This window comes from Chelonia mydas, chromosome 3 (assembly GCF_015237465.2).
Source record: "Chelonia mydas isolate rCheMyd1 chromosome 3, rCheMyd1.pri.v2, whole genome shotgun sequence".
NCBI lineage: Eukaryota > Metazoa > Chordata > Testudines > Cheloniidae > Chelonia > Chelonia mydas.
The window spans coordinates 86607841-86726725 of NC_057851.1; the positions used below are offsets into that span (position 1 = coordinate 86607841).

Genomic DNA, 118885 nt, shown 5'->3' on the forward strand with positions numbered 1-118885 from the left:
TTCTTCCCCTGCTGGTATTTGCAAAATGCAAATTGATCTATTTCCTGCAATCTCCTCCTGCTGTAATGCTTGTGATTATCTTCTCCCTTTGTTGGCTTGATAGTCCTGTTTACCTTCTATGTAAATTGCATTCCCACTGTCTCTTAATGTACCTTCTGGGTGGCAGAACCACATTCCTTTGTCTAGGGTGGGGTAGCTTCAGCCCTGCACTGCCTAGCAGACACAATTTGATAACATAATTTCCAATATGTTTGTTATTTTGAATTTGTCCCCCGTATCCACATCACACAATAAAATCATTGATCAGTATATGTGATGTGGTGTACCAACCCTGCACTGGCCCACCAAGGGTTAACCATTCACTTTGGGCCCGGGAGGTCACGCCCTCTCATTCTTGCTGGGCATGCTCCAGGTGGAAGCAATATGTAAAGGGGAGCAGCTCAGTTCAGTCGGGCTGGCTGATGGAGGAGAGTGGATGCATGTTACAGGCTCCTGTCAGGAATCCAATCGAGCCCCAGACTATGGAAGCTGCACACCGGCAGAGGATGAGGGAGATGGAAAGCCACTTGCTCTGGAGGAGCTGCAGGATCCGGAATCAATGGTAGATAGGAAGCAGCCCAGACAACAGGACTATTGAGAGAGGAACCTGAACCCGAAACCAGCGCTACTGGTTCCCTAGGGCCCTGGATCAGGACCCTGGTGGAGTAGGGCAGTCTGAGGTCCCCCTACCATTCCCTGTGCCTAACACTAGGCCTCTCTGCCCTGAACACAAGAGCAGCTCCATAGACTCTGGCTGCTAGGCTTTGCTACCCTGAAGGCGAGGAGCTACATTGACTAAAAGGGGGTGTTTTTCCCTTTCTTTCTCCCCTGATGGCCTGATACCCCACGACAGTGTGTTATTAGCTTTTCATTGCTCTTACATGACACCGTCTAGCCACAGGTTATGACATTAGTGAGTTGGGGTCCATTCAGCTGGTCAGGCCAGCTGAAACTCACTACCACATACCAATGTAACCTTTGCTGTCTTGCACTGGGATGCTGTTAGGGTCATATATGCAAAACACTTAACTACACACAATGCCCTCCCCTGCACCCCCGCCATCTCTACCCCTGATATGTAGAATAAGTGTTAACAAAACCCTGCTGGAATCGTAGTATCTCAGTGAAGTAGGATGTATTTTGGTAGGATTTATTTTAAGAGCTAAACAAAGTTAGGAGACTTCTATAGACACATATTTTTTTTCATTGCAGTTGTATGTCTAATCCACCATGCATGGAACCATTATTGTCATCTGAGTAGCTGGTGAAAGCCTTTCTTGGTATGACTTGCATATTGCAGATTTCAGCAGTCTTATCAGAGAATGCTGCACTTGTTTTTAAATACATGCCATTGGTCTAAACTGTGAATTCGCAAAGTACCGTCATGGAAAATCATAATGGCCCAAATTCATCCTTGATCTAACTTTGACTGCAATGAGTATTTCTAAATAATTTCACCAATTCTGTTTTAGGCACCCGTAGTACCAGCTCAGGTCCTATCATTGTGTAGTGATTTTTTTCCATCACAAATGTTAGAGGGAAACCTGGGAGTAGGAAGTAGTTACTGTTAAAGGTAGTGTGAACTTCTCTGAACATCCTTTTCAGGCAATGCTCTATTTGATACAAGACAGTGGTTTTCCCCTTTTTCCTTTCCCCTTTCTTCAGTTTTTGCAGATCATTTTGAATTTTAATCCTACCCTCCAAAGCACTCGTAACCCCACCCAGCTTGGTATCGTCTGCAAACTTTATAAGTGTACTCTCTATGCATTATCTAACCATTGATGAAGATATTGAGCAGAACCGGACCCAGAACTGATCCCTGCATTATGCCCTTCCTGCATGACCCCACTCGTTATGCCCTTCCTGCATGACTGTGAACCACTGGTAACTACTCTCTGGGAATGATTTTCCAACCAGTTATGCACCCACCTCATAGTAGCTCCATTTTCCATTTCTCCAAAATGATAATCAGACTTGAGAAATCACCAGACCTGGAGCATTTCCTGGAGAGGTTTTTATCTGGGAAGAGGAAGATTGCATTTTTTGTTTAAGCAAGCAGAGAAAGAATTACACTTTTTAAAAAAGCTCTTTTTGTCATTTTATAAACCAGTAACACAGAAAATGGAATTAAATGCTTGTGTAAAGAAGCCTTAAAGTTTTCCAGGGTGCACATTCAGCAGTTTACATACTTACACTTTGGATGTGCCTTGTGTGGCCCAGTGTAGCCAATTGGTGCACATTGGGTGTAGACTGGAGTATGTTGTTGCATTTATTAAATGGTTAAAAAACAACCCATCTAAAATATACTTGGCATTTATCTCAGAAAAAGTCTAAAAAGATATATAAAAACCAACAAAATATCAGAATACATTTGAAATCCTTTTGTAATCTTAAATTTTCCAATTCCTCCTCCATTTTCTCTCCTTCTTGCCCATCTTCTTGCCCATCTTTAGAATACCCTCCTCTCCCCTCGACTTCTTTCCCGCACCCCCATCTTCAAACAATCATCATACTGCCAATCTCCAACCTCTGAACAAATCATCACTGGTGCCTGTGATCAGGGCTGTGAAATAATAGCCTCTGCCACCAGCCCTGCTTCCCTCCAGTGTTGGTCAGGAGGCATCTTCAAGGAACAAGCAATGTATGAGTGAGTCAGTTATTCTTTGTAGCCCCGAGAGGAGCACAGTCAGAAGTAGTAGCACTAGCTTCCCTTTTACGGACCTGGTTAATTTTCCTTGGTGGCCATGGCTGAAGTGGAGTGAAGTGGAGATATTGTTTGAAATCCTGCTTCAGAAAGGGGAAAAGAGGGAAAAGAAAGTGAAGATGGAAAAACAGAATGGGGGAAGAGACAGGGTAGGAGAGAAGGAGGGTGTGAAAGATGAATGCCAGAGCATTTTTGAATACATACAACATATTTTTTATTTTCATTTTTCCATGAACATTTACAGCAGGCTTGGGTGTAGCATTTTGTGATCTGAATGGGGAAAAGGTTTCATAATCCCAGCATGAGTGCAATTAAATTTGGAAAGGTAATTACATTAGCTGAAATCAGCCAATTAGTTCACAACTTCCAGCCAATCCAGTTTATAAACCCAAACATCCCACTAATAGCGCATGGAATAGGCAGTGGTCAGATTGTTTATGAACATCTGTTTCTGGGTTTGTTTCTCTGAGTGTTATGGGAAGCCTATGGTTTGACTATGTCAGAGGGCGGTACACACACTGGGATGACTTCAATATTCTCTTCCTTTCCTATGAAGAAATGATTAAGGTGAGGCTTGTCAATATCCTTACAGCTAATGTACGGAACCATAAACGTGTCCAAGCAGATCATATCTAGTCACACCATAGAATTACATTGAGATGTGAAGTGCTGGCATCAATGGAAAGGAGCCTGGTCTTTCACAATATTAACAAGTCTCATGTGATATAAAATAAATTAATTAAACCTAGGCAAAGTTTCATAATTAAACCTGTAATCAGGACACACCTGCTCTTAGGTTTAGGTGGTTAGGGCAATCACTTAGCAAATGGGAAACTCAGGTTTGCAGGCCTGTGTTTTCCACAACCCATGTGTATGCCCAAAGTACCAGATGGGCTACTGGTTATGCTGGGGTTTCTCTCTCTCTCTCTCTCTCTCTCTCTCTCTCTCTCAGACACTTTTAATGAAAAATATTGAATATTCATTTCCTTTCCTCATTGGAATGGAAACAACATTTCAAAACCTTGACACTTTTTGTAAGATGGAATTGTTGCTTTCTGGCAGTCCCTAATGAGCATACACAGGTTTTACCTCTGTTACCCATTGTGTTCTGCACTCTTCTGAAAAATGACTGACATGGTGGCATTTTCTGCTCTTTGCATTCAGTGCTGGATAGTCGTTCCTGTATGTGTGAGTCACAATAGTTCCATGTCCATGGTGCTGCTTCTGAGTGCCGTCTGCACAAAGGGGTTGTGTAAGTTTATTTTGTCTGCTCTCCTTCCTAAGTTAAGAATATCAATAAGCCTTTTTAGTAGTCTCTTGACTAGCTACTGGGCTTTTAATCTTTTTTAAGAGCATGCCATCTCAAATGCATTCTGGAAGGCCAGATCAAATTTTGATGGCTTCTTCTTCTCTAAAATCCTTTTAAAAAATGTCGGTTAATTTTCTGTTCCAAATGTGCTTGTTTTTCCTGGATGCAAAGTCTCTGTTCCACTAGAAGGGGCACATTTCTAACACATACTTTGGCTTATTCTCTAAGCTTTTGACTGTGTGGGTGAAAACAAGCTCCACCATGGATAATACTTTGTTCAGGCACAAAGTAATCATTAAACTTCTTAAGGACTATCTCAAAGTCATTCATTTGTGCTCGCTTCTCAAACACACAAGCTCTGAAAATGTGTTCATCTTCTGTGGCATAAATGAGGGCTCACCTGGGTGGCACCTTCCACCTCTTTGAATTTGATGGCAGACTGTTGTATCCATTTTGCCATTCTGTGGCCTCTTAAAGTTGAAAAACTCTGGGGCAACAAACTCAGGTATAGCTATGCTAGCAAGTTCTCTAGCTAGCCTTGTTCACTCTCAGATTTATGTCTGACACTAAGCCGTGATATATACAATCACAGTTCTTCTTAAACAAGAGATATTAAAGGAAACTTCTACAACTACAGACAAACAAACAGGTTTCCACAAAGGTTTAGTTCCAGTTTTCCCTGTTGTTTATCAGGGACTACACCCTATCTAGAACTCTGTACAGCACACAGAAACATCTAGCATATGACACTAAATTTCAGAGCCCAGGTCAGGAGCAGTGTAGACATTCCTGTTTGGAAGCTGTGGCTCCGATAGGATACTTTCAAACCCCCACATTTTACGTGACCCTCCGAACACTCACCTGAGCCATCCGTCTCCTCTCACTATGATCAACCTTGCCTTGCGCCAGGCTCCTACCACTGCTACCCACTTGCAACCAACTATCTCCTTTCCTTGTCTCCTTTAATTCCCCACCTACCACACTTACCATATCTTTTACAAGCAGCACCAACAAGAAGGAATCTCAGGCGAGAGTTCATCTTCGTGCAAATTGAGGCCCTCATTCTTCAAACACTTTGGCATATGCTTCTCTTTAAACATTTGGGCAGTTCCATGGAGTTCAGTGGGACTAAGCTGATGTCATAAAATACCCAAGTGCCAGCTCTCCTAGCCTCATTCAGCAGCTGGCCATTCCTAGAAAATGTAATTCTGAAAAAAGATCAAAATTCCATGTAGTTGTTGGAGGTTTAAAGTCTGGTGAATTTTATAAAATTTGGAAAAGAAGTAGTGCCAGTAGAATTGTGGAAAGGAGTACTGTGGGCCAATATAAAAACATAAGCAGAAGGGAGATCAAACTTTCAACACTCTTTCTTATCAAGATTATACCCCACTGACCCCTCCAAGTACAGACCCTAATTCAGCAAACACAGGAAACGACTACATGGCTAACAGGACAAGCCTTCCTGCTATGCTAATTCAGAACAGGGAAAATAAAACAGCTCAGTGCCGAGGTATTGAGGGAGAAGAGGAGCGGACCCAGGAAGGAGCCCTGTGGAATCCCCACAGACAGTCGGCAGGTTGATGAGGAGAATCTTCTGAATGACGCACTGAAGGAGGGACTGAAGAGTATTGGGTATTTTATGACATCAGCTTAGTCCCACTGAACTCCATGGAACTGCCCAAATGTTCAAAGAGAAGCATATGCCAAAGTGTTTGTAGGATGAGGGCCTCAATTTGCACCAAGATGAACTCTCGCCTGAGATTCCTTCTTTTTGGTGCTGCTTGTTAAAGAGATGGTAAGTATGGTAGGTGGGGAATTGAAGGAGACAAGGAAAGGAGATAGTTGGTTGCAAGTGGGTAGCAGTGGTAGAAGCCTGGCACAAGGGAAGGTTGATCAAAGCAGACTCTGACTCCCTCAAGGAACTGATGGGCAGGATCCCTTGGGAGTATAACATGAGGGGGAAAGGAGTCCAGGAGAGCTGGCTGTATTTTAAAGAATCCTTATTGAGGTCACAGGGACAAATCATCCCAATGTGTAGAAAGAATAGTAAATATGGCAGGCGACCAGCTTGGCTTAACAGTGAAATCCTTGCTGATCTTAAACACAGAAAAGAAGCTTACAAGAAGTGGAAGATTGGACAAATGACCAGGGAAGAGTATAAAAATATTGCTCGGGGATGCAGGAGTGAAATCAGGAAGGCCAAATCACACCTGGAGTTGCAGCTAGCAAGAGATGTTAAGAGTAACAAGAAGGGTTTCTTCAGGTATGTTAGCAACAAGAAGAAAGTCAAAGAAAGTGTGGGCCCCTTACTGAATGAGGGAGGCAACGTAGTGACAGAGGATGTGGAAAAAGCTAACCTACTCAATGCTTTTTTTGCCTCTGTCTTCACAAACAAGGTCAGCTCCCAGACTACTGCACTGGGCAGCACAGCATGGGGAGGAGGTGACCAGCCCTCTGTGGAGAAAGAAGTGGTTCGGGACTATTTAGAAAAGCTGGACGAGCACAAGTCCATGGGGCCGGATGCGCTGCATACGAGAGTGCTAAAGGAATTGGCGGATGTGATTGCAAAGCCATTGGCCATTATCTTTGAAAACTCATGGCAATCGGGGGAAGTCCCGGACGACTGGAAAAAGGCTAATGTAATGCCCATCTTTAAAAAAGGGAAGAAGGAGGATCCAGGGAACTACAGGCCACTCAGCCTCACCTCAGTCCCTGGAAAAATCATGGAGCAGATCCTCAAGGAATCAATTCTGAAGCACTTAGAGGAGAGGAAAGTGCTCAGGAACAGTCAGCATGGATTCACCAAGGGCAAGTCATGCCTGACTAATCTAATTGCCTTCTGTGATGAGATAACTGGCTCTGTGGATGAGGGGAAAGCAGTGGATGTGTTGTTCTTTGACTTTAGCAAAGCTTTTGACACTGTCTTCCACAGTATTCTTGCCAGCAAGTTAAAGAAGTATGGGCTGGATGAATGGACTATAAGGTGGATAGAAAGTTGGCTAGATTGTCAGGCTCAACGGGTAGTGATCAATGGCTCCATGTGTAGTTGGCAGCCGGTATCAAGTGGAGTGCCCCAGGGGTCGGTCCTGGGGCCGGTTTTGTTCAATATCTTCATAAATGATCTAGAACATGGTGTGGATTGCACCCTCAGCAAGTTTGCAGATGACACTAAACTGGGAGGAAAGATAGATACGCTGGAGGGTAGGGATAGGATACAGAGGGCCCTAGACAAATGAGAGGATTGGGCCAAAAAAAATCTAATGAGGTTTAACAAGGACAAGTGCGGGGTCCTGCACTTAGGACGGAAGAATCCCATGCACCGCTATAGACTAGGGACCAAATGGCTCGGCAGCAGTTCTGCAGTAAAGGACCTAGGGGTTACAGTGGACAAGAAACTGGATATGAGTCAACAGTGTGCCCTTGTTGCCAAGAAGGCCAATGGCATTTTGGGATGTATAAGTAGGGGCATTGCCAGCAGATCGAGGGACGTGATCGTTCCCCTCTATTCGACTTTGGTGAGGCCTCATCTGCATTACTCTTTCCAGTTTTCGGCCCCACACTACAAGAAGGATGTGGAAAAATTGGAAAACGTCCAGCGGAGGGTAACAAAAATGATTAGGGGACTGGAACACATGACTTATGAGGAGAGGCTGAGGGAACTGGGACTGTTTAGTCTGCGGAAGAGAAGAATGTGGGGGATTTGATAGCTGCTTTCAACTACCTGAAAGGGGGTTCCAAAGAGGATGGCTCTAGACTGTTCTCAGTGGTAGCTGATGACAGAACAAGGAGTAATGGTCTGAAGTTGCAGTGGGGGAGGTTTAGGTTGGATATTAGGAAAAACTTTTTCACTAGGAGGGTGGTGAAACACTGGAATGCATTACCTAGGGAGGTGGTGGAATCTCCTTCCTTAGATATTTTTAAGGTCAGGCTTGACAAAGCCCTGGCTGGGATGATTTAGTTGGGGATTGGTCCTGCTTTGAGCAGGGGGTTGGACTCGATGTCCTCCTGAGGTCCCTTCCAACCCTGATATTCTATGATTCTGTGATTCTATGAGAGGGAAGAGGACTGAGTCGCAAAAGCTAAGAGAGGACAAGATTTCGAGAAGAGCCTGGACAACAAATGGCTTGAGGAGGTTGTGCAGTTAGTACTATTTACTCTCAAAATGGAGCAAAATCTGCAATCTATTTTTTTGTCCTTATGTGAGTGTAATTCAGCCTAGTGTGCAGGGCCAATATAAGACCTGCTAAACTAGTTAAGCCCCAAAGCAGGGGAGGTGCTGGCAGAGTGGCCAGGGAGGAGGCCTGTGGAGTGAGACTCTGACTCAGCCTTGCGTGGATGGCAAAGCAAGTATCTGCTTTTCAGTACATCCCATAGCTATAGCACTATGGTTTTTCACTTCCCTTTTTTTCTGTATTAGGCTGTCCTGTAACTGGGACAGAGAGCTTAATTTATTCTTAATTACCTCCAGGTCTACAGTATTTATCATTTCTGCTCCAAAACCTAGTATGGTGTCTGCTACCTGAGGATGTTTCCCTGCAGTATTTAATACACAACAGTACTAACAACAAGGCAAACAACACAAGACAAAACATAGAACACAAAACACAATTTCGATTGTGACAGTAGATTCATGGTATTCTGGGTTGCTCTTCAGCTGGTATCAGCTTTTCCTGTTTTTCTGAAAGACAAAAAGAACATGTTTCTACCCCTTTTGGGGTGGCAGATTATTGCTTAAAATATCCCTTTCTTTTACAAATACCCTTGCTGATTGCAGGCAAAACAGAGGAATTACCCGCATACTTTCCTGTGCTTATTCTATAGGCAGGCCAGGTTTCAATGGCTTCTACCTTTTAAGGGTTATGGAGAAATTATCCCACTGTTTAGTCATTAAATCCATGAGGTGGGGTACTTCAGTTTCCCTTCATATACAGCAGACCAAGTTATAATGTTTTTCCTGCTGTGTTAAGCTTTAAGTTTCTTTACAGGTAATAGCTGAGAAGCATCATTACCATATGACCTTAAAGGATTTTTTTGTTTGTTTTTCAAAAATCATACACACTACACATTGTTACAGGGGTACTTATTAACATCACATTTACTTCAATGTTTAATATTAACAATAACATAAGCATGAAATCTATTAAAGGTATCTTGTTATACCATGCCTTTTATTTAGACAATTTGTTTGCTGACCAGGTATGTCCTTTATCGGCAGCTCCTTTGTGCTGTGAAAAATGCACATTCCTTCTGGCATGGGATGGCAGCACCTGAGACACAAGAGAGGGGCCGCAGAGTGAGAGAGCGAGAGGACAGCCTGGGGAAGTGCAAGAAGAGGGTGTTAGGCTGAAGGAGCTAATCCTCAGAGCAGCCAGGAGGAGGCACCACCTGCGGTGAGGAGAGGTCCCTGGGACACTGTGCCCCACCTCTTTAGAGTGTAAACACTTCAGAGTAGGGACTGATTCCTCGTATGTGTGTGTAGAGTGCCTAGCACAATGGGGCTCTGAATCTTAACTGGGACTTCAAGGTGTCATGGGTATAAAAAGACTAATCTATGCACTTGATTTCAGTGTCAGTTCTTTCTGAAGTTCTGCCCGCAATGAATAATCTTCACCGGTACATCCTCCAGTTCCACTTCCAGAGCGACAAAGAAGAAATAATGAGCTCTAAAATATAAGCAGCAGTTCCTGGAGGAAATATAGGATGGGACAAATGGAGATGAAATGTGTGACCCTGTGGTTTGAATTGCTTCCCTAGGCTGAGCGCATTGCACACACCAGTGGGTCCTTGCATTCCTCCATTCCTTTCCATAAGCCACCCTCCTATCCCCCCCTAGTTCAGGACCACTGCAAACCCTCCTTCTTCTCTCCTCTCCAGGCCAGGGGGCTGGGGCTCCCTGTCCCCCATTCTCCCCTCCCCTGCTACCAGGGTCCGCCATTCTCCTTCCCTCTACCTAGGATTAGCAACTTTGAAATGCAAAAAAAAATGGCACCTCCATCCCCAAGACAAGCTCACAGCAACCCCAAATACAAGGCAATTCTGCAAAGCCCCTGCCCCCTTCAACAGCCAGTATAGGATCTAGAGAGATAACACATTTAGATAAGATTCATAACATTGCATGGTCGGCCTCACTCTTATATGACTCAAAGCCTCTCAGATACACATGTGGTGCACTTGCGTGTTGGTGGGCAGACAGCTGCTGTATTTTCAACAGTTTTCATCTGTTATCACTTAAACTACAGAAGTTGGAACACTGCAGCATCTTTAGCTGGACACAAAAACAGTTAACATTAGATATCCCAGTGTATTGTTATTTTGTCCATTGGAAATGGGTGTCCCTCTTTATCTTAGCTGCTACAGACATTCTGTTTCCAGCTTGCTGATTCATTTTCCTCCCTATTCCTGTCATCCAAGAAATAAGGCCTCATCCATCTCCAATGACTCATGTCAAGCCTGGCCTATAATGCTACACAGACATTACAAGACAGGAAGATAATTTAAAACACTGTAAATTCTTAATCCCCCATTTGATGCTACTGCAGTATTTGATTTATCTTGCCCTGAACACTTTCAAGTGTTACAAAAGAGAATACAGAGGGACCTAGACAAATTGGAGGATTGGGCCAAAAGAAATCTGATGTGGTTCAACAAGGATAAGTGCAGGGTCCTGCACTTAGGACGGAAGAATCCAATGCACCGCTACAGACTAGGGACCAAATGGCTACGCACCAGTTCTGCGGAAAAGGACCTAGGGGTGACAGTGGACGAGAAGCTGGATATGAGTCAACAGTGTGCATTGTTGCCAAGAAGGCCAATGGCATTTTGGGAAGTATAAGTAGGGGCATTGCCAGCAGATCGAGGGACGTGATCGTTCCCCTCTATTCGACATTGGTGAGGCCTCATCTGGAGTACTGTGTCCAGTTTTGGGCCCCACACTACAAGAAGGGTGTGGATAAATTGGAGAGAGTCCAGCGAAGGGCAACAAAAGTGATTAGGGGTCTGGAACACATGACTTATAAGGAGAGGCTGAGGGAACTGGGATTGTTTAGTCTGCAGAAGAGAAGAATGTGGGGGGATTTGATAGCTGCTTTCAACTACCTGAGAGGTGGTTCCAAAGAGGATGGTTCTAGACTATTCTCAGTGGTAGAAGATGACAGGACAAGGAGTAATGGTCAGAAGTTGCAGTGGGGGAGGTTTAGGTTGGATATTAGGAAAAACTTTTTCACTAGGAGGGTGGTGAAACACTGGAATGCGTTACCTAGGGAGGTGGTAGAATCTCCTTCCTTAGAAGTTTTTAAGGTCAGGCGTGACAAAGCCCTGGCTGGGATGATTTAATTGGGGATTGGTCCTGCTTTGAGCAGGGGGTTGGACTAGATGACCTCCTGAGGTCTCTTCCAACCCTGATATTCTATGATTCTATGATTTGAGCTAAAGGTTATGCTCCAGTTGAGCTCTGAGATTATTTGGCAGTGCCATTTCCTCATTATATCCAAGGTAGCCTCTGGTTCTCTTCCACTGCCAAACCAGCTCTGGGGTTGCCAGCCTTTCGAAAAATAGCACGGCTTTTCCCATGGACTTTTTGAAAAGTATGTGTGCACACACACGACTCTAATGATGTCCAAAGCAAACGTAGCCTGCGGAAGCAAACATCAGTTATTAGTCTGGCTTTGCTCCTCACTCCCCTTTGCTGTGCACCAGCTTTTCTGACCTGCAAGCTGTGGAAATGAAGTGAATAACTAGGCTGACTCTGCTGCACCTACATCCTTGTAGACGCCTTTAGTCCACCAGGAGCCTGCTAGCGCTGCACCTTTGATTTATTCTCTCCTTTCCATTATGTGGTAAGATCAGCTCCCTGCCAGAACCCACACACCCACGAGTCATATGCCATGTAGGAATCATTTGAAAACATCTCACCATGTCAAGCTCAATCCAAGACTGGGAAAGAGTCCATGGGAATGGAATTCCAGAACTGAGGAAAAAACATGTTAGCACTGTTGACACGGTTACGACAATTTGAACAATAACTGCTTGTCCTTGTCATCACCCAGAGTGTGAAAATCAGGCCCCTGGTGACTGCTGAAAATTAAGTTCCTATGGTTTCTTGGCAATAAAATATATATATAAAGAAAGAAAGAAGGATTATTCTGTGTGAAAGAAGTTACGGGTAACTAAGGTATCCAAACTCGAGAAGAGTACAGAGAGAGAACTGCTCAGACCTTCCTTTATGCCTTGTCCCATGACATGGTAAGAAGAGGTCAGTTGGTAACATTGATGGCCAATAAATTCTGAAATAAATAAAAGGAAATCCATGGAATCACAGTAGCAATACCACAGAGAAGGTTGCATGAAATATTCCATTCTATTTGTTACCCCTTTCCCAGCATTTGCAAATTCCTTTTGGCTTAAAATTTCTCAAACTATCTCCTGTCAGAAATGAGTGAGAAAGTGAAAGCTTCGAAGCACTGTAATGTTGATTTTGATGCTGTAGTAGAAGTAGTCACTGATGCTGTACTGAATTTTTAAATGAAAATTGCCTGCAACAGCCCAGATGTGGCCATGATAGTCATAGGCAGGCTGGCAGCAGAGCAGCATGTTGTTTAGTCTCTATTATTGGGATTTTGAAGGTCTCATATTCATTCTTTTAAGATCTCACAACAATGGGTGACACGTAAGCTATTGTTGTTCAAATCCTGAATAAGAGGTGTGACGTAACTGACATAAACTGTGACCGTAGAGATCACTGTTGCAACCAGGGTCCTATGGTTCCACCAGTTCTTGTACAGAGGAGGCCAAGTGGCGTGTCGATGGAAAGGTTGTAGTTTGCTGGTTACGATCATGCTGTCTGTCTGTATCATTTTTGTATTTGAAGTTATGAATATTGGCTATGCATTTGTTTGATTCTAAGTAGCCTCAGTGAAGCATTTGGTCAGCTTCTTGAGAAAGGACTATTCTCAGTAAGTGCCCAATCAAGAAACACTTCACTGACAATGGACTTTGGGAGACGCCACTCCACACCTGAGCTTTCCTGGACCCATTCAAACTAACGTGTAAACAATGGCGTTGGACTGCTAAAAGCTGAATAGTTCATAGACATGTGACTTGCCAGGTGGCTGCAGACCATCCTGTTGCTGTGATTTTGCGGCAAGGAGAACAAAGGAGTTTCTGCTCACAAGAGAGAGAATATAAAAGGCCCTGGAAATCCCTCCATTTTGTCTTCAGCTGGCTCCACCCTGAAGAGATGCCTGAAAGAAACTGGAACAAAGGACAGTAACTACAGGGGTGTGAGTGATTGCTGGACCCAGAGTAGACAGGAGTCTAGTCTGTGAAAGAAGCTTATTGGAACATCTCTGAGGGTGAGATTTACCTGCATTTAGTTTCCTACTGTATTAGGCTTACCCTTGCATATAAGGGCGAGTCCCTCCATCATAAAATGCCAAGTACAATTCTACTGTCCTTGATTCACAGAACCAGGATAACAACACTTTATTACTCCTGCCCCAATAACAAAGAGACTGGGGATCCCGTGACCATTTGGGCAAGCAGTCCCATCATGCTAGGCAGGGTGGGTGTGACCCATGCAAAGGAGATCAGCCCCTGAAGTCCTTTTCCACAGCTCACCATCAGATGTCAGGGTAGAGCTCATTCTGATGCTGCTTACGTCAAGGAAAAAAAAACACACCCCCATAAAACTCCAATCAGGTTGCACACCAGCTGTAAAGAGAGTATTCTCCTGTTTCTAGGAGTGAGTATCAGTCTTGTTTATTCAAGTGGAAGGCAGGAGTGTGGGCTTGTGTCTTGGAGCAGCAGAAATAGAGCAGAGAAGGTAAATATTATTTTATTATATATTACTAAAACATCTCCATCAGTAAATCTGTGAATGAATTAAATATCTGATGAGCTTCAGCAGTGAACTGTATGCAGTGGAAATACTTTCCATCGCTGTTCTTTGGCCATAAGCTGAGTGGCATGGGAATCTGATCCTCAAATGCTTTTTTGGTGTGGTTATCCAGCAAAGAAGTCACAACACCAGTGTGTGTTAAAGAGTTGACTGATGAAAGTAAATGTAATCTAAGCCATCGTTTGTTTTACAGTATCAGCATGACGATGGAGCTTTCAGCTGGCAATGGGTAGTTCCTGCTGTGTCAGCAGAGGTGGATGGAAAAGTTAAGGGAGAAACGGGTTTGTGTAGGAGTACAACTGTTGCACCTGGCTGGCCTGATGCCGTTCTACACATCAGTGCTGGAATATGAGATTGTAGAAAGGTTATAACTCCTGTACTCCTGCATGTGAGTGACCACCCTAGACCAGCCCTTTTGCAGTGTCCATCAAGCTGAAAACTTCTGTAGAGCTTGTAGTGCAGCCTGAAGGGTAAAAGAAAGTTGAATTTTTTTAAAAATTGAAAAAAAGAATGTACGTAATAAAATTAGCAGGGGGGCTGATTGCATTCAGAAAGCAGGAACGGGGAGAATCTTCAAGGTGACTGCAGCCCTGCTGGGTGAGAGCATCTCATTATTTGAGAGCATTTCTAATTTATATAGGAGAATGAGGTTTGTTTTATCTTAGGACCCAACTATTTTATCACATGGTGCTCTTCCATAGACACATCTCCCTGTAAAAAAATATTATTCCTCAATCTGATTTAAAAGCTCCATTATGAAACATGGAGATTAGCAGATTCATTGGGCAAAACCAAAAATGTAGTATTAAACGGAACATTTTATGGGGTCCCCAAGAGAAAGGATTCTCTGGGCACTGCGCATTGGTATGGCTCTGCCCCTAGTGTGCACTTAGGAAGCAAAACGATAAACTCCCCAAGACTGGTTCTTGCACGAGTAGATGAAGCTGGTCGCTCCCCAGATCTTCTTGCTGCTCACCTTTTGCTTTCTCAGCTTGACAGCTTTGGGCTGAGTTTAAAGAGATACAGTAACAGCTTTGCTATCTGGAGTGTTGGGGGAGTGGGGGGTGCCAGAAAGTCAAACATTCTGTTTCATGAAGAGGGAGGGAGTTTGGGTGCAGGAGGGGGCAGAGGGGTGGGGGTTGAGGTGTGAGGGAGGGCTCTCCTTCCCTGAGAGTTTCATCCTCCTCAATAGCACAGATGCTGTCGGACCAGGGGTGGAGCCAGTCTTCTGTGTCCCGGAAAGTCTCATCTATGTACTTCTCTGTCTCCCTTAGCTCCTCCAGCTGAGTCACCGTGGTCTCCAGAGTCCATACACGGTCTCTGAGGGCCAGGAGCTCCTTGCACTGAATGCACACATACGCCACCTGCCCACAGGGCAGGTAATCATATGTGCTGCATTGGGTGCAATAAACTGGGTAGCCCCCACTCTGTTGCTGGGCTTCTGCCTGCATTCTCTTTTTACTCCTGCAGCTTGTTCCTTTGTTGTTGTTTTCTTTTTAACTGAGCTGGTGTTTTTTGCCTTACGTTTAAAGAAGTTTAAGGAATGGTACGTGGATGTAACCCACCCCCACACCGTCCCCCCCCCAAACACACCAGGTAACCTAATCGACTTCTCAGGCCCTCATCAACTCTATCAGGGCTGGTGTGGGGTGCACACCCCATCACAAAGTTGTAATGATGCTGGCTTTGGTGGGACCCAACTGAGAGTATCAATTAAGGACAAACTGCTTAAAGCAGGGCAGTTACAGCCCAAGCTGGGGTTCCTTTGCACACCAAGGAAAACCAATCCAGCCAAACAGAGACGACTTTACTTTTACCCCACTGGCTAACCATAAGTCACACAAACAATTCCCTAAGACCCTCCAGTTTCCCAGTATCACCACCAGGGCCACTCGTTAAGGGGACAAATGGTTATGAAAACCAATACCCCAGTCAAAGAAAAAGGTTCTCTCAATCCCAAAGGACCAAGCCCCAGACCCAGGTCAATATACAAGTTCCAATATACAAATTACGCTGTTGCCAGTCCTTTAGAATCTAAAATCTAAAGGTTTATTCATAAAAGGAAAAAGATAGAAATGAGAGGAGAGCTAGAATTGGTTAAATGGAATGTATTACATACAGTAATGGCAAAGATCTTGGTTCAGGCTTGCAGCAGTGGTGGAATAAACTGCAGGTTCAAATCAAGTCTCAGGAGTACATCCACAGCTGGGATGGGTCAATCAGTCCTTTGTTCAGAGCTTCAGGTTGTAGCAAAGTCCCTCCAGAGGCAAGTCCTATAAAAATAGACTCTAAAAAGTGAGAACTTTGGGGTCTGATTCTGCAAACCAACTTCCAGGAGCATCAGATGAGCATCTGACAAGGCCCTGCTCCCTCCTCATGTCCAGGCCACCTGGCCAGTGGCTTGGCATGAGCAACTCTAAGGCTGGTAACTATGATAACAACTTTGCAGAACCTGTGTGTGTGTGTGTGTGTGTGTGTGTGTGTGTGTGTGTGTGTGTGTGTGTGTGTGTGTGTGTGTATATGAGTGAATGTGTGAATAAATATGAGATTGAATGGAATGTTATAGCTGTAACTAACTGCTTACTATGATACTTTCTGTATTCACAATAAATGTGGTATTTTGCCTTTTTCCCTTTAATAAGATCCTGCTGGTTTTTATTTTATTGGTACAACATTTTGGTGGAGAATTGCGAAAGGGGGAATATTGGTAAAAAACCTCAGTTATTGTAAATATTGGTGTGCACACCGCCAGCTCTAGTGAGCTAGGCATTTCTATTAGGTTAACCAGACCTGCTGGCCTCCGAGAAGGTAGCAGGGGACCTGCTGGCCTCCGAGAAGGTAGCAGGAAAAACAGATTAAACCAGACCTGCTGGCCTCCGAGAAGGTAGCAGGGGACCTGCTGGCCTCCGAGAAGGTAGCAGGGAAGAACAGATTAAACTAGACCTGCTGGCCTCCGAGAAGGTAGCAGGGGACCTGCTGGCCTCCGAGAAGGTAGCAGGGAAAACAGATTAAACCAGACCTGCTGGCCTCCGAGAAGGTAGCAGGGGACCTGCTGGCCTCCGAGAAGGTAGCAGGGAAGAAATAGGTTAACCAGACCTGCTGGCCTCCGAGAAGGTAGCAGGGAGAAATAGGTTAACCAGACCTGCTGGCCTCCGGGAAGGTAGCAGGGAACCTGCTGGCCTCCGGGAAGGTAGCAGGAGAAAAACGCATAGATTAAGCTATGATTTCAGAATCTAGGCTGTGTCACTTGCTAAGTAATACCATCAGTGACAAAGAGATTGAAATATCCATGTTAAGATGTTTAAAAGAAAACAGGGTAAGCCAGTACCAGAGGGAGGAATGGAGTCAGAAGGAACTCCAACCTCACCTTTTGTTAAAGAAATTACACCTTTTAAACAAATCCTTCAAAAATTGGCCACAGTCCTTGGACTAAACAAGCCCTAGCTGATGTCTGCACTATTTCGGACCTAGAGGATAGATTGGCTAGTATATCCTCATATACAAACCTTCTAGTGCTGCCAAAAGAGATGCAGCAGCAATTTGGTTGTTGTGGGAGGCATGTAAGGATTCTTCCCTCCGCTTGTCTTCATGTAAAGAGGAAAAGGCACAAACGGAAAAGGGAGCAGACAATTGGAAGATGCTGGCTACAAATACCCAAAGCTAGCTGAAAATAGTGAAAGAGGCACTCCAGGAATACAAAAAGAGTGAAAAAGTTAACTCTGCAGAAGCTGGAGGGTGGCAGGTAAAGGGGGAGAAGGTCCTATGTACGGCACCCCCAGGCATAATTACAAAGAGAAAAGAGAGTAAAAAAAAAAAAGTTAACTCTGCAGAGGCTGGAGGGAATGAAGCAGTTAAACTTTGTGAAAATGTTAAAAAGGAAAAAAGTGTTAGAGAAAGAGCATTCTTGGTTTCTTTGCAGCCATTCTGAAAGAAAAATGGGCCCTTTTCCAAAGGAATGTCTGTAAATTAGCCAGGCAAAAATAAACTATCTGATTAAAATCATTTGACTGGACAATTTAGTCAAATTTGCTAAAAGAACATAAGAGGCTTCTATTGGAACTTAATTGCCTCAAATGTATAAAGGGAATGTAAGCTGTAAAAAAAAAAACAAAAACAGAGCAGTGTGGAAGGGATGTTAAGGAAAAGAAAATGTGTATGTATCTGTCTGTGTGTGTGTAAATATGTAAAGTTCTAAGGACCAGTTGGTTTTCTTTTTGTTTTAAATAATGCCACTAAAAATCCATTTGACTCTTTAATTCAAAGTTGCAAAACTGACAGACCTTTTTGCTAGACACAGGTAATTAGTGTTATTTGGCTTTGGGATTTGGCATTTAACCCTTAAAAGGTAACTCAATGCTTTACAAAATTTAAAATGTTTTTAAGTTGTGGCTGCAGCAGGGCGGTCAAAATCAGGAGAATATAAAAAAAAAATTCTGGATTCTTTTTGTTTGTTTGTTTTTTTGTTTGTTTGTTTTTGTAACAAAATAGCAGATGAGAGTTGTAGAAAAAAAAAATTAAAAAAAAAAAAGAGACAGTGCCTCTCTGAAGCAACAGCAGGGGTGAGGTGCACAAAACAAGAAGAAGCAATGTTAGAAACACTGAGTCTTAAAATGGCTCTGAGTAATCAGACTATCACTTTGATAAAGGTACATGAAACCTCTGTAAGAAAAAAAAAAAAAAGAAATAGTAACACCTTATGTAAAAATGGATCTGGATAATGTTATAGAAGTTAAACTATGGAAGGAATGTGCATTTGCCCCAGAACATGTGCAGGGTATATTGTAGAAGGGGCAAAAGAAATGCAAAAATACCATGCTACTTAATTAAAATGCTATTAGGGCTCCAAAGGGAGCCACAATAGGTTGGGGTTTCTTTTTCAGATTGCTGTGTGTTTTGGAAGCAGAAGTTAAAAGTAATCAAAACTCTGGTGAAAGTTGATTGTGTCCCTTTTAAGACAGAGTCTCTGAGCTGCTGATGGCTTTAAATCCAAAAGCAGGAAGCTTCTGTGAAAATGCAAATTACCTAAATGATAAAGGAAGGAAAGAACTAGCAGCACAAAGAAGCTGCAGATAAAGGACATACCTGGTCAGCAAACAAATTGTCTAAATAAAAGGCATGGGATAACAAGATAATTTTAATAAATTTAATGATAATAAGTATCCCTGTAACAACGTATAGTGTGTATGATTTTTGGAAAAACCCTTTAAGGTCATATGGTAATGATGCTTCTCAGTTATTACCTGTAAATAAAACTTAAAGCTTAACACAGCAGGAAAAACATTATAAACTTGGTCTGGTGTATAAGAAGGAAAACTCAGGGATTTAATGACTAAACAGTGGGATAATTTCCCCATAACCCTTAAAAGATAAAAGCCATTGAAACCTGGCCTGCCTATAGAACAAAAACAGGAAAATGTGGGGGCAATTCCTCTGTCTTGCCTGCAATCAGCAAGGGTATTTGTAAAAGAAATATTTTAAGCAATAATCTGCCACCCCAAAAGGGGTAGAAACATGTTCTTTTTGTCTTTCAGAAAATCAGGAAAAGCTGATGCCAGCTGAAAAGAACCCAATACCATGAATCTACTGTCACAATAGAAATTGTGTTTTGTGTTCTATGTTTTGTCTTGTAGCTAGCACTGTTGTGTGTTTAAAAAAAAAAAATATACTGAAGACCTGCAGGAACTTAAAAATAAATTAAGCTTTCTGTCCCAGCTACAGGACAGCCTGATACAAAAACAAGTACATGCCAATGTAGACTTGGTCCAAATTGGTCTGGGTAACCTAAAAGGCCAATGGAATCTTTAGTAATGGCTTAATACTACCACATGGCTTATCCATAAGAAAAAAAAAAAAAATATTAGAAATAGGAAACTACACAGCCATAGCTATGGGATGCACTGAAATGCAGATACTTGCACTAGCTACTATGGAACACAAAATGTTCTGGGTCATATTGGGAAATATTATGGGTTTGATGCATTTGTTAAAAAAGAAAGAGATCATTGTTTGACACTTATCAATATGAATGGATGCAATATGTTTCCAGTATTGTAAAACCAGACTTGTTAATGGGAGAAATTGTTGTCAAAATTGCACACCAACAGTCCCTGGAGGCAAAGGTATTGAAGGTTAACCCACTCCCCATATTACACATGGGATCCTTCTGGCTACCCTGGACCTCGAGCCAGTGGGCTGGGGAGGGAGGGAAGCTATTGGACACTAGAGGTTGTACCGAATGGACTCCTCAAAAGTGGGTGTGCCTCACCTTGCCTGTTGCCCCAGAACCTGGTAGTAAAGATACATCACTAGGATCGTGTATGTGGCATGAATTGGAATCACAAACTCAAATTGCCTCACAGTACCTTCTCTTGAATAGGCTACATAGAAAGTGACACTGACGATTATAAATCTTAGTGTCAAAAGGGGGATTATGTTGGATCATATTAAAGAAGTTCTGTAGTAAAACCACAAATGAGTTTGATTCCCCATAGTTTAAATTCCAGGGTATTACTAATTAAGAGGTCTCTTGGTTTTTGGTACTGTTTCTCTCCCTCTGTGTGTGAAACTTGCAAGCTGCTAGTTGTGTTAGTACATTCTAAGACAGAGTCTGTTCTCAAAGCAATTCACAGAGACTCAAAGCAATACTCTAACAATAGAAACAGCACCCAGAGACTCCCCGCCCTTTTGTTGTATTAACAATTGTGATTAAAATAGAGATAGAGGATGTATGTGGATGGATGCTTGGTGTGGATAATAACTGAATGATCAGGGAGGTGCCAGCCTAAGAATCCAGTGTCCAGAAGCATAGCACAAGTTTGAGATACAGACGGTATAGAGCCAATAACTATGACTTTAAATACAGAAATGAGACATGCATACCGATGGCATAATCATAACCAGCAAACCATAACCTTGTTTTAGACACTTTACTTGACTCTCTTTATACAAGATTTGGTGCATTACAGGACCTTGGTTGCAAGATTGATCTATATGGTCCCAGTTCATATAATAATGTCACAAAAGTCATACAGGAGATGTCTTGTTTTCTCATTGGATGATGAGAAGGGACACGACTCATCTCCTGGTTGGACTCTTTGCCAGAAGTACAGGCAGAGGTGAAAGTAAGCCGGTACGGTCCAGTACGGGTTACCGGCAAGAGCCGGTACACAGCTGACCTTACCGGTGGGCCGGATTAAGACCTTTAGAGGCCCTAAGTACTGAAAAGATTATGGTGCCCCCCATATGTAATTCAAAATAAAAACAATACTATACCGTAAAATAAAATTTTATTTTTCGAAATGACACAAAACTTACATGTATGCTGAAATTAAAACAGCTTCCTTCTAGATTTTCTGACTGCAAAATCTGATCGCAAAATTCTGGATAAGTTCTTCGAAGCTGACTTGACGAACCATGTCTGCTTCCGTACACAATAGGGAAAGTGAATCAAGTCTGTCCTGACACATTGTTGTTCTCCGAGGGGTTTTTATTCTTTTCAGCTGAGAAAAAGAGCATTCTGCGGAGCAGTTAGTAATCATCAATGTTAGAAAAATACGTAGTGCGATCTCTACGTTTGGAAATACACATTGTATTCCGTCTTTCCGCGTTGTGTCATGAAATCAATGTGACTGAATTTCATTTTTCCTGTTTCATTAAACTTTGCGCGCATATAACAGTGGAACTGCCGTACTTCTCCACAGGGATTCATGTTCAAGTCAACAGGGTGTGAGTCAACTAGCTGTTGGGAACCTTGTGAATATTGTTCATCAGATAGATCCATATCGTTTAGAAAAGAAAATCTCCTTGATACTTCTTTGTACACTTCACCTCTCCTCTTCATATGAGCTTCCAGTGTATCAATTATAGCGTAGTAAGTAGATACATGAAATTTGTCTCTAGGATTCAATGCTGTTTCTGTTGCACTGCTATCATTTGCTTGTTTTTTCCTGATTCCCTTGCGGACTGGGCTTCTTTGTAATTAGTATTAGGCAAGATACCTTTTGATATGTCTTCAAATCTTTCAAAATCATTCCTCAAAGTGGTCTGCTAATGATTGACAGAGGTCTGCACATGTTTTCAAATCCAACTCTTTTTCTTGGGGAGCTTGACTTGTGTGGTCAAAGTGCTGTAAAATTTCATTCCACATGGTCAACATGAATACAAACTCTAGTTCTTGCATCTTGTTTGCAATGTTTTCTGCCTCTCGTATACTTTCTCCCTTCTGTGATTGGTCTTCAGCTAGACTTTCTAATGCATCCAAAACATCTGAGTAGGACTCCAGAATTGCACTTGTTGCCACTGCATGTGCCTCCCAGTGAGTATTAGAAAGAGATTTCAACACACGATCATTGCCCAAATATGTTATAAGGATGGCCCATCGGTGTGTTGAGGCAGAGAAAAATGTATAAAGTAACTGGACTGTTGAGAAAAAACTTACTGCCACCGGACAAGAATCAACAGCACTGCGGCCAACAAGATTGAGAGAGTGGGCAGCACCTGGTATGAATATGGCATATTTCTTCTGTTCTAAAAGCTTCTTCTGCATTCCTTGATAACGCCCTGACGTGTTGGCCGTGTTGTCATAAGATTGACCTCTGCACTTTGAGAAATCTATTTTGCAAACTTGGCACAGATAATGCAGTACTTGATTTGCCATTTCTTCACCAGTGTGGCTTTTCAAATTGAGGAATGTTATAAATCGTTCAACTGGTTTTCCATCTGTGGGAGACATATATCTTTGTACAATACTCAATTCATCAATATCTGAAAGATCAGGAGTAGAGTCGACAGATAAACTGAAGTACCCAGCAGTATTTATTTCATCCACAATAGCTCAACGAACTTAATGAGACCACTCATGAGACCAATGAGTTCATCACATATTGTCTTGGATAAGTGTGATGGGTTACCTTTGCCAGCCTTCCCATATTTTGAGATATGGCCTGCCAAATATGGGTCAAACTGAGCCACAAGCTCCAATAATCCCAAGAAATTTCCATTCTGCAATGACCAAATGTGTCATTTGATCCCTGGAAAGGCAGACCACGTTCAGCTAATGTTTGAATAACAGCTATAACACGCTGCAAGACATGTTGCCAGTATTCCCGCTCCCCTTTAATTTGTTCTTCCAATTTTTGTGTCAAACCAAAGCCCTGTCTTTGATTTAAATATGTCAACATTGAATCTCTGTGAGTAGTGCTATTTTCATGTTGTTCAATTAAAACAGTATTCCGCCAGTCACTAAATCCATCTGCAGCAAACCGGGATGTTGAAGTTTTATGTGCAAAAAGTTTGCAAACAAAACAGTACACAGACCCTATTGATGGTGAATACAGTAGCCATTCTCGAGTGTATTTCTCACCATTTGCTTTCATGCTGAAAAATATTTTTTGTGGACAATATCTTGTTTGTTTGTCATAGGTAAAACTCTGACGTGATTTCTCAAATGGCCCAGTGTGGTGTTGCCAGTCATTTGGTCCACGATCTACCCAGTAAGCTACATCATCGGTACTGAAATCAACCCACATATCAGGATCTTTTCTCCTATTATTTACAGCACGAGCAGTTCAGTCTCTGACACATCCACCCCTTCTAGAACAATGTCTGTTTTACCACCAGGAGTAGGATGATCAGTTACAGTCTTTGACACATCCACATGTTCTGGAATGGTGTTTGTTTCACCAATAGAAGAAGGGTCAGTCTCTGAAACACCTATAGGTTTTGGAACGATGTCTGTGCTACTGAGAGAAGATGTTGCTTCTGATGGATTCGCTTTGAAAAATGATGTCAGCTTCGGAAGATTTTGGAAAATTTCACTAGTTTTTGTTTTTTTCTTCCGCTAGATTATGTTTCTGTGCTCCACTCAGCTGGTTACGTTTCATCCTGCCCCTTATCTCAGTTATCTGAACTTAAAAAAAAAAAGAAATTACACAACGTACACTATTTTTATGTATATATATATATATAAGAAAGAAAAAAGTGAATCAAGTACGTATAACTCAGAAGAATATATCAATAATAAACCATAAATTTATTGCAATACATGACAGGATCTGATTTCCTCGCATTATTTTGATCTATGTTAGGAGAATGCCTCCCTGGTTTAGGTGGGGATAAGTAATAAAAAGAGAACAGAAAAACAGGGGAAGAGTGTGGAGTGGAGTGTAAGGAATCTAACAAAGTTCTGATTTTTCCAATGATGACTACTTTGATGCGTTTTCTGAAATATCAAATATCAAATTTTTTCCAAAAATAAAATCTCTTTTTTTTAGTGCCCCCCGCTTTGTTGGTGCCTTAAGCACCTGCTTAGTCTGCCAATTGGGTAATCAGGCCCGGGCAGGGGGCAGCTTCCCCAGATCAGTAATTTATAAGGGCCCTGGGCTCCTGGCAGTGGCCAGAGCCCCTGGCCCTTTAAGTCGCTGCCAGAGCCCGGCTGTCAGAGCCCTGGGGTAGCGGCGGCAGCCAGGAGCCTGGGGCCCTTAAATCACCACTGGAGCCCCGCTGCTGGAGCCCTAGGGTAGCAGTGGCGATTTAAAGGGAACGGGAATTTATAGGCCACGCCCCATCCATGTGAAGCCCCATCCCCTCTGGTTGAGGCCCCTCACCCCTGCTCAGGACCCCAGGCCTGTGTACCAGAAAGTCCCTTAAGTTACTTTCACCCCTGAGTGCAGGTCACTTTCGGATTGGGCTGCATCAGCTTTGCCAAGAAGAAGAACCAGGTCACCCCATCCACCAGCAAATGTATAAAACACCCAGTGTTGTTCAACTTGCTGCTCCTTGAAGCTGAAACAGCTGGATGAGAGAGATTGTGAGCAGGACTGTCATCTCCTGACCAGTGACTGCACCTCCTGCTTGGGAACAACTAAGGGCATGACCACGCGGCAAACTTACGTCAATATACCACCACTGCAGTAATTGCTGCACTTTTTTTATGTCCCCACTACCCTCCTTCTGTCTGTGGGGCACGTCCTTACCAGGAGAACTTGCACTAAGTTAAGAGGGGGAGTGTGGAGGTCTGAGAGCACCGGATTCTCAGCTCCAGAGGGAGCTCCCTGCTGGAAACCCGTCTGCCGCCCCAGTTCCCAGATCCCCACTCCAAGGACAGCTGCTGCCTAGACTCCTTGCTGCTCGCTGGCTGCCATCTGGGGAACAGGGAGCCGGGAGCCCAGACAGCAGCTGGGCTCCCAGTGTGGAGTCAGGACCTCGGGTGGCAGCCTGGGTCAGTGTGGGGAGCAGGGAACCTGGGCAGCAGCCTGGTTCAGAGCGGGTTCAGAGTTTCACACTCCCACTTCTCAGGGTATTGCTCACACCTGCGTGCACCTGCCTGCCCAGGGGAGAGACAGCGCCGAACACTGAGCAGCCAGTCCAGTTGTTCTCTGGCAGGGGCAAAATCCCGCTTTGCGCCACTCTGGCTCCTGTGGAGATGGGCCACTCTTCGCTACCACCTGGGATTCTTCCTCCTGCATCTCTGACCCACAGGGATTCCCTGGTTCAGAGCGTGGGGTGACAGCCTAAGTTGTGAGCTGGGCGTTGGATTTACAGCAAGGAGCCTACCAGCCTTTCTTGTCAAAGCTGTCAGATTGACAAGAATGACAGCCAACAGCGGATGTAAGGAACACAGTGCTACACAGACTCTGCATCGCCCTAACGACACCAGCATAAGCCCTGCGCCTCTCCTGGAGGTGGAGTTATGAGGTCAGTGTAGTAGGGCACTTACGCTGGTGGGAGCAAGGCTGTCGTCTGTACACTGACAGAATTAGTTTGCCATACGCTCATAGGCGCCAATTCCGTGGGTGCTCCGGGGCTGGAGCACCCATGGAAAAAAATATAGCCTCTGCATAAGCCGCCTTACGTGGAGCCTAAGTCTGTCGTGTAGGCCAGGCCTAAGTCATGTCACTGACCTTGCATGTGCAATTACTCTTATTGAGCCTTGTATGCTGTCTAATGACACTAACAAGGGCTTTTTCCCCACACACCGACTCGTCTTTGTTAGTGGTTTACCACAAAAAAAACCATCTTTTATTGGAAAGCTTAAAGAGAGAGACCTGGGTATCAATTCACTTATTCTGATAAACTACATGGAGATTTCTCTTATTCTGATTTCACTTATTTCACTTATTCTGATAAACTACATGGAGATTTCACTTATTCTGATAAACTACATGGAGATTTCTGTTCCAACTCAAATACTGTAAGAGACATATGAGGTGAAATCCTCTAGAAGGTCTTTTTACTCCAATTTCTTTGTCTCTCTACTCTCTGTTGGAAGGACGTAGCCAATGTGCTCCACTGGCACGTATGTGGCATGCTGTCACTGATTGACAGGTTAGGGACCTTATAAAATATAGTGGCCAAAAATAAAATTATCAAAGAAAACTCTTGAGAGGAAAGAAATTTCCTCTCCCTCCCTCCTATTTTGCTGAACTTATGTTACTAGACAAGAGGGACTGGGAGAAACATATTGAACAGGGAAATATGAGAGAGAGAATCAGAAATAATAAGATGGTGTGAACAAAATTCCAGACACAAACTTAACTAAAGTCGTCGCTCATAGAAAGCACTGGACTTTGTGGCGAGCTCCTTGGGTAGCTCTGACTTTAAGTGCCCATTGACATGGATTCTGTGACGTTAGATAATTCATGAAAGCAATATTGGTGCCTAACAATACCAGATACTTTGTACAAGTAAAAAACCCAAAGAAAACATATTACACAGCGCTTTTACCTGCCAAAGATATTCTGTTCTCATGCCAGTCCCTAAAAGTGCCATTTCTATGCTGTTATTCAGTTTCCTGTTTTTGTTAATATACATTTTGCTATCAAAAAGGGATCTGTTTTGTTTATGTTGTCCTGAAAGTTTTGTCCAGAAGGAGAGATAACATCAAAATAAAAAGGATATAAAATTATATTTTCTAACCTGCAGATTCTTGACATATGAGTGAAACGGAGTTAACAATGGAGCCATCAGAAGAATTTTTGTTCCAACATAAAGGAATTTATTTCCAAGCAGACTTTGTTACACGTGAATACATAGATTCACTGGAGGATTTTGAAATCAGAGACAGTGATGTATTTGTAGTTACTTATCCAAAATCAGGTAAGACTGATTGCTTGATTCCCTTTAGGAAAATCATATCTGATTTTTGTCTGAAATCTTTATTGACCCTCCCCGCCTCTTCCGCCAAGCTTATTGACCACCATTATGACCTATTTTTGGTGGTAGCAGTGTAAAATCTATTAACTGCCAATAGTTTATTGGAGACAGTATCTCAGTTTCATCCCTATGTTTAAGCAATGGCAGAAGGTTAAAGCTTAAGAGGTAATCTGCAAAGTATATTTGAACTGGGCAAATATTGCCCAAAGCTATGCCCAAATGTGTATTATAATAAACTGCATCTATTTCTTTCTGTAGTCGACCACTATTTTTATTCTCCTTTGTGTAAACATTTATGTCAGCAATATTTTGGAAACAATAAGTTCATGGAAAGGGAAGGTGGTGTGAATGCTCAGACTAATGAATTTAGACACAAATACAAAACCTCAGACTCCCGTGAGACAGCCATCTCTACTGGAAAAAAATAAAGCACAATCTTCTAAACACCCTCCCTCCCCAGATTGATCCCAGGCCTGTGACAGAGTATTCAAGGTGAACTACCAACTACCTGTACTCAGGTGATCAGTATTTTTGTTCTCAGACTTCGCAGTGATATATTTTCTTCAAACAAGAATAGCACCTCTTCCAGCCTATGAGGTTTGAAAATTACTTGCAGCTGAAGAGTTATAATATAGCAGAACCAACTCCTCTGTGAGGAGCTCAGAGAGAAGGACTCTTTACCCCATTGGATACTAAACATTGTAACACAGCTTTTGGCATGTCCAGTTCTGGTCACTAAAGTACCCTTGGCCCTTCTTAGTAGAGAATTCCTTGTATCGCTGAGAGGTCATGTAACATGCACAGACAGGACAGACCAGTGTGAGCCTTCTGCATGAGCCCTGAAGTAGCACCGGTGCTCTTCCACTGCGGGAGTGAAATAGGGGTACGTAAAAACTCTCAGAACAACAGTATGCAGGGTGCTTTGGATAGGGCCAGTGAATCCCCTGGTTATTACTGGAATGGACAGTCGTGCTGCAGCACTGAGGCTACATCAGAGGGAGAAAAACTGTGTGTCGTCATCACCGTTTCCATGGGGAACCTGAATAGCCAAGGTAAAAATATTTGAAGATTTAGTTATTGACCAGCACATAGATAGATACAGGATTTTTTATACTAAAATGTACAAAAATATAATGCCGTTTGGATTCCCATCCCTGCTGCATTAATGGATTCCCTTTAAGACACATTTTTGTACTTCATTTATAAAGTAAAATGAGACACAGTTTTGAGGAGATTGTGATTATGGCAGATTATTACGTGACATTACAAATCAAATTAGCATCAAAGCTGTTTCAGAGAAGGCTATTTTCTTTCCCAGGGACTGTGTGGACTCAGAATATTTTGAGCTTGATTTATCATGAAGGCCATCGAGATGGAACAGAAAATATGGAAACAAAACTCAGAGTCCCATGGCTGGAGTATAACATACATAATATCGATAAAGTCCATCGTCCATCACCTCGTCTCTTTGCTACTCACCTGCCTTACTATTTAGTTCCAAGAGATCTGAGGAACAGGAGAGCAAAAGTAGGTGATACTGTTTTTATAATTTAATTAACATTATCGAGGAAAACTTGTAGCTTTCACGAATAAATCAGTCTAAATCCTCTGCGCCAGACTGTCTGCCCTCCCCACAATCACCCTTCCAAAAGCAAATCTCCCCTGCATGGAGATGAGGCTCACTTCCTCCAAAGCCCCATTCCATGTCCTTAGACCCAGCCAAAGGGGGGAAAACAAGTTCTATCAAGACCTCAGGACTTCAGTGTCCAGTTTCAGTGGAGATCCCATTTTTCATGGGACTGCTGTGCTTGGCCTCTGGGCCAAGAAACGGAGCTGCTTCTTCCTCATCATGACAGCTCACCCTAAAAGGGGCTTTATTGATGGTTAGGATCATTACAGTCTGCATGTTATATTGTAAATTACAGTGGTTTTGTTGTTCTGATGTATGTAGCTATGTAACTGTAAGCTCTTATGCTATCCATGTTTTATGTCTCCTGCATCTTTAAACGACAGGAAACTTCTTGCTAATGATAGGGGACTGGACTGTGCCAGATGCAGCTCAAGAGGAAGGATCTCCCAGGGCCGGGGATTCACACTAAGCTCTCTCTCATGGAGATGGCTGCCCTGCCCTCCTGTGTTGCTTTCCTTAATCTAAACGGAGAGTCATACACACTGAAGGTGTGCAGTGCTGGCCTGCCGTAATTTGAGAGAAAGTGTGAGAACTGCCTTGTGGGAGCGATGCCAATCTCTTACGCTGCTACCTGGATCTCCCATGAAAGGTGGCATGTGCCGTGCACCCATTTCCCCATGAGACTCCCTTCACAGTCACCCTTGCAGCTTCCTTCTCTCTGTTGCAGTAACACCTATAATAAGATGAGCAGATGCATGGTGCAGAGCTTGCACCGCATGAGCTCCGTCACTGCAACCTCTCAATCCATAGGAACCTTCCTCCTGATTGGCTTTCTAGCTCAGCCCCATTTCCCATGCAGAAAGACTCCTTAAAGTTACAGGGACGGTAAAAGTAAATGGAACAACATCATCTCCTAAGCTGCACAGAGCACAATTTAAACTACAGACATTGGGAAATCTTGTATTGCTTATGTGTATTTTACAGGGCTCATGTAGGTTTTCACAATTTTAAGACCATGTTGATGGTGCAGGGAGTTTTTCTCTTCATGGCTTCTGGCTGGCTGTTCTTCCTGTGCACCACCATATGGCTCAGCTGTCTGTGTGGTTTTCCAGATATTCTCAGCTCCAAATTATTGGAGAAATTGGTTGTGCTGTTCAGCAGTGCATTTTAGCATTATTTTTTAAACATTATATCCATTACAATTCTCCAAAAATATCTCCAGCTGCAATTTTTTTTGAAAGAGCAGTAGATTCATGCTTACTAGGATTCTAGTTGAAGGATATGTTTTTCACTGAAATACTTTAGTAATATACCAAACACAATACACACAAATAGATATCGGTTGCTGACTTAATAATGTTTGTATTAAAAAGGAACTCAAAATCAAATGTATTTATTCAAGTTTACATTCTTTTCAGATAGTACACTGCAACTGCACTCCCTGTTAAGTTTTGTGCTGCTTATTCTCACATTTCCCTTGATTTTTAAATGGTTTTGCTCCTCTCTTGCTGTGTGAAAGACCCATATAAATAAGTGGACATAACTTGAAGACCTAATTCTAAGTACACTTACTCATGTGCTTGACCTTACAACAGTGAGTAATCCCCTTGAGGTCAATGGTATTATCATATGTAGACAGTTATGCATGTGTATGACGGTCTTTGCAATTAAGGAAGCGCAATAACGCCACTGAATGTACAGGAAATGCTGCCAAAGACACAAAAAATCCCATTCATTTAAAGCAGGATAAACTATTTACTAAAGTACTTATTGTAGCCCTTTTCAGGTATAATGATTTTAATGTTACTTGCAGCAATAGCAATTTTATAAAACCACCGATTTGTAGGTTAATGGTGTCCCTTTAATCTACCTGAGACTGTCACTCTTTTTGCCTTGCAGGTTATTTATGTAGCCAGAAATCCAAAGGACGTTGTGGTTTCCTATTTTCATTTTTCCAGCCTTTCAGTCCTACTTGAGACAATACCAGATTTTAATATTTCTCTGGAGAGGTTTTTAGCTGGGAAAGGTAAGGTTTCATTTACTGCTAAAAGGCCAAACCCTGCTCACTGACCACAGCCTGAGTAACCTATGTCAGTGGTTTCAGAGTATCAGCCGTGTTAGTCTCTAAGATGCCACAAGTACTCCTTTTCTTCTATCTGAGTGGGTAAATTACTTAGACGGTGGAGCTGCTGAAAATCCTGCCCCCACCTCACAACCTGGGGTCTAAGGTTGCAATAAATGCAGTATCATTCACAGCTCACAATAGAGATTTTGAGCAAAGGTAGTCCAGGGGGGCTGCATAGGCACATGCATTGCACCAATAAAGTGTAAGTAGCCTTGTGTATCTCAACTGGATGGTCACTCTGAAACCTATGAAGATTTCAACACATTTCAACTCCACTTAGGCGCTCAGATAACACACGGGAGGAGATGAGGATGAGCGCTATACAGAGAACACACAGAAGTAGTTTTCCACAATCAATTTTCTTGTTTAGTAGTTTTCCACAATCATTATGCCTATCCCGCAATCCCAAACCACTATTTCTACCATCCAAACAGCCAAAAGACTCAGCTTTAACCTATAGGGTAGTGGGATCAAGTTCTTTTCGCTTTTCTGCTGTGATTTGATCATCTCCTGCCATTTTGTTGTTTTTCAGCTTCTTAATTGCAGCCTGTATTGCTGACATCTCTGTTGCATCAGTGTTAATGCCAAGTAGATTAGGTTCACATGTTTCATCAATATCTGGGGCTGAGTCTGTTGACGACTTGTCAGACATGCTCTGCCCACGTGTCTTTCTGTTACCTTTCAGTGCTTTTCTTTCCTTGTTGAGATGCGAGGTCTCTTGGCTTATTCAGTCCTTGCTCTGTGTGTGTGCTGATACCAGGCTGTGACTGCTGCAGTTTGAATCACGTTGTCTCAGAGCACTGTGCATTTTTCTTCAGGTCCAATCTCTAGCTCAACTTCCTCTGCCTCTGTCAGCACCCCAAATCTGTTCCATAGTTCATGCTGGAATTTCTCAGAGCACACTTTTGTTTTCAGTTTTAGTTTATTGATTTCTTTGCCGCTTTCTGTTTAAGGTTGGTCTTTCTCAGTTTTCATTTCAGTTTGGCAATGCAAAGCTTTTGATTGCTCTTGTCCTCTGTGGCTTGATGTGCCCTTGTATCTTGGACAGATGAGCTGAATCTCCAACTCATGCAGATGCAATTGTTTTCTTTTTCGTTTTGCCATCTGTCAAATCCCATGGTTCCTTGTGTATGTCTCCAGAAGGGAACAGGGTGCTTGCAGGAACTAAGTCAGACACCAAGCACAATTCAATGAATTCCAGGTATCCTTCATCATTGATATCATTGACTTTCAAAAGGTATTTGACAGCCTGCATGGGCGTGCATTGCGGAATATTCTTCAGTCCTGCGAAATTCCCACTAAACCCATCAACACCATACCGGCCATGTACAGAGATGCAAGGTTGCTCTATCAGAGTGAACAACCTGACAAGAGAGTGGTTCATTGTGGACGCTTATGTGAAACAGGGCCACATTTTATTTTTGCTCTTGTTTGGCATTGCCATAGACAGGACAATGAAGAAGTGTATTAGTAACACAAAAACTGGTACCCAGCTGGCAAAAGCCTAGAAGACCTAGACACGTCCCTCGATCTGCTGGCAATGCCCCTACTTATACATCCCAAAATGCCATTGGCCTTCTTGGCAACATGGGCACACTGTTGACTCATTTCCAGCTTCTCGTCCACTGTAACCCCGAGGTCCTTTTCTACAGAACTGCTGCCGAGCCATTCGGTCCCGAATCTGTAGCGGTGCATGGGATTCTTCCGTCCTAAGTGCAGGACTCTGCACTTGTCCTTGTTGAACCTCATCAGATTTCTTTTGGCCCAATCCTCTAATTTGTCTAGGGCCCTCTGTATCCTATCCCTACCCTCCAGCGTATATACCTCTCCTCCCAGTTTAGTGTCATCTGCAATCTTGCTGAGGGTGCAATCCACACCATCCTCCAGATCATTTATGAAGATATTGAAAAAAAACGGCCCGAGGACCGACCCTTGCGGCACTCCACTTGATACCGGCTGCCAACTAGACATGGAGCCATTGATCACTACCCGTTGAGCCCGACAATCTAGCCAGCTTTCTATCCACCTTATAGTCCATTCATCCAGCCCATACTTCTTTAACTTGCTGGCACGAATACTGTGGGAGACAGTGTCAAAAGCTTTGCTAAAGTCAAGGAACAACACGTCCACCGCTTTCCCCTCATCCACAGAGCCAGTTATCTCATCATAGAAGGCAATTAGATTAGTCAGGCATGACTTGCCCTTGGTGAATCCATGCTGACTGTTCCTGAGCACTTTCCTCTCCTCTAAGTGCTTCAGAATTGATTCCTTGAGGACCTGCTCCATGATTTTTCCAGGGACTGAGGTGAGGCTGAGTGGCCTGTAGTTCCCAGGATCCTCCTTCTTCCCTTTTTTAAAGATGGGCACTACATTAGCCTTTTTCCAGTCGTCCGGGACTTCCCCCAATCACCATGAGTTTTTAAAGATAATGGACAATGGCTCTGCAATCACATCCGCCAGCTCCTTTGTGTGCAGCGCATCCGGCCCCATGGACTTGTGCTCGTCCAGCTTTTCTAAATAGTCCTGAACCACTTCTTTCTCCACAGAGGGCTGGGCACCTCCTCCCCATGCTGTGCTGCCCAGTGCAGTAGTCTGGGAGCTGACCTTGTTTGTGAAGACAGAAGCAAAAAAAGCATTGAGTACATTAGCTTTTTCCACATCCTCTGTCACTAGGTTGCCTCCCTCATTCAGTAAGGGGCCCATACTTTCCTTGACTTTCTTCTTGTTGCTAACATACCTGAAGAAACCCTTCTTGTTACTCTTAACATCTCTTACTAGCTGCAACTCCAGGTGTGATTTGGCCTTCCTGATTTCACTCCTGCATCCCCGAGCAATATTGTTATACTCTTCCCTGGTCATTTGTCCAATCTTCCACTTCTTGTAAGCTTCTTTTCTGTGTTTAAGATCTGCAAGGATTTCACTGTTAAGCCAAGCTGGTTGCCTGCCATATTTACTATTCTTTCTACACATCGGGATGGTTTGTCCCTGTAACCTCAGTAAGGATTCTTTAAAATACAGCCAGCTCTCCTGGACTCCTTTCCCCCTCATGTTATTCTCCCAGGGGATCCTGCCCAGCAGTTCCCTGACGTAGTCAAAGTCTGCTTGTCTGAAGTCCAGGGTCCGTATTCTGCTGCTCTCCTTTCTTCCCTGTGTCAGGATCCTGAACTCGACCATTTCATGGTCACTGCCTCCCAGGTTCCCATCCCCTTTTGCTTCCCCTACTAATTCTTCCCGGTTTGTGAGCAGCAGGTCAAGAAGGGCTCTGCCCCTAGTTGGTTCCTCTAGCATTTGCACCAGGAAATTGTCCCCTACACTTTCCAAAAACTTCCTGGATTGTCTGTGCACCGCTGTATTGCTCTCCCAGCAGATATCAGGGTGATTGAAGTCTCCCATGAGAACCAGGGCCTGCGATCTAGTCACTTCTGTGAGTTGCCAGAAGAAAGCCTCGTCCACCTCATCCCCCTTGTCTGGTGGTCTATAGCAGTCTCCCACCACGACATCACCCTTGTTGCTCACACTTCTAAACTTAATCCAGGCTCTCAGGTTTTTCTGCAGTTTCATACCAGAGCTCTGAGCAGTCATACTGCTCCCTCACATACAATGCAACTCCCCCACCTTTTCTGCCCTGTCTGTCCTTCCTGAACAGTTTATATCCATCCATGACAGTACTCCAGTCATGTGAGTTATCCCACCAAGTCTCTGTTATTCCAATCACATCATAATTCCTTGACTGTGCCAGGACTTCCAGTTCTCCCTGCTTGTTTCTCAGGCTTCTTGCATTTGTGTATAGGCACTTGAGATAACTCGCTGATTGTCCCTCTTTCTCAGTATGAGGCAGGAGCCCTCCCCTCTCACGTGCTCCTGCTCGTGCTTCCTCCCGGTATCCCACTCCCCCACTTACCTCAGGGCTTTGGTCTCCTTCCCCCGGTGAACCTAGTTTAAAGCCCTCCTCACTAGGTTAGCCAGCCTGCTTGCAAAGATGCTCTTCCCTCTGTTCGTTAGGTGGAGCCCGTCTCTGCCTAGCACTCCTCCTTCTTGGAACACCATCCCATGGTCAAAGAATCCAAAGCCTTCTCTCACACACCACCTGCGTAACCATTTGTTGATTTCCACGATTCGACGGTATCTACCCAGGCCTTTTCCTTCCACCGGGAGGATGGACAAGAACACCACTTGCACCTCAAACTCCTTTATCCTTCTTCCCAGAGCCATGTAGTCTGCAGTGATCTGCTCAAGGTCATTCTTGGCAGTATCATTGGTGCTCACGTGGAGAAGCAGGAAGGGGTAGCGATCCGAGGGCTTTATGAGTCTCGGCAGTCTCTCCGTCACATCGTGAATCCTAGGTCCTGGCAAGCAGCAGACTTCTCGGTTTTCCCAGTCGAGGCGGCAGATAGATGACTCAGTCCCCCTGAGGAGAGAGTCCCCAACCACCACCACCACCCGCCTCCTTCTCTTGGGAGTGGTGGTCGTGGAACCCCCAACCCTAGGACAGTGCATCTCATGCCTTCCAATTGGCGGAGTCTCCTTCTGTTCCCTTCCCTCAGATGTATCATCTAGTCCACTCTCCGCATTAGTACCTGTGGAGAGAACATGAAAACAGTTACTTACCTGTATCTGCGTTGCTGGTACATGGACGCTCCCCTTTCTTCCTCTGGAGGTCACATGCTGCCAAATTTCTTCACCGTCCTTCTTTCCCCGCAGTGCAGCCTGCTCTGAACCTTCAGAACGTTGTGTCCGTAGAAGCATATCCTGACGTCTGTCCAGGAAATCTTCAGTTTCTCTTATGCAACGCAGGGTCGATACCTGTTGCTCCAGACCGTGAACCTTCTCTTCCAATATGGAGACCAGCTTGCATTTTGTACAGACAAAGTTGCTTCTGTCCTGTGGAAGAAAGACAAACATGGCACATCCAGTGCAGGTCACAACAGCTGAACACTCCCCATTCATATTACCTTCCTTCTACGAGCTTCCGCAGGAGTTGTAGTAACTACTCAGAGAAGCTGGCAAGATGTAAGCCTCAGTGGGCTCTCCCCAGGTGAACTCCCAGGCAAACTCCCTCTGTTAGCCTCTCTGCTGTCTGCCGCTCAGCTGATTTGCAGCTGACTGGCTTTTTCTAACAGTCAGGCCCACTCAAGGCTCACCTGGAACAAAGTACTCCCAATTCACACTTTTCAAACAACCAATCAAGCACACGGTCAAACTGTCAAACTGTCCCCACAACAGACATTGAGATACTCACCAACACAGCCTCCTTAATGCAGCCCTTAGCATACCTCCTCTCAGGCAGATCCCAGGCAAATGCCCTCTGTTTTGATTGAAGAAGAATGCAGATAAATTGGAGAGGGCTCAGAGAAGAGCCATGAGAATGATTAAGGGATTAGAAAATGTGCCTTCTAGCAAAAGATTCAAAGAGCTCAATCTGTTTATTTTAACAAAGAGAAGTTTAAGGGATGACTTGATTAGAGTCTGTAAGTACCTACATGGGGAACAATCTAGCAGAGAAAGGTATAATACAATTCAATGGCTGGCCGTTGAAGCTAGACAAATTTAGACTGGAAATAAGGCATAAATGTTTAACGGTGAGAGTAATTAACCACTGCAACAATTTACCAAGGGTCATGGTAGATTCTCCATCAATGACAATTTTTAAATCAAGATTGGATGTTATTCTAAAAGATATGTTTAGGAGTTATTTGGGGGAAGTTTAACGGCCCCTGTTATACAGGAAGTCAGACTAGATGACCACAATGGTCCCTTCTGGCCAGAGAATCTATTAATCTAGGAATCTATCAATTTAATTCTAGGTTTGTGATCACTAATCCATCAAAAGCAATGGAAAATATTATCTATGGGTAAATAATCCAGGACAAAAAAGGGCAAATATGTTGTGCTGGGTGCAAGTACCATGCTATGGTGCCAGTGGATTCTAGAGGTAACAGTGCAATGTGTATTAGTTATCATGTAATGGTCTTTCTGTTTGTGGAAAAGACAAAACTTGGCCTCAGATCCCTAGATGAGAAGCTGGACTTGGCCTGTCCTTTATCTCATGTTTAAGGTGAAAGATAATCTAGAATAAGGCTGTGAATAAAAACAGGAACTGGAATAACATCTCTGTGAGCCCAAATATCCCCCCAACAGCAGAGGGAAGAGAAGCTGAAAAACGGAAGTCTGCTCCATTGATTCTGCAGCCGTGCTTGTGAGAGTATTAGGTTGCAAAAATGTCAATAATTGAACGGTTTTTCTGTTTGAGATCATTAACGTTTATTTCTATAATTTTTCTCCTTCATAAGTATTGGCTGGCTCCTGGTTCGATCACGTCAGAGGCTGGTACACCCACGGGGATGACTTCAATATTCTCTTCCTCACCTATGAGGAGATGAAGAAGGTGAGACCAGTCAATCATTTTATATCTGAAAGGTTTCAGAGCGGTAACCGTGTTAGTCTGTATCAGCAAAAAGAACGAGGAGTAGTTGTGGCACCTTAGAGACTAACAAATGTATTTGGGCATAAGCTGTCATGGGCTAAAACCCACTTCATGAGATGCATGCAATGGAAAATACAGAAGGAAGATATATAGAGAGAGAGAACATGAAAAAATGGGGTAGGGTATCTTCCTACTGTATTTTCCATTCCATGCATCTGATGAAGTGGGTTTTAGCCCACAAAAGCTTATGCCCAAATACATTTGTTAGTCTCTAAGGTGCCACAAGTACTCCTCATTCTTTTTATATCTGAAAGAAACAGAAAATAAAATGCCTCCATTTTTCAGTGAGATTTTGCCCCTTTACTCTTATGGAGCTGTATTTTACTCTGTGAAGAGTCTCATTGATTTCATTGGTCTCATTGATTTCAATGTCAGTACTTGAAAAAGTACTTCTCAGTATGAGTAAGGGTGGAAGAATCAGAACCATAGGGTGAGATGTTCAGAAGAACCAAAGTAAGTTAGCCGCTTAACTCCCTTTGACATCCAATAGCACATAGGAGCCTAATTCACTTCGTCACAAGAGGTATCATTTGCTTCCCAGTGAAGAATATCTGCTGGATCTGAGTACACTTAGAAAAGATAATAATCTTGCTTTACTTCATTTCTTTTCCTGCATAGCAGGATGGCAGCTACACAGCCCATCCCATGAGGCATCCTAAAGGAAAGGAGAGGTTTTGTTACATGTTAGAACATCTCAAACTGCTTTTAGACCAAAAGATGTTTTGTCAAAATGGCCTTTTTTTTTTGCAAAACTGAAGATCTTCTTGTAATTTTTGTGAAGATGATATTTTATTGCAATATCTATTCAAAACTAGGTTTTTAGTAAATAAAATATTTTAAGAATTAGTTTGATGTTTTCAATTAAGATATCGATGTGAAATCTTTGAAAAGTACAGAACTCTTCAAAATTTCCATTTTTTTTAGAAACTAGTATTTTTCTCTTTTCTACCAGCTCAGCTAGCTTTTGGCTCCCTAACAACTTCACCTAGCTTCGCAGAAGTCAGGTTTAAACTACTTTGAGTGTCCATACATGGGTTTGTTCTGGCTGAACTAAATCCATTTTAAACTGATTTTAATCACACTTTCTAAACAAGATCTGGAGTATCTGAGTGCACCTCTTAGCTAAATAGGTAGAGATGCAGCAGCATCCCCTCTGCTGACTTCAGCAGGAAGCATGTTGATAGTACCAGCAAGCCTGATTAACAAAGCGAGGAAAGACCCTTCCCATTAAGAGGTCCAACTCCTGATATATATATTCATAGATTCCAAGGCCAGAAGTGACCATTGTGATCATCTTATCTGACCTCCTGTATAACATAGACCGCAGAACTTCTCCAAAATAATTTGTAGAGCAGATCTTTTAGAAAAATATCCAATCTTCATTTAAAAGTTGTCAGTGATGGAGAATCCACCATGACCCCCTGCTATATAGTTTCAATGGTTAATTGCCCTCACTGTTACAAATGTACACCTTATTTCCAGTCTGAATTTGTTCGTCTTCAACTTCCAGCCTTTGGATTGTGTTATATTTTTCTTTGCTAGACTGAAGAGCCCATTAACAAAGATTTGTTCCCCATGTAGGTAGTTGTAGACTGTAATCAAGTCACCTCTTAACCTTCTCTTTGATAAGTTAAATGAGTACATAAGAACGACCATACTGGATCAGACCACAGGTCCATCTATCCCAGCGTCCTGTCTTCTGACAGTGCCGCATGCCAGGTGCCTCAGAGGGAATGTACAGAACAGGTAATCATGAAGTGATCCATTCCCTGTCACTCACTCCCAGCTTCTGGCAAACAGAGGCTAGGGACACTGTCCCTGCCCATCCTGGCTAATAGCCATTGATACACTGAGCTCTTTGAGTCTGTCACTGGAAGGCATGTTTTCTAAAGCTTTAATCATTCTTGTGACTACTCACTGAACCCTCTCCAGTTTATCAACAGCCTTCTTGAATTGTGGACTCCAGAACTGGACACAACAGGGGTCCTTCTGCTTCCAAAATAGGTTGCCACAGACAGACCAAAATACAGATAGCCAGAAAATTATGACAACCTTTTCTTACATGGTGCTAGCAGTTGTAATCACAGTCACAGAAATGAGCCTTTTCTCTCTTCATTAGGCCACGAGGATGGGTTGGCTAATGACGAAGGACTTTGCAGTGGCTTAACTTGCTACTCACCTGTCAGTTTTTAATGCTGCTTTAGCCTCTTAGAGGGAATTAAAATCTTGCTTATGAAGTAGTGTAGTAAGACTGACGGTCCCAAATAAGAAGCCAGCTTTATTCTTTAGTGCTATATCCCTATGCTCAGTTTCCCTTTCTTTAAGTATCCCATTACACTTTACTCTATCATTTTATTGAGTTAGTTCTTTTATTTTCCTTATTTGGGAAACTGTTACTTTGAAATAATGTTCATTTCAGGATCTCAGAGGCGCTGTGCTGAAAATCTGCAGATTCTTAGGAAAGCAGCTAAATGAAAAAGAGCTGGACACTGTTGTGGAAAATGCTACATTTGATAAAATGAAAACTGATCCCAGGGCAAACTATAATTCCATGGAAGGCAATTTCCTGGAACGAGGCAAAGGACACTTTCTTCGCAAAGGTAAGGCAGAAGCAGCCAAATCTAATAAATATTTAATCCTACAGATCCTGGCATAGGACGTGTTGAAGCTCGCTGCCTAGGACTTCCAATCACAACTTTCTGTCCCCAGAAACAATTGCCTTTGGGGCACTAGCACTGCTGAGTGAGGGTGTATCGCTGTGTGACAATGCATCAGGCACCATTTCTCACAGATTAAAAGAGAGCTGCACTCCTTTGCTCAATGCAGTGTCTTAAATGTTTGCTGAGCAAAGTAGTGCAGCTGTCTTTTGATCTGTGAGAAAACAGTGTGCATATATTTTAAAAATGAAAATGTTCAATAAGCTCTCGTGGAGGGTAACATTCATTTTGTGCCGCTTGTAAAAGGGAAGGGTTGTCTTCGAGAAATTAAAACATGTGAACATTAGAGAAAACTGAAAGCATTTCTGTCTAGTGCTTCTGGGAAACTTCACACATGGTGAGTATCGGAACTGATTTTGTCTCTACAGCTTCCAGGGGTTATTTAGAGTATGAAATTAGCCAAAGAAATAAAATCTGTGGGACAATTCTTGTGGCTGAGAGGAGAGGGGTATTTTTCATGTTGTAGCCCTTATACAGGAGAGTCGTGAATAGATGTCTGGGGTTTGTGGTCTTCTTATACTGCTGAATAAGAGGGGGACCCAGCTAGATGGTAGTGGGCGCTGTGGTATGGAAAAAGGAGAGAACCACTGCAAACTCTTAAGTACAAGCATTGCCTGAAAAGGATGTTCAGAGAAGCTCATATTTCTCTTAATAGTAACTACTTCCTTTTCTTCTAAAATTTGCAGTGAAATAAATCAGTACAGGAAGATGATAACTGAGATGTATAAAACCACTGGTTCCTAAAACAAAATTAGTGACATTGTCTAGAAATATTGGATCAAACTAGTTGCACTGCAGTCAAAGTTATTATTTGACCCACACCTTCAGGACTGGAAATGTTCCACCAAAGCCCTAGAGAGCTACGTTCTGGGGAGATGAGAGAGGAAGGAACTGAGGAGAAAGGGAACTGCACCCCACTAGCAGCATTCACAGCCTCTTACCCGCCCAAGTGATATTCAAATTATAATCAAATGTCCAAGTGGCAGCAGAGCATCTAACCACCAATGCCTCTTCTGTGTCTCCTGCCCCAGGGACCGTTGGAGACTGGAAGAACACAATGACTGTGGCACAGAGCGAAAGGTTTGACAATGTTTTTCAGGAGAAAATGAAAGACCTGTCTTCCACGTTCACCTGGGATATTAATGATGACATATAGGCTGGTTTCCAGTTGGAAAGAGGTGAAAGTGCGCTAAAGAGAATGAAAATACATTTTGTCTCCAGTACTCATAAAAATCCATCATTCTGTGCACATTAAAGATTTTAAACCTGCAATGTTTTTTCCTTCTCACACGTATTTGCACATCACCATAGTACCCCAGTTCTAAGATATGAAAAGGTGTTACAGACTGTCATGTTCTGGGGTGCAATCCAGGCCAGTCACGGCTTATGTCCTCACATGACCTATAAACCTGGATGCCTTAACTGCCCTGAGGCTATGGCTAACAGCCTGGACACCAACAGTCAGCAGACGAATATATAGTATCCTGAGTGTCTGCTCTGCAGCCTTCGTTAAGAGCTCTGACCCCAGCTGCCTGCTTACAACAGAACAGCCCCACTCTAGTCTCAGTCACTCAATTACCCCATGCAGCGGTGACCCAAACACACTCCCAGTCCTGAATTTTCCCCACACTGCATGCTTTCCAATGTCTAGCCCTTTCCTGGACCATTCAGAGAGATATCAAGATTCATTTGTTCCTTTAAAGATAGACTACCCAGCAGCCTACCACATTGACTGGAGTTGATATTCACTTTAAATCAAACACAGCCAGGGGTGGGTTTGGATTAAAAGTAAAGCAAGTTTATTAACCAAAGGAGTTTGGATTTTAAGTGAGTTCAAGTACAAAGGATAGAGTTAGAAATGGTTATAATAAAATGCTTTCTATAGACTAAGAGTTAATAAAACAAGCTACAGCCCCTCTTCAGGATCAGATTCTTTACAACACTACCTTCCAGCAAGATGGCTGACCACCCTTCAGGTCAGGACCTCCCACAAAGTCCAGTGTGCTTGGTTCCTTTGCCTTCTTACATGAAACATAACTTGGGTGTTCTTTGCTCCTTTCTTTTATAGTCCAGTGTACCTTTAATATGAATTCTTTTGAAGGTTACCCTGCAACATAAGTCGTAAAGTTTATTCAAACTATGAGGAATGTAACATGGAGTCTCCTGGTGAAGGAAAGTCCATGCTGATTTCTTCCCCTGCTGGTATTTGCAAAATGCAAATTGATCTATTTCCTGCAATCTCCTCCTGCTGTAATGCTTGTGATTATCTTCTCCCTTTGTTGGCTTGATGGTCCTGTTTACCTTCTATGTAAATTGCATTCCCACTGTCTCTTAATGTACCTTCTGGGTGGCAGAACCACATTCCTTTGTCTAGGGTGGGGTAGCTTCAGCCCTGCACTGCCTGGCAGACACATTTTGATAACATAATTTCCAATATGTTTGTTATTTTGAATTTGTCCCCCGTATCCACATCACACAATAAAATCATTGATCAGTATATGTGATGTGGTGTACCAATCCTGCACTGGCCCACCAAGGGTTAACCATTCACTTTGGGCCCAGGAGGTCACGCCCTCTCATTCTTGCTGGGCATGCTCCAGGTGGAAGCAATATGTAAAGGGGAGCAGCTCAGTTCAGTCAAGGCTGGCTGATGGAGGAGAGTGGATGCATGTTACAGGCTCCTGTCAGGAATCCAATCGAGCCCCAGACTATGGAGGCTGGGCACCCTCAGAGGATGAGGGAGATGGAAAGCCACTTGCTCTGGAGGAGCTGCAGGATCCGGAATCAATGGTAGATAGGAAGCAGCCCAGACAACAGGACTATTGAGAGAGGAACCTGAACCCGAAACCAGCGCTACTGGTTCCCTAGGGCCCTGGACCAGGACCTGGTGGAGTAGGGCAGTCTGAGGTCCCCCTACCACTCCCTGTGCCTAACACTAGGCCTCTCTGCCCTGAACACAAGAGCAGCTCCATAGACTCTGGCTGCTAGGCTTTGCTACCCTGAAGGCGAGGAGCTACATTGACTAAAAGGGGGTGTTCTTCCCTTTCCTTCTCCCCTGATGGCCTGATACCCCACGACAGTGTGTTATTAGCTTTTCATTGCTCTTACATGACACCGTCTAGCCACAGGTTATGACATTAGTGAGTTGGGGTCCATTCAGCTGGTCAGGCCAGTTGAAACTCATTACCACATACCAATGTAACCTTTGCTGTCTTGCACTGGGATGCTGTTAGGGTCACACAAGCAAAACACTTAACTACACACAATGCCCACCCCTGCACCCCCGCCATCTCTACCCCTGATATGTAGAATAAGTGTTAACAAAACCCTGCTGGAATCGTAGTATCTCAGTGAAGTAGGATGTATTTTGGTAGGATTTATTTTAAGAGCTAAACAAAGTTAGGAGACTTCTATAGACACATATGTCTTTTTTTTCATTGCAGTTGTATGTCTAATCCACCATGCATGGAACCATTATTGTCATCTGAGTAGCTGGTGAAAGCCTTTGTTGGTATGACTTGCATATTACAGATTTCAGCAGCCTTATCAGAGAATGCTGCACTTGTTTTTAAATACATGCCATTGGTCTAAACTGTGAATTCGCAAAGTACCATCATGGAAAATCATAATGGCCCAAATTCATCCTTGATCTAACTTTGACTGCAATGAGTATTTCTAAATAATTTCACCAATTCTGGTTTAGGCACCCGTAGTACCAGCTCAGGTCCTATCATCGTGTAGTGATTTTTGTCCATCACAAATGTTAGAGGGAAACCTGGGAGTAGGAAGTAGTTACTGTTAAAGGTAGTGTGAACTTCTCTGAACATCCTTTTCAGGCAATGCTCTATTTGATACAAGACAGTGGTTTTCCCCTTTCTCCTTTCCCCTTACTTCAGTTTTTGCAGATCAATTTGAATTTTAATCCTACCCTCCAAAGCACTCATAACCCCACCCAGCTTGGTATCGTCTGCAAACTTTATTAATGTACTCTCTATGCATTATCTAACCATTGATGAAGATATTGAACAGAACCGGAACCAGAACTGATCCCTGCGTTATGCCCTTCCTGCATGACCCCACTCATTATGCCCTTCCTGCATGACTGTGAACCACTGGTAACTACTCTCTGGGAATGATTTTCCAACCAGTTATGCACCCACCTCATAGTAGCTCCATTTTCCATTTCTCCAAAATGATAATCAGACTTGAGAAATCACCAGACCTGGAGAATTTCCTGGAGAGGTTTTTATCTGGGAAGAGGAAGATTGCATTTTTTGTTTAAGCAAGCAGAGAAAGAATTACACTTTTTAAAAAAGCTCTTTTTGTCATTTTATAAACCAGTAACACAGAAAATGGAATAAATGCTTGTGTAAAGAAGCCTTAAAGTTTTCCAGGGTGCACATTCAGCAGTTTACATACTTACACTTTGGATGTGCCTTGTGTGGCCCAGTGTAGCCAATTGGTGCACATTGGGTGTAGACTGGAGTGTGTTGTTGCATTTATTAAATGGTTAAAAAACAACCCATCTAAAATATACTTGGCATTTATCTCAGAAAGAGTCTAAAAAGATATATAAAAACCAACAAAATATCAGAATACATTTGAAATCCTTTTGTAATCTTAAATTTTCCAATTCCTCCTCCGTTTTCTCTCCTTCTTGCCCATCTTCTTGCCCATCTTTAGAATACCCTCCTCTCCCCTTGACTTCTTTCCCGCACCCCCATCTTCAAACAATCACCATGCTGCCATTCTCCAACCTCTGAACAGGTCATCACTGGTGCTTGTGATCAGGGCTGTGAAATGATAGCCTCTGCCACCAGCCCTGCTTCCCTCCCGTATTGGTCAGGAGGCATCTTCAAGGAACAAGCAATGTTTGAGTGAGTCAGTCATTCTTTGTAGCCCCGAGAGAAGCACAGTCAGAAGCAGTAGCACTAGCTTCCCTTTTACGGACCTGGTTAATTTTCCTTGGTGGCCATGGCTGAAGTGGAGTGAAGTGGGGTGAAGTGGAGATATTGTTTGAAATCCTGCTTCAGAAAGGGGAAAAGAGGGAAAAGAAAGTGAGGATGGAAAAACATAATGGGGGAAGAAACAGGGTAGGAGAGAAGGAGGGTGTGAAAGATGAATGGCAGAGCATTTTTGAATACGTACAACATAATTTATATTTTCATTTTTCCACGAACATTTACAGCAGGCTTGGGTGTAGCATTTTGTGATCTGAATGGGGAAAAGGTTTCATAATCCCAGCATGAGTGCAATTAAATTTGGAAAGGTAATTACATTAGCTGAAGTCAGCCAATTAGTTCACAACTTCCAGCCAATCCAGTTTATAAACCCAAACATCCCACTAATAGCGCATGGAATAGGCAGTGGTCAGATTGTTTATGAACATCTGTTTCTGGGTTTGTTTCTCTGAGATTTATGGGAAGCCTATGGTTTGACTATGTCAGAGGGCGGTACACACACTGGGATGACTTCAATATTCTCTTCCTTTCCTATGAAGAAATGATTAAGGTGAGGCTTGTCAATATCCTTACAGCTAATGTACGGAACCATAAACGTGTCCAAGCAGATCATATCTAGTCACACCATAGAATTACATTGAGATGTGAAGTGCTGGTATCAGTGGAAAGGAGCCTGGTCTTTCACAATATTAACAAGTCTCATGTGATATAAAATAAATTAATTAAACCTAGGCAAAGCTTTCATAATTAAACCTGTAATCAGGACACAGCTGCTCTTAGGTTTAGGTGGTTAGGGCAATCACTTAGCAAATGGGAAACTCAGGTTTGCAGGCCTGTGTTTTCCACATCCCATGTGTATGCCCAAAGTACCAGATGGGCTACTGGTTATGCTGGGGTTTGTCTCTCTCTCTCTCTCTCTCAGACACTTTTAATGAAAAATATTGAATATTCATTTCCTTTCCTCATTGGAATGGAGACAACATTTCAAAACCTTGACACTTTTTGTAAGATGGAATTGTTGCTTTCTGGCAGTCCTTAATGAGCATACACAGGTTTTACCTCTGTTACCCATTTTGTTCTGCACTCTTCTGAAAAATGACTGACATGGTGGCATTTTCTGCCCTTTGCATTCAATGCTGGATAGTCGTTCCTGTATGTGTGAGTCACAATAGTTCCATGTCCATGGTGCTGCTTCTGAGTGCCGTCTGCACAAAGGGGTTGTGTAAGTTTATTTTGTCTGCTCTCCTTCCTAAGTTAAGAATATCAATAAGCCTTTTTAGTAGTCTCTTGACTAGTTACTGGGCTTTTAATCTTTTTTAAGAGCATGCCATCTCAAACGCATTCTGGAAGGCCAGATCAAATTTTGATGGCTTCTTCTTCTCTAAAATCCTTTTAAAAAATGTTGGTTAATTTTCTGTTCCAAATGTGCTTGTTTTTACTGGATGCAAAGTCTCTGTTCCATTAGAAGGGGCACATTTCTAACAAATGCTTTGGCTTATTCTCTAAGCTTTTGACTGTGTGGGTGAAAACAAGCTCCACCATGGATAATACTTTGTTCAGGCACAAAGTAATCATTAAACTTCTTAAGGACTATCTCAAAGTCATTCATTTGTGCTCGCTTCTCAAACACACAAGCTCTGAAAATGTGTTCATCTTCTGTGGCATAAATGAGGGCTCACCTAGGTGGCACCTTCCACCTCTTTGAATTTGATGGCAGACTGTTGTATCCATTTTGCCATTCTGTGGCCTCTTAAAGTTGAAAAACTCTGGGGCAACAAACTCAGGTATAGCTACACTAGCAAGTTCTCTAGCTAGCCTTGTTCTCTCTCAGGTTTATGTCTGACACTAAGCCGTGATATATACAATCACAGTTCTTCTTCAACAAGAGATATTAAAGGAAACTTCTACGACTACAGACAAACAAACAGGTTTCCACAAAGGTTTAGTTCCAGTTTTCCCTGTTGTTTATCAGGGACTACACCCTATCTAGAACTTTGTACAGCACACAGAAACATCTAGCATATGTCTACACTGCAAAGAAAAACCCATGACACTAAATCTCAGAGCCCAGGTCAGGAGCAGTGTAGACATTCCTGTTTGGAAGCTGTGGCTCCGATAGGATACTTTCAAACCCCCACATTTTACGTGACCCTCCGAACACTCACCTGAGCCATCCGTCTCCTCTCACTATGATCAACCTTGCCTTGCGCCAGGCTCCTACCACTGCTACCCACTTGCAACCAACTATCTCCTTTCCTTGTCTCCTTCAATTCCCCACCTACCACACCTACCATATCTTTTACAAGCAGCACCAACAAGAAGGAATCTCAGGCGAGAGTTCATCTTCGTGCAAATTGAGGCCCTCATTCTTCAAACACTTTGGCATATGCTTCTCTTTAAACATTTGGGCAGTTCCATGGAGTTCAGTGGGACTAAGCTGATGTCATAAAATACCCAAGTGCCAGCTCTCCTAGCCTCATTCAGCAGCTGGGCCATTCCTAGAAAATGTAATTCTGAAAAAAGATCAAAATTCCATGTAGTTGTTGGAGGTTTAAAGTCTGGTGAATTTTATAAAATTTGGAAAAGAAGTAGTGCCAGTAGAATTGTCAAAAGGAGTACTGTGGGCCAATATAAAAACATAAGCAGAAGGGAGATCAAACTTTCAACACTCTTTCTTATCAAGATTATACCCCACTGACCCATCGAAGTACAGACCCTAATTCAGCAAAGCACAGGAAACGACTACATGGCTAACAGGACGAGCCTTCCTGCTATGCTAATTCAGAACAGGGAAAATAAAACAGCTCAGTGCCAAGGTATAGAGGGAGAAGAGGAGCGGACCCAGGAAGGAGCCCTGTGGAATCCCCACAGACAGTCGGCAGGTTGATGAGGAGAATCTTCTGAATGACGCACTGAAGGAGGGACTGGAGAGTATTGGGTATTTTACGACATCAGCGTAGTCCCACTGAACTCCATGGAACTGCCCAAATGTTCAAAGAGAAGCATATGCCAAAGTGTTTGTAGGATGAGGGCCTCAATTTGCACCAAGATGAACTCTCACCTGAGATTCCTTCTTTTTGGTGCTGCTTGTTAAAGAGATGGTAAGTATGGTAGGTGGGGAATTGAAGGAGACAAGGAAAGGAGATAGTTGGTTGCAAGTGGGTAGCAGTGGTAGAAGCCTGGCACAAGGGAAGGTTGATCAAAGCAGACTCTGACTCCCTCAAGGAACTGATGGGCAGGATCCCTTGGGAGTATAACATGAGGGGGAAAGGAGTCCAGGAGAGCTGGCTGTATTTTAAAGAATCCTTATTGAGATTACAGGGATAAACCATCCCGATGTGTAAAAAGAATAGTAAATATGGCAGGCGACCAGCTTGGCTTAACAGTGAAATCCTTGCTGATCTTCAACATGAAAAAGAAGCTTACAAGAAGTGGAAGATTGGACAAATGACCAGGGATGAGTATAAAAATATTGCTTGGGCTTGCAGGAGTGAATTCAGGAAGGCCAAATCACACCTGGAGTTGCAGCTAGCAAGAGATGTTAAGAGTAACAAGAAGGGTTTCTTCAGGTATGTTAGCAACAAGAAGAAAGTCAAGGAAAGTGTGGGCCCCTTACTGAATGAGGGAGGCAACGCAGTGACAGAGGATGTGGAAAAAGCTAACGTACTCAATGCTTTTTTTGCCTCTGTCTTCATAAAGAAGGTCAGCTCCCAGACTACTGCACTGGGCAGCACAGCATGGGGAGGAGGTGACCAGCCCTCTGTGGAGAAAGAAGTGGTTCGGGACTATTTAGAAAAGCTGGACGAGCACAAGTCCATGGGGCCGGATGCGCTGCATCCAAGAGTGCTAAAGGAATTGGTGGATGTGATTGCAGAGCCATTGGCCATTATCTTTGAAAACTCATGGCGATCGGGGGAAGTCCCAGATGACTGGAAAAAGGCTAATGTAATGCCCATCTTTAAAAAAGGGAAGAAGGAGGATCCTGGGAACTACAGGCCAGTCAGCCTCACCTCAGTCCCTGGAAAAATCATGGAGCAGGTCCTCAAAGAATCAATTCTGAAGCATTTAGAGGAGAGGAAAGTGCTCAGGAACAATCAGCATGGATTCACCAAAGGCAAGTCATGCCTGACTAATCTAATTGCCTTCTATGATGAGATAACTGGCTCTGTGGATGAGGGGAAAGCAGTGGACGTGTTGTTCCTTGACTTTAGCAAAGCTTTTGACACGGTCTCCCACAGTATTCTTGCCAGTAAGTTAAAGAAGTATGGGCTGGATGAATGGACTATAAGGTGGATAGAAAGTTGGCTAGATTGTCGGGCTCAACGGGTTGTGATCAATGGCTCCATGTCTAGTTGGCAGCCGGTATCAAGTGGAGTGCCCCAAGGGTCGGTCCTGGGGCCGGTTTTGTTCAATATCTTCATAAATGATCTAGAGGATGGTGTGGATTGTACCCTTAGCAAGTTTGCAGATGACACTAAACTGGGAGGAGAGATAGATATGCTGGAGGGTAGGGATAGGATACAGAGGGCCCTAGACAAATTAGAGGATTGGGCCAAAAGAAATCTGATGAGGTTCAACAAGGACAAGTGCAGAGTCCTGCACTTAAGACGGAAGAATCCCATGCACCGCTATAGACTAGGGACCGAATGGCTCGGCAGCAGTTCTGCAGTAAAGGACCTAGGGGTTACAGTAGACAAGAAGCTGGATACGAGTCAACAGTGTGCCCTTGTTGCCAAGAAGGCCAATGGCATTTTGGGATGTATATGTAGGGGCATTGCCAGCAGATCGAGGGACGTGATCGTTCCCCTCTATTCGACATTGGTGAGGCCTCATCAGGATTACTCTTTCCAGTTTTGGGCCCCACACTACAAGAAGGATGTGGAAAAATTGGAAAACATCCAGCGGAGGGCAACAAAAATGATTAGGGGACTGGAACACATGATTTATGAGGAGAGGCTGAGGGAACTGGGATTGTTTAGTCTGTGGAAGAGAAGAATGTGGGGGGATTTGATAGCTGCTTTCAACTACCTGAAAGGCGGTTCCAAAGAGAATGTTTCTAGACTGTTCTCAGTGGTAGCTGATGACAGAACAAGGAGTAATGGTCTGAAGTTGCAATGGCGGAGGTTTAGGTTGAATATTAGGAAAAACTTTTTCACTAGGAGGGTAGTGAAACACTGGAATGCGTTACCTAGGGAGGTGGTAGAATCTCCTTCCTTAGAAGTTTTTAAGGTCAGGCGTGACAAAGCCCTGGCTGGGATGATTTAATTGGGGATTGGTCCTGCTTTGAGCAGGGGGTTGAACTAGATGACCTCCTGAGGTCCCTTCCAACCCTGATATTCTATGATTCTATGAGAGGGAAGAGGACTGATTGCAAAAGCTAAGAGAGGACAAGATTTCGAGAAGAGCCTGGACAACAAACGGCTTGAGGAGGTTGTGTCTAAGGGCGAGTCCCTCCGTCATAAAATGCCAAGTACAGTTCTACTGTCCTTGATTCACAGAACCAGGATAACAACACTTTATTACTCCTGCCCCAATAACAAAGAGACTGGGGATCCCACAGCAGCCAAAGTGACCATTTGGGCAAGCAGTCCCATCATGCTAGGCAGGGTGGGTGTGACCCATGCAAAGGAGATCAGCCCCTGAAGTCCTTTTCCACAGCTCACCATCAGATGTCAGGGTAGAGCTCATTCTGATGCTGCTTACGTCAAGGAAAAAAAACACACCCCCATAAGATTCCAATCAGGTTGCACACCAGCTGTAAAGAGAGTATTCTCCTGTTTCTAGGAGTGAGTATCAGTCTTGTTTATTCAAGTGGAAGGCAGGAGTGTGGGCTTGTGTCCTGGAGCAGCAGAAATAGAGCAGAGAAGGTAAATATTATTTTATTATATATTACTAAAACATCTCCATCAGTAAATCTGTGAATGAATTAAATATCTTATGAGCTTCAGCAGTGAACTGTATGCAGTGGAAATACTTTCCATCGCTGTTCTTTGGCAATAAGCTGAGTGGCATGGGAATCTGATCCTCAAATGCTTTTTTTGGTGTGGTTATCCAACAAAGAAGTCACAACACCAGTGTGTGTTAAAGAGTTGACTGGTGAAAGTAAATGTAATCTAAGCCATCGTTTGTTTTACAGTATCAGCATGACGATGGAGCTTTCAGCTGGCAATAGATAGTTCCTGCTGTGTCAGCAGAGGTGGATGGAAAAGTTAAGGGAGAAACGGGTTTGTGTAGGAGTACAACTGGCTGGCCTGATGCCGTTCTACACATCAGTGCTGGAATATGAAATTTGTAGAAAGGTTATAACTCCTGTACTCCTGCATATGAGTGACCACCCTAGACCAGCCCTTTTGCAGTGTCCATCAAGCTGAAAACTTCTGTAGAGTTTGTAGTGCAGCCTGAAGGGTAAAAGGAAGTTGAATTTTTTTAAAAATTGAAAAAAAGAATGTACGTAATAAAATTAGCAGGGGGGCTGATTGCATTCAGAAAGCAGGAACGGGGAGAATCCTCAAGGTGACTGCAGCCCTGCTGGGTGAGAGCATCTCATTATTTGAGAGCATTTCTAATTTATATAGAATGAGGTTTGTTTTATCTTAGGACCCAACTATTTTATCACATGGTGCTCTTCCATAGACACATCTACCTGTAAAAAAATATTATTCCTCAATATGATTTAAAAGCTCCATTATGAAACATGGAGATTAGCAGATTCATTGGGCAAAACCAAAAACGTAGTATTAAACGGAACATTTTATGGGGCCCCCAAGAGAAAGGATTCTCTGGGCACTGCGCATTGGTATGGCTCTGCCCCTAGTGTGCACTTAGGAAGCAAAATGATAAACTCCCCAAGACTGGTTCTTGCACGAGTAGATGAAGCTGGTCGCTCCCCAGATCTTCTTGCTGCTCACCTTTTGCTTTCTCAGCTTGACAGCTTTGGGCTGAGTTTAAAGAGATACAGTAACAGCTTTGCTATCTGGAGTGTTGGGGGAGTGGGGGGTGCCGGAAAGTCAAACATTCTGGTTTACGAAGAGGGAGGGAGTTTGGGTGCAGGAGAGGGCAGAGGGGTGGGGGTTGAGGTGTGAGGGAGGGCTATCCTTCCCTGAGAGTTTCATCCTCCTCAACAGCACAGAAGCTGTCAGACCAGGGGTGGGACTAGTCTTCTGTGTTCCGGAAAGTCTCATCTATGTACTTCTCTGTCTCCCTTAGCTCCTCCAGCTGAGTCACCGTGGTCTCCAGAGTCCATACACGGTCTCTGAGGGCCAGGAGCTCCTTGCACTGAATGCACACATACGCCACCTGCCCACAGGGCAGGTAATCATACGTGCTGCATTGGGTGCAATAAACTGGGTAGCCCCCACTCTGTTGCTGGGCTTCTGCCTGCATTCTCTTTTTACTCCTGCAGCTTGTTCCTTTGTTGTTGTTTTCTTTTTAACTGAGCTGGTGTTTTTTGCCTTACGTTTAAAGAAGTTTAAGGAATGGTACGTGGATGTAACCCACCCCCACACCGCCCCCCCCACACACACACCAGGTAACTTAATCGACTTCTCAGGCCCTCATCAACTCTATCAGGGCTGGTGTGGGGTGCACACCCCATCACAAAGTTGTAACAATGCTGGCTTTGGTGGGACCCAACTGAGAGTATCAATTAAGGACAAACTACTTAAAGCAGGGCAGTTACAGCCCAAGCTGGGGTTCCTTTGCACACCAAGGAAAACCAATCCAGCCAAACAGAGATGACTTTACTTTTACCCACTGGCTAACCATAAGTCACACAAACAATTCCCTAAGACACTCCAGTTTCCCAGTATCACCACCAGGGCCACTCGTTAAGGGGACAAATGGTTATGAAAACCAATACCCCAGTCAAAGAAAAAGGTTCTCTCAATCCCAAAGGACCAAGCCCCAGACCCAGGTCAATATACAAGTTCCAATATACAAATTACGCTGTTGCCAGTCCTTTAGAATCTAAAATCTAAAGGTTTATTCATAAAAGGAAAAAGATAGAAATGAGAGGAGAGCTAGAATTGGTTAAATGGAATGTATTACATACAGTAATGGCAAAGTTCTTGGTTCAGGCTTGCAGCAGTGGTGAAATAGACTGCGCGCATATAACAGTGGAACTGCCGTACTTCTCCAGAGAGATTCATGTTCAAGTTAACAGGGTCTGAGTCAACTAGCTGTTGGGAACCTTGTGAATACTCTTCATCAGATAGGTCCATATCGTTTAGAAAAGAAAATCTACTTGATACTTGATACTACTTGATACTTCACCTCTCCTCTTCATATGAGCTTCCAGTGTATCAATTATAGCGTAGTAAGTAGATACATGAAATTTGTCTCTAGGATTCAATGCTGTTTTTGTTGCACTGCTATCATTTGCTTGATTTTTCTGATTCCCTTGCGGGACTGGGCTTCTTTGTAATTAGTATTAGGCAAGATACCTTTTGATATGTCTTCAAATCTTTCAAAATCATTCTTCAAAGTGGTCTGCTTGATTGACAGAGGTCTGCACATGTTTTCAAATCCAACTCTTTTTCTTGGGGAGCTTGACTTGTGTGGTCAAAGTGTTGTAAAATTTCATTCCACATGGTCAACATGAATACAAACTCTAGTTCTTGCATCTTGTTTGCAATGTTTTCTGCCTCTCGTATACTTTCTCCCTTCTGTGATTGGTCTTCAGCTAGACTTTCTAATGCATCCAAAACATCTGAGTAGGACTCCAGAATTGCACTTGTTGCCACTGCATGTGCCTCCCAGCGAGTATTAGAAAGAGATTTCAACACACGATCATTGCCCAAATATGTTTTAAGGACGGCCCATCGGTGTGTTGAGGCAGAGAAAAATGTATAAAGTAACTGGACTGTTGAGAAAAAACTTACTGCCACCGGACAAGAATCAACAGCACTGCGGCCAACAAGATTGAGAGAGTGGGCAGCACCTGGTATGAATATGGCATATTTGTTCTGTTCTAAAAGCTTCTTCTGCATTCCTTCATAACGCCCTGACGTGTTGGCCGTGTTGTCATAAGATTGACCTCTGCACTTTGAGAAATCTATTTTGCAAACTTGGCACAGATAATGCAGTACTTGATTTGTCATTTCTTCACCAGTGTGGCTTTTCAAATTGAGGAATGTTATAAATCGTTCAACTGGTTTTCCATCTGTGGGAGACACATATCTTTGTACAATACTCAATTCATCAAGATGTGAAAGATCAGGAGTAGAGTCGACAGATAAACTGAAGTACCCAGCAGTATTTATTTCATCCACAATAGCTCAACGAACTTAATGAGACCACTCATGAGACCAATGAGTTCATCACATATTGTCTTGGATAAGTATGATGGGTTACCTTTGCCAGCCTTCCCATATTTTGAGATATGGCCTGCCAAATATGGGTCAAACTGAGCCACAAGCTCCAATAATCCCAAGAAATTTCCATTCTACAATGACCAAATGTGTCATTTGATCCCTGGAAAGGCAGACCACGTTCAGCTAATGTTTGAATAACAGCTATAAGACACTGCAAGACATGTTGCCAGTATTCCCGCTCCCCTTTAATTTGTTCTTCCAATTTTTGTGTCAATCCAAAGCCCTATCTTCGATTTAAATATGTCAACATTGAATCTCTGTGAGTAGTGCTATTTTCATGTTGTTCAATTAAAACAGTATTCCGCCAGTCACTAAATCCATCTGCAGCAAACCGGGATGTTGAAGTTTTATGTGCAAAAAGTTTGCAAACAAAACAGTACACAGACCCTATTGATGGTGAATACAGTAGCCATTCTCGAGTGTATTTCTCACCATTTGCTTTCATGCTGAAAAATATTTTTTGTGGACAATATCTTGTTTGTTTGTCATAGGTAAAACTCTGATGTGATTTCTCAAATGGCCCAGTGTGGTGTCACCAGTCATTTGGTCCACGATCTACCCAGTAAGCTACATCATCGGTACTGAAATCAACCCACATATCAGGATCTTTTCTCCTATTATTTACAGGACGAGCAGTTCAGTCTCTGACACATCCACCCCTTTTAGAACAATGTCTGTTTTACCACCAGGAGTAGGGATGATCAGTTACAGTCTTTGACACATCCACATGTTCTGGAATGGTGTTTGTTTCACCAATAGAGGAAGGGTCAGTCTCTGAAACACCTACAGGTTTTGGAACGATGTCTGTGCTACTGAGAGAAGATGTTGCTTCTGATGGATTCGCTTTGAAAAATGATGTCAGCTTTGGAAGATTTTGGAAAATTTCACTAGTTTTTGTTTTTTTCTTCCGCTAGATTATGTTTCTGTGCTCCACTCAGCTGGTTACGTTTCATCCTGCCCCTTATCTCAGTTATCTGAACTTAAAAAAAAAAAAGAAATTACACAACGTACACTATTTTTATGTATATATATAATATATATATATATATATATATAAGAAAGAAAAAAGTGAATCAAGTACGTATAACTCAGAAGAATATATCAATAATAAACCATAAATTTATTACAATACATGACAGAATCTGATTTCCTCGCATTATTTTGATCTATGTTAGGAGGATGCCTCCTTGGTTTAGGTGGGGATAAGTAATAAAAAGAGAACAGAAAAACGGGGGAAGAGTGTGGAGTGGAGTGTAAGGAAGTCTAACAAAGTTCTGATTTTTCCCATGATGACTACTTTGATGCGTTTTCTGAAATATCAAATATCAAATTTTTCCCAAAAATAAAATCTCTTATTTTTGGTGCCCCCCGCTTTGCTAGTGGCCTAAGCACCTGCTTAGTCTGACAATTGGGTAATCCAGCCCTGGGCAGGGGGCAGCTTCCCCAGATCAGTAATTTATAAGGGCTAAGAGCCCCTGGCCCTTTAAGTTGCTGCCAGAGCCCGGCTGTCAGAGCCCTGGGGTAGCGGCGGCAGCCAGGAGCCTGGGGCCTTTAAATCACCACTGGAGCCCCGCTGCTGGAGCCCTAGGGTAGCAGTGGCGATTTAAAGGGCATGGGGATTTATAGGCCATGCCCCATTCATGTGAGACCCCATCCCCTCTGGTTGAGGCCCCCCGCCCCTGCTCAGGACCCCAGGCCTGTGTACCAGAAAGTCCCTTAAGTTACTTTCACCCCTGAGTGCAGGTCACTTTCGGATTGGGCTGCATCAGCTTTGCCAAGAAGAAGAACCAGGTCACCCCATCCACCAGCAAATGTATAAAACACCCAGTGTTGTTCAACTTGCTGCTCCTTGGAGCTGAAACAGCTGGATGAGAGAGATTGTGAGCAGGACTGTCATCTCCTGGCCAGTGACTGCACCTCCTGCTTGGGAACAACTAAGGGCATGACCACGCGGCAAACTTACATCGATATACCACCACTGCAGTAACTGCTGCACTTTTTTTATGTCCCCACTACCCTCCTTCTGTCGGTGGGGCACGTCCTTACCAGGAGAACTTGCAGCCTGGTTCAGAGCGGGGAGCCCAGGTGACAGCTGGGCTCCTGCTGAAGCCCCACAACTGCCGTGGGGTGACAGCCTAAGTTGTGAGCTGGGCGCTGGATTTACAGCAAGGAGCCTACCAGCCTTTCTTGTCAAAGCTGTCAGATTGACAAGAATGACAGCCAACAGCGGATGTAAGGAACACAGTGCTACACAGACTCTGCATCGCCCTAACGACACCAACATAAGCCCTGCGCCTCTCCTGGAGGTGGAGTTATGAGGTCAGTGTAGTAGGGCACTTACGCTGGTGGGAGCAAGGCTGTCGTCTGTACACTGACAGAATTAGTTTGCCATACGCTCATAGGCGCCAATTCCGTGGGTGCTCCGGGGCTGGAGCACCCATGGAAAAAAATATAGCCTCTGCATAAGCCGCCTTACGTGGAGCCTAAGTCTGTCGTGTAGGCCAGGCCTAAGTCATGTCACTGACCTTGCATGTGCAATTACTCTTATTGAGTCTTGTATGCTGTCTAATGACACTAACAAGGGCTTTTTCCCCACACACCGACTCGTCTTTGTTAGTGGTTTACCACAAAAAAAGACATCTTTTATTGGAAAGCTTAAAGAGAGAGACCTGGGTATCAATTCACTTATTCTGATAAACTACATGGAGATTTCTCTAATTCTGATTTCACTTATTTCACTTATTCTGATAAACTACATGGAGATTTCACTTATTCTGATAAACTACATGGAGATTTCTGTTCCAACTCAAATACTGTAAGAGACATATGAGGTGAAATCCTCTCGCAGGTCATTTTACTCCAATTTCTTTGTCTGTCTACTCTCTGTTGGAAGGACGTAGCCAATGTGCTCCACTGGCACGTATGTGGCATGCTGTCACTGATTGACAGGTTAGGGACCTTATAAAATATAGTGGCCAAAAATAAAATTATCAAAGAAAACTCTTGAGAGGAAAGAAATTTCCTCTCCCTCCCTCCTATTTTGCTGAACTTATGTTACTAGACAAGAGGGACTGGGAGAAACATATTAAACAGGGAAATATGAGAGAGAGAATCAGAAATAATAAGATGGTGTGAACAAAATTCCAGACACAAACTTAACTAAAGTCGTCGCTCATAGAAAGCACTGGACTTCGTGGTGAGCTCCTTGGGTAGCTCTGACTTTAAGTGCCCATTGACATGGATTCGGTGACGTTAGATAATTCTTGAAGCAATATTGGTGCCTAACAATACCAGATACTTTGTACAAGTAAAGAACCCAAAGACAACGTATTACACAGCACTTTACCTGCCAAAGATATTCTGTTCTCATGCCAGTCCCTAACAGTGCCATTTCTATGCTGTCATTCAGTTTGCTGTTTTTCTTAATATACATTTTGCTATCAAAAAGGGATCTGTTTTGTTTATGTTGTCCTGAAAGTTTTGTCCTGAAGGAGAGATAACATCAAAATAAAAAGGATATAAAATTATATTTTCTAACCTGCAGATTCTTGACATATGAGTGAAACGGAGTTAACAATGGAGCCATCAGAAGAATTTTTGTTCCAACATAAAGGAATTTATTTCCAAGCAGACTTTGTTACACGTGAATACATAGATTCACTGGAGGATTTTGAAATCAGAGACAGTGATGTATTTGTAGTTACTTATCCAAAATCAGGTAAGACTGATTGCTTGATTGCCTTCAGGAAAATCATATCTGATTTTTGTCTGAAACCTTTATTGACCCTCCTTGTCCCCTACCGCCAAGCTTATTGACCACCATTATGACCTATTTTTGGTGGTAGCAGTTTAAAATCTATTAACTGCCAATATTTTATTGGAGACATTATCTCAGTTTCATTCCTATGTTTAAGCAATGGCAGAAGGTTAAAGCTTAAGAGGTAATCTGCAAAGTATATTTGAACTGGGCAAATATTGCCCAGAGCTATGCCCAAATACGTATTATAATAAACTGCATCTATTTCTTTCTGTAGTCGACCAATATTTTTATTCTCCTTTGTGTGTAAACATTTATGTCAGCAATATTTTGGAAACAATAAGTTCATGGAAAGGGAAGGCGGTGTGAGTGCTCAGACTAATGAATTTAGACACAAATACAAAACCTCAGACTCCTCTGAGACAGCCATCTCTACTGGAAAAAAATAAAGCACAATCTTCTAAACACCCTCCCTCCCCAGATTGATCCCAGGCCTGTGACAGAGTATTCAAGGTGAACTACCAACTACCTGTACTCAGGTGATCAGCATTTTTGTTCTCAGACTTCGCAGTGATATATTTTCTTCAAACAAGAATAGCACCTCTTCCAGCCTATGAGGTTTGAAAATTACTTGCAGCTGAAGAGTTATAATATAGCAGAACCAACTCCTCTGTGAGGAGCTCAGAGAGAAGGACTCTTTACCCCATTGGATACTAAACATTGTAACACAGCTTTTGACATGTCCAGTTCTGGTCACTAAAGTACCCTTGGCCCTTCTTAGTAGAGAATTCCTTGTATCGCTGAGAGGTCATGTAACATGCACAGACAGGACAGACCAGTGTGAGCCTTCTGCATGAGCCCTGAAGTAGCACCGGTGCTCTTCCACTGCGGGAGTGGAATAGGGGAACGTAAAAACTCTCAGAACAACAGTATGCAGGGTGCTTTGGATAGGGCCAGTGAATCCCCTGGTTATTACTGGAATGGACAGTCGTGCTGCAGCACTGAGGCTACATCAGAGGGAGAAAAACTGTGTGTCGTTGTTAGGGGGCTTATTCCTTCACCCACTCACTTCCCTGGTCCTTCTCGCATGAACAGAGAGCAACAATACCCGAAGTCCAAAGGTGCAAACAATTCGATGTTTATTGGGGTGAACTTCCAGCAAGCATGATTCCAGTTTCCTTCCTTAGTATCCTCCTTCCCAGCTCTGACACCACAGAGCCTTACACCTGTGTCCCTGTTCCCATTCCTGCCCTTAGCAAAACAGGATTCCAGTTTCCTTACTCCCATTCCCTGTTCCCATTTCCCCCTTTAGCAAAACATGATTCCAATTTCTCCACCCCCATTCCCTGTTCCCATTTCTCCCTTTAGCAAAACATGATTCCAATTTCTCCACCCCCATTCCCTGTTCCCATCTCTCCCACGCCCACCCCCTCCCACCAAGGCCCCCTCACTTCCTCATTGACTACAGATTATATAGTAAAACTTGAGTTCTGCTTAGCTATACCTTAACCAATCATTTTCCTGAAATTTAACTAACCAATCCTAACATATTGTAACATGATTATGTAACCAATTATATCCCACCACCTTAATTACTTTACACCCAGCAAAATTAATTATACAGCAGACAGGAACAATCACAGAACCAGACAGAGATTATACAGACAAACAATAGCAAAGTGGGAACTATAATGAGAAAACAATACAGAAGTGAGGATTTCACATCCCAGTATTGATAAGTGAGTTCTTGCCAGACAAGATGCTGTTTCCTTTTACATTTTCTAGGCACTTCCCTTTCTTTGGAGGTGATAGGAATTATCAGGACAGGATTGTATTCAGGACAGGATTGTATTCCTAACAGCCCAATAGCACCTTCTTTCAATGTGACTAGTTTGGAATGTGAGGATGTGACCGGTCGCTTCCTAGCTTATGGCTGCCTCTGCTGCTTAGCCAAAGGCCTTAGCCTAAGCACAGGGCCTCAGACTGTCACAGTAAGAGAAGGCCCTTACACCAGCAGACAGTGATTTTGATTCTCTCTTTTATACCTCTATAACTAGCCAAGTGATAAGAATACACCAAAATTCTTAGAGTATAGGCCTTTACAGACAGGCCTGAATATCTATATCCTAACACTCCACCCCTTTTTTTTCTTTTTTCTTTTGGGATCCTCCTGCCCAGGTATCCCTGGAAAAGCATAGGACATATGGCGACACATTTCCTGATAGGGCCAGGCATCAAGGTGGAAGGTGTCGATATTCCATTTGTCCCACTGCCCCTTGTGTAGTACCATGCCCTGCACCTTCTCTCGTACGGGCATACTACACCTATTCCAGTTAGTGTTCCAGACTTCCCATTATAGTGGGCCCGAGAAGGTTGAGTCCGGGTTGTCTAGTACACTGTAGGGTTTGGAGGGCTTATTACATTCCTTATAGGTTATCTCCCTATGCAACGTAACACAAGTACAGTTAACAATACAAAATCCACAGCAGCACTGAGTCCTGACCACTGCAGTATGGTCCAACATTCGAGACACCCCCAAAACACTGCCTCTCCTCCTTCAACAGGGTCACGATCTGATGTGTCCAGTTGCTGGCAGTTGCAACACGCTGCCCCTGCAGGTTTTGCTTGCTTTTGTCCATATCATAAGTCCATTGAATGTTCACAGAGAAATGGGATATTGTCCAAACCAGTTTGACCACTTGGTATGGAATCAGGCAGTATGCCCTGGCTTGATTATTCACAGCAATAAGATTCACAGATCCATTTGTGCACCAAAGTCCAGATAGCAGCATGTAAATGTGTGTAGTTTGGTTATAGGCTGGTGTAATTGTGCCCCCAGTAATATGTACATTCCCAGCAAAACACCTTATACACAGTACACCCAATTGTCCACCCCTTGCATAGGCTCCTCTATAGTCACAGGAGAGGGGCACATCCAAACATCTTCTGTTGATTTACACTATTTTACACACCCCTCCATTGATTCCCAGTGAGCTCCTCCCCTTCTCATTGGTTCCATAGGGCTTGTGGGGGCCACCTTAGTTGCCATTCCATTTCCAGGTACCACGGTAGCTATTACACAGGTGCTGGCCTCCTAGTTGAGCATTTTGTATTCCCATACACATCTTCCCCTCCAAGGTCAGCCTTTTGAAGCCATCCCACACCCACATCATGAGATTTTTCTGTTCATTAAAACACAACAATGCTAGCAACAAGACAGACACCACAGACAAACAACACAAAACATAGATCCATGGTATTCTGAGTTATTCTTCCGCTGGCGCCAGCTTGCTTGTAGAGTGTCTGAAAAACAAAAGAAACAATTTCCACCCCCCTGGTGGGGACAGATTATTGCTTAATAATAATACCACTTTCTTTTACAAATTTCCTTGCTAATTGCAGGAAAAACAGAAGAATTACCTCCAGGCTGTCCTTATTTTGTTCTATAGTCAGGCTAGTGAATTACCTCACTCACTGGTCATTTATGAAATTCATGAGATGGTGTACCTCAGTTTCCCCTCTTGTATAACAGACCAAGTTTGCAATAGTTTCTCTGCTGTACCAAGCTTTAAGTTTATTCTCAGGTAATAGCTGAGACACAGCTTCAGATTTTAGCACTGTACACACACACACACACACACCCCTTAAGGTTAACCTGTCCCTTATTTTCAGGCTTGACTTGTTTTTTCCACCTCCCTTTCCTAGAGGGCCATAATCTGAGTCTTCTAGTAGCTTGTTTGCTGACCGGATGTATTCATTATTTGCAGCTCCTTTGTGCCCATCAGCTAGGTAATTTGCATTTACACACAGAGGCTTACTAGCTTGCTTCTGGATCCAAAGCTGTTAGCAGCTCAGACACTGTCTTAAAAGGGAAGCATTCCACTTCCACTAGAGTTCTGATTACTTTCCACTTTCATCTCCTGCTCCAAAACACACAGATCTGAAAAAGAAAGCACAACCTATTGTGGCTCCTTTTGGAGCCCTAATAGGATTTTAATGAAGTACCATGTTTTATTTGCATTTCTTTTACCCCTTCTCCAATATACACTGCACACGTCCTGGGAATATGCACATTCCTTCCATATAGTTTAACCTCCATAACATCATATTAGCCAAATTAATTTTATACAAGGTGTAACTGCCTCCCCTATGCCCACAGAGTTTTCATGCACACCCACCAAAGCAACAATCTGATCCCCCAGAGCCACCCCAAGGCTCAGTGCTCCCATCATTCCTCCCCTTTTCCTTTTCTTTTACCACACAAAATTCTCTTTTGCCTAACATTTCTTGCACTGTGATTACTCTTTTACACAACTGTACCCCAATTACACTTCCATCTTGTACAACTAGACACAACCAGGGGCAGCCAAGTTAAGTTCCAATAGAAACCCCTTACATCCTTTATTGATTTTGATTACATTACCCAAAAGTCAAATAATTTTGATCAGATTCTCTCTCTGCCTGCTGCCTGCAGCAGTCCCCTATAGACCATTTCTGTGGGAAAAGGGCCCATTTTCCCTCAGAATAGCTGTAAAGGCTTCTGGGGACAGAAGCATAGTGGTGGTAGTAGCCACTCGACCTGACCCCCTTGGATAATTTAATTACCAAGCTTCCATCCAATGTGACTGCACAGAGTTGCACATACAGTTACATTTATATAACTGGGTTTTATCATTAAACAAAAACTTCCCTCTTGACATCTCACATAAGTATCCAAAGTACCCTCCATTAAAACTTCAGAAAAACAAAAGAGTGGAAAGGCAGGTTGCACTTTGAAACTTTTTTTTTTTTCCATTCCCCCAGGACCAAGTCCCAGATCCAGTCTCTAAAGGTGGTCTGTTAACTCTGCTTTTGACTATAAACCCTTTTGTGCCAAATCATCTTTCACTACCCCTAACTAATTTACAACCCTTCAGCAGCCCCTGCTGAAGCAGCACCAAACTTGAAAGATTCCTGGCAGCTTCCCATAATGCTGCCCTTACTTCAAACCTCTCACAAGCAGACTGAAGTGCCTCCTTTCCCTGGAAGGCATTCAGTCCCCATGGGCAGGGACCTTCTTCCACTACCCATATACCAAGGAGGGTGGGCTCCTCAGCCACCCCCCATACCTCTGGGTCCCCTAACACTTCCTTTTTAATCTCATCCCAGGTTGACCCCTGCACCTGGTATGGGTCCTGGTTCTTCCTTATCCATTTATCCAAAAAATCCTTTACCCTGGCTTGCCAGAACCCGCAACTACCATCACGAGAGTTCGCGATACCCCCTCCAAGCAGCTGCGCGGACTGTTGGGGAGGGGGACTTACAGGCTGCCACTCACCTATCCAATGCGATGCATCCGAGTCAGTCACGGCACCAAGATGTTAGGGGGCTTATTCCTTCACCCACTCACTTCCCTGGTCCTTCTCGCATGAACAGAGAGCAACAATACCCGAAGTCCAAAGGTGCAAACAATTCGATGTTTATTGGGGTGAACTTCCAGCAAGCATGATTCCAGTTTCCTTCCTTAGTATCCTCCTTCCCAGCTCTGACACCACAGAGCCTTACACCTGTGTCCCTGTTCCCATTCCTGCCCTTAGCAAAACAGGATTCCAGTTTCCTTACTCCCATTCCCTGTTCCCATTTCCCCCTTTAGCAAAACATGATTCCAATTTCTCCACCCCCATTCCCTGTTCCCATTTCTCCCTTTAGCAAAACATGATTCCAATTTCTCCACCCCCATTCCCTGTTCCCATCTCTCCCACGCCCACCCCCTCCCACCAAGGCCCCCTCACTTCCTCATTGACTACAGATTATATAGTAAAACTTGAGTTCTGCTTAGCTATACCTTAACCAATCATTTTCCTGAAATTTAACTAACCAATCCTAACATATTGTAACATGATTATGTAACCAATTATATCCCACCACCTTAATTACTTTACACCCAGCAAAATTAATTATACAGCAGACAGGAACAATCACAGAACCAGACAGAGATTATACAGACAAACAATAGCAAAGTGGGAACTATAATGAGAAAACAATACAGAAGTGAGGATTTCACATCCCAGTATTGATAAGTGAGTTCTTGCCAGACAAGATGCTGTTTCCTTTTACATTTTCTAGGCACTTCCCTTTCTTTGGAGGTGATAGGAATTATCAGGACAGGATTGTATTCAGGACAGGATTGTATTCCTAACAGCCCAATAGCACCTTCTTTCAATGTGACTAGTTTGGAATGTGAGGATGTGACCGGTCGCTTCCTAGCTTATGGCTGCCTCTGCTGCTTAGCCAAAGGCCTTAGCCTAAGCACAGGGCCTCAGACTGTCACAGTAAGAGAAGGCCCTTACACCAGCAGACAGTGATTTTGATTCTCTCTTTTATACCTCTATAACTAGCCAAGTGATAAGAATACACCAAAATTCTTAGAGTATAGGCCTTTACAGACAGGCCTGAATATCTATATCCTAACAGTCGTCATCACCGTTTCCATGGGGAACCTGAATAGCCTAGGTAACAATATTTGAAGATTTAGTTATTGACCAGCACATAGATAGATACAGGATTTTTTATACTAAAATGTACAAAAATATAATGCCGTTTGGATTCCCATCCCTGCTGCATTAATGGATTCCCTTTAAGACACATTTTTGTACTTCATTTATAAAATAAAATGAGACACAGTTTTGAGGAGATTGTGATTATGGCAGATTATTACGTGACATTACAAATCAAATTAGCATCAAAGCTGTTTCAGAGAAGGCTATTTTCTTTTCCAGGGACTGTGTGGACTCAGAATATTTTGAGCTTGATTTATCATGAAGGCCATCGAGATGGAACAGAAAATATGGAAACAAAACGCAGAGTCCCATGGCTGGAGTATAACATACATAATATCGATAAAGTCCATCGTCCATCACCTCGTCTCTTTGCTACTCACCTGCCTTACTATTTAGTACCAAGAGATCTGAGGAACAGGAGAGCAAAAGTAGGTGATACTGTTTTTATAATTTAATTAACATTATCAAGGAAAACTTGTAGCTTTCACCAATAAATCAGTCTAAATCCTTTGGGCCACACTGTCTGCCCTCCCCACAATCACCCTTCCAAAAGCAAATCTCCCCCGCATGGATTTGGGGCTCACTTCCTCCAAAGCCCCATTCCATGTCCTTAGACCCAGCCAAAGGGGGAAAAACAAGTTCTATCAAGACCTCAGGACTTCAGTGTCCAGTTTCAGTGGAGATCCCATTTTTCTGGGACTGCTGTGCTTGGCCTCTGGGCCAAGAAACAGAGCTGCTTCTTCCTCATCATGACAGCTCACCCTAAAAGGGGCTTTATTGATGGTTAGGATCATTACAGTCTGCATGTTATATTGTAAATTACAGTGGTTTTGTTGTTGTGGTGTCTGTAGCTATGTAACTGTAAGCTCTTATGCTATCCATGTTTTATGTCTCCTGCATCTTTAAACGACAGAAAATTACTTGCTAATGATAGGGGGCAGGACTGTGCCAGATGCAGCTCAAGAGGAAGGATCTCCCAGGGCCAGGGATTCACACTAAGCTCTCTCTCATGGAGATGGCTGCCCTGCCCTCCTGTGTTGCTTTCCTTAATCTAAACGGAGAGTCATTCACACTGAAGGTGTGCAGTGCTGGTCTGCCGTAATTTGAGAGAAAGTGTGAGAACTGCCTTGTGGGAGCGATGCCAATCTCTTACGCTGCTACCTGGATCTCCCATGAAAGGTGGCATGGGCCGTGCACCCACTTCCCCATGAGACTCCCTTCACAGTCACCCTTGCAGCTTCCTTCTCTCTGTTGCAGTAACACCTATAATAAGACGAGCAGATGCATGGTGCAGAGCTTGCACCGCATGAGCTCCGTCACTGCAACCTCTCAATCCATAGGAACCTTCCTCCTGATTGGCTTTTTAGCTCAGCCCCGTTTCCCATGCAGAAAGACTTCTTAAAGTTACAGGGACGGTAAAAGTAAATGGAACAAGAACATCTCCTAAGCTGCACAGAGCACAATTTAAGCTACAGACATTGGGAAATCTTGTATTGCTTATGTGTATTTTACAGGGCTCATGTAGGTTTTCACAATTTTAAGACCATGTTGATGGTGCAGGGAGTTTTTCTCTTCATGGCTTCTGGCTGGCTGTTCTTCCTGTGCACCACCATATGGCTCAGCTGTCTGTGTGGTTTTCCAGATATTCTCAACTCCAAATTATTGGAGAAATTGGTTGTGCTGTTCAGCAGTGCATTTTAGCATTACTTATTAAACATTGTATCCATTACAATTCTCCAAAAATATCTCCAGCTGCAATTTTTTTTGAAAGAGCAGTAGATTCATGCTTACTAGGATTCTAGTTGAAGGATATGTTTTTCACTGAAATACTTTAGTAATATACCAAACACAATACACACAAATAGATATCGGTTGCTGACTTAATAGTGTTTGTATTAAAAAGGAACTCAAAATCAAATGTATTTATTCAAGTTTACATTCTTTTCAGATAGTACACTGCAACTGCACTCCCTGTTAATTTTTGTGCTGCTTATTCTCACATTTCCCTTGATTTTTAAATGGTTTTGCTCCTCTCTTGCTGTGTGAACGACACATATAAATAACTGGACATAACTTGAAGACCTGATTCTGAGCAAACTTACTCATGTGCTTAACCTTACAACAGTGAGTAATCCCCTTGAGGTCAATGGTATTATCATATGTAGACAGTTATGCATGTGCATGGGGGTCTTTACAATTAAGGAAGCGCAATAACGCCACTGAATGTACAGAAAATGCTCGCAAAGACACAAAAAATCCCATTCATTTAAATCAGGATAAACTATTTACTAAAGTACTTATTCTAGCCCTTTTCAGATATAATGATTTTAATGTTACTTACAGCAATAGCAATTTTATAAAACCACCGATTTGTAGGTTAATGGTGTCCCTTTAATCTACCTGAGACTGTCACTCTTTTTACCTTGCAGGTTATTTATGTAGCCAGAAATCCAAAGGACGTTGTGGTTTCCTATTTTCATTTTTCCAGCCTTTCAGTCGTACTTGAGACAATACCAGATTTTAATATTTCTCTGGAGAGGTTTTTAGCTGGGAAAGGTAAGGTTTCATTTACTGCTAAAAGGCCAAACCCTGCTCACTGACCACAGCCTGAGTAACCTATGTGCGTGGTTTCAGAGTATCAGCCGTGTTAGTCTGTATCCACAAAAAGAAAAGGAGGACTTGTGGCACCTTAGAGACTAACAAATTTATTTGAGCATAAGCTTTCGTGAGCTACAGCTCACTTATGCTCAGATAAATTTGTTAGTCTCTAAGGTGCCACAAGTACTCCTTTTCTTCTATCTGAGTGGGTAAATTACTTAGACGGTGGAGCTGCTCAAAATCCTGTCCCCACCTCACAACCTGGGGTCTAAGGTTGCAATAAATGCAGTATCATTCACAGCTCACAATAGAGATTTTGAGCAAAGGTAGTCCAGGGGGGCTGCATAGGCACATGCATTGCACCAATAAAGTGCAAGTAGCCTCGTGTATCTCAACTGGATGGTCACTCTGAAACCTATGATGATTTCAACACATTTCAACTCCACTTAGGCGCTCAGATAACACACGGGAGGAGATGAGGATGAGCGCTATACAGAGAACACACAGAAGTAGTTTTCCACAATTAATTTTCTGGTTTGGTAGTTTTCCACAATCATTATGCCTATCCCGCAATCCCAAACCACTATTTCTACCATCCAAACAGCCAAAAGACTCAGCTGTAACCTATAGGGTAGTGGGGTCAAGTTCTTTTCGCTTTTCTGCTGTGATTTGATCATCTCCTGCCATTTTGTTGTTTTTCAGCTTCTTAATTGCAGCCTGTATTGCTGACATCTCTGTTGCATCAGTGTTAATGCCCAAGTAGATTAGGTTCACATGTTTCATCAATATCTGCGGCTGAGTCTGTTGACTACTTGTCTGACATGCTCTGCCCACGTGTCTTTCTGTTACCTTTCAGTGCTTTTCTTTCCTTGTTGAGATGCGAGGTCTCTTGGCTTATTCAGTCCTTGCTCTGTGTGTGTGCTGATACCAGGCTGTGACTGCTGCAGCTTGAATCACGTTGTCTCAGAGCACTGTGCATTTTTCTTCAGGTCCAATCTCTAGCTCACCTTCCTCTGCCTCTGTCAGCACCCCAAATCTGTTCCATAGTTCACGCTGGAATTTCTCAGAGCACACTTTTGTTTTCAGTTTTAGTTTATTGATTTCTTTGCCGCGTTCTGTTTAAGGTTGGTCTTTCTCAGTTTTCATTTCAGTTTGGCAATGCAAAGGTTTTGGTTGCTCTTGTCCTCTGTGGCTTGATGTGCCCTTGTTTCTTGGACAGATGAGCTGAATCTCCAACTCATGCAGATGCAATTGTTTTCTTTTTCGTTTTGCCATCTGTCAAATCCCATGGTTCCTTGTGTATGTCTCCAGAAGGGAACAGGGTGCTTGCAGGAACTAAGTCAGACACCAAGCACAATTCAGTGAATTCCAGGTATCCTTCATCATTGATATCATTGATTTTCAAAAGGTATTTGACAGCCTGCATGGGCATGCATTGCGGAATATTCTTCAGTCCTGCGAAATTCCCACTAAACCCATCAACACCATACCGGCCATGTACAGAGATGCAAGGTTGCTCTATCAGAGTGAACAACCTGACAAGAGAGTGGTTCATTGTGGACGCTTATGTGAAACAGGGCCACATTTTATTTTTGCTCTTGTTTGGCATTGCCATAGACAGGACAATGAAGAAGTGTATTAGTAACACAAAAACTGGTACCCAGCTGGCAAAAGCCTAGAAGACCTAGACACGTCCCTCGATCTGCTGGCAATGCCCCTACTTATACATCCCAAAATGCCATTGGCCTTCTTGGCAACAAGGGCACACTGTTGACTCATATCCAGCTTCTCGTCCACTGTAACCCCTAGGTCCTTTTCTGCTGAACTGCTGCCGAGCCATTCGGTCCCTAGTCTATAGCGGTGCATGGGATTCTTCCGTCTTAAGTGCAGGACTCTGCACTTGTCCTTGTTGAACCTCATCAGATTTCTTTTGGCTCAATCCTCTAATTTGTCTAGGGCCCTCTGTATCCTATCCCTACCCTCCAGCATATCTACCTCTCCTCCCAGTTTAGTGTCATCTGCAAACTTGCTGAGGGTTCAATCCACACCATCCTCCAGATCATTTATGAAGATATTGAACAAAACCGGCCCCAGGACCGACCCTTGGGGCACTCCACTTGATACCGGCTGCCAGCTAGACGTGGAGCCATTGATCACTACTCGTTGAGCCCGACAATCTAGCCAACTTTCTATCCACCTTATAGTCCATTCATCCAGCCCATACTTCTTTAACTTGCTGGCAAGAATATGTGGGAGACCGTGTCAAAAGCTTTGCTAAAGTCAAGGAACAACACGTCCACTGCTTTCCCCTCATCCACAGAGCCAGTTATCTCGTCATAGAAGACAATTAGATTAGTCAGGCATGACTTGCCCTTGGTGAATCCATGCTGACTGTTCCTGAGCACTTTCCTCTCCTCTAAGTGCTTCAGAATTGATTCCATGAGGACCTGCTCCATGATTTTTCCAGGGACTGAGGTGAGGCTGACCGGCCTGTAGTTTCCAGGATCCTCCTTCTTCCCTTTTTTAAAGATGGGCACTACATTAGCCTTTTTCCAGTCGTCCGGGACTTCCCCCAATCACCATGAGTTTTTAAAGATAATGGACAATGGCTCTGCAATCACATCCGCCAGCTCCTTTAGCACTCTCGGATGCAGCGCATCCGGCCCCATGGACTTGTGCTCGTCCAGCTTTTCTAAATAGTCCTGAACCACTTCTTTCTCCACAGAGGGCTGGTCATCTCCTCCCCATGCTGTGCTGCCCAGTGCAGTAGTCTGGGAGCTGACCTTGTTCGTGAAGACAGAGGCAAAAAAAGCATTGAGTACATTAGCTTTTTCCACATCCTCCGTCACTAGGTTGCCTCCCTCATTCAGTAAGTGGCCCATACTTTCCTTGACTTTCTTCTTGTTGCTAACATACCTGAAGAAACCCTTCTTGTTACTCTTAACATCTCTTGCTAGCTGCAACTCCAGGTGTGATTTGGCCTTCCTGATTTCACTCCTGCATCCCCAAGCAGTATTTTTATACTCTTCCCTGGTCATTTGTCCAATCTTCCACTTCTTGTAAGGTTCGTTTTTGTGTTTAAGATCAGCAAGGATTTCACTGTTAAGCCAAGCTGGTCGCCTGCCATATTCACTATTCTTTCTACACATCGGGATGATTTGTCCCTGTAACCTCAGTAAGGATTCTTTAAAATACAGCCAGCTCTCCTGGACTCCTTTCCCCCTCATGTTATTCTCCCAGGGGATCCTGCCCAGCAGTTCCCTCACGGAGTCAAAGTCTGCTTGTCTGAAGTCCAGGGTCCATATTCTGCTGCTCTCCTTTCCTCCCTGTGTCAGGATCCTGAACTTGACCATCTCATGGTCACTGCCTCCCAGGTTCCCATCCACTTTTGCTTCCCCTGCTAATTCTTCCCGGTTTGTGAGCAGCAGGTCAAGAAGAGCTCTGCCCCTAGTTGGTTCCTCCAGCACTTGCACCAGGAAATTGTCCCCTACACTTTCCAAAAACTTCCTGGATTGTCTGTGCACCGCTGTATTGCTCTCCCAGTAGATATCAGGGTGATTGAAGTCTCCCATGAGAACCAGGGCCTGCGATCTAGTCACTTCTGTGAGTTGCCGGAAGAAAGATTTATGGGGCCCTAGACAGTATTATTAAACTGGTACCCCTATGCCCAACCGCAGCCCAGGGGGGAAGGACAAGGCAGCAAAGGATACCAAGCCACCCGGTCTGCCTCGTGGCGGCAGAGTCTCAGTTCCCCACAGAGACCCCCGTACTCTCTCACTCACGCAGAATGTGTGGTGTCGGTGCATTCAGCTCTGTGAATATGGCCCCTGCCTAAGGAGACTGCAGTGCGCGCTGGGTGTGCGGGAGCCGACCTGCTCTTACCTGCTGTCATGGGCAGTGGGTGAAGCTGCTGCTTGGGGAGGCTTGCTCCCCAGCCCACCTGTGGCCCTGCCCATACTCCACCCCAAGCCCCGCCCTCTCCCCACTGTCTCCCTCCTCTTTTCCCTCCCCCTCCCTGCACACCCCCTTCCAGCCAAATCCCTGAACCCACATGAAGCAAATGACATTTGAAAAACCACTCTTCTGCAATTTCTTTCTAAAGAAAATGGAACATGTTTTCCACTGCATGCCAGAAGATGAAGACTGGACACACAGAAGGTACCTAATTAAAAGCACTAAACTTGGGAATAAAAAATGTCGTTCACAGGTTTTTTGATTTATCCTGAAGTTTGTCAGAGATTTATTTGCAAAAACTTTGTAGTAAGGGCAAGTCAGCTGTCCAACATTAAATATTATGGAATACATGATGCAGCTCTTCTCTATTTTACATTTTCTTAATCTGTATTTCTAAGATGATTTTATATTCTAAAAAAAGGAGGACTTGTGGCACCTTAGAGACTAAAAAATTTATTTGAGCATAAGCTTTTGTGAGTTACAGCTCACTTCGGATGTCTGTAGAGATGCAGAATACTCTCCCCCCTGCCACCTTTCCTTTCCATTCCTTTACTTCTTGTTATTGTTGGTTGGTTTGTTCTCACCTTATTTTTGTAAAAAAAAAAATTAATGTAAATAAAATATGCAGATCATCCTTTTTAATAAGTTGCATATTTTTTGTATCAGCAAGACAAAATTCAGTTTCACTATTGAATATTTCAGGAAAAGTATCAGATTAGAATATATTGCAAAAAGAAGGACTTTCTGAGCAGGAATTGTTGCAATTCTTCTATATTCACATTCTACCTGCCCCTTTGAATAGCATAAGTAATTTAGTAATATCACATCTGACAAGGTCCATAGTAACCCATGATCTACACTACTTCTAATAGACTAAAAGTGTATATGGAGAAAAAATCTGAGAACTCCCATTTCTCTTGAAACTCAGACCAAAGTTGCCAAGCTGGGAAATGAAAGATTGAGCAGCAAGAAGATGGGGGATGGGGGGAAAGGTGTGACCAATTTCGTCCACTGGTGCAAGAGCCAGACTTGGGGAGTTTATCCTTTTGCTTCCCATTGTGGCCTAGTGCACTTTAGGGACAGAAACATACCAATATGCAATCTCTAGAGAACCCTTCCTCCTTGAGACCTCAGAAAATGTTGCCCTTGAACTTACAGTTTTGGTTTTGTCAAATGAATCTGCTGATCTGCCTGCTAAGTAATGGGGCTTTTAAATCACACTGAGAAAAGATTGTTTTGTTTTTAGAAATAGATGTGTCCCTAGGATAGCATCATATGATAAAATACTTGAGTCACATGACAAACCAAACCTAGCACTTAGGCCGTTAAACAAAACAATGATATGCTCTCACCCAGCAGGGCTGCACTCACCTTGAAGATTCTCTCCTTCCTACTTTGTTATAGCAATCAGCCTCCTTGCCAATTTTATTATTTTTTCAACTTTTAAAAGATTTACACAACTTCCTTTTACCCTTCAGGTTGCACTGCAAGATCTATAGAAGATTTCAGTTTGAGGGACGCTGCAAAAGGGCTGCTCGAAAATGGTCACGCATATGTAGAAGGAGAAGAGTTATAAAACCTTCCTGGAAATCTCAAATTCTAGCACTGTTATATAGATGGGCATGCAGGCCAACTAGATGCAGTAGCTGCACTTGTAGAAACATCTATTTCTCCATGAACCCTGCTGCAACAGTAGGAACTATACAAAAAGTGCTGATATAGACAAGCAGACAGTAGAGGAGAGAAATGCCAGTGTGGCTCAGACTGACCAAAGCTGAGGGCTGACTCAATTACAAATTAAAAGCTCCATCATGCTGCTGATACTGTAAACACCATGATGGCTTAAATTACATTCATTTCATTAGTCAACTCCTTAACAACACTTTGCTGAATGGTCACAAAAAAAATTACAGTAAATTCAGGAACAGATTCCATGTCCCTCAGCTAATTACCAGAGGGCAGTGATGGAAAAATAGTTCCACGGCATCCAATCCACTTCACTCAATCATATGAAATATTCCAGTCACTCACAAATTTACCACCAAAGACTTCAGTAGCATTATCTTACAGTATAATATTTACCTTCTCTTCTCTGTTTATCCTCGCTGCCACCTGAATAAACAAAGTTGATATTCAGTCCTAAAAACTAGCAAATATTTATACTACTTCCAGATCAGCTGGTGCACAACCTGATTGGAGTTTCATGATCTCATTAGCCTTTCTTCTTTTAATCAGTTCTGACCCTTGAACTGAGGGGTGACTCCTAGTAAAAGATTACAAAATACAGTAATTGTTACAAATGTGAAGACTTCAAATTGTCTGTGTGAAAAAACAGTAATGAATGTGCCTCGAATTCCATGTATATGTCTGAATTAAAGATCTCAGTAGCCAACATTATTTAAATGACAGTAGTTTTCACTTTCATTCCAACTTTTCTTACCAGCAACACCTCAAATGGGCAACAGCAGAAATGGACAGGAGTACAAAAAAACTGTTTTAATTCTTGATGAACCTAAGTTAAAAATGATCTAACTACAATGTTGTAAAATTTGTTCACTTACTTTCAGGTAGTTTATTAAAGAGAAAAAAATTGGCAGATATACCATATTGTGTTTGTATTAACATATAAAGTTTTTGCTAAAAGATTGAGTGAAGTTAATTTTTATTAAATTTAATTATTAATTGCACAATTTATATAGAGCCACGCAGACTCTGAGTGTAATAACCCACCTGCCTGTTTTATCACCAGCATTTGAACCTAAGACCTTCTACACTAAAAGCAGGAGCCTTGTCCACTGGTGCTAATGGAGTACCTCAGCTAGCTAGTAATAATAAGCCCTTAGCCATTAATGGACCAATCACTTCCGTGGGCTGCAATACACATTTTGCCAGTTTATTACATGATGTGACATGCACATAGCACATCTCTCCAACTTCCAATGTAAATCATGCAATCTTCAAATAATTCTCCAGTCTTGATTTGTTCTTTCATTGCTTCCACAACAACAACAAAAAAGTGAGTAAGACAAGAATTGTCTGCTATTTGGTCATTTTGCTACAGACATGGCAACCTTTAAAATGATTTTTGTGTGCAAGTATTGCAGACCTACACAAAAACAGAGAACAAAACTGCAATTCTTTTAATTATCAAGGCAATACCCCAATATTCCCGTAGATTGACTCATTTCAGCTGTATGTCCTAAACAATCCAATATTAGGTTTGGAACGATTAGATTTTTATAGGTAAATGTCAGTGAGCATCAATTTCACTGTGCACACACAAACTGATGAAAATATTTTCATCCACAATTGAAATTTACAGATAGGCAGAGAAAAATGCTGCTTAAGAATTTATTAGAATTTGATTTAAGGATGTTTGCTTTGTATAGTTTGATGTTAGGTTGTCAAACTGTATTTTAACAGTTATAAAGCTTTAAGTTTTTTAATCTCAATGTCTACTGTCAGTATACAATTGTCTGGCCTTGCCCCATGATTTCCCACAACTGAATATTTAAATTTATAGAAAAAAATGAAAAATAAACACTGATATTTTCCATCAAAATGATCAAAAAATAAAGTTCTGCCAATCCTAAATGTTGTTTACTGGACAGGTTCTTCTGTGGACAGGTTTCACATAAACATGTTGGTAAGATTTTATTTTTGTGAGTTGCTCTGCTTGGATAGAACTCTGCGCCTCCACAGAAGCCACTGGGCTGGAAGATTTTTCAGGATTGGGTCCCATAAATGACACACATCAGACAGTATGCATTTTTTAAAATCACAATTGCACCTTCCTATATTTGTGCAGTTTAGTAGATGCTTTTTGTCTTCTATTGTTAACTGTGTTAACAATCAAAATTATGGATTTTTAAAAAAATTAAAATATATTTTTGAGACTTTTGTTGGCAGGTACCATTCCATTAAAAAGCAAAAAGGTTTGTCTCATAAGAAGCATGAGGAGCAGTCAGATGTCAAAGTCTGTGAATTATCCCCCGTCCTACATCAGTACTTGTTTCACAGTTAGAAAAAGAATTTATTTGGCTTTGTCTGTGTAATTTATTTATAATTCATCAGTAAGGTACAACTGTCCTCATATCAGAATGCTGTCAGATAGGCAGGCAGTCTGGTCAGCTAATTTAAGCATGGAGCTGGGAGCCAAGAACTCCAGTGGTGTAATCCTGTCTCTGCTATCTGCAGTTGTGCGTTTGTTTAACATATTTGATTGCCTCTGCATTACCTTTGTGAATAAAATGTTCTTTGTGAATAAAAAGTTCTTCTCCAGGAAGTCATGGGGCAAACCACATGGTTGGCTTTAATATCAGCTATCTCAGTCTAAGAGCTCTGTGTAAGCTCAAAAGCTTGTCTCTCTCACCAACAGAAGCTGGTGAAATAAATGACGTCACCTTACCCACCTTGTCTCTCTAATACAGAATGCTGTATGTCTGCTCTATAGGATACCTCTCACTAAGGTATTTGGTGTGAAAATAGTTGGTATGAGTGATAGTCCCAGTGAAAAGACATGAATTTGCTAGCAGAAGATACAACAGAGGAATCCAGCAAAGATGCAGGAATCAACATGAATATATAGTCCTGGAGGAGTTACTAGCTTCTATTAGCAATAGCTTGATCCCTTTCAGATAAATAGGTATGGTTGCAGATAGATGGTTTTTAAAAAGTTTAAAGAATGGACAAGGGCAGAGATCTTCAAACGTATTTAGGTACTAACTCCCCATGGGAGTTGGGGGCCTGTCACGGGGTCCACTCACCACTAGTGGCGCCTCCTCCTGGGCAATCAGCTCTTTCCAGGTCGAAGGCCCTCTTCCGCTGCTTGCCATCACTCTATTGCCTCTCTTTCACGGTGTGGCGCTCAGGGTGCTCCTTCTTTGTGCCTTGGCTCTCCAGCCAGGTCACTGTACGTGTTACACTCTGGTACCTCAGAAGGGGAACTATCCTCACGAATGGACTCATGCAATATTTCCGTTCATTGCCCAGACAGTGTCACTTCCTCAGCAGCTGGTTGGGAAACCGGGACGACTGCCTGAGCCCATTTGTCAGGAAGAACTTTAGACCCCCTTCTGGAGTACCACACATATAGTGACCTTGCCAGAGGCCAAGTCATGAAGAAGGAGCACCCTGAGTTCCAAACAGTGAGTGAGAGCAAGAGAAGCAACAGAGTGTGCGGCAAGTAGCACAAGAGAACTTCACACCTGGAAAGAACAGATTCCCTAGACTGGACAGGAGGAGGTGTCCCTTCCCGTGAGTGGACTCTGTGGCATCGGTGGAGAACATGGACACGCAGTCACTCCAATACAAGGGGAATGTGGAGAGCCATAATGGAAAAAGGGAAAGACAATAGAGCCACAGTATGCTTTTTGTGCAGAGAGCACTTATACCCTCCCATGCTGGACTCCAGAGTCACCTCTTTAGCAGAAAGGGGGTGACAAACAACAGGGATGGAGCGAGGGCCTGCTGCAGTAGGTGCTGGAGAACCAGCAAAGACAGTGGGAGGCACATTGGTACATTCAGAATTATCTGGCCCAGCTGGCCGATCAGCAACTGGCTCTAGTTAAGTTCCTGGGGGAAAAAGCTAGCAGAGGCCTGAGACAGCAACATAGAAAGGGAGCTACCAGGGCCAGAATCCTGGTGTTGCCGGCACCCAGTGCCAGAGGTGAGCAACAGCAGGGGTTCGTTGCCCGGTGTGCGTCACCCAATAATCACAATGGGGTGGAGAAGCAGAAAAGTTTATTTGCAGCTGCAAACAAGGTACAGGGAGAATAGAATCTCAAATCCTGCACACAAAGCAGGAAGTTACACAGGCTTTTATACATCCTTTCTTCAGCATACTTATCCAATAGCAAGCTGCCCTAAGTATCCATATAGCCAGCCAATCCAGTTACCAGCTAGTTCCCTTGTTCTCTGTACCAGCTGTTAAATCATACATAAAGCTGCTTTATTCATCATTGTTCTTCCATATCTGCCCTGTTTGGCCTTGTTTAGTTTCAGGCAGTCTGACTCTGACTCTACTCTGCAACATATTGTTGCAGATCCTCAGCATAACTGCTGTGTGTGCCTCTAGGCAGGGGGGGCCAAGGACACTTGGGCCTAGTACGCATAACTGCTGCGAGTGCCTCCAGGCGGGGGGAGGAGCCAAGCACACTTGGGCCTAGTGCGAGGGGGCTTCATCGACACTTGTGGTCTTCCATCCCCTCGAGTTACCTAGTGGCCATGCCCAGGATCCCCAACACTAGCCAAAGCAGTGTTATGCCTGTGGGAGACAAGGACACCCCAAAAGAGAGTGCCCTGACTAGGAGGGGGGAGAGAAGCCTTACTTAGAAAACATCCGAAAATTGGTTTTTGGCCCTATGCTATTTAACATTTTGATCAATGTCCTGGAAGAAATCATAAAATCATCACTGATAAAGATTGCAAATGACACAAAGACTGATTAAAAAATTAAGAGGACAGATCACTGATACATAATGATTTGGTAAGGTGGACTCAAACGTATGTAAGGGGACTGTTGCCCCCTTACTAACATTCAGTGGGGGTATTTTAGTTGCTAGCTCCCAGTACTAAAAAGGGGGAAGGGTCGATGGGGAATCAGGACCCTGAGACTGACAGTCCCCAGGAACAATGGGAAGAGGCCAAAGCTCTAGGTCAGCCTGAATGACAGGGCGGGCAGGCTAATCAGGGAGTCAGGAGGCCAGGGAGGTCCTGTCCTCCCTGTGAGCTGGAATTGCCTGGGTCAGACAGGGTGGGGCCGAGCTAAGGAGAAAGCCGGGGCCTGAGTTTAGCTGGGGAGCAGAGCTGTGCCGGAAACAGAGCAGCCCCTGTCGTGGGAGCAGAGCTGCAGCCCCAAAGCCAGAGGCACAGCCCAGAGAGAGCAGACTTGCCCTGGGAGCAGAGCTGCAGCAACCAGAGCCAGAGGGGCCAGAAAAGCAGCCCACGAAGCAGGTCAGTGCTGGGAGCAGAGTCACAGAAGCAGCCTGCAGAGCAGACCTGTCCCGGGAGCAGAGCTGCAGCAACCAGAGTCAGAGGGGCCAGAGAAGCAGCCCAGGGAGCTGGAGGCAGAAAAGCAGCAGCAGCAGCGCTGAAACAGAGTGGTGGAGCTGGGGCTGGAGCAGTCCAGAGCTGGGTGCGGTGAGCAGTTGGGGAGACCGAGGGGGACCCTGGGCAGTGGGCCCAGCACAGGGAGACGCCTCAGCCAAGGGGCTCTGCAGGCCAGGCTCGGATCATAACCCCGACAGGGCGAGGGTGACACTGGGAAGAAGGGTCCTACCACTTAGAGCCTGAGAGCACGTCAGTCTTTTTTTATCTTGCAGGTTATTCATGTAGCCAGAAATCCTACGGATGTTGCGGTTTCCTATTTTCGTTTTAGCAAGCATGCATTCATATTTGAGACAATACCAGATTTTCATATTTTTCTGGAGAGGTTTTTAGATGGGAAAGGTAAGGTTTCATTTACTGCTAAAAAGCCAAACCCTGTTCACTGAGCACAGCCTGAATAAACTATCCATGTCAGTAAATTATACAGAATGTGGTGCTGGTCAGAAGTCTCCCCCTTAGATGGGCGTGGGGCTCGGGTGGAAGGGCAGTTCTAAGGCTGGAGTGACTGCAGTAGGATCCACAGCTCACTAGAGAAATTCAGTGTGCAAAATCATTCCAGAGGAACTGTGCACCAATAAAGTGCATGTTGCCTGATTTAATTTATCTCAATTAGGTATTCACTCTGAAACCTATTAATGAATATTTAAATACATTTTGACAATTAAGTGCTGAAATAACTGAGATGAGCAGATGCTAATAAGCACTGTCCAAAGAAAACAGAAGTAGTAAGATGCTGATCACTTTAGTAGAAATGTCCGACTACTGTGCTTAGTCCACAATGCCAAACTACCACCACACCCTCCCAAAAGCCAAAAAGACTCAGCTGTCACCTGTCCAGCTCCTGAATTCTCCCTTAATTATTTCTTACAATGCAATGTTCTCTCTAATGCAGCTAATATAGCCTCTCTATAAGTATATCAGAGGGATAAATACCAGGGAGGGAGAGGAATTATTTAAGCCCAGTACCAATGTGGACACAAGAACAAATGGATATAAACTGGCCATCAGGAAGTTTAGACTTGAAATTAGACGAAGGTTTCTAACCATCAGAGGAGTGAAGTTCTGGAGCAGCCTTCCAAGGGGACCAGTGGGGGCAAAAGACATATCTGGCTTCAAGACTAAGCTTGATAAGTTTGTGGAGGGGATAGTATGATGGGATAGCCTAATTTTTGGCAATAAATTGATCTTTGACTATTAGCGGTAAATATGCCCAATGGCCTGTGATGGGATGTTAGATGGGGTGGGATCTGAGTTACTATAGAGAATTCTTTCCTAGGTGTCTGGCTGCTGAGTGTTGCCCACAAGCTCAGGGTTTAGCTGATCACCATATTTGGGATCGGGAAGGAACTTTCCTCCAGGGCAAGTTGGAAGAGACCCTGGGGGGTTTTCACCTTCCTCTGCAGCGTGGGACACAGGTCACTTGCTGGAGGATTCTCTGCACCTTGAAGTCCTTAAACCATGATTTGAGGACTTCAGTAGCTCACACGTAGGTTAGGAGTTTATTACAGGAGTGGGTGGGTGAGATTCTGTGGCCTGCGTTGTGCAGAAGGTCAGCCTAGATGATCATAATGGTCCCTTCTGACCTTAAAGTCCCTGACTCTATGACAATTTAAGTTCACAGTAAAATAACTTGTTTATTAATAAAACCGGGAATAGGGCACACTTGTTCATATTTAATTCAATAAAAAAAAATCTTCCATTTTTTGCTGAAGTTGCTGCAGACTCTCCAGTTTGCCACACTGGAGAGCTGAAGAAACCATGAAGATCCTCACTTTGGACTTTAAGCCAGGTTGCCACAAAGGACACAGGATTTTGGATAATACAGTGGCATTTAGTTCTAGGCAGCTCACAAAAAATATAATAGAAATTATTATCCAAAAGTAAACTATCCAGAGCAGGGATTGGCAACCTTTGGCACGTGGCCCACCAGGGTAAGCCCCCTGGTGGGCCGGGCCAGTTTGTTTACCTGCTGCGTCCACAGGTTCAGCCGATCACAGCTCCCACTGACCACAGTTGTCGCTCCAGGCCAGTGAGGGCTGCAGGAAGCTGCACGGGGCCGAGAGATGTGCTGGCCGCCACTTCCTGCAGCCCCCATTGGCCTGGAGTGGTGAACCGTGGCCAGTGGGAGCTGTGATCGGCTGAACGTGAGTATGCGGCAGGTAAACAAACTGGCCCGGCCCACCAGGGGGCTAACCCTGGCGGGCCACATGCCAAAGGTTGCTGATTCCTGATCCAAAGCATAAATATGTTGTACTGGGTAAAGTACCATTGTATGAGGCCAGTGAAGTCTAAAGGTAAAAGCACAACTTGTTGGCTATGTAACTGTCTGACTGTCTGTAAAACCCAAGTCAGGTGTAAGCCACAAGGGGGTCTTGGGGGTCTAACTGCCATTTTAGGGGCCTAAACACAAAATGTAGATTCTCACAAGCCCCATTCAGCTGCCATTAACTCTGTAGGTGCCTAAATTCCCTAGATGCCTAAGTTTTCCCTGGCAAAGTCCCCTAGGAGCCTCCATTGGGCATGTGCACAGATATCTCAGTCCTGACACATCTGAGCAGCTTGGTTCTTTGCTCACGTGGCAGGATTCACAAAGTAGGCGGTCCCCTGTCTATCTTGCCCATGTAACTGTATCCAGTAGGTGTGCTCAGAGGCCACCTTATAGACCATCTACCACGTCAGGACCCACATGACAACACAGCCAGTAGAGGTGGTGCCCCTTTTTACTCTATCACGCAGGAGTTAGAGCACTTAGAGGATGTGGGATACCCTGGCTGAAATTTCTGCTTTCACACATGTCCTAACCACTGGGTTATGGGGTCTTCAGGAGTGAGACAATTTCCTCAATCTTTCCTGTTGAAGTTTTCCACTAGTGTTTAAAGGAGGGACTTGAACAGTCATTCTCAGCCCTTCTTCTGACAGTAGGGTGCTAAAGTGTTGATGATTGAATTATTTTGCTCTCAAAGATCATTAACATTCAATTATTTTTCCCCCTTGTAAGTACTTGCTAGCTCCTGGTTTGATCACATCAGAGGCTGGTATGCCCACAGAGCTGATTACAATATTCTCTTTCTTACTTATGAGGAGATGAAGAAGGTGAGGCCTGTTGATATCATTATATCTAAACACTGAAGTGGCACAAACTTTGTATCTCTGGGCCAGGGCTGCCTTGCATCCCTTCCTTCTCCCCTACTCACAGTGTCCCATTCTCCTATCCCCTTTGTCAGGGATGACCCCCACCCCACTCCCTCAGTTATGCCAGAGGCTCCGTGTGCCTCACCTCGCACCAGGCAGGCAAGTAGCCATACGGTTCTCCCAGTCATCACAAACCCAGCTATCTATGTTTCTAATGATCAAATCTCCCATTACTAACACCTGCCTTTTCCTAATGACTGGAGTTCCCTCCCCCGGAGAGATAACCTCAGTGCGAGAGGATACCCCAACATCATCTGGAAGGAGGGTCCCAACTATGGGAAGGTTTCCCTCTGTTCCCATTGACTGCTCTCCTTCTCTGGGCCTTTCATCCTCCTTAACAGTGCAGGGGCTGTCTGACCAGAGGTGGGACAAATCTACAGTGTTCCGGAAGCCTCACCAACAAACCTCTCTGCCTCCCTTAGCTCCTCCAGTTCCGCCACCCTGGCCTCCAAACAGGGCCACCTCTAGGCACCAGCAAAACAAGCAGGTGCTTAAGGCGGCACATATCTAGGGGCGGCGTTCCGGCGCCGGCCATGCCGCCCCTAGAAATGTGCCCCTGCCGCTCCAGCTCGCTTCCGCCTCCGCCTGCTCCCCTGAGTGCTCCGCCACCGCTCCGCTTCTCCCCAGTCCCTCTCAGGCTTGCTGCACGCAAAACAGCTGTTTTGCATGGCAAGCCTGAGAGGGAGGGAAGAGAAGCTGAGCGGTGGCATGCTCGGGGGAGGCGGCTGTGGTGGGGCGGAGGTGAGCTGGGGAGGGGAGCGGTTCCTCTACCCCCCCCCCCCCCCCCGCTATTTCCTGCGCTCTCCCCCACCTTCACTCATCTCCGCTCCGCCTGCTTCCCTGAATACACTGTTACCTAGGTTAATGACAGGGTTTTGTTTAAATCAAGAAATTTATATTATAGTTTAGTGTAAAGGTTTTAAAGAATGGCAAGTGTACCTTGCCCCCTTCCCACTCCCCTTCCAAACTACCTCTCGAAACTCCTTGTTAGCGGCCCCTGTTTGCAAAGGGGCTCTTAGATTATATTTCTTTGGCTAATTTCATACTCTAAATAACCCCTGAAAGCTGTAGAGACAAAATCAGTTCCGATGCTCACCATGTGTGAAGTTTCCCAGAAACACTAGACAGAAATGCTTTCAGTGTTCTCGAATGTTCACTTTTTAATTTCTTGAAGATGACCCTTCCCTTTTACAAGTGGCACAAAATGAGTGTTACCCTCCACAAGAGCTTATTGAACATTTTCATTTTTAAAATATATTGACAAACTTTTCTCACAGATCAAAAGACAGCTGCACTACTTTGCTCAGCAAACATTTAAGACATTGCATTGAGCAAAGGAGTGCAGCTCTCTTTTAATCTGTGAGAAATGGTGCCTGATGCATTGTCACACAGCGATACACCCTCACTCAGCAGTTTTAGTTTCCTGAAGCCAAGTGTTTCCTGGGGACAGAAAGTTGTGATTGGAAGTCTCGGCAGCGAGCTTCAACACGTCCTGTGCCAGGATCTGCAGGATTAAATTAGATTTGGTTGCTTCTGCCTTAGCTTTGCAAAGAAAATGTCCTTTGCCTCGTTCCAGGAGGTTACCTTCCATGGACTCATAGTTTGCCCCGGGATCAGTTTTCATTTTATCAAATGTAGCATTTTCCACAACAGTGTCCAGCTCTTTTTCATTTAGCTGCTTTCCTAAGAATTTTCAGATTTTCAGTAGGAAGATATATATATATATATATATATATACACACACACACACACATACAGAGAACATGAAAAAATGTTCTCTGTATATATATGTTCGTACTGTATTTTCCAATGCATGCATCTGATGAAATGGATTTTAGCCCAGGAAAGCTTATGCCCAAATACATTTGTTAGTCTCAGAGGTGCCACAACTGCTCCTCTCTCTTTTTGGTGATACAGACTAACACGGCTACCACTCTGAAACCTTTCAGATATAAAGTGATTGACTGGTCTCACCTTCTTCATCTCCTCATAGGTGAGGAAGAGAATATTGAAGTCATCCCTGTGGGTGTACCAGCCTCTGATGTGATCGAACCAGGAGACAGCCAATATTTATGAAGGAGAAAAATTATAGAAATAAACGTTAATGATCTCAAACAGAAAAACTGTTCAATTATTGACATTTTTGCATCCTAATAATCTCCCAAGCACGGCTGCAGAATCGATGGAGCAGACTTCCTTTTTTCAGCTTCTCTTCCCTCTGCTGTTGGGGGGATATTTGGGCTCACAGAGAGGTTATTCCAGTTCCTGTTTTTATTCACAGCCTTATTCTGGATTATCTTTCACCTTAAACATGAGATAAAGGACAGGCCAAGTCCAGCTTCTCATCTAGGGATCTGAGGACAAGTTTTGTTTTTTTCCACAAACAGACAGACCATTACATGATAACGAATACACATTGCACTGTTACCTCTAGAATCCACTGGCACCATAGCATGGTACTTGCACCCAGCACAACATATTTGCACTTTTTTGTCCAGGATTATTTAGCCATAGATAATATTTTCCATTGCTTTTGATGGATAAGTGATCACAAACCTAGAATTAAATTGATAGATTCCTAGATTAATAGATTCTCTGGCCAGAAGGGACCATTGTGGTCATCTAGTCTGACTTCCTGTATAACGCGGGCCATTAAACTTCCCCCAATAACTCATAAACATATCTTTTGGAATAACATCCAATCTTGATTTAAAAATTGTCATTGATCGAGAATCTACCATGAGCCGTGGTAAATTGTTACAGTGGTTAATTACTCTCACAGTTAAACATTTATGACTTATTTCCCGTCTAAATTTGTCTAGCTTCAACGGCCAGCCACTGAATTATATTATACCTTTCTCTGCTAGATTGTTCCTGATGTAGGTTCTTGCAGACTCTAATCAAGTCATCCCTTAAATTTTGCTTTGTTAAAATAAACAAACAGATTGAGCTCCTTGAGTCTATTGCTATAAGGCACATTTTCGAATCCTTTAATCATTCTCATGGCTCTTCTCTGAGCCCTCTCCAATTTATCTGCTTCCTTCTTCAATTGTGCGCACCAGAACTGGACACGGTATTCCAGCAGTGGTCACACCAGTACCAAATACAGGGGCAAAATAATCATGTCAGTGTTGATGCCCAGGGTGAAACTAATCTCTTCCATTCCTCTCTGTCATTTGATACTACTTCCATCCACTCAATGGTGTTATGATAAACTATTGTGACCTCCCTATGAAGGGTTCTTTTTAGGGTCTCTTGGGCTCCCTCATTTCCTAACCCAGTTGGTTTCCACTTGACAGCTTCATGTGGGACTCTGTGTGTTGGCATGTGAAGTGCAGGTCCTATATATGTCCAATATTCTGCTGGAAATAAGCTGCTGGCTGGTGATTCCTTGGATATATTTATTGGATGGAGAGAGGTCATCACCAATGTCCAGAATCTTTGTAGGCACCTATTTTCGAAGGCGTCTGATTTTCTGTTTAACATTTTGTAGATATTTAGCTATCAAAGCCATATGTTAGCACAGAGAAGTTTGAGTTGAAAATTCTCAGTTTTGCTTTGGTACTGTATATCTGTGATGTCCATGTGCTGTTGAGTTTAGTGAACAAGGTGGATGCTTTTCCTAACCTTGATGTCACATTATTCTTGATGTTCCTGTTGGCTAGAATAGCACTTCCCAGATAGATGAATTATTCCACTTTCTTGATGTTTTTGCCTTCTAATATGACATTACCACTTGACGTCTGAGTTTCAAGGATGTCAGTAACTGATTCTGAGCCCTGTTTGACCTGCAGATTTTGCCAGGTTGTCTTTCTTTCTTTGTAGCTTTTCCAGGGAATTGCTCAGTAGTGTCTCAGTCCAGGTCTTCTAGGCTTTTACCATCTGGGTTCCAGTTTTTGTGTTACTAACACACTTCTTCATTATCCTGTCTATGGCAATGCCAAACGAGCAAAAATAAAGTGTGTCCCTGTTTCACATAAGTGTCCACAATGAACCACTCTCTTGTCAGTTTGTTCACTCTGATAGAGCAACCTTGCATCTCTATACATGGCCAGTATGCTGTTGATGGGTTTAGCTTGAATTTCACAGGACTGAAGAATATTCCGCAATGCACACCCATGCAGGCTGTCAAATACCTTTTCTAAGTCAATTATATCAATGATGAAGGAAATCTGGAATTCACTGAATTGTGCTTGGTGTCTGACTTAGTTCCTGCAAGCATCCTGTTCCCTTCTAGAGACATACACAAAGAACCATGGGATTTGACAGATGGCAAAACAAAAAAAGAAATCAATTGCATCTGAATCAGTTCAAGATTCAGGTCATCTGTCCAAGATGCAAGGGCAGATCATGCCATAGATGACAGGAGCAACCAAAATCTTTGCATTGCCAAACTGAAATTAAAACTGAGAAAGACCAACTTTAAACAGAACGCAGATTAATTCTTCTAATTAAAGAAATTAATAATCTAAAACTGAAAACAAAAGTGTGCTCTGAGAAATTCCAGCATGAACTATGGAACAGATTTGGGGTGCTGACAGAGGCAGAGGAAGGTGAGCTAGAGATTGGACCTGAAGAAAAATGCACAGTGCTCTGAGACAACGTGATTCAAGCTGCAGCAGTCACAGCCTGGTATCAGCACACACACAGAGCAAGGACTGAATAAGCCAAGAGACCTAGCATCTCAACAAGGAAAGAAAAGCACTGAAAGGAAAACTCCTGAATGCTAAGACAAATGAAATATTAGAAGAAGCAAAGGGAAAGTACAAGAAAGCAGACAAAGCAGTGAGAAGTGTGGACATTTCAAAACAGGAAATGGGCCAATAAAAAGCCAAGATGAAAAAAGGCTTACAACTGAGGTGTAACAGGAAGACACGTGGGCAGAGCATGTCAGACAAGTCGTCAACAGACTCAGCCCCAGATATTGATGAAACATGTGAACCTAAACTACTTGGCATTAACACTGATGCAACAGAGATGTCAGCAATACAGGCTGCAATTAAGAAGCTGAAAAACAACAAAATGGCAGGAGATGATCAAATCACAGTAGAAAAGCGAAAAGAACTGGACCCTACTACCCTAATAAAACTGACAGAACTGTTCCAAGTTCTGGGGAGAAGAGACCCTTCCTGGCAAGTGAAAACATGGAGTCGTTGGCAGAGTAACTAAAAAGGGTGATCTCACTGACGGCAATAACTGGAGAGGAGTCACACTACTCTCTGTTGTAGGGAAAATCATCTGTAGTGTGATTCTAAACAGGACAAAAGAGGCAGTGGATTCAAAGCTTGGGGCAGAAGAGGCTGGATTCAGGCCCAAAAGCTCCTACTCAGATCAGATAGTCACACTAATTCCCATAATAGAAGAATGTGTAGAATATATTTTACTATGTACTGAAATTTTCAGTGTTCCATAAGCTGCCTTAGTGAGAATGTTGCATTGTCAGAGATATTAAGAGAGAACTCCGGAGCTAGATAGGTTACAGCTGAGTCTTTTGGCTCTTTGGAAGGTAGAAGTAGTGGTTTGGGATTGCGGGATAGGCATAATAATTGTGGAAAATTACTAAACCAGAAAATTAATTGTCGAAAACTACTCTGTGTTCTCTGTATAGCGCTCATCCTCATCTCCTTCCATGTGTTATCTGAGCGCCTAAGTGGAGCTGAAGTGTGTTGAAATCTTCATTGTTAGGTTTCAGAATGAACACCCAGTTGAGATACACGAGGCAACTTGCACTTTATTGGTGCAATGCATGTGCTTATACAGCCCCCCTGGACTACCTTTGCACAAAATCTCTATTGTGAGCTGTGAATGATACTGCATTTATTGCAACCTTAGACCCCAGGTTGTGAGGTGGGGGCCAGGATTTTGAGCAGCTCCACCATCTAAGTAATTTACCCACTCAGATAGTTTACTCAGGCTGTGGTCAGTGATCAGGGCTTAGCCTTTTAGCAGTAAATGAAACCTCACCTTTCCCAGCTAAAAACCTCTCCAGAAAAATATTAAAATCTGGTATTGTCTCAAGTTTGAGCGAAAGGCTGGAAAAATGAAAATAGGAAACCTCAATGTCATTTGGGTTTCTGGCTACATAAATAATGTGCAAGCTAAAAAGTGTGACAGTCTCAGGTATATTAAAGGGTCACAATTAACCTACAAATCGGTGGTTTTATAAAATTGCTATTGCTGCAAGTAACATTAAAATCATTATATCTGAAAAGGGCTAGAATAAGTACTTTAGTAAGTAGTTTATCCTGATTTAAATGAATGGGATTCTTTTTGTGTCTTTGCCAGCATTTTCTGTACATTCAGTGGCATTATTGCGATTCCTTAATTCGAAAGACCCCCATGCACATGCATAACTGTCTACATATGATAATACCATTGAACTCAAGGAGATTACTCAGTATTGTAAGGTTAAGCACATGAGTAAATGTACTTAGGATCAGATCTTCAAGTTATTTCCAGTTATTTATATGGGTCTTTCACACAGCAAGAGAGGAGCAAAACCATTTAAAAATCATGGAAAATGTGACAAAAAACAGCACAGAAATTAACAGGGAGTGCAGTTGCAGGTGCTGAAAAGAATTTATCTGAAAAGAATTTAAACTTGAATAAATTGATATGATTTTAAGTTCCTTTGAAATACAAACACTGTTAAGTCAGCAACAGATATTTATTTGTGTGCATTGTGTCTGGTATATTGGTAAAGTATTTCAGTGAAAAACATATCCTTAAACTTGAATCCTAGTAAGCATGAATTTCTTGCTCTTTCAAAAAAGATTGCAGCTGGAGATATTTTTAGAGAATTGTAATGGATACAATGTTTAATAAGTAATGCTAAAATGCATTGCTGAACAGCACAACCAATTTCTCCAACAATTTGGAGCTGAGAATTTCTGGAAAACCACACAGACAGCTGAGCCATATGGTGGTGCACAGTAAGAACAGCCAGCCAGAAGCCATGAAGAGAAAAACTCCCTGCACCATCAACATGGTCTTAAAATTGTGAAAACCTACATGAGCCCTGTAAAATATACATAAGCAATACAAGATTTCCAGATGTCTGTAGTTTAAATTGTGCTCTGTGCAGCTTAGGAGATGATGTTGTTCCATTTACTTTTACCGTCCCTGTAACTTTAAGGAGTCTTTCTGCATGGGAAACGGGGCTGAGCTAGAAAGCCAATCAGGAGGAAGGTTCCTATGGATTGAGAGGTTGCACTGATGGAACTCATGTGGTGCAAGCTCTGCACCGTGCATCTGCTCATCTTATTATAGGTGTTACTGCAACAGAGAGAAGGAAGCTGCAAGGGTGACTGTGAAGGGAGTCTCATGGGGAAGTGGGTGCACGGCCCATGCCACCTTTCATGGGAGATCCAGGTAGCAGCGTAAGAGATTGGCATCGCTCCCACAAGGCAGTTCTCACACTTTCTCTACAATTACAGCAGGCCAGTAACACACACCTTCAGTGTGAATGACTCTCTGTTTAGATTAAAGAAAGCAACACAGGAGGGCAGGGCAGCCATCTCCATGAGAGAGAGCTTAGTGTGAATCCCCGGCCCTGGGAGATCCTTCCTCTTGAGCTGCATCTGGCACAGTTCTGCCCCCTATCATTAGCAAGAAGTTTCCCGACGTTTAAAGATGCAGGAGACATAAAACATGGATAGCATTAGAGCTTACAGTTACATAGCTACAGACACCACAACAACAAAACCACTGTAATTTACAATATAACATGCAAACTGTAATGATCCTAACCCATCAATAATGCCCCTTTTAGGGTGAGCTGTCATGATGAGGATGAAGCAGCTCCGTTCTTGGCCCAGAGGCCACGCACAGCAGTCCCATGAAAAATGGGATCTCCACTGAAACTGGACACTGAAGTCCTAAGGTCTTGATTGAGATTGTTTTCCCCCCTTTGGCTGGGTTTAAGGACATGGAATGCAGCTTTGGAGGAAGTGAGCTCCATCCCCATGCAGGGGAGATTTGCTTTTGGAAGTGTGGTTGGGGGGAGGACAGACAGACAGGCTCAGAGGATTTATTGGTGAAAGCTACAAGTTTTCCTTGGTAATGTTAATTAAATGGTAAAAATAGTTTCACCTACTTTTGCTCTCTTGTTCCTCAGATCTCTTGGAACTAAATAGTAAAGCAAAGAGACAAGGTGATGGAGGATGGTCATAATGGATATTAGTTACGTTATACTACAGCCATGGGACTCTGCATTTTGTTTCCATATTTTCTGTTCCATCTCGATGGCCTTCAAGCTTGATGATAAATCAAGCTCAAAATATTCTGAGTCCACACAGTCCCTGGGAAAGAAAATAGCCTTATTTGAAACAGCTTTGATGCTAATTTTATTTGTAATATCATGTAATTATCTGCCATAATCACATAATCTCTTCAAAACTATGTCTCATTCTACTTTATAAATGAAGTACAAAAGTTTGTCTTAAAGGGAATCCATTAATGCAGCAGGGATGGGAATCCAAACGGCATTATATTTTTGTACGTTTTAGTACAAAAAAACCTGTACAACACACCCTCGCTAGAACGTGTGTCTATATAATGTGAATTTGGATACAATGCGGTCACAGCCATGGATCCCAAATTTAAGTACAGTACAGTACAATTTTTTTTTTTGAGTATAGACGTGATGAATCAACCACTGAGCGCTCTCCTGTCGACTCTAGTACACCACCAGAACCAGGAGCGCAAGCATTTAACCAATTCTAGCTCTCATTTCTATCTTTTTCCTTTTATGAATAAACCTTTAGATTTTAGATTCTAAAGGATTGGCAACAGTGTAATTTCTGGGTAAGATCTAACCTGGGTCTGGGGCTTGGTCCTTTGGTATTGAGAGAACCTTTTTCTTTGACTGGGGTATTGGTTTTCATAACCATTTGTCCCCATAACAAGTGGCACTGGTGGTGATACTGGGAAACTGGAGTGTCTAAGGAAATTGTTTGTGTAATTTATGGTTAGCCAGTGGGGTAAAAGCAAAGTCTTCTCTGTTTGGCTGGTTTGGTTTTCCTTGGTGTTCAAAGGAACCCCAGCTTGGGCTGTAACTGCCGTGCTTTAAGCAGTTTGTCCTAAATTGACACTCTCAATTGGGTCCCACCAAAGCCAGCATCGTTACAACTTTGTGATGGGGTGTGCACCCCACACCAGCCCTGATAGAGTTGATGAGGGCTTGAGAAGTCAATTAGGTTACCTGGTGTCATCTGTGAGAGGGAGGGCCAGGATTAATTAAGAGTAAAGCCCACCTGGGGGAAAGGCTGGGACAGCCCTGGGGGTGGGGTTACTCAGGAAGACCAGGGCTTTATAAAGCCCTCTCCTAAGTGACCAGAGGAGCTAGCAACCGGGGAGTTTTGCAAGGGAGTTGTTAAGGGGAGCTGTTGGCGGGGGGGCTACATACATGTACCATTTCTTAAACTTCTTTAGAGGTAAGGCAAAAAACACCCCCCTCCCCCATTAAAAACAAAACAACGACAAAGGAACAAGCTGCAGGAGTAAAAGGAGACTGCAGGCAGAAGCCCAGCAACAGAGTGGGGGCTACCCAGTTTATTGCACCCAATGCAGCACGTATGATTACCTGCCCTGTGGGCAAGTGGCCTATGTGTGCATTCAGTGCAAGGAGCTCCTGGCCCTCAGAGACCGTGTATGGACTCTGGAGACCACGGTGACTCAGCTGGAGGAGCTAAGGGAGACAGAGAAGTACATAGATGAGACTTTCCGGGACACAGAAGACTGGCTCCACCCCTGGTCCGACAGCATCTGTGCTATTGAGGAGGATGAAACTCTCAGGGAAGGAGAGCCCTCCCTCACACCTCAACCCCCACCCCTCTGTCGTCTCCTGCACCCAAACTCCCTCCCTCTTCGTGAACCAGAATGTTTGACTTTCCGGCACCCCCCACTCCCCCAACACTCCAGATAGCAAAGCTGTTACTGTATCTCTTTAAACTCAGCCCAAAGCTGTCAAGCTGAGAAAGCAAAAGTTGAGCAGCAAAAAGATCTGGGGAGCGACCAGCTTCATCTACTCGTGCAAGAACCAGTCTTGGGGAGTTTATCATTTTGCTTCTTAAGTGCACACTAGGGGCAGAGCCATACCAATGCGCAGTGCCCAGAGAATCCTCTCTTGGGGACCCCATAAAATGTTCAATTTGATACTTTGGTTTTGTTTTCCCAATAAATCTGCTAATCTCCATGTTCAGTAATGGAGCTTTTAAATCATATTGAGGAATAATATTTTTTTACAGGTAGATGTGTCTATGGAAGAGCACCATGTGATAAAATAGTTGAGTCCTAAGATAAACCTCATGCTGCAACATAAATTAGAAATGTTCTTAAATAATGATATGCTCTCACCCAGCAGGGCTGCAGTCACCTTGAAAAGTCTCCCCCTTCCTGCTTTCTGAATGCAATCAGCCCCGCTGCTAACTTTATTACTTGCATTCTTTTTTTCAATTTTTAAAAAAATTCAACTTCCTTTTACCCTTCGGGCTGCACTACAAGCTCTAGAGAAGTTTTCAGCCTGATGGACACTGCAAAAGGGCTAGTCTAGGGTGGTCACTCATATGCAGGAGTACAGGAGTTATAACCTTTCTACAAATCTCAAATTCCAGCACTGATGTGTAGAATGGCATCAGGCCAGCCAGGTGCAACAGTTGTACTCCTACACAAACCCGTTTCTCCCTTAACTTTTCCATCCACCTCTGCTGACACAGCAGGAACTACCCATTGCCAGCTGAAAGCTCCATCGTCATGCTGATACTGTAAAACAAACGATGGCTTAGATTACATTTACTTTCACCAGTCAACTCTTTAACACACACTTGTGTTGTGACTTCTTTGTTGGATAACCACACCAAAAAAAGCATTTGAGGATCAGATTCCCATGCCACTCAGCTTATGGCCAAAGAACAGCGATGGAAAATATTTCCACTGCATACAGTTCACTGCTGAAGCTCATAAGATATTCAGTTCATTCACAGATTTACTGATGGAGATGTTTTAGTAATATATAATAAAATAATATTTACCTTCTCTGCTCTATTTCTGCTGCTCCAAGACACAAGCCCACACTCCTGCCTTCCACTTGAATAAACAAGACTGATACTCACTCCTAGAAACAGGAGAATACTTTCTTTACAGCTGGTGTGCAACCTGATTGTAGTTCTATGGGGATGGAGTTTTTTTCCCCTTGATGTAAGCAGCATCAGAATGAGCTCTACCCTGACAAATGATGGTGAGCTGTGGAAAAGGACTTCAAGGGCTGATCTCATTTGCATGGGCATGCCCACCCTGCCTACCATGATGGGACTGCGTGCCCAAATGGTCACTTTGACTGCTGTGGGCTCCCCAGTCTCTTTGTTATTGGGGCAGGAGTAATAAAGTGTTGTTATCCTGGTTCTGTGAATCAAGGACAGTAGAACTGTACTTTGCATTTTATGACGGAGGGACTCGCCCTCAGATGCAAGGGTAAGCCTAATAGAGTAGGAAACTAAATGCAGGTAAATCTCACCCTCAGAGATGTTTCAATAAGTTTCTTTCACAGACTAGACTCCTGTCTACTCTGGGTCCAGCAATCGCTTACACCCCCGTAGTTACTGTCCTTTTTTCCAGTTTCTTTCAGGCATCTCTTCAGGGTAGAGCCAGTTGAAGACAAAATGGAGGGATTTCCAGGCCCTTTTATATTCTCTCTCTTGTGGGCGGAAACCCCTTTGTTCTCCTTGCTGCAAAATCACAGCAACACGATGGGTCTGCAGCCACCTGGGCAAGTCACAAGTCTATGAACGATTCAGCTTTTTGCAGTCCGACGCTATTGTTTACATGTTAGTTTGAATGGGTCCAGGAAAGCTCAGGTATGGACTGGCATCTCCCAAAGTCCATTGTCAGTGAAGTGTTTCTTGATTGGGCACTTACTGAGAATAGTCCTTTCTCAAGAAGCTGACCAAATGCTTCATTGAGGCTACTTAGAATGAAACAAATACATAGCCAATATTCATAACTTCAAATACAAAAATGATACAGACAGACAGCATAATCGTAACCAGCAAACTACAACCTTTCCATCGACACGCCACTTGGCCTCCTCTGTACAAGAACTGGTGCAACCATAGGACCCTGGTTGCAACAGTGATGTCTACGGTCACAGTTTATGTCAGTTACGTCACACCTCTTACTCAGGATTTGTACAACAATAGCTTACGTGTCACCCATTGTTGTGAGATCTTAAAAGAACGAATATGAGACCTTCAAAATCCCAATAATAGAGACTAAACAACATGCTGCTCTGCTGCCAGCCTGCCTATGACTATCATGGCCACATCTGGGCTGTTGCAGGCAATTTTCATTTAAAAATTTCAGTACAGCATCAGTGACTACTTCTTCTACAGCATCAAAATCAACATTATAGTGCTTCGAAGTTTGAGAAATGACTGAGAAAGTGAAAGCTATCTCCTGTCAGAAATTTTAAGCCAAAAGGAATTTGCAAATGCTGGGAAAGGGGTAACAAATAGAATGGAATATTTCATGCAACCTTCTCTGTGGTATTGATACTGTGATTCCATGGATTTCCTTTTATTTTTTCAGAATTTATTGGCCATTAATGTTACCAACTGACCTCTTCATACCACGTCATGGGACAGAGCATATAGGAAGTTCTGAGCAATTCTCTGTCTACTCTTCTCGAGTTTGGATACCTTAGTTAAGTCCCTTAACTTCTTTCACACAGAATAATCCTTATTTCTTTCTTTATATATAAATATTTTATTGCCAAGAAAAAAAGGGACTTAATTTTCAGCAGTCACCAGGGGCCTGATTTTCACACTCTGGGTAATGACAAGGACAAGCAGTTATTGTTCAAATTGTTGTATCCGTGTCAACAGTGCTAACATGTTTTTTCCTCAGTTCTGGAATTCCATTCCCACGGACTCTTTCCCAATCTTGGATTGAGCTTGACATGGTGAGATGTTTTCAAATGATTCCTACACGGCATATGACTCATGGGTGTGTGGGTTCTGGCAGGGAGCTGATCTTACCACATAATGGAAATGAGAGAATAAATCAAAGGTGCAGCACTAGCAGGCCGCTGGTGGACTAAAGGCGTCTACAAGGATGTGGGTGCAGCAGAGTCAGCCTAGTTATTCACTTCATTTCCACAGCTTGCAGGTTGAAAAAGGGGGTGCATAGTAAAGGGGAGTGAGGAGCAAAGCCAGACTAATAACTGATGTTTGCTTCCGCAGTCTGCATTTGCTTTGGACAATGTTAGAGTCGTGTGCGTGCACAAAAGGTGCAAAAGTCTCAGAGCCTGGGTAAACAGAATTGGGCTCATGGGTTTGGGCTGTGAGGCTAAAAATAGCAGTGTAGACATTCCTGCTCAGGCTGGAGCCTGGTTTCTGAGACTGTCTCCACAGGGTTTCAGAGCCAAAACAGGAACGTCTACACTGCTATTGACCTGGGCTCTGAGATTTGGTGTCATGGGTTTTTCTTTGCAGTGTAGATATATGCTAGATGTTTGTGTGTGCTGTACAGAGTTCTAGATAGGGTGTAGTCCCTGATAAACAACAGGGAAAACTGGAACTAAACCTTTATGAAAACCTGTTTGTTTGTCTGTAGTTGTAGAAGTTTCCTTTAATATCTCTTGTTTAAGAAGAACTGTGATTGTTCCTATCACGGCTTAGTGTCAGACATAAACCTGAGACAGAACAAGGCTTTATCTACACTTGCTAGCGTAGCTATACCTGAGTTTGTTGCCCCAGAGTTTTTCAACTTTAAGAGGCCACAGAATGGCAAAATGGATACAACAGTCTGCCATCAAATTCAAAGAGGTGGAAGGTGCCACCCTGGTGAGCTCTCGTTTATGCCACAGAAGATGAACACATTTTCAGAGCTTGTGTGTTTGAGAAGCGAGCACAAATGAATGACTTTGAGATAGTCCTTAAGAAGTTTAATGATTACTTTGTGCCTGAACAAAGTATTATCCATGGTGGAGCTTGTTTTCACCCACACAGTCAAAAGCTTAGAGAATAAGCCAAAGCATTTGTTAGAAATGTGCCCCTTCTAGTGGAACAGAGACTTTGCATCCAGTAAAAACAAGCACATTTGGAACAGAAAATTAACCGACATTTTTTAAAAGGATTTTAGAGAAGAAGAAGCCATCAAAATTTGATCTGGCCTTCCAGAATGCATTTGAGATGGCATGTTCTTAAAAAAGATTAAAAGCCCAGTAGCTAGTCAAGAGACTACTAAAAAGGCTTATTGATATTCTTAACTTAGGAAGGAGAACAGACAAAATAAACTTACACAACCCCTTTGTGCAGACAGCACTCAGAAGCAGCACCATGGACATGGAACTATTGTGACTCACACATACAGGAACGACTATCCAGCATTGAATGCAAAGGGCAGAAAATGCCACCATGTCAGTCATTTTTCAGAAGAGTGTAGAACAAAATGGGTAACAGAGGTAAAACCTGTGTATGCTCATTAGGGACTGCCAGAAAGCAACAATTCCATCTTACAAAAAGTGTCAAGGTTTTGAAATGTTGTTTCCATTCCAATGAGGAAAGGAAATGAATATTCAATATTTTTCATTAAAAGTGTCTGAGAGAGAGAGACAAACCCCAGCATAACCAATAGCCCATCTGGTACTTTGGGCATACACATGGGATGTGGAAAACACAGGCCTGCAAACCTGAGTTTCTCATTTGCTAAGTGATTGCCCTAACCACCAGAGCAAAAAAAATTTCAACTGGCTCTAATGACAATGCAGAGCCTTTCTTCCTAGGGTAAGTCAGTTGTTAGGACACTGAAGTATGGTTATCAAATTTGTTAATTATGACACACTAGTTGGGTGGGAAGGAATTAATGGGTGGAGGGCATCCAGGTTCACAAACTAATAAAATTTGGCCAAATTCACTGGCTTAATTTAGAGTTTTGCTTGGACTTTTCAGACTGTATCTGAGAATTGTGTGACGAAAAGGAGGGACACAGGTCAACCCAAGCTGGCCCAAATCTTCCGAAAGGTTCACTTTCATAGTGAAACCTAAGAGCAGCTGTGTCCTGTTTACAGGTTTAATTATGAAAGCTTTGCCTAGGTTTAATTAATTTATTTTATATCACATGAGACTTGTTAATATTGTGAAAGACCAGGCGCCTTTCCATTGATGCCAGCACTTCACATCTCAATGTAATTCTATGGTGTGACTAGATATGATCTGCTTGGACACGTTTATGGTTCCGTACATTAGCTGTAAGGATATTGACAAGCCTCACCTTAATCATTTCTTCATAGGAAAGGAAGAGAATATTGAAGTCATCCCAGTGTGTGTACCGCCCTCTGACATAGTCAAACCATAGGCTTCCCATAACTCTCAGAGAAACAAACCCAGAAACAGATGTTCATAAACAATCTGACCACTGCCTATTCCATGCGCTATTAGTGGGATGTTTGGGTTTATAAACTGGATTGGCTGGAAGTTGTGAACTAATTGGCTGATTTCAGCTAATGTAATTACCTTTCCAAATTTAATTGCACTCATGCTGGGATTATGAAACCTTTTCCCCATTCAGATCACAAAATGCTACACCCAAGCCTGCTGTAAATGTTCATGGAAAAATGAAAATACAAAATATGTTGTATGTATTCAAAAATGCTCTGGCATTCATCTTTCACACCCTCCTTCTCTCCTACCCTGTCTCTTCCCCCATTCTGTTTTTCCATCCTCACTTTCTTTTCCCTCTTTTCCCCTTTCTGAAGCAGGATTTCAAACAATATCTCCACTTCACCCCACTTCACTCCACTTCAGCCATGGCCACCAAGGAAAATTAACCAGGTCCGTAAAAGGGAAGCTAGTGCTACTGCTTCTGACTGTGCTTCTCTCGGGGCTACAAAGAATGACTGACTCACTCAAACATTGCTTGTTCCTTGAAGATGCCTCCTGACCAATACGGGAGGGAAGCAGGGCTGGTGGCAGAGGCTATCATTTCACAGCCCTGATCACAAGCACCAGTGATGATCTGTTCAGAGGTTGGAGAATGGCAGCATGGTGATTGTTTGAAGATGGGGGGGGGGAAAGAAGTCGAGGGGAGAGGAGGGTATTCTAAAGATGGGCAAGAAGATGGGCAAGAAGGAGAGAAAACGGAGGAGGAATTGGAAAATTTAAGATTACAAAAGGATTTCAAATGTATTCTGATATTTTGTTGGTTTTTATATATCTTTTTAGACTTTTTCTGAGATAAATGCCAAGTATATTTTAGATGGGTTGTTTTTTAACCATTTAATAAATGCAACAACACACTCCAGTCTACACCCAATGTGCACCAATTGGCTACACTGGGCCACACAAGGCACATCCAAAGTGTAAGTATGTAAACTGCTGAATGTGCACCCTGGAAAACTTTAAGGCTTCTTTACACAAGCATTTAATTCCATTTTCTGTGTTATTGGTTTATAAAATGACATGAGCTTTTTTTAAAAGAAATCCTCATCCCCAGTGTAATTCTTTCTCTGCTTGGTTAAGCAGAAATGAAACCTTGCTCTTCCCAGATAAAAACCTCTCCATGAAATGCTCCCGGTCTGGTGATTTCTCAAGTCTGATTATCATTTTGGAGAAATGGAAAATGCAGCTATAAGGTGGGTGCATAACTGGTTGGAAAATAGTTCCCAGAGAGTATTTACCAGTGGTTCACAGTCATGCAGGAAGGGCACAATGATTGGGGTGCCGCAGGGATCGTTTCTGGGTCTATTTCTGTTCAATATCTTCATCAATGATTTAGATAATGGCATAGAAAGTAAACTTTTAAAGTTTGCGGATGATAGCAAGCTGGCAGGGGTTGCGAGTGCTTTGGAGGATAGGATTAAAATTCAAAATGATCTGGACAAACTGGAGAAATGGTCTGAAGTAAATAGGATGAAATTCAATAAGGACAAATGCAAAAGTACTCCAGTTAGGAAGGAACAATCAGTTGCACACGTACAAAATGGGAAATGACTTTCCAAGGAAGGAGTACTGTGGAAAGGGATCTGGGGGTCATAGTGGACCACAAGCTAAATATGAGTCAACAGTGTAACGCTCTTGCAAGAAAAGTAAACATCATTCTGGGATGTATTAGCAGGAGTATTGTAAGCAAGACATGAGAAATAATTCTTCCGCTCTACTCCGCGCTGATTAGGCCTCAACTGGAGTGTTGTGTCCAGTTCTGGGCACCACATTTCAGGAAAGATGTGGACAAATTGGAGAAAGTCCAGAGAAGAGCAACAAAAATTATTAAAGGGCCAGAAACCATGACCTAAGAGGGAAGATTGAAAAAATGGGGTTTGTTTAGTCTGGAGAAGAAAAGACTGAGGGGGGACATGATAACAGATTCCAAATACATAAAAGGCTGTTACAAGGAGGAGGGAGAAAAATTGTTCTTCTTAACATCTGAGGATAGGACAAGACGCAATGGGCTTAAATTGCAGCAAGGGCGATTTAGGTTGGACATTAGGAAAAACTTCCCAACTTTCAGAGTGGTTAAGCACTGGAATAAGTTGCCTAAGGAGGTGGTGGAATCTCCATCACTGGGGGTTTTCAAGAGCAGGTTGGACAAACACCTGTCAGGGATGGTCTAGATCAGCGGTTCTCAAAGCCGGTCCACCGCTTGTTCGGGGAAAGCCCCTGGCGGGCCGGAGCGGTTTGTTTACCTGCCACATCCGCAGGTTTGGCTGATCGCAGCTCCCACTGGCCACTGTTCACCGCTCCAGGCCAATGGGGGCTGCGGGAAGTGGCACGGGCCAAGGGACGTGAGCTGGACCAACAAGAGCTGGACCAACAACAAGACCAGCTCCGGCTCCCGAAGCGCCAACCCCAACAACCTCCGGCGGAGGAAGGGCTCAATCACCAGAGCAAACAGCGGGCCCGAGAGGGGGCACCCCTGCCGTACTCCCCGCCCGAAGCTGACCGGCTCGGTCAGGGTCCAGTTGAGCCTGAACAGACCCTTCGCGTCAGCGTACAGCACCTGGAGAAAGCCCACAAACTGGGGCCCAAAGCCGAACACCCACAGGGTGCCCAGGAGATACCTGTGGTCCACCCTTTCGAACACCTTCTCCTGGTCCAGGGACAGGAGGGCGAACGACAGACCATCCCTACGCCCCAGCTTCAAGAGGTCTTGGACCAAATACAAGTTGTCAAAAATGGTCCGGCCCGGGACGGTGTGGGTCTGATTGGGATGGACCACGTCTGCCAGCACAGATGGCAGCACAGATGGACCCCAGCCGCAGTGAGATGACCTTCGCTACGACCTTGTAGTCCGTGCTGAGGAGCGAGACGGGACACCAATTCCGTAAGTCGCAGAGGTCCCCCTTCTTCGGCAATGAGGCGAGCACAGCTCGCCTGCATGAGAGAGGGAGGACCCCGCTTTGCAAGGACTCAGCCCAGACGATGACAAGGTCCGGGCCAAGGACGTCCCAGAACACGCGGTAGAACTCCACGGTCAGCCCTTCCATGCCCGGAGATTTATTAGTGGGCATGCGACGGAGGGCTTCCGAGCGCTCGGCCAGAGAGAGATGTAGCTCCTGCTGGTCTCGGTCACCCATGCTGACCATCGGGAGTTTGGTCCAGAGCACCCTGTGGGCATCGGTCAGATCCGGGGAGAAAAGGTTAGCATAGTGGTGATCACCAAGTGGTGATCCGAGAACAGGGCTGGCTGGATGCCGGAGGCGTAGGCTCATGCCAGATGGAAACATGAGATATAAATACAGTCCAACCGGGAGTGGCGCGACCAATCCCCCTCCACCCGGACATAAGTAAAGGTAACATCATCGTCCAGGTGGTGGTCGCGCCAGATGTCCACCAGGGAGTGATGATCCACGATCTCCCTGAGGACACCCGCAGCTGCCTGGGATGTCTCAACTCCTGAGCAGTCCCGCTCCTCGAGGGTGGTGTTGAAGTCCCCGCCCAAGACCAGGCACTCATGAGGATCCAGGGTGCCAAGGAAGGCCGATGCCTGCCGATAGAAATGCACTCGTTCCGGGCCCGCATTCGGGGTATAGACATTGACCAGGTTTAATCTCAGCCCCCTACGCAGGCCCGGACATGCAACAGGCGACCCAGCACGACCTCGGCTACCCCCAGCACCTCGGGCCGTAGCTTGGGGGTGAACAGGGTGGCCACCCCAGCCGAACGGGCGCTGAGGTGACTAAAGTAAACCTCGTCCCCCCCACTCCAGCCACCAGCTAGCCTTGACGGCTGGAGCCGTGTGGGTCTCCTGCAGGAAGATCACAGAGTACCCCCCCTCCCGAAGGAAGGAGAGCACCTGGCTCCTGCGGAGACCCACGCTACAGCCCCTGGTGTTCAACATAGCAAAGATGGTATCCTTCATAGGGAGGGCTGAGGTGAATCCTCATGGGCAGGGGAATCGACAGCCTCCAGCGGGCCCCGCAACAACCCATGTTCGACCCCAAAGGTCATCAGGGAGTTGTGGAACTTACGGGCTCGCCGGTAGGCCACGAGGCCCTGCCTCCCGGTCTCTCTCCCCTCCCCTAAAAGGTCCTTCACGGCCCGGAGGACGCAATGGAAGTCCCCCCAGCGCTGGAGGGCAAGCTGCACCTTGCCCTTTGAACCACGAGTGTCCAGCAGGAAATGGCGCAGCTCTTCCCTCAGCGCAGAGGGGGACGCGGTAACCAACCCACCACCGCCCTCCAGTAAGGCCCCTAAAAGATCTTCGCGGCCTGCAGAGACGGGCAAACATGGAGCGGAACCCCGGCGCAATTGCGCCTGGAAGCCCGTCCCCATCCCCAGCACAGGAGGGGGTGGTAGAGGGAATAATGCAGCCCCCATGATGTTAGGGAGAGGGGACACGAAAACCACCCCCTGAGAATTGTCCATAGACAGAGGAAACGAGACAATCTCGGGGTCAGCAATAACATGGGCGGTGGCAGGGAAAGGGGCGAGCGACTCGTTGGGGACGGAAATAGGATCAAGCGGCGGGGCAGGGACTGGGCCGGGGCGAGGACAGAAGAAGGGGCGGGAGCAGGGACAAGGGCGAACATCAGGACCGGGGCAGAAAGGGGGCCGGGAGCAGGGGTAGGAACAGGAGCGGGGACACTGATGGACCCCAGCAGCCGGGCTATCAGGGTGTGGCTCCTCTCGGCCAGGAACAGGGGACAACGGGATCGGGGTCAGAGAGGGGCCTGCGCTGACGCCGGGCACGGGAGCTGTGAGAAACACGTCACCCGCAACCACAGTGTCAGGCACTACGGAAACTTCCATGAGGCCCCCCTCCGGAGGGGAGGGCCAACCACTCCATCTGGGTGCTGGAGGGTATGCCCACAGGCTCAGGACCCGACTGCTCGGCAACGGCCGTCACCTCTAGGGGCTCAGTGGCCTCAGATAAGGTGCCATCTGCGGCGGGACAAATAGGGAGAGCCAGGGGGCGCCCCCAGGACCAGAGCGGGGGCTACAGTTGGGAGTGAGGGACGGGGAGAAGGAGGAGGGGGTGGTGGAACTGAGCCACCACCCAGATCGAGGCCTGCTGACTGGGGGTTGTCCTCCCCCTGGGTGATCGGGGTCAGACCCAGGGCCTCGATCTCCTCGAATATGGAGGTAAAGCCAGTCCCCACGGCCCCAGAGTCCTCCCCATCAGGAGCCAGGGCAGTAATCGCTCCGGTATCGACAACGGCAGGGGGCGCAGATTGCAAAGGGGCTGGGGGAACTCCTACAGAGGCCTCCTCGGGAGGGGACTCAACAAGGGGGGCGGTGATACCTCCGTCTGCGGCCATGGCTGCCATAGCCAGCATCCCCTGCTGAACTCCATTTGGAGGCGTGGCAGAAGATGTAACAACATCAGCCCCCCGCAGTATTTTTCAGGGGGGCCTCCTCTCCCTCCTCTTCAGAGGGTAGGGATCGAGCCCGCGATTTACGGGCGCCGCACTTCCCCCGGATGAGCACCCAGCCCTCCGAAGTGGAAGTGGAGGGCCGGTCAGCAGGGGTGGGGCCAGGGGGCAAGGGCGATCGTTTTGGGGCTCGGGGTGGCAAGGGTGGGACAACAGAAAGAAGGGAAACCTCCCCCTGGGGCGAGCCCTCTCCCTCAGCTGACAGAGGTCTTGCCCCCACGGGAGGAGGGGCAGCGGCAGTGGCAGCCGGGCTGCCAGGGTTGCTGGCGGTGACAAGGCCAGTGCCCTCCCGGGTCTTGGGGGTCCCGGATGCTCCTCCAGGCCAGGGGGCAGTCCCTCCGGATATGCCCCATCGCCCAGCGGAGGAAGCACCGGGCCTCCCCTGTCAAATAGCGGACCTGGTAATGGGCCCCCTGATAGGACACCAAGAAGGACCCCTGGAGCGCCACCCCGCCACTCGTCGCTGGCGGCACTTGAATCCGCACCTGCTGGCTGAAGGACAGAACGTGGCGGAGGGCGGGGTCCTTGCAGCCCAGCGGGAGAGGGTTGATGATGGAGATGGGTTTCCCCAGGGTGGAGAGGGCAGGCAACAGGGCAACATTGGGCAGGAAGGGCGGGACGGAGGTCAATACCACCCGTACACCCAAGTCCTCCAGGGGTTCTAGGGCAACGAACACGCCCCCCACCGCCATGCCCTTCTCTACCGCCTCCTGAGCAGCGGTCTCCGATGCAAGGAAGAACACAACCTTACCATACATCTTGGAGGCCGCCACGATGGCCGTGGGCCTTACCACCCTCGCCAACACTCTCACGTACGTTTCCACCAGGAGGCAGCGGACGCCATGCCTCCTGGTCAGTGAGGGGAAGGGGTCCCGGCCACCAGGAATGGTACCGGAGGTGGCAGTCGGGGCAGATGGCGCAGCGGCATGCGGGGGGGCAGCGGCCACCTGGGCGTACGCTCTGGGGGCAAGAGATGGAGTGCCCCCAGAGCTGGTGGAGGGAACAGCTGGGGAGGAAGGGGCTGCGGCAGATGTCGGGGCCACGGCAGGGAGGGCAGCCCTGCCAATGGGAGGTTTTGTTTTCCGGGCGGGGCCTTTGCCCTTTTTATTCCCCTGGCCCTTTTTGCTGGTGGAAGGGGCAGCCATGGCAGCAGCGGAGTCTAGGCTAGTAGTGGCAGAGAGGGTAACTGCTGGGGTGGGCAAGGGTGGTGGCAGGGGAGGAACAATGGCAGCAGTGGGGGCAGGAGCAGGGACGGGGTGGGGCCAGGGGCAGAGGCAGGGTCCTCCTCCATGGTGGAAAGAAGCAGGAGGAGGCCCTCAATTAAGGATTGGACAATGGACAACTACTCCTCCCCACTAGATAGCAGGCAGGGAGGAGGGTCCAACAGACAGGGTATTGGGAGTAGGAAAGGTGGGACAGGGCCAACCACTCCCCCCTGCTAGACTGTATGCAGGAGGGAGGGTACCAGCGTGGGCAGGGGGGGAACTGTAGCGGGAGGGGGCACCGGGGGCAGGGAGGAAGCAACCACTCCTCCCCGCTAGACTGCAGGCAGGGGAGGAGCGCACTAACCACAGGAGGACACGGGGACAACAAAGGAGAGGGGGACAATCACGGGCGCGGCGCCGGCTCCTCCGCCTGCACTCGGAAGGGGAAGGACTACAGTTGCATCAGGGGAGGTGCAGTGATCAGGATAGACAACTTAAAAGGGGGGAATGGGGCACAAGTGCTCTGAAAAGGGACATTGGCACACCAAACTGCTGGTTGGGTGGGGCAGAGGGGGTCAGGGGAAACAGCAAACAACTGAGGGCGGGCAAGTAGAGCACAAAGGCAGGGGGGAACCAAACTCCAGGGAAGGGCGGGGCAGGCGGAGTGACAAACTTGGAAGGGTTAGGGCGGGGCAGACACACTAACAGACCCAGGAACCTAGGATGGGGCCAGGGTGGAACAGGCAAACAACCAAGGAAAATTCTTCCGGGGAGCTATGGGAGGAAAAAACTGGGCTCCCCCACCCAAATGCAACTGAAGGAGGGGGGCCAAGTCCAAACAAAAGAAGGGGGGCAGTGCACCCACGAGCGCTTGTGGGGCTCACTCCAGTCCTTGCTCGCTGCTGGAAACAGTCCCGGATGGTGGTGGGCGAGGAAGCAAGCAGCCCCATCGAGGGGCGAGCAGCAGGTGTTGATGGTCAGCTGGGTTGGTGGAGGGGGCAGTGGCAAAAAGGGGTGGTGGTGTTGGTGAAGGAAGATATGGTGGTGGGGGGGAACAGAACTGGGGGAGGGCTCCACGCCTCTCCCCCAGCCCCCCACAACAGCAAAAGGCTATCACCACCCCAGGAGCACAGCTGTTAAAGTTACTCAGTCCAATAACCAACCCCCTCCACAATTCCTCGCAGCGGTCTTCCTCCTCCTCGATGAGGCAGCAAGCTCAGGAGCAGCAGCAGCAAGCGGGCGGCGGCCAGCCAGCCAGATGAGGACCCAGGCAAAAGGGGTGTCAACAGCGGTGGTGGTGGCGGTGGGGTCCTCGCTTCTCCTCCCTCCAGAGGGGTGGGAATAGGGGGGCAGACCGGCAAGGGCCCCCTTCCCCACAGCAGTAGTGGCTCCCAGACGGGGTCTCAGCCAGCAGTGGTCTTCCAGGGAGGGAGGCAGAGAGCTCCAGCCAGCAGCAACAGCCCAGGGAGGGAGGAAGCTCCAAACAGCAGTTGCAGCAGCCCAGGAAGGGAGAGAGCTCCAGCCAGCAGGGCAGCCCAAGCACTCTGACCTCTCCTTCCTGTAGCGGGGTGGTTACTCCACTCCAGCCCTGAAGGGGTTAAAACAGCCCTGAGAGAGGGCTGCCCTGGGGAGCGAATAGTAAAAGCAGCCCTGGAGAGGACTATGGCTGGGAAAAGGAGTGAAAGCACCTGAATGGCTGACCACAGGTGAGGCCAGCTCAGTTAGGGCTCAGCTGGCCCTGATAAGAGGGCTGGGGGCTAGGAGCTGAAGAAGTCTCACTCTATCCCTGGAGTGGGAAGGGCTAGCTGCCTGGGAGCAAGGTACCTGAAGTGGAGCAGTGCTGGGGAAGGGCAAAGGGAGCTCCAGCCTGGTAAACCCACAGGCTGCAGGCCTTGTCTAAGGCCAAAAGGTACTGGGGCTGCAGAGGGGCAGCCTGAGGATAGGCAAAGGCAGCAGGTCCTAACCCCTGGCCAATGATGAGTGGCATTACAGACTACAGTCTACCCCAGGGAGCAGGGGCTAGATGATGACTGGCAGTAGCCACTGAGGCAAGGTGGGTTTAGAGGGTTGGGGATTCCCTTGGGAGGGGAAACCCAGAGTGTGGGGGTACTGCTGGTGCAGAACCCCAAGGAAAAGGGCACTGGGGTCCGGAAGGGACACGGGGCCAGTGGCAGGTAAGACACCAGCTTGCAGAGGGTGCTCTAAAAGCTGGAAAGAGCTAATTCCTGAGATGACCAGCAGGAGGCACTGTGCCAGTGAGTAGTCGCTTTACTACAGGTCCTTTAGAATATGTGCTAACTATTTACACTAAACAATCTACTCCACTGCATATTTAGCTGTGACCTTCTGAGTACCTTTCCCAGACCTGAAGAGCTCCGAATAGTTTGAAAGCTTTTTTTTGTCTCTTTCACCAACACAAGTTGGTCCAATAACAGATATTACCTCACCTGACTCAGATGTATTACATGAAATTCAAACATCTTTAAACATATAAGAGAAATTTGTTTCTGGTACATTTTTGTAATACTTATTTTCTTTTAATTTAAAAATTCTTCAGTCAAAAATTCATTTCCAGATTTACCTCTTAAGATGCAAGAAGAATTATCTGAGATAAACACTGATCATATGCTATCAATACTGTTGAACTGCTGTTAAAATTCTGGCTGCTTGTAGAGAAGAACATTTGGATGACAGATAGTGACGTCTGAAACCTATGTCCCTGTTTGTTGCTGTTTGGAAGTATGGACTTGAGTAACATGAGCTCTTTGCTTGTGATTAGGGCTCAAATTGAATGGTATGCTGCTGTACAATGCACTAGTTTCTCTCTCATGCTATCTTGTTCTTCAGAGACTCCGCTTTCATTTTTAAGAGTAAATCTCTAGTTACAATTGCAAAAATATGAACACAGTGTAACCAATGCAGGGATGTCTGTGTGAATCTGCTGAGAGCCCTGAACATTAGTTCCAAGATGTATGAGCTGCCCCATTCATCTCAGTGAGGTGTTAATTCAGATTCCCTAGTAGTGATCATTTAAATGTCAGTATTCACTATTTCATTATTCATATAGGAAAGGGAGACTCACAGATCTTCACAATATACTGTGACAACTCATTTGGTGTCACACATTATGTACGTGGCATTTATGAGATACCACCACTTATTTTACCTTCCAATGAAAAAGCCCAAAGCAGGGGGCCTTGCAGACCTTATGGAGCAATCCAAGCTTCACCAAGGGGGCGCAAAGTGCAAGGATCCTAGTGTAGCTCAGAGTATGATTGTTTCAAATCAGGCTGACCTGGTATGCCAAGGAGACTCCTATTTCCAACCAAAAATCTCCAGTCTCCCAATTTAATGTTATCTCCCACATAAAAACTGCATTACCCAAAATCATATGCACCAGGCATACATGCACATCCGTCTCGCTCGCTCTCTCTCCCTCTGAGTCAGAGAGACTGATGCACACATATGTCTGATGTACAAGATTCTTATTTTGGCTAATGTAGTTGACCTCTGCTCTGCTTCTGCTTCACTCAGTAGGACTACAGGAGGGGAAGGGTTGGCCAGGCTGAGCGGCCTATGGCAGGGGACTAGGGGCGTTAGATTTGAAGTGCAGGGCTGCCATGGGCAGGGGAGGTGGGGAGGGTAGCGCAGATCTCAGCAGTGTGAATGGGAGCAGACACTGGGGGTGGGTCAGTATGTCAAGGAGGGGGTTATGCCTCATTGTCCCTCAAGCCTTGGCTGCAGCAAGGATTGGGGAACAGCTGCACTCACCCCAGAACTCAGTGCAGAAGGAGCAGTTTGGGGATTGGGCTGGGGAGCTTATGCCCCATTCTCCCTGGGTGTAGTTGGAGAGGGATTGGGGAGGGGATAACATCCTGTCCTTTCCCAGGATTCGGCACAGGCGGAAGCGGGCAGGCCCACCAGGTTCTGTTTTGCTGCAAATGCCCTGCTGAGCCCATACATCTCATCTCTGCTTTCCTGGGTGTAACTGTGGCTCTGCCTCCCTGAACGCTGCCTACACAGAGCTTATTATAGCCCTGCGGGTGGGCGACCACACTGGGGGGAGGGGGAGCAGGGGCTGCAACTCTGCTTGCCTCAGTATATATTCTATGGAATTAAAAGCACTGGTGGGGGGGAGGGGGCAAGGCTGAATGGAAGTATTAGTGGGCTAGTAGTGAGGCAGTGTGATTAGCAGTGAGGGTGTTGGGGGTGGGGTGCAGGATGTCTCTGAGGTTAATTTGAAATTGTTGGTCAGTATGTTTTGAACATCTGCACAAAGTACTGAGCGTAGCATCTGATTTTGATGAGTCATATGGGTGGAGCTTGGAAGAGTGCCACTAATTTTTTCTCCAAATTCAACCTCTGCTTATGACACTACTAAAAAAATAATGGGAGAGAAGGGGTGAAAAGGGGCATTGAGAGGTGTTTGTCAACCACTGAAACTGACCAAGGAGATCTGTTCCACCAGATAGGTTCCAGTCGCCCAGGGATGTTAAGCATAGCTTCTTAAGTCCCTGCCCACATGGAGAACCTTGCAGAACTGAGGTCTGCATTTGTAAATGCCTTAAACCTTGCAAGTGTTTTTGGAGTATGCATATCCTGTGGCATGCATAAGAGCCAAACAAGTCAATAATAATGTAACCCTTCTGCCCGTCAGAGTTGGCAGCAACAAGGGCCGGGTTCAATATCTAGGGGATTCATTCCAATAACACAATGCAAACCGGCTCGAGCCCCCACCCAGTGACCTGGGACAAATATATACCACCCTCGCTGGGCGCCTCCAAGAGGCAATACTTCCCCTCTCGCAAGCACATAGTCTGAGTGTAGCAAAAAGCCTTTTAATAACAGAGAAACAATGTGGCATTATGTTGGGGAAACACCACCAACAGGATTCATAACACAACCCGTGAGCAAAAAAAAACCACCCCAAGCAAATTGGGGCGTGTCCTTTCCCTTTGGTTCTTGAGTCCAACAACCCCAAATCACCCAAAGTCCCAAAAGTCCAATGACCCAAAAGTCTCTGTCCCTGGTCAGGGCAGCCCCAGAGTTCGAAAGTTTATCTGCTGAGGTTTACCTCCCAACCTGGGTGGAGATGGGGCGGGGGAGAGAGGTAAGGGGCACCTTACATGATCTGAAGCTGACCGCCCCACAGCTCCATAGGCCTTCACTCTGCCAGCCGCCCCACGAACTGCTTCGCTCGGCTCCGCTCCGCTCCGCTGCTCCACCAGCCAGTCCACGAACTGCTCCGCTCCACGTCCCACAAGCAGCTCCCGCCGTCCAATGAACTGCTCCACCAGCCTGTCCACAAGGCACTCCAGCCATCCCACAAACTGCTCCACAATATATCTTCAGACTCCCCCCCTACTTAACACAATGCTCAGTGATTTCAGCTCTTAGTCAGTTCAGCCCTTCGGTGAATTCAGCTTGTAGTAGGGGAGCCTCAGTGCTGGTGCACCATTAGCCCAAAGTGAGCTCAGCAGCCTGTAACTAGACTCCTAATGGAATCAAAATTAGCTCTGATATTCCACAGTGGAGAGAGGAGGAGGAAGTGCAATAAGCATATAAGGCCCTCACCCAGGGGCCCATGCCACCAAGTATTAATACTTGTCCCCAGCCTCTCTCTCAATTCACAGAGTTTTGAGTGCTACTTAGTTGATGGTGAGTCCCTCCATCATAACAAAAGTATAGTTCCAAGCACAGTTCCCATAATCAGGGTAATAATTTATTCTTCCTGCCCCAATAACAGAGACACTGGGGATCCCACAGCAGCCAAAGTGACCATTTGGGCAGCTATGGCCTCATTCTAGGCGGGGTGGGTGTGCCTATGCAAATGAGATCGGCCCCTGAAGTTCTTTTCCACAACTTGCCACACCTCACCACCAGATGTCAGGGTGGAGCTCATCCTGACACTGCTTACAATAATTTGAGAATCAATTGTACATATTTGAAAAGGGAATCAAACTCCAGGACATTCTTCTAATTAGACACCAGTCTAAACAAATTGGAAATAGATAGGACAAACACTATCTGAGATGGTATCCAGCATTTCCTCAGAGAAACTGACTCAATGGAGAGGCCTATGGTCTGGAAAGAAATAAGCATGACACTCTATGTTAGGAAGTTCTGAATTTTGATCTTGGCACTTCCACAGACTTGCACTGATGCATTGGGCAAGACATTTCACCTCACTGCATGTCAGTTGGAGATGAGAAAAACAAGTCCTCCAAATGGGTGAAAGATTGCTTGAGAAACCACACGACCAGTAACCAGTTAAGGGACTTGGCTGTCATGCCTATTGAAAAAAAACTTGTCCAAGTCTCTTGATCTGAAGAGAGTTGAGGACAGATTTGCTGCAACCACAGGCATGTCCAGCTTCAATCAGGTAAATAAATTGCTACAGTCATTATTTATCCCCATTCTACAAAATATGGTAGGAAAATCCTTGCTCCCCCAGTAATGGTCTTCACCACCCCTTTGCTCCCCTGAAACAAATTGTTCTAGCATCGCCCCTGAGATGCACATTCACTGCTTCTCTCCAGCGAGTACCCCTTGCAAACAGGCAAGAGTGATGATAGTGTGCACCACAAACAGGTAAACATCGGGTTTTTGCTCCCGATTATAAACTATGCTGTACAATAGGAGTTTACTACCAGCAGCACGTTGACCTTTGAGCTGGATGCTATACAGGCAGAGAGAGGTTCAAGTCATTCTTGGAAATCTGTTTTGAAACAAACAGTTATCAGTTTGATCTAGATTATCTGTGTATATACAATTGAAACAGCTCCTAGTACTCCCTCCCTCTTAACTACCATCCAGCTCAAACCTTGCATTTTCTTTTCCAAGTATAAGGTGCAATTTTTTTGACCTTGCCTGAAAAAAAATAGAACATACAGCACTTTGTAAAAAAATTAAAGTGAGAAATATTGAGTTCGCCCTACAGGAGATAGTGGTTCCGCAGTGTCGGGCATGTGGGAGAGGAGTGGACTTATCCTTTCCAAAACAAACTTAAGGCTGTACAGAACCGTCTCTCAAACTGCACAGCAGAACATTCTGAAGCCCTGTGGGAGAAAAGAGAGAGAGTCAGCAAAGGTAAAATTGGAAATAAGGCACAACATTTTACCAATAAAGATAATCAACCACTGGAACAGATAAGTATATGGTAAATTCTTCATCTCTTGCAGTCTTTAAATCCAGCTTGGATGCATTTCTAAAAGATATGCTTCTAGTTCAACCAAGAAATTACTAGTCAAGGTGCAAGAATCCCAGAATGAAATTTCTGGCCCATTTTGTGCAGGTGATCACACTAGAATATTATATTGGTCCCTTCTGGCCTGAAAATCTGTGAAAACAATTAAAAGGATGTTGGTTCTCATTTTCAATCCTACCAGTTATCTGTTGTATTAATTTGGACTGCATGAGCTCAAAGAGTCAAAGGTGTCAGCGTGACCCAGTCACTGTCCAATTGCTTGAAGAAAGTTTGCGGTTTGGTATACAGAGACCTCAGCCTGCTTAGTACCATGGCAAATACATAAGAAAAAATCTTTTAAACCTTTTATTAAAGATATAGAAAAAGAAGGAAAAGCAGTTAAAGCCTTTGAAATTAGAAGTATTAATAAGGCTTTCATTCTAACAACATGTTTTGTTCCGTTTCCCTTTAGATAGTCTTTAGAAGGGGGAAAAAATGCCTTGTTTGACAGTCTTTTAGATGGTAACTGTCCAGTTGGGAGGAAAAGAGAAAAACTTAGTTGAGCTGGGCTGGAGCTGTAATTGTTGCTGTTAAAGTCTGATCCTGTTTCCTAGAAAAAAACACAAGACAAGCCCACACAAAAGGGGAGAGAAAAGAACAGCAAAGATAGAAAAAAGACAGATGGAGACAGAGGAAGAGTGGGAGGGGGGACTGACACAGTTTCACATCCCAGGGAGCGTTTGCGACTTAGACAGAGCAGGTAGAGGTGGAGATAGCGATGTCATCTGGATTTCACTCTCTCTGGCCCAGTCTGGTCAGGACGTCTCTCTGGGTTAGGGTGATGAAGTCCCAGTAGTGATGCTGTGGATCCTGGGTTTGAGGAGATGGTGGGGGTGGTATCTAGCATGATTAGGCTCACTTTTTTTCCTGTTCACCCATCTCCCAGACAGCAGTTATTATCAGACAGCTTCTTCTGCTAATTTTCCCCTCAAAGTCTTTTCTTTGTAAGAAAGGGAGTGGTGGGTAGAATAGCCCATCCTCATTATTTTGTTCACCAGTTCGGCCTAATTTCCAATACTGTAATTTTGGTCCACTGATTTCCAGTCCCACATTCTTCTGTACCAGGCATGATCTTAATGCAGTCCTTGAGTTATTATCAGTAGGCCTTTTAGTTTGGACTAATTCAGTCTGTCTCCCTTTTGCATCTTTTCCCACCAACATTTGTTGTTATAACTTATTGTGACCTTTGATAAACTTTCATTCACTGTTTACAGTTGAGCTTATAATTTGGGTAAATAGTAGGTCCAATTATCTCAACATATCCAAAGAGAGCAATAAAAGAAATAAACAAACAGAGGTGTTTTTCTCCTTGTTAACCCGATCCTTGGTAATTAAAGAGTCAATCCTGAACAATGAACCAGAAGAAGGTTAGAGGGAGAGTCAAATGAATTTGGAAAGAGGGAATATTGGGCTCTAAGGCAAAACCAGAAAAAGCAGAGAGAGAAAATAAGATTAAATCACAGGGGGGAAAGTCATAGAATGTTAAAGTTACAAATGAGATCCATTGATTGAAAGCTTAAGCTACACAAATTCAGACTAGAAATAATATGCATATTTTTAATAGTAAGGGTGATTAATCACAGGAACAATTCACTTAGGGATGTGGGCATTCTCCATCACTTGCAGTCTCTAAATCAGTACTGGATCTCTTTCTAGAACAACAGTACCACAAAACAAAGCAATTTCCCTAAGCAAAGCAGGCTGTTGGCCCCTGAAGCCTTTCCCCTTTTCTCTGTAAGCCCTGGCAAGAGAACACCCCTTTCTTCAAACCTCTGCTGTAATAGATAGGCAGCCCTTAACTCTTTCCTGGCTATTTCACCATAAGACACACCCTCCTATCAAAAGTGGGGCCCAGAACATTATCTCCATCCATCCAATAAGCCTTCCCCTTTCCAAGGGAAGAAATCTGCATTCACACAAGTCACCGTGGGTGTGTAGCATACCATGAAATCATAGGGCTACAGAGCCAGATACCTGCACATCACCTTGGGATTCATCTCTTTCAAAGAGCCCAAATAAAAGAGCTTGAAACTAGTTCAATCCAAAGGAAGTAGGAAATGTATTTTATTGCCCAGCAATCTGGGGCCAAGATATCAGTAAACACCCCTTGGTGATATCTAGGGTGGTTATATATGTAGCCTTTCCTAGTCTGTCCAACAGTTTGTCTATCCAACCCCATTAGCAGTAAAACACTCCTTTTATTCTTTTACCTTGATTAGTAATAGACAATAATAGAATCATACAAATGCAGGGATGGAAGGGACTGTGAGAGGTCACCTAGTCCAGTTCCCTGCATTGAGGCAGGACCAAGTATACCTAGACCATCCCTGACAGGTGTTTGTCTAAAAACCTCCAGTGATGGGAATTCCACAACCTCCAGTGCTTAACTATCCTTATAGTGAGAAAGTTTTTCCTAATATCTAACCTAAATCTCCCTAATTGTAACAGGGTCCCCGGGGTACAACAGGGACTGTGGGATTGCTGAGCCCTCTGTCCCACCAATCTGGGCTTCCTCTCAGACGGTAAGCTGTTGGCAAGCTACAAATCTCTCCAGGCACTGCCCTTACACAGACATCCATTGGCAGGGGCACATCCAATGAATGCTTCTCCCAGCCACTCATGAACCAGCAAAAGAGAGGCTCCAGGCAGTTCACCCCAGCTCCCCAGCCCTGCACCCCAGAATTGTACCATCTTGCCCTGGTCAGAAGTCTGACCAGTATAAGTTCATTACCCAGTCTGCCCCTCCCTCAATGTGGAGAGGAAACACACTAGCTTTTGTAAACTGAGATGAGATTTCCCAAGCACTCAAGCAAAACCCTCTGTTTAGGTAAAATATAAAACAGATTTATAAACTACAAAAAGATAGATTTTAAGTGATTATAAGTAGTAAGCATAGAAATCAAATTCGGTTACCTAAGAAATTAAATAAATTCACAATCTGAGTTCTATAAACTAAACCTGAATCAAGCAGTGTCTCACCCTGGTAGATGATAGAAACAAGTCACAGATCTTCAATACACAGGCTGGAATTCTCTGCCAGCCCAGGGCTACCCTCCCCAGTTCAATGTTTTTGTCCTCTAGATCAGGGATTGGCAACCTTTGGCACGCGGCCAGCCAGGTTAAGCCCCCTGGCGGGCCAGACTGGTTTGTTTACCTACCGCATCTGCAGATTTGGCCGATTGCGGCTCTTACTGGCCGCAGTTTGCCGCTCCAGGCCAATGGGGGCTGCGGGAAGTGGCAGCCAGCACATCCCTCGCCCCACGCCGCTTCCTGCAACCCCCATTGGTCAATGGGAGCCGTGATCGGCCGAACCTATGGACACAACAGGTAAACAAACTGGCCCAGCCCACCAGGGGGCTTACCTTGGCATGCAACGTGCCAAAAGTTGCCAATCCCTGCTCTAGATGTTTCTTCCAGGTGTTGAGTTGTGGAGGGAGTGAAGCCAAGTGATGATGTCACTTTCCCTCTTTATAGTTTCTTTCAGCTTTCTGTAAAGATCTTTTGCTATGACGTGGGTCAAGCAGTCTCCATTGTCTACATGCCCTCTCTGAGAAGCATCCATTGTATACAGTTCCTGGGATAGTGGATTCTCTTTAATTGGCCATCAGCATGTCCGGCTACTCCATTGTTGTACCTGAAAGGCTGGTTGTGGGTGTTCCCAACCACACAACATATTTCAGTAACGCACATATAGCAAAACATCATAATTCCCCACACAATGATAACACACACAATCCAACAGGATATTAATGCTCAATAGATCAAGGCTTTTAAAATGATATCTCCCAAGGCATACTTTGTACAAAACATATCATAATTATATGACACTGGTGAATATGGGAGTTCCAGGATACTGCTTTGAGGTACAGAGTGCCACCCCCTAGTTGCAGATTGTTCCTCTTACTTCTTGTCCTACCTTCAGTGGACATGAAGAACAACTGGCCACTGTCCTCTTTATAACAGCCATTAACATAGTTGAAGATGTATCAGGTCCCCCATAGTTTTCTTTTCTCAAGACTAAACATGCCTGTTTTTTTTTTTTTAACTTTTCCTCATTTGTCTGGTTTTCTACACCTTTTATCATTTTTGTAGCTTTCCGCTGGATCCTCTCCAATTTGTTCACAACTTTCTTAAAATGTGGCACCCAGAACTGGACACAGTACTTTAGATAAGTCCTCATCAGTGATGTGTACAGCAGGACAATTACCTCCCATGTCTTACATACATCCCAGAATGTTAGCCTTTTTCACAATTGCATCACATTGTTGACTCATATTCAATTTGTGATCCACTATAATCACCAGATCCTTTTTAGCAGTATTACCACCTCACCAGTTGTTTCCCATTTTATAGTTGTGCATTTGATTTTTTCTTCCTAAGTGAAGTACTTTGCACTTTCCTTTATTGAGTATCATCTTGTTCATTTCAGACCAACTCTCTAATTTGTCAAGGTCATTTTGAATTCTAACCCTGTACTCTAAAGTGCTTGCAAACCTTCCCAGCTTGGTGTCATCTTCAAATTTTATAAGCATACTCTCCACCCCATTATCCAAGTCATTAATGAAAATATTGACTAGTTTTGGAAACAGGATAGACCCTTGCAGGACTCCATTAGATTCTTCCCTCCCAGACTGACAGCAAACCCTTTATAACTACTATTTGGGTATGGTCTTCAACCAGTTGTGCACCCACCTTATAGTAATTTCATCTAGATCACATTTCCGTAGTTTGCTTAAGAGAATGTCATGTGGGATTGTGTCAAAAGCCTTACTAAAATCAAGATATATCACAACTACTGCTTCCCCCTATTCACTAGGCCAGTAATCCTGTCAAAGAAGGAAATTAGGTTGGTTTGGCATTATTTGTTCTTGGCAAATCCATGTTGGCTCTTACTTATTACCCTATTTTCTTCTAGGTGCTTACAAGTTGGTTAATAATTTGCTCCAGTATCTTTCCAGGTATCAAAGTTAGCCTGACTGCTCTATAATTCGCTGGGTCCAGTTCGTTCCCCTTTTTAAACACAGGTACTATGTTTGCCATTCTCCAGCCTTCTGGGCAGGGCTGGATTTCCAATTAGGCACAGCAGGCACATTCCTATGGGCGCCGTCATTCTAGGGGTGCCTAAAAGTTAAAAGTGGGTTAAAAGTTTAATTTTTTATGGAAAACATGAAGGTCAGCTGTAGGCGGGGAAGGGGTGTGTGCTGAAGATGCTGAGCCTAAGAGCACATAAGGTGTAAATCTGGCCCCACTTCTGGGACCTCGCCCATCCTCCAAGAGTTCTTGAAGATAATTGCTAACAGTTCCAAGATTCCGTTAGCTAGTTCCTAAAGTACCCTGGTGAATTTCATCAGGCCCTGATTACTTGAATACATCTAACTGTTCTTTAACCTGTTCTTTCCCTATTTTGGCTTGTGTTCTTCAGAATCCAAACCGCCCCAACTCGTCTCTGAACAATGCAAACACACATGCCAAGTCTGGGACTCTGGTGTATTTGGCACCCACTGCCACGGTTCCAGTGCTGACCCAGACTTCTCTGCTGTGTCTTGGCTGTCCCTAGCATCTGGTCCTCTGATCAACCCCTCAGCTGTGGGATCATAGACTCCAAGGCCAGAAAGGACCATTGTGGTCATCAAGTCTGACCTCTGGTATAACCCAGTCCATAGAACTTTCCCCAAAATAGTTCTGTTTGAACTACAGTATAGCTCTTTAAAAATATATATAATATTGATTTTAAAATTGTCAGGGATAGAGAATCCACCATAATCCTTGGTAAATCATTCCAATGGTTAATTACCATCACTGTTAAAAAAATCTGAATGCGTCTAGCTTCACTTCCAGACACTAGATCTTGTTATACTTTTGTCTGCTAGACTGAAGGGCCCATTATCAAATTTGTTCCCATGTAGGTACTTACAGACTGTGATCAAGTCACCCCTTAACCTTCTTTTTGTTAAACTAAATAGATTGAGTCCCTTGAGTCTGTCCCTATAGAGCAGTGGTTTTTGAGTTTTTTAATCATTCTGGTCTCTGAAACCTCTCAACATCCTTATTGAACTGTTGACACCCGAACTAGACAGCATTCCAGCAGCAGTTGCACCAGGTCCACATACAGCGGTAAAATAACCTCTCTACTCCTACTCACGATTTTCCTGTTACAGCCAATGATTACAAGTTTGTGACAATTCTGCTTTTTGCTCTCCCTCTACAGCTGCAATTACGGAGCTGTGCCACCCAACCACACAGGACACATCTACCCCACCCCTCTCAGTCATCAATCTGGGTTCTTCTTCCTTTTGTGGCTCCTGATTCTCAAGTACAGGATGGTGCAGGCTCAACGCAGCCACATGCTCAGGCCCAGCCCAGAGCTGACTCTTGTCCTGCTGTATCCCTGCAGCAGCAGTAGCAGCAGCAGTGGCAACCACCTGGTGTTCACACCCCTGCATCCTTCTCCCTCTTCTGCTCTGGAAACCTTGCCACAGGAAGTTGGGTAAGAATTTTCTGATATCTCTTTGCCCAATTCCTGTTTGCTTGTCCCCCTACCAATCAGAGCTTCAGAGGATGAACTAGTTTTGGTGAAGGGGAATTCACAGCCCCTTAATTTAATTTCACACCTCTATGACTGGTAAGAGGACACTCCTTCCTTCAAACTCCTGCTTAATTATGTGACAGATAGATAGCCCTTAATCTTTTCTTGGCTGTTTCAGCCTGGCAGTGTCTACAAAAACTAAATACAAATTAGTGAAGGAGAAAAAACCTGAGTGGCCAGCCAGCTGGCCGGCAGGAGGGAGGCCTGGAGGAGCAGGTGAAGAGGCACGAGTGGCAGGCACAGGGGGCCAAGTGGGACTGGGGTGGAGCGTGGGCAGGGCTTCTGCGGGAAGAGAATGAACAGCGGTGGGCCTCGAGGCAGAGTCATGGTCAGGGCATGCACAGCCTCCCCAAATGGAGGAGTCACGCGCTGACCATGGAGGCTAGTGTGGACTCTGACAGCTGATTTAATTGCTCTGGTGGCTGTAGGTCAACCTAACTAAAGTTGACCTAATTTTATAATGTAGATAAATCCTCAGTGCTTGGAAGTAGTGAAGTAATGTTTCTTAGACACGCCCAGGGCTGGTGGTAAATTTTCCCAGATTACTGGATGGCAGCTGAAGTCCGTTCTCCTTTTATTGTTAAGAGGAACTCCTAGATAATGAACCCACCCCTTCTTGTTGCCAACTCCACCTGACAGAAGGATTACATGTGCATCATCAACAGATTTGTTATCAAAATTCCAGTCAGTCACATTTGTGCAATCCCACTGATAACAAGAGATTACACAGGGGTGTGGGAGATCATAATTTGTTTTGAAGAAACTTCATTCCAGTTGAAAGCTAATAAATACAGTTTTGTGCTTAATTCTCAGGCTGAGTTTATAGTGGTAGCAGTCATTAAAACATAAAGCAGAACTTTATTTGTAAACTGAGTATATGAATAAAAAATAATTGAGACAAATAAACTCCCACAATGCTATTTTTAATCACTTTTCTGAGTAAAACTGCAATCTCAAACTCAGACATCAGCTCGTAGCATCATCAGAATAAATTTCACAGTAAAGTGCTTCTCCCAGAAATTCTCTTGACTAATTTTACAATTTTTGTAAATGATTTTTCCTTTCATCATAACAGCCTACACCTGGAAGATGCATCAGGACCTAAAGTAGGGGCTCTGGGGCAGTAAGAAGGTAAATCAGCCAATTATACTGAAACCAGGATATAATCCCAGTTTTATTATATACAGTAAGAACTCCTCTTCTAAACCAAGATGTCATGGAACCACATGGGTTACAGCTGATAAATTTGTTCCAAAATCTATGGGTATCCAAAGCATTCTAATGAGAAACTCTTATACAGCAAAGGATTAAATCTGAATTTAAAAATCTTCCAGGAAATGGATGAGCAGTTGTACACTTAATAAAAGTTCTAAAGTCTTCACATTATGGGGAACTAGGATGAATAGCTGCTCTTTGGCTATGAGGAACAAACAAAGGCAGCAATTATT

At 44.4% G+C, this 118885-nt stretch overlaps 2 protein-coding genes and 1 pseudogene across 2 annotated transcripts; 2 read left to right on the top strand and 1 right to left on the bottom strand.

Moving 5' to 3' along the window:
- Window positions 1-13778: 13778 nt before the first annotated feature.
- On the top strand, window positions 13779-41320 carry LOC119565780 (amine sulfotransferase). Its single transcript, XM_037894673.2, has 7 exons — window positions 13779-13872; window positions 26869-27042; window positions 28418-28626; window positions 30629-30755; window positions 37145-37239; window positions 39758-39938; window positions 41087-41320. Exons 2-7 carry the CDS (start codon window positions 26880-26882, stop codon window positions 41209-41211), a joined length of 900 nt encoding a protein of 299 aa, XP_037750601.1. The 5' UTR covers window positions 13779-13872; window positions 26869-26879; the 3' UTR covers window positions 41212-41320.
- Window positions 41321-50771: 9451 nt separating this feature from the next.
- Window positions 50772-81471, top strand: LOC114018723 (amine sulfotransferase). The gene is made up of 5 exons (XM_043543137.1): window positions 50772-50883; window positions 57932-58105; window positions 64903-65111; window positions 78558-78684; window positions 81341-81471. Exons 2-5 carry the CDS (start codon window positions 57943-57945, stop codon window positions 81469-81471), a joined length of 630 nt encoding a protein of 209 aa, XP_043399072.1. The 5' UTR covers window positions 50772-50883; window positions 57932-57942.
- A 1465-nt stretch (window positions 81472-82936) lies between these two features.
- On the bottom strand, window positions 82937-89910 carry LOC102934827 (annotated as a pseudogene).
- Between the last annotated feature and the right edge of the window lie 28975 nt (window positions 89911-118885).

Excerpts from the sequence above, each read along its gene's own strand:
- LOC119565780 (XM_037894673.2), top strand. The coding sequence starts at position 26,880 with ATGAGTGAAACGGAGTTAACAATGGAGCCATCAGAAGAATTTTTGTTC. Across the intron at positions 27,043-28,417 it reads AGTTACTTATCCAAAATCAG|GGACTGTGTGGACTCAGAAT; the intron begins GTAAGACTGATT and ends TTTCTTTCCCAG. Across the intron at positions 39,939-41,086 it reads AGGACACTTTCTTCGCAAAG|GGACCGTTGGAGACTGGAAG; the intron begins GTAAGGCAGAAG and ends CTCCTGCCCCAG.
- LOC114018723 (XM_043543137.1), top strand. The coding sequence starts at position 57,943 with ATGAGTGAAACGGAGTTAACAATGGAGCCATCAGAAGAATTTTTGTTC. Across the intron at positions 58,106-64,902 it reads AGTTACTTATCCAAAATCAG|GGACTGTGTGGACTCAGAAT; the intron begins GTAAGACTGATT and ends TTTCTTTTCCAG. Across the intron at positions 65,112-78,557 it reads TGAGGAACAGGAGAGCAAAA|GTTATTCATGTAGCCAGAAA; the intron begins GTAGGTGATACT and ends TTTATCTTGCAG.